The 144179-nt window shown below is 40.8% G+C and overlaps 1 protein-coding gene across 1 annotated transcript; it reads right to left on the bottom strand.

The window, feature by feature from the left end:
- Positions 1–32092: 32092 nt before the first annotated feature.
- RAB28 (RAB28, member RAS oncogene family) lies at positions 32093–128116 on the bottom strand. Its single transcript, XM_065404849.1, has 7 exons — positions 127894–128116; positions 118467–118563; positions 112727–112815; positions 96579–96708; positions 44098–44201; positions 41598–41675; positions 32093–32747 (listed from the first exon to the last, which is right to left on the bottom strand). The coding sequence occupies exons 1-7, from the start codon at positions 127966–127968 to the stop codon at positions 32655–32657; spliced, it is 666 nt and encodes a 221-aa protein (XP_065260921.1). The 5' UTR covers positions 127969–128116; the 3' UTR covers positions 32093–32654.
- Between the last annotated feature and the right edge of the window lie 16063 nt (positions 128117–144179).

The raw sequence follows: 144179 nt of genomic DNA, 5'->3' as shown, positions 1-144179 counted from the left end.
AAGAATTCTTCCAGTGACCTAGCGCTGTCTACACCAGGCATTAGGCTGGCCCAGCAACGTCTCTCAGGCTATGTCTACACTACCCGCCTGAATCGGCGGGTAGAAATCGATCTCTCGGGGATTGAATTATCGCGTCTCGTCGGGACGCGACAATCGATCCCCGAATCGACGCTTGTACTCCACCAGCGGAAGTAGGAGTAAGTGCCATCGACAGGGGAGCCGCGGAGGTCGATTTGCCGCCGTCCTCACAGCGGGGTAAGTCAGCTCCGATACGTCGAATTCAGCTACGCTATTTGCGTAGCTGAATTTGCGTATCTTAAATCGGCCCCCCCACCCCCGTAGTGAGGACGTAGCCTCGGGGGTGTGGATCTTTCACACGCGTGAGAGACCTGGCTATGCCAATGTAAGTTTTCAGTGTACTCCAGCCCTTACACACAGCCTTCTCTCCTCCCTCCTCTCACCCTCTGAGCTCCCCTGTTTCCTGTTCCTCCCAGGTACTGAGCCAGTTGTCTCATTAGCCCAGCAATTACCACCCAACCATCAGTAATCACCTCCCAACAGAAACTGGTTAATTGCTTCCAATTCAACCCACAGCCCTCATTGTGCTGCACCACCCTCGGTGATCAGGGTGCTACAGCCAGCACTCTGTCATAGATGGGTTTAAGGAAACATTAACCCTATTCAATCATTTTATTTTATTCACGTAAAGAACAATTTTGCTGCTCTACTACACCTTTATGCTCATTAATGTTGATGCAGAGATGTGTGGAGTCTCCCAAAAGGCAGACACAGCAGTTAACATATGTCATCACTGCATTGTTTCTTTAACTGATTTCCTGATGATATAATTTCCATTACCACTGAACTCTCAAGAGATTCAGAGTGATAACAAGAACTACTGTGTAGACACACTATTACTAGGGCTGTCAAGCGATTAAAAAAATTAATCGCGATTAATAGCACTGTTAAACAATAATAGAATACCATTTATTTAAATATTTTTGGATGTTTTCTACATATTCAAATATATTAATTTCAATTACAACACAGGATACAAAGTGTACACTGCTCACTTTATTTTTATTACAAATATTTGCACTGTAAAAAACAAAAGAAATAGTATTTTTCAATTCACCTAAAACAAATATTGTAGTCCAAGCTTTTTATCATGAAAGTTGAACTTACAAATATAGAATTATATACAAAAAAAACTGCACTCAGAAATAAAACAATGTAAAACTTTAGAGTCTAAAAGTCCACTCAGTCCTACTTCAGCCAATCGCTCAGACAAACAAGTTTGGTTACAATTTGTAGAAGATAATGCTGCCTGCTTCTTGATTACATCACCTAAAAGTGAGAACAGGCATTCGCATGGCACTGTTGTAGCCAGCATTGCAAGATATTTACGTGCCAGATGCGCTAAAGATTCATATGTCCCTTCATGCTTCGACCACCATTCCAGAGGCCATGTTTCCATGCGGATGATGGGTTCTGCTCGATAAGGATCCAAAGCAGAGCGGACTGACATGTTCATTTACATCATCTGAGTCAGATGCCACCAGCAGAATGTTGATTTTCTTTTTTGTTCAGGTTCTGTAGTTTCCGCATCAGAATGTTGCTCTTTTAAGACTTCTGAAAGCATGCTCCACACCTCATCCCGATCAGATTTTGGATGGCATTTCAGATTCTTAAACCTTGGATCAAGCGCTGTACCTATTTTTAGAAATCTCACATTGGTACCTTCTTTGCGTTCTGTCAAATCTGCTGTGAAAGTTCTTAAAACCAACATGTGCTGGGTCATCATCCGAGACTGCTATCACATGAAATATATGGCAGGATGTGGGGAAAACACGGAGCAGGAGACATACAATTCTCCCCCCAAGGAGTACAGTCACAAATTTAATTAACTCAATTTTTTTTAACGAGCATCATCAGCGTGGAAGCATGTCCCCTGGAATGGTAGCCGAAGCATGAAGGGGCATACGAATGTTTAGCATATCTGGCACGTAAATACCTTGCAAAAGTGCCATGTGAACGCCTGTTCTCACTTTCAGGTGACAGCAGGCAGCAGTATCTCCCATAAATGGGAACAAACTTGTTTGTCTTAGCGATTGGCTGAACAAGAAGTAGAACATCACGGACTTGTAGGCTCTAAAGTTTTACATTGTTTTGTTTTTGAATACATTTATGTTAAAAAAAAATCTGCATTTGTAAGTTGCACTTTCACGATAAAGAGATTGCACTACCGTACTTGTATGAGGTGAATTTAAAAATATTATTTCTTTTATCATTTGCATTGTAAAAATATTTTTAATAAAAAATAATAATATAAAGTGAGCATTGTACACTTTGTATTCTGTGTTGTAATAGAAATCAATATATTTGAAAATGTAGAAAAATATCCAAAAATATTTAATACATTTCAATTGGTATTCTATTTTTAACAATGCGATTAATCATGATTAATTTTTTTAATCATGATTAATTTTTTTGAGTTAATCGTGTGAGTTAACTGCAATTAATCGACAGACCTAACTGTTACTGTAGTCGATATAGCACAAAAAGGTGCTTCGTGGTTTATAGCCAAAAGGACGTGGTTCCTCATCTAAAGAGCTCTTGGTTTAGATCAGAATGAACACAGATCTGAAAGCCTTCAGAAGAAAATGTAAACCCACTTCTTCAACCAAACCTCTCCTCAGTAACCAAAATACATGCAAAAAAAATCTCTACAGAATAAGAAAAAGAGAGAGAGATACAAGGATCTTGTGCTCAGAGCTCACATTAGTAAACTTACAGGTCCGGATTTCATAAAAGCTCAGGTGCCAGAGTGATGGGTGTGGTATAAGAAGTCAGATAGACAAAATATCAGTGGAGGGTAGAGGAAGGGGTGAGAGAAGAAGCAAAGGAAAGGCTAAGTAGGTACAGCAGAAGTACATAGCACATGTTCTGTAAATTCCAGTTAAAAAAAAATCTAAGGAAACCCATCCCTTTGCTCTGTGTCATTAGAACAACACTAGAAAATTAACCTAACTGACAAGGTGTGAAATCCATTGTACTAATTTAATCTAGGCCCAGTTGAGAGCGACCAGGTCTCCCCTGCTGGAAATTCTCCTGATGTGGGGGAGACCCCAGTGGGCATATGGCCCCAGTAGACAGCTCCTGTGCCTGCAGACCCCAGCAGAGAGGCATGTTAGCATAGGTAGCAGGTGTAGCTGGAGTGTTACAGAAGTCAGGTGGCCCTTTGGAGACCATAGCCTGTCGGTATATTTTACAGAAGCCTTCAGGCTGTTCTAATCGGTGCTGGGGCTGGAGCAGTGGAGACCCAGCCTCCAAATCAGGGAGCTGCTACCAGTTGCACTGTGCTTTCTGGGTGCAGGATGAATTTGGCACCTAGTGTTTTATTAGGTACAAGGTTAAAATATCTCATTGTAGAATTAATACAACAAAATTTTAAGTGTCTAATTGTTCTCAGAAAATTGCATTTTGATTATCTTTTAAACAAGCAGGAATTAATACGGGGAAGTCCTAGGGCCTGGGTTATACTGAAGGTCAGTCTAGATGATCACAGTCATCCCTTCCGGTATTAGAATCTATGCAAATAAAATTCTCTGCTGATTTTTAGCTTTCAACTGTGCTAATGTAGCAATATGGTTTTAATTTCAGATGAGCTATATCAGAGCGGCAGCATCTCATACTCCTTCCTAAACCACCAGCAGCAAAAGAGACCAGTTGGGAAGCAAGCCTGCCCTACAGGAAAATTTAGTCACTGGATGTGAGATCTTGTTTCTTTCTGGGCACGGTTCTGTCCCCATACAAGTCGATAGGAGTTTTGCCTTTGGCTTCAGTGAGAGCAGGCTCGCTGCAATGCAATCCAGTCTGCTCAGTGTGGAACTGGGTGGGAGCAATTCATTTCAATATTTCCCCTGTTAATTTGTATATTTCCATCTCTCTCTGAGTCAGCAGCATCCCCCTTAAAGCTGACATGAGGCTCAGGAGGGAATAGAGCTGCTCTAAAGCATATTAAGACTTCATTAGGTTATTGGAGCCAATATTTAAAGACATTTAAACTTAGCTGTGATTTTAAAAAAAAAGAAAGCAAAAATTACTTTATTCCCTTCTGAGCCCTATGCCTGCTTCAAAGGGGCTGCCAATGTAGAAAGGAGAACTTGCACTACAAGGTCATAAAACCAATGGTGTACCAAAGATTATTTAAAATAAAATAAAAATCAGATTAATACCAGGTGGAAAGGGGCAGAGAGGCCTGGGAGAGATGATGGAGTATTAGGGATTTTTTTCTGCAGTTATTTTTGGCTTTTCATTATGGTATTCTAATTTTTTTCCCTTTAATGATGCTGCTATGACTAACAAATTCTAAGCTTAAATGTTGCTGACTATGGATAGTTTCACATGCTTGTCAGATAATCAGAGTGGTTAATTTTTCCAGACCTTTTATTTAATAGTGCTGGGCAACTAGAGCAAAATGTATGTGCAAAGATTCTCTTGCCAATTATTTCTTCTGCCGATTCATTTCACTGGTATTCACCACCATTTGTTTCTTTAGGCCTTGATCCTGCAGACACATAAACATGAGCTTACCATTGCTCATATGAAGTTCATGGGACTACCCACAGGTTTAAAGTAAGCACATGTGTAAGTGTTTACAGGGTCAAGGCATTATTACCCCACCCTTTGTGTTAGCAAAATTTTATTTGCAAGGTTTGGGGAGAGCAATGTGAAATATGTTTGTAAGAATACTCACAGCTAAAGTGTTTGCCGTGTCCCTAGTAAAGAACTCCTATGATGGCACATAGTAGATTTGATCTGTTCCACATGTTCACAGACAATCTGCAAGCAGAGAATGGGACTGCCTATGTTTAAAGTTTAAATTTTTCAACTAGGGAACAAAAAGAACAACATGCAACTCAGGTGACCAATCATATAGCCTGCATAACAAATAGACATTTGTAGCAACTGATTTGTGACAGACAATAGGCTAAAATGAGTATGCACAAATTACTGGTTGATCAGTTAGGGAAAATGGACACATCCAGAAAAAAAACTGTTCATGAACAGTGCATCACGAGCACATGAGATATGTCTTAACAGGCAAAAAGATAGGTTTGAGTTGTGTTAATTCAATCAAGGTAGCTCAACAGGATTGAAAAGCCCTGTTAAGAGGCAGCCTAATGTGTCTGAAACCATGTTAGCTGGCCATATCGTAGCTGAGGCTCTCTTCTAGACTGTAGCATATAAAAAACACTGTGTTAGAAAATAATTATTAATTTCCTTGTGAGCTTTTCTATGGTAGTCATCACTATAGTATCTGGGTGCATCATAAACACTAATTAATATATGTTCACAGCACCCTGTGAGGGTATTTGCACCCTCTTATCTCCTGGTCCAGCTGAATCACCAGACTATTGCCAGTCCCAGTCCACCCCTCCCAACACTCTGGCTGATCTCAGTTTCTCACTCTCCCACACAAACCAGTTAGCTCTCAGTCCAAATCATGAAAAGGACAAAAACCATGTTTTTACCTAATCTCATTCTTGGAAATGGCTGAAGAATTTTTGCTGAAACTTTCCCAAGAAAATCAGCTTGAGGTAACTATTCAGCATAGAAAATTTTAGCCCAAATAGTTAAACTTTGCTAAGTTACAAGGAACTGAAAACATGGTCTTATAATGGGAAGTGTCAGGTGACCTTAAGAATAGGAAATACTATAAGCTCTGCCTATAATATTATGTAAGAACGTGCTATCCCCTAAGAACAAGAAATTGAAATCTGGAAGAAAACATATCAAGATTTAGAAGTACTTACCTGCTGGAAGATAGGAAGCTGTAGCAAGCAACAGTCAGTTGCAAAATGGTTACTTTAGGGTTGCAAAATGGCTGCTTCACTGAGCAAAGCTTAAAGGGGCAATCCCCAGTAAAACATTCTGGGGGGAACAAAATCCTATCAAAGGTCAATCCAGCAGTATGGACTGTTAGTAAGGCTCAGACAATTATAAAGGAAGGCACTCGTAGTGAAAGAGGTGGCTTCCATGTATTTTATCTAATAATTATTTCATGCTACCATTATTTCTGCTATAACCTGCGTTTGCAGGATAACAATTTTTCATAAGATTAAAATTATATAATAAGAGTAGCAGCTAGTGGTGCTATCAAAAGCTGTATTGCCTAGTGAATCGAGAACTAGACTGGGACTCAGGGGCCCTGAGTTCCATTCCCAACTGGCCTTCTGCATGACCTTGGGGAAGTCATTGCCTGCTCTATGCCTCTGTTTCCCTTTCTGTAAAATGGGAAAAATGATACTTAGCTCCTTTGAAATCGACTGATGAAAAGCACTATAGAAGAGCTGGAGCTTTGTGCACGGATCAAGGGCAGCAAATGGCTTTATTCGTACCATTACAAAGTTATACATCAAATATGCACATGAACTGAGATTTTATAACAGTCTTTTGTTACTCACAATCAAAATTCAGCTTTCATATTGATAAAGTGGCATTAATAGAGAATGACTCTGTTACTGTCTAAGTCTAATCATTACTGTGTATTCAGGAATTTCAGGTCACCTTAGACAATCCCAACAGTATGTAGGCTTATTTGAAGTATATGCCACTCATTTAAAATCCTGTCACCTGTGTTCTTCATACCTTGAATCACATAGATGACCAAAGTTTACACATCTGGGTTAACTTTCTTTTAAAACAATTTGGCCCATTGTCTTCACTGGGTATGTCTACATAGCCCACAAGCAGCAAGCCTCCTAGCCCCAATGGACAGCTTCAGAGTAGTGTTGCTTCACTAAAAATAGCTGTGTAGATGTTGAGGCTTAGGCTGTAGTTTAGGCTCTGAAGCCAGGGCAGGGGGGGCGCCCTTCGGAGCACAACCTCCAGTTCCACCTGCAACATCAAAGTGCTGTCTACACAGCTATTTTTAGCATGGTCGTGCGAGCCCAAGTCTGTCGACGGGTGGGAGTCTTACTGCCACAGGCTGTGTAGACGTAACCATTGGGACTACTCCAACGAGTAAAGTTAAGCTTTTGTGTAATTGTGTTCAAGATTGACTTCAGTGGACCTGTTCACAGTAGTAAAGTTAAGCATAGGTGTGTGATATTGGGACCTAAGCAGTTTCATTGAAGTTTGACATGGTCTCATCTAATGTCAAAAGATATTAAGACTACATAGAAGTACTGGACTTCAATGTTTTAAAGTCAGCTTTCTCAGTTTCAGATGACATAGAAAACCACTAAAGGTGTGAAGCACACATAGGAAAAAGTGCAGGTTTCACAGATCAAAGTATTATTTATTTTCCTCCATCAATTTTCTTCCTTTGCTAAAAGAACATCCAACATTATTCATAGCAGATCCTCCAAGATACTGTGAGCAACCTCAGTTCTCAGAGACCACAGCAGCAGCTAAGGGCACTCTGCCCCATCAAGAAGTGCCCAGCACCTGGAAAGGCAGATAAACCATTCACTTCAGGAAGTAAAATGTCCTAAGAAACGATATTATCCAAAAAAGTGACCATTTCCTTTTGTAGTACACAGACAACAAAATAACAGGCCTGGGTTTACTTCATCTAAGAACATCAAATCCGAGTGCCTTTTCACAACATTTATTCAGCTGGTCTGGATAAAAAGTAATGTCCAAAATATTTTGAAGTGTCTTCATATTTAAGACTCTCTTACAAATTACAAATTGAAAGGTCAATGGTTTTGCTCATGTAAATGGCAACCAATCAGTAATAGAAGGCAGAAGTCCAGCTTTTTATTAATTCCATCTCCCAACTCTATTAAGTTAAGTAGCAGATTAAGTGCTGTACAGCTACATGGAGAAGTCCTTAGTCCTTCAAATATGTCATTATTAATAATTTGAGACTGTTTTGAAGGTCTTACCAGCTCCGCATTTTTGCCACTGTAAGATGCAGTGGTTTCAGCGGTGTTAAATTATTGTAAAACAGATCTCCTGTTACTGCAGAGGAGAGCAGCAAACTACACTATGCGCTGAGCAATCATCGGGGGTCTTTTTATTGCACACTTAGAAGTCAATGGTGAATAAAATTCCATTTCCAAATGAATAATTAATCAGCTGTGACAATAGCCAGATAAAGGACCCAGTAATGAAGCGTTTTTATTATTATCTTTATTTGTATGACAGTAGCAACTAGAGGCTCCAACCAAGATGTGGGCCCTGTTGTGCTAGGCAGTGTGTCAACAGAGCAAGAGACAATCCCTGCCCCAAAGAGCTTACAAGCTAAACAGAGAAGAGAGACCATGGATGGGAGGGAAAAGAGAGACACAAAGGTGAAGTGACTTGCCCAAGGTCACAGAAAGGTCAGTAGCAGAGCTTGACATAGACCCCCAAGACTCCTATCAACTGGCCGTGCTGACTCTCTTTTTGGATAAAGATTAGTATTACACAATAGGTGACAACACTTACATTAGTCACTGGTTGCCTGCCTGGCTGGTGCCCTCAACTTCAGAAGTGGCAGCATTTCAGTAGAGTGAAGAGATTCCTGCACAGTTTATTGATAGTTTGTAAAGTGCCTTGGCATCTTTTCAGAGCTGGGTCAGATGATGCTGTCAAATCTACAAGTCACAAGGATCCACCTCTTCTTACCCATTAGGGAGAGATGGGAATGCCAGCTCACTGGCTACTATTCATGCCCCGATGCCATATACTGTGGAACACAAACTCCTTCCTGGTGAATTTAAGTTCTGTGCTGTTGATACTCTGAGATCCATGGGAAATCAGAATGCCTCCCTCAGCCTTCACCTTGGGTGGGTCACATTACAGGTTATATTGTCCTTCCATTTAATGGAGAACCCTCATCCCCCCCTGCTCCCAATCTCTGAAAATAACCCCATACCATCTGCTCACAAGGAAGGGCCCACATGTGCTTGGACTAGCCCTGACAAATGGCACAACAGTCCATAAATGTGCATTATTTTTAGTATAAAGCACAAAATCAACTCAGTGCCTGTTCTAATTTCTAGACACTGGACCAACGTCAGAGCTGGGTATACGTAGGTGTAACTTCATTGGCTTCAATAAAGTCGCACCCACTTGTATCAGGTGCACATTTTTTTCAGATAAGAGCCTTCCTGGTTGGTGAGAGGAAGTGCATGTGACAAGTTCTAATTCAGCTCAGAGGAAGTGCATTGGCATTAAACTGCACTTCCTTCCTCCAATGCACCATTGTTGTCAGATGGAGCAAAAAGAACACTGGAACACATTGCCAACTGTCTGTGCATTATAGCAACTTTTCCATGAGGGGCTGACAGGACAGAATGGTAATGCCTTCCATAAACCTGGGAGCTGCTGACATTGAGTGATGTGAAGGGAAGGGGACCTGTGCTGATCATCGGAGGGGGAGGGGTGGAGTGTTCACAGGATGACTTGCCAGGGGTTACCATCTGGAGTTAGAATAAAGGTGAAGTTGGATGTTCAGGATGGACGGGGGGAAGGGAGGGGAGTGCATGTATGGGAAGATAGAAAGCAGGCATTTTGTCCTACAGGGGAATTTGATTAGGTAAGGGAGTTGGGGAATATTGGGGAATATATACGGTAACAAGCTGTGCATAATAACTAAATAACTGCGTAACCTAATTTTTGTAACCTTGGTTTATCCATCCTCCCGTTTATCTTCTTCCTCTTGTAGCTCTCCATTGTGGTCATATTTACCAGTAGGATGCAAGCTCTTTGGGCCAGGACTTTGCTCTCCTTTATGTTTACCATGCTTTTTGGTGCTATACTATAAGTAAAAATAAAATAATAAAAATATATGCCAGAATATATATTGGTCTGGATTCCTACTGTGTTTAAGTCATAAGTAATAGGTCTCAATACAGCCTACAGGGAGCCACATCAGCATTATAAAAAGCTAGAGAACTTACCAATAACTGAAGATATTGAGTGCATTATAACGGGTCCCAGAGGCATTTTACCTGCTGTGCAGACCTTGGAACCATTAACAACAGGTATGCCTGGCTTGAAGCTGCATGAGAGATACATGCATTCAATAGTATTGAAATATCAGGACTGTTGTCAATTGGGATATTGCCAAAAGAATGCGGGGAAAAGGACCCACTCAGTCTCTCTACCATTCCCAAGGCCATGAACCCTTATTTTTGTGAGCAATACAATTTTCCAAATGTAATCTGAGCAAGGAAAAGAACATCAGGCTCAGTCATGTACTGAAGTGACTTTGTATGAAATAGGTTTTCTGTAATTCCCAGAAATGAGTTGGCCTGGGAAAGACCAGAGTTCCAGCCTTAGGTTTTGCCCTCGTTTGGCAGAGGCTTTGGACCCAAGTAGAAATTTGTACTCAAGCCCCTGTGTTTAAGAGTCAGAAAAGGCTGGAGTGCTACTTGACCGCAGCTCCTGTGGCTGAGGAGTAGGGCTGCTAGGCTCCAAAGGGAGTGAGTGGCATCCTGTATTTGCCAGAAAGATGATAGCTGCAATGCAGTACCTAAGAAAGTGATTAAAAACCTCAGAGCTCAAAAGCTCTAATGATTCCAGTTTGAAGACGAAAAAAATCCTTTATTTTGGCCAGAATGATCAAATCTGATTTTATCTAGTGTGGTGAGGAAAGTACAGGACTAATAGTGTTTCATTGGCTATAGCCAGGCACAGTGGCCTAGATCAACGGTATTTAGGCACCTAACTCAGTGATTTCATTGGAAATTTGGTGACCTTTGAGGATCTGGGCCAGAGTTCATCCAGATGCTGTGCAACCCTCCCCATGTTGCTTTGCAAAGCCATTCAGTCATCACTCTAAAGTGACATGGTCCGGACCACATAGATATATTGAAGACATCTGGGAAGTGCAGCAGAAATAACTAAAAAATGATGGTCCTAAGTAACTTTGTTTATTTTAATCTACTGTCTGTGTCTCCGCAAAATTAAAATGTACCTATCTAGGTGTTTCTATGGCTCCCGCTGCCGGAGTAAGTGCTCCAAAAATACAAATGGACTAGTCCTGACACAGGCTCAGTCAGGTAAGGAAGTATTACAATCCTCCTTGCAGATGGGGTCATGACACACAGACAAGGTGAGTGACTTGTCTAAGGCAATACAGGAAGTCTGTGGCAGAGCTATTAGCTGAAATCACCTCTCCTGAGTCCTAGTTTCCAAAAGACCAATTTTTTCCTCTCCTGACTCTAAAATGTTTACTCTGAACCTAACACAATAATGCCTCACTCTTTATATCTGAAATACCGATCTGCTCAGTACAATTCTATATAATCTTTAAAATGTGGGTATTACACCCTGATTTCAGTAGTAAGACTGGTTGGTACTTTTATTCTTTTAAAAGAGAGAGTTAGAAAATCTATTTTCAGTGGACAAATATTTTGCACTTTACCAGTACTTTGCCAAAGTCAGTCAGGCCACTCCATGTGTGGGGCTAATCAAAATGGCTATGGTTTTATGAGGTGAGAAGGGCCTGTGCAGAGACGCAGAGGAAAGGATCTGGACTCAAGTTTCCTCAAAGCTGGAGGTGGGTCGGTTGCAGTGGTCTGGTTAAGACCTTGTTCTACTCATGAGCCAAGCTTTAATGGTAAACATTTACAAGGCTCTTGGCTCTTCTCCAGCTCTGGTAAAGGGGCCCCAGCGCTGGAAATCTTTCGACGAGAAATACAATGTACAATCCGCAAAACACGGTATCAGCACATCAATTAATATCCAATAACTCTCCTTTTACTTTCTGATTTCTTTGCAGTTCAGTTCCCTGTGGGAGATCCAAACTTAGATGGCATCTAGTGGTTTTGTTTAAATCCAGCAAAAACACTAGTGCTTCTAAGAGGTTTTTCCTAGCCCTCTCCAGAACCAGTGGGAGGTTAGTTTCTGTTTGCTGAATTTGACAGAGAGGATTTTGGGCTGTGGTAAAGCAATTAGTGATTTGGGGGCTTCATTCATGCTAAGGTTACCACAATCAAGCATATATCTACCATTTCATAGGCATAAACATTTTGCCTGAACTTGCTCCCTCATGGTGGAATATGGCTTAGCTGTTACTTTTTATTTATTAGTAGTGTTAAATATTGTGATGCATCTTATGCTGGTTCCCAGTACCACTTGCCAGCAGATCCAAACTGTACATGCTAGTTAGATAACTTATTAAGACCAGCACCTGAAAGCATATTAAATCAGATTTTGTTCCGTGCCACCAGCTCCCTCTCTAGAATTAAAATTCTTATCTACTGACACAACGTGGCCTCATGCCTGCTATTCCAGCCCTATATATAGGATCCTATCAAATTCATGGTCCATTTTGGTAAATTTCACGGTCATAGGATTTTTTAATATCATAAATTTCATGATTTCAGCTATTAAAATCTGAAATTTCACAGTGTTGTAATTGTAGGGGTCCTGACCCAAAAAGGAGTTGTGGGGGATCACCAGGTTTTTGTAGGGGGGGTTGTAACTGCTACCCTTACTTCTGCTCTGCTGCTGGCAGCAGGGCTGGTGCAAGGATATTTTGCGCCCTAGGCGAAACTTCCACCTTGCACCCCCCCCTCTCCCCAGAGCATCGCTTATTATAAACTTTCAAAAATGAATACTGCATAATGTGGCATTGTTCATTAGAATTAATACAAGGGGGTCAGAGGAGATTATCACAACGGTCCCTTATGGCCCGGGGGAACCTATGAGCAAGGAGGCTGAGAATGTCCCCAGCTCGCAGCGTCTCTAAACGTTCCCAGGTTCTGAGTACTTCGCCCTCCGGGGGGGACCCAGGGGCAAGGAGGGCAGAGCCGGGCTCTCCCAGGGAGCAGGTGAGGATCTCCCTAGGGATCAGGGCTGGCTCCCTGCATTGGCACAGTGCCACCGGGGGGGGGGGGGGGGTCGGTGTTTGGAAGCGGCACCTGCACCAGCCCTTTCCCCTCCGTCGCGCTGCGCAGTTTAGTTTCACTTTCCCTCACCCCAGGAGGCGGCTGCACCCAGCCCCAGGCACAGCGCGTTGGAGGGAGAAGCTCACCTGAGCTCAGGACCGCATCCTGCCTCCCCCAAGGGCTCCGTCCCTCGGCCACTCTGGTCGCTGTGCCCGGCCGGCTGTCTCCTCCTTGCTCTGCTGCAGGATCCCACTGACCATCCTGTGCAGCGCCCCTCACTGCAGGGCCAGGTTTGTTATGGAGGCCTCGCTCCCTGCCCTGCCCCGCTCAGATGACTCCCGTGACGCCGGACACCGCTTTTTGGTGCCCCAAAATCTTGGCACCCTAGGCGGCTGCCTAGTTGGCCTAGTGGTTACAGCGGCCCTGGCTGGCGGCAATGCTGCCTTCAGAGCTGGGCAGCTGGAGAGCAGCAGCTGCTGGCCAGGAGCCCAACTCTGAAGGCAGAGCCACCGCCAGCAGCAGCGCAGAAGGAAGGATGGCATGGTATGGTAGTGCCAACCTTACTTCTGCGCGCTGCCTTCAGAGCTGGGCCCTCAGTCAGCAGCCACCACTCTCTGGGTGCCAAGCTCTGAAGGCAGCAGCGCTGAAGTAAGAATGGCATGGTATGGTATTGCCACTCTTACTTCTGCGCTGCTGCTAGTGGGGCACTGGAGGGGAAAGGGCTGGCGCAGGTGCCGCTTCCAAACACCGACCCCCCCCCCCCGGTGGCACTGTGCCAATGCAGGGAGCCAGCCCTGATCCCCAGGGAGATCCTCACCCAACCAACAGCCGCCACTCTCTGGCCGCTCAGCTCAGAAGTAAGGGTGGCATTACTGCGACTCCCCTACAATAACCTGGTGACATCCCCCCCCTGCAACTCCCTGTTGGGTAAGGACCCCCAATTTGAGAAATGCTGGTCTCCCCCCTGAAATATATATAGTATAGGATAAAAGCACAAAGAGACCAAATTTCATGGGGGGGGGGAAAGGGGGGTAGACCAGATTTCACAGTCTGCGATGCATTTTTCATGGCCGTGAATTTGGTAGGGCCCAATGTATATAGATGAAACTGCTATTTGCATGATTTGAAAATGTGAACTGTAGTTTACTAAAGCTGTACATCCTGAAAGTTAAATGTTCACTGAATAATGGTCTTCTGGCAGGAAACAATGCCGGGGTTGCATGGGATGGTGTCTACCCTAGGCAGCTACTCTGTCCCCACCCCTCATCTGCAAAGGGGGTTGGACCATTGAATCAATAGTCCATGCCCCAGTAGCTAAATAAATAAATAAAATAAAATAAATAAAAACTGATCCGGGGCAGCCTCCCAGCTCATTCATACACAGCCCGGGCATATGGGGATTCTGTGGCGTGAAGGGCCATCCCAGGACCAGGGCTATGGTTTATTTCATGCACGGTGCAGATTCACAAACCTATCTGCCAGTGCATGATTGTATTTTAATTTGGAATTGTTGCCTTGTCTTTAAGGTGATGTTGTTGCTAAGGAGCTGGGTTGTTTGGTTTTAGGGGGTGGGAGGTTCCACAATATTCAATGTTTTGATGGAGCATAGCATTCCTCTTTGCAAATTGCTGCATGATGTTAAATGTAATATACAGTACTGTGTCTTTCTGGTTCATGTCAGAGTTAGCAACAACAGCAGACTACATCAGATTTATTATAATGAACTGCATGGGAGTTGTGCTTATTACCTGTACAATTCTTGTCAGGAACGTTTCCAGAGGATTTCCCAACAGCTCCCTTTAAACTCATCGCACAAAAAAGGTCACATTGTTCTTGTCTTGTGGACTTAGAAGTAAAATCGTTGATAAGAGCTGTTCATTTAAAGGAAAACTTCTGATATTGGTAGGGGCAAGGGGATTGTATGAACCAGTTTCTTCTAACAGCGATTTCTCCTGTTGCCTAGATTCCAATATTCTTAAATATAAATTGAATTCACTTTATCAAGAACACATGGCTTTCCCCTTCCAGCTCTCTCATAGAACAACTGGCATAAACTGGGCATATTAGTTTAAATAACTGATGTAAAAGCAGTGCAACTCCACTGACCACAATGGAGTCACTTTAGATTTACACTGGTTTAATTTTCACTATACAGTAGATAAATGAATGTAAAATTTTGTTAGTGGTTAATAAAAATGGTTCAGTTACGGAGAGCAAGGACTGCAGGTGGCTGAGGTACATGTACACTTCAAGTAGACATTCGCAACTGGCCCATGCCAGGTGACTCCAGCTCGCGGGGCTGGGGCTAAAAGGCCTGTTTAATTGCGATGTAGATGTTTGGACTCGGGCTGGAGCCTGGCCTCTAGGACCCTGAAGGGTGAGAGGGTCCCAGAGTTCGGGCAGCAGCCTGTGCCCAAACATCTACACCACAATTAAACAGCCCCTTAGCCTGAGCCCGAATCAGCTGGCACAGGCCAGCCGCAGGTTTCTAGTTGCAGTGTAGACATACCCTGACAGGGCTGCGGCAGCCACTACCTTTCGGTTGCTCATTAACAAACAGACTGAAAGACAGGGATGCAGGCCCAACTTCTCTGCTCACCCAATGGAAGAGCTGGTTATGGCTCCTTGATTCTCTTGGAGGTGTTATACTTACCACAATCCTGGTTAAGTTTACAGCCATGTGTGGGGTTGCTCTAAACTCCTCTGTCTGGTAAAGGTCCCCCATGGACTAGCTACCAGCTGAGGATTGCCAGAGTGCCGTATACTCTGGTCTGGTCACCTTCCTGTCCCTTATACCAGGGCTGTTAGAGGCTGGCTGTACGGAGATATGGGCCTTCATGGACCCTGAACAGCGCAGAGAATGTGACCTGTCTTCACAAGCAAATATGGCAATTTTATACCTGGACACACAGGTGCTGGAACTACGGGTGCAGGGGAGTGCTGCAGCACCCCCTGGCTTGAAGTGGTTTCCATTATATACAGGGGTTACAGTTTGGTTCAATGGCTCTCAGCACCCCCACTATAAAAATTGTTCCTGCACCCCTGCCTGGCCAAAAGGGACCCAGTGTCATGTCTCATTCAAATGACACTGGGACAGAATTTGCTCTCAGTTACAGCAATATAAATCAAAGTAATTGCTCTGCAGCCAATTGAGTTTCTCCAGAGTTACAACTGTGTGTTCAGAATCTGGCTCATTACTGGAGCATCCCCTGCTGCACTTCAGTGTCAGCCCTGGGTATAATCCCAAACCCAGATATGGGCCTGGTTCATTTCCTCCTGGCTCCGAGATGAGAAAGCTATCTACTAATCTCTATTCTGATAACTTGAAACAGATCTACGTTTGACTTTCCCAAGGTGGAGGTAGAAACCAAAGAGTTTTAAAATGGGAGAATTATTAGAAACTACACTGAGAAAAACAATCTGAGCAATATCTTAGTGTTCTTTAAAACAGATTTAAAATGGTAAATGCTACACAGTCAAATTGCTGACTTTCAATTTGAGAAAGTCTGAACTGCCTGATCTGACCTGTTTTGCATCTATGAATTTGTGGGTGGCAAAGCTAGGAAAGAGGTTAAGCTAAAAGGCTTCCATTTTCCTTCCTTACATCAGTGAGTGATTCTTAGGGGATGTGCTTAGCTTTTCTCTAGTTTATGCTGGGTTGTGAGCTCACTCACTGTTATGAATGGGTTGTCTGTACAATTGTTACCAATTACATGCAAATTGCTGCTAAATGGCACAGGCAGCCCATTTGTGCCAAACGTTGGTTTACACTTTGCTCTCTTTCCAAGACAGTGGGGAGATAAAAAAGCTATTGGATTGATGAGTGGGATGTCAAAATTTCTCTAAAGTTTCCATTAAGCAGTTAAACATTGCCTCACCATTCTTTAACAAACACTGGAATATATCCAGAAATCACACTTCATTTTTTCCTAGATGGTGATCAAATACCTCCCCAAATCCCAGCAAGATGAACCAGTTCTTGTTTATCCGCCATGTCAGGGCTCTGATCCAGACAATACAAATGAGATTTTGATATGTTTTGCTCTATCAGTCTGGTATTCAGTTCTTAACCAACTTGTAATATACCAACTAGCTCCACACATTCCTCTCTGTGTTTCTGCTTCATTAAGGATCTGAACAACATTTGTTCCAAAAAGAGTGACCCCACCCAAATAATAAGCAAACTTTATGACCATACAAGTGAAGCTGAAGTGTACTTCACCATTAGCAACTTCTACATTATTCAGGATTAGATTAAGCTAGGAGGGAGAAAAGCATATCCCACTTATCAATCCATCTTTCTGACATTCTTTTTTTTAATGTGGGGGTGGGAAGCAATTTTAAGATACAGCACTAAGCCTAAATCTTCAAAGACATTTAGGTGCCTAGCTCCCATTGAAATCAATGGGACTTCAAGTGCCTAAATACCTTTGAGGATCTGGGCCTAAGTTTCTAGGTGAAATCCTAGCCTCACTGATGTCAATGGCATTGATTTCAATGGGGCCAAGATTTCTGAGTCAGCAAAGCATGCAAGCATGTGCTTAACGTTTCGCAGGTAAGTCTTATTGACGTCGATGGAATTTAAACATAAACATGTTCAGGGCTTTGAGTAGAAGTTCTTTGCTGAAAAGGGATGGACTAAAGTACTCACACCTTTCCAATCCAATGCAATGTTTACTTTTCAGAGCTAGCTGTGAGTCTTTAAATTTTGCTTCATTGTTTCTGTTTACTTTACTCTTGGAAGCTTGCTAGAACTCAAAAGAGGATTAAATATGTGGGCCATGATCCTGTACACTACTCCATATGGTTGGACCTCAGCCATGGACCACAATAAAGTTCTTTGCAGACGGACCTGCCTGCCTGGAGCTGTTCACAGCATCAAGGTTTTGTGGCACAAATGTGCTAGTCAGTTTTCACACGCACTGGTAGTTTCCATTATTGATTGGAATCACAGGGAAAATAGGAAAGAGAAAAAACATCAGGTGGGCCATGACTGGTAAAAAACCTGAAGGTAAAGATCTCTGCATTGAGATATCATAGATTTGAGAGCAAAATGTGGCTTATTTTAAAAAGAAATAAACATTTTCTATAATAAATGTATAATTACTAAGAATATTTTTTAAAGGGGGACTTAAAACATTTGCTGTTGATATGTTTATAAAAATAGTAATTTGTCTTTGGGGGGGAAAAGTCTTAAAAGTAAAATTAAAAAAAATATTCTGGATTCCTAGCTATTTCCTCCAGAATTCAGTGCTCTAAATGTGGTATCTGAGCAAACACCAGCGCTTGACCTCAACTCTATATTCTTCTCAGAGGTTTGTGCACCAGGATAGGGGACTCTGTGTAGTGGTTAAATACAAAACAAACCTGAATTGGTACCTTCTTAGCTTTGGTTCTGGCAGGCCTCTGAAACAAGATTGCTTTCAGTCAATTGGTTATTTCAGCACTTGACATCACCCCCACACAAAACGAGGCAGGCGGCCAATTAGCTAGTTGGAAACCTTCCAGTTTAAAAATCCCCTCGGTGCCAAAATGAACGAAGATGAAGTGGGGTAGAAAAAAAAGTTTAAATTGGCTGAACAGTCTGCTCTCTATGGGAAGCTGAAAATAGAAAGCAGCCCGTGGAACTCAGGAGCTTCACTATCTTCTATCTGGGGAAGATCAAACTTCCAAATTTGCAAGTTAAATTGGGATACCCAAGGTATGTGGGAAACTGGTTACAAAAAGGGTTTTATATACCTCCCATGTATTGTACAAACAAAACCTAACTACACTAAATTCTAATCGCATTCTATTCATAGTAGCCGAAGCCAGAGTAAAAGCCTTGCTTCCTAGAGTTAAATAGCTGGACTGGTGTTTTAATCTCCTAATAGTTATGTGATTTCTCTCTTACAAACATGGGGAAACTTTAGATTTGCTTCTTTAGCAACATTCCAATGTTTTGATACTTTAACCATCTGATCATTTGTTGTGTTTCACACAATATAGACAGCACCACAGCTGATTTGTTCAAGCGACATAAGGGTTGCTGGACTGAGACCATTAAGAATGCAAGAATAGCACCAGAAAATAATTCCTCTTGTTGGGAAATGATGCTACTACAGATCTGAAAAAACAGAAAATATCTAATCATAGAAGCTGTAAACAATTTGCATATAGATAATCTGCATACAATTTGCATTACTACATCAGTACACAAGCCTAGCATCTACAAGTTCATCATAGAAACTCAAAATATTATGAGACAATGAAGGTAAGCATTTTAAATATGAAGTACTCTAGTTGAAAAGTCCTAATAGTTACTAAAAATGGGTCATTATCTTAAGGCACAGCAATTTTATCTTATGTTGATGCCAAAACAAACAATGATGTACAATTCTGGCTACATATCTTGAGATTTTTGTTTTGTTGGCTTTGTTCCATTCGCATCACCTTACCATTATAAGGGATCTATAATGCATCTCTCATTTGTCTTCTTCCCAATTCCAGCACAGAATTTATTCTGACAGAACAGGGAGATGGAGTTAAGGTTTTTGTGTTTATTTTTTAAATGCACACATAATTTGCCATACTGGATCAGACCAGTGGTCCATCCGCTTCCTTGTCATGTCTCTGACAGTGACCAATAAAAGTGACTCGTCACAGAGAAACATACTCCCCCGCCCCATTACAGCTAATTTAGAATCCAGCAATCTGTACGAGTAGCTCAAATTACTTTTTTCAGTGCTTTATCTTGCATTTGTTGAGACTGAATTTCAGGTGCCATTGTGCTGCCCAATCACATAACTTTGTTAAGTCCCTCTGAAGTTCCTTACAAGCTTCCTTCATCTTACCAGACTGGAGCCAATGAAAACAAAGTACTCAGTACCTTCACAGATCAAACCTTAAGCCCAGCATCAGTGGTGAAATGTATTTTAGAGTACAGGAAATTATATGTTCCCTGCTAATTGGTACAGTCCCAATACGCTGTGCCGTTTAACTTGCTATGTAAAAAGTTAATGTATAAAATAAATGTAACAACATTTATACAATCTCTTTAATACAAAAAAATCCAACATTCTGGAGATAATTTTTAACATTAAGTTACAAAGGTGTGTGAGGTGTGTCCAATTCTCTCTCACTTAAGGCTTGACCTCTTGTTCAGTTAAATCAGCGACAAAACTCCCTTTGACTACAATGGGGCAAGATCAGGCCTATAAAGAGTTTATAGAGAAAAACCTGCTTTCCATTAATTTATACTTGACACAATTATTAATAAAAAGAATGCTGAGTAAACAGCACCAACGTAAGATTGTCAAATCCATAGTAGGTGACAAAAATAAATTCAGGGCTGAATTGCTGAAGAAGATAATGGTGCAGAACCTGGTGAACTTGTTCACATTTAGACAATCCAAATTAATTTTTGGGGACTTGATCCAAACCCATTGAAGTCAAGAGAAAGATTTCCATTTCCTTCAATTATCACTAATTAAGGTCCTCAGGGATAGATTTTTTAGAAGTATTTAGGCACCTAGTGGGATTTCCAAAAGCACCTTCAAAAGAGCACATTCACTAAAATTAATTGTTCTTTTAAAGACCTTGTGATTTCCTTAAACATTATTAACATACATTAAGATATTTCAATTAAAAAGCTCATGTTTTCACAACTTTTTCTGCACTGACAAAGAACAGTATATTTAGAAAGATTATGAAACCATCAAGCATGCTGGAACTCATAAAAATGGTTATTAACCTCTCTGTAACTGCTGAGATGCATTGCACATGTCCATTCCATGTTAGGTGTGCACATGCCATGTGCACAGTTGCCGGAATATTTTTCCCTCAGCGGTATCCATTGGGTCAGCTCTAGCGCCCTCTGGTGCCGTGTTCTCATGTGCCAGTATAAGATGTCCAGCCGACTCCGCACCATCTCAGTTCCTTCTTGCTGCCCAACTTTGACAGAGGGGTAGAAGGGTTGGTCGTGGGAGGGTGGGTCATGGAATGGACATGTGCAACATATCTTGAAGAACAACAGTTACAAAAAGGTTAGTAACCCTTTTTTCCTTCTTCGAGTGCTTGCACATGTCCCTTCCACATTAGGTGACTCCCAGGCAGTACCACAGGAGCTGGAATCAGAGTTCATGGACATGCTGACTGCAACACAGCTTGACCAAACCTGGTGTTATCTTTAGCTTGCTGTGTGATGGTGTAGTGGGATGAAAATGTACCTACTGATGACCAAGACACTGCTCTGCAGATGTACTGGATTGGGACCTGGGCCAGAAACGCCGCTGAGGAAGCTTTCACCTTCATAGAATGGTCTATCACTATAGCCGGTGGCGGGACCCCCGCCTGCTCATAGCATGTGTGGATGCACGATGTGATCCAGGATGAAATCCTCTGAGCTGAATTGGGAAGGCCCTTCATTCTGTCTGCTACTGCCACAAAGAGCTACGTGAATCTACAGAATGGTCTTGTCCTCTCAATATAGAGAGCCAGGATGCTTCTAATGTCCAGTGTGTGGAGACATTGCTCCTCCCTGCTTGCGTGTGCTTTTGGGTGGAAACCGGCAGGAAAATAGACTGATTACTGTGAAATTGCTAAACTACTTTTGGGAGGAATGTGGGGTGAGGATGAAGCTGTACCTTGTCCATAAAGAAGGCCGTGTATGGGGGTTCTGAGACCCTCCTGGCTGAAGTGATAGCCACTAGAAAGGCCACCTTCCAGGAAAGGTATGACAAGAAGCATGTTGCCAGTGGCTCAAATGGGGGGCCTGTGAGTTTTGACAAGACGAGGTTTAAGTCCCATGAGGGTATGGGCTCCCGAATCTGTGGGTATGATCTTTCTAGGCCCTTGAGAAAACAAATGGTCATCTCATGCAAGAAAATTAATCAGTTATCCATCGGGAATGTCAAAATCACTGCCAGGTGGACTTTAACTGCTGAAATTGCCAGACCTTGCGGTTTCAAATGCAGCAAATACTCCAGAATGGTCTGTAGAGACAACCAGATGGGTGAGAGACCTTGCTGGGAAGACCAAATGGAAAAACGCTTATTCTTGGCAAGGTGTGTAGCTCTTGTAGAGGGTTTCCTGCAACCTAGCAGAACCTGGTGAACTTGCTCTGAACAAGTCAACTCCTCGGGATTTAACGATGGAGCTTCCAAGCTGTCAGATGAGATTGGGGTGGAGCATTTGACCATGGTCCTACAATATCAGGTGGGGATGAGAGGGAGTGGCATCAGAGTTGCTACTGAAAGGCCTAGCAACATAGCAAACCCGTGCTGGCAGGGTCAGGCTGGGGCTATGGGATTGACTCACGCTCTGTCCCGCTTGATCTTCAGCAGGACCTTGTGCACGAGAGGAATGGCGGGAGAAGGCATAGAACAGGTGCCTCGCCAAAGGGAGCAAGAAAGCATCTGTGAGTGAGACCGGGCTGCGGCCTTGCAGGAAGCAGAACTGATGACATTTCCTGCTTCGCCTGGTCACACACGGGTCTACCTGGGAAGTCCCCCACCATTGGAAAACTACCCTTGTTACATCAGAGCAAACGGACCACTAGTGGTGACTGGAGAAATATCTGCTGAGGTGATTTGCCAGCTTGTTCTGGGCTTCCGGAAGGTGAGAAGCTCGAGATGGATCGAGTGCGTTATGCAGAATTCCCACAGGTGGATAGTTTCCTGGCATAGGGGGAAAGAGCAAGCCCCTCCCTGCCTATTGAAGTAAAACATGGCTGCCAAATTGTCCGTGAACACTAGCACATTCTTGTTCACAATGTGGGGTAAGAACACCTGACAGGCCAGGCAGACCGCTCTTAGCTCCCTGACATTTATATGTAGGGAGAGCTCTTCTGGGGAACCACATCCTGAGGTGCCCTAGGTGAGCCCTCCATCCTAGATCTGACACATCCGAAACTAGGGATAACAAGGGCTGGGGCCTGGTGAAGGGGAGGCCTGAGCAGACCCAACAGAAGGCTCCGCCATAAGTCAAGGAAGGCAAAGACCAGGGCAGGAACCGCGAGCACCAAATCCAGGTGATAATGGCTCAAGTGAGTACACCGAGGCCAGCCAAGCTTGAAGTGGTCTGAGGCGTAGCCTCACATGCTTCAGTACGTAAGTGCACATGGTCATGTGGCCTAAGAGTCTGAGGCAGAAACAGGCTGTCATGATTGGATGGGCCTTGACTTGCACAATCAATGACCCCATTGTCTGGAAACAGACTTCTGGGAGGAAAGCTCTGGCCTGGGAAGAATCGATCACCACTCCGATAAACTCTAACCTCTACACGGGGATGAGGATAGACTTCTGCTCATTTATAAGCAGGCCCAGCGCCTGAAAGGTCAACTGTATGAGGTGGATAATAGTCTCCACTTGGGCCTGGGACCAGTCCTTGACCAGCCAATCATCAAGGTATGGGCAGACTTGTACCCCTCTTCTTCTGAGGAAGGCTGCCACTACCACCATGCATTTCGTGAAAACCCTTGGGGCTGCCGAAAGGCCAAACGGGAGAACCGTGAATTAGTGGTGAGTCTGGTTTACAATGAACCTGAGGAACCTTCTGTGGCCTTGGAAAATCGAGACATGGAAATAAGCAAAAAGAACGAGGAGTACTTGTGGCACCTTAGAGACTAACAAATTTATTTGAGCATAAGCTTTTGTGGGCTAAAGCCCACTTCATCAGATGCATGCAATGGAAAATACAGTAGGAAGATATATAGATAGATAGATAGATAGATAGATACACACACACACACACACACACACACACACACAGAACATGAAAAAAATGGGTGTTGCCATACCAACTCTAATGAGACTAATTGATTAAGTTGGGCTATTATCAGCAGAAGAAAAAAAACTTTTGTAGTGATAATCAGGATGGCCCATTTCAAACAGTTGACAAGAAGGTGTGAGTAACAGTAGGGGGAAAATTAACATGGGGAAATTGTTTATGTATTTATTACACAAACTAAAAACTAACAAACAAACAAACAAATAAAGTTGTTAGTCTCTAAGGTGCCACAAGTACTCCTCGTTCTTTTTGCTGATACAGACTAACACGGCTACCACTCTGAAACCTGTCACCATGGAAATAAGCGTCTCTCAAGTTGAGGGCGGCGTACCAGTCACCCAGATCCAGGGAGGGGATGATGGAGGCCAGGGAGCACATGCGGAACTTCAGCTTTTTGAGGTAGCTGTTGAGACGGTGCAGGTCTAAAATGGGCAGAGACCCCCCTTGACCTTTGGAATTAGGAAATATCGGGAGTAAAACCCCTTCCCTCTTAAGTCCCAGGAACCTCCTCCATGGCTCCCACTTGGAGGAGGGCTTGCACCTCCTGGACCAGAAATTGCTCATGAGAAGGGTCCTTGAAGAGGGATGGGGAGAGGGAGGGTGTGTGGGGGGGTGGAAATAAACTGGAGCATATAACCCCTTTCCACAGTGTTCAGCACCCAGTGGTCCATGGTGATAAGAGACCATGCCAAGCTGAAGTGGGATAGGCGATCTGAAAACAAAAGGGGGAAAAGAATCAGGTGGCACGGGAACTAGTATAATGCCCAGGGGCATCCCATCAAAAGTTCTGTTTGGCTGCCCCTGGGTATCTGAGTGGGCCAGGTAGGGACGCTGAGGCGGACGAGGGCAGTTGCCTGTGTCTAAATGTCCTGCTTAGTTTCTTTAGCAGGTCCTGAGAGGGTGGTGGAGCTGAGAAATGGGTGGAGTGCTGAGGCCCGAAGTGCTTCCTCAAAGGTCCCAGGGCATAGAGACCCAGGGACTTGAGGGTGGCTCTGAAGTCGTTCAGGCCATGGAGCTTCGCATCCGTTTGCTCTGGAGAAGAGCGAAGCACCTTCAAATGGAAGGTCCCGGATGGACTGCTGGACTTCCGTTGGCAGTCCCAAGGACAGGAGCCAAGAACTCCTGCATATGAGCAAAAGCCATGGATCTGGCCACTGAATCTGCTGCGTCCAGGGCGGCCTGAACAGAAACCCTGGCTGCAGACTTCCCTTCGTCCACCAGAGTGGAGAACTCCTGCCTGGACTCCTGGGGAAGTAAGTCCTTGAATTTCAACATTGACTCCCAGACATTGAAGTCGTACCTCCCCAGCAACACCTGCAGCTTGGAGATGTGGAGCTGTAGACCCCCTGTAGAATAAACCTTTCTATCAAAAAGGTCTAGTCTCTGAGTCTTTCGCTTTAGGGGTCACTCCTTGATGCCTTTGCCTGTCCCTCATTGGCTGCCGAGACCACCAGGGACCCCAGAGGAGGGTATGAGTACTTGTACTACCATCCTTGAGCGGGAACAAAGTACCCACAGGGCTTTAACTGGTCCCATGATGGCCTAATTGAGATGGAGAGCCACCTTTGATGGGGCCACTGTGGTCAAAATATCAACCAGGTTGTGGAAGGACTCTGACTACCTCCACTTCCAGCCTGAGGTTCAAGGCCACTCTTTTCAACAGCTCCTGATGAGCTTTGAAGTCATTGTAGGGAGGTACTGTGCACGCCCCTGACACTATCTCATCCAGGGAGAAAGATGCCTGCATCAGCAAGGGGTCGTCCTCCTCTCCTTCTGCACTGACTGGGTCCCCGCAGGTCTAGGTCCTGAGGATCTGTACTGGGCTCAGTACCGGAGTCCAGGTCAGGTGCTCGTCAAAGGGATGGAGGCACTCTCCTCTCTGAGACCACTGAATATGAGCACCTAGAAGTGGGCCCTTGTATCGGGGGAAAACCCTATGGGTTCCAAAATGGCCACTGCATCTGCACAGGACAATGCCCACTGTGCCAAGTACTCAGGGGTGCCCCACACCCGGATCCACAAACAAATAGGGCTGACCGGGGTGGGAGGGTATTGGCAATGGTTTCTCGGTTGGGGATACAACTCCACTTCCAAGTCCAACAATGAGCCTTCCTCTGGGGACCATGAAGGAGCAGTACCCATCACTGCCAGGGAATGGCGCTGAGGTGGGAAGATCTGCATTGAGGCTAGCAGGGCCAGCTTCCCTCTAGATGGTACTGAGAGGTCCGGTACTGAACAGGAGCTTGGGGCAACATTCTCCCTTCTGCTCACCGGCTGACTCTTGTACTTCTGGCGACAGCGGTACTGAAAGAGCCAGCAAGTCCCTAGCCACAACAAATGCCTTCGAGGTAGATGGTACCGTGATCCAACTGGTGCAGCATTGTCCCTCTGGTGCCGATGGCTGGTCCGGGACCGGACTCAATGGAGCCTGTACAGGTTGGAGTCAATGGTACTGCTCTCGGAGCAGGGGCAGCAGAGTAGCCAGACTCAAGTTGCACTCCACTGTGCTCCCCGTGCTTGGCTTTCTTTAGAGTTGGGAATGCCCCCTCTCAGCCAGCTGCTTCTTATGTTTCTTTTCCTTGGCACCAGTGAAGAGGAATGGTGCCGAGAGACTCTCACGGCAGGAGGAGCACTCCACACTGACGCTGAGGTACTCAGTGCCGAGTCCAACAGGCTTGGCTCCATCAGGAGGGATTTCAACCTTGCCTCCCGGTCCTTCTTAGTACGGGGTTTGAAGTCCCAGCATACCTGGCAGCGATCCCTGATATGAGTCTCTCCCAGGCACTTCAGATAACTGGAGTGCGGGTTGCTCACAGGCATAGGCTTGCCACAAGAGGCACAAAGATTGAAACCCAGACACCGAGGCATGCCCCAGCACCAACAGTGGACAAAAACTCCGCTAAACACGGCAAAAAATGCCTACTAACTATGTATAACAAATTGTCAACAGTCCAAACGAGAAATAAAGAAGTAGGACGAAAGAAACAAAGGGAAAGATAGTAAACTAAGGCTACATCTACACTACAGGGGGGGGTCGATTTAAGATACGCAAATTCAGCTACGCGAATAGCGTAGCTGAATTCGACGTATCGCAGCCGACTTACCCCGCTGTGAGGACGGCGGCAAAATCGACCTCCGCGGCTTCCGGTCGACGGCTCTTACTCCCACCTTCGCTGGTGGAGTAAGAGCGTCGATTCGGGGATCGATTGTCGCGTCCTGACGGGACGCGATAAATCGATCCCCAAGAGGTCGATTTCTACCCGCCGATTCAGGCGGGTAGTGTAGACCAGGCCTAAGACCACTGAGAAGAGTGCCAAAGCAGGAGGAGCAGTTCCAGCGACCATCACAGGCAGTAAGGAGGAACTAAGAGGGTACAGGTTCAGCTGGACCACTTATACCACCGCATGAGCACATGGCACCAGAGGGCGCTAGAGCCGACACGGCAGATTCCACTAAGGGAAAAAATGTTTGGTGACTGTGCACACGGCGCATGCACACCTAACATGGAATGGACGTGTCCAAGCACTTGAAGATTGGATGATCATGAGAAACAAGGTATTAACAAGTATCAGAGGGGTAGCTGCTTTAGTCTGGATCTGTAAAAGCAGCAAAGAGTTCTGTGGCAGCTTATAGACTAACAGACGTATTGGAGCATGAGCTTTCGTGGGTGAATACCCACTTCGTCGGACGCATGTAGTGGAAATTTCCAGAGGCAGGTATAAATATGTAAGCCAGAGTGAGTCAGGCTAGAGATAAAGAGGTTAGTTCAATCAGGGAGGATGCGGCCCTCTTCTAGCAGTTGAGGTGTGAACACCAAGGGAGGAGAAACTGCTTTTGTAGTTGGATAGCCATTCACAGTCTTTGTTTAATCCTGAGCTGATGGTGTCAAATTTGCAGATGAACTGAAGCTCAGCAGTTTCTCTTTGAAGTCTGGTCCTGAAGTTTTTTTGCTGCAGGATGGCTACCTTTAAATCTGCTATTGTGTGTCCAGGGAGATTGAATGTTCTCCTACAGGTTTTTGTATATTGCCATTCCTAATATCTGATTTGTGTCCATTTATTCTTTTATGTAGGGACTGTCCAGTTTGGCCGACGTACATAGCAGAGGGGCATTGCTGGCATATGATGGCGTATATTACATTGGTGGACGTGCAGGTGAATGAACCAGTGATGGTGTGGCTGATCTGGTTAGGTCCTGTGATGGTGTCGCTGGTGTAGATATGTGGGCAGAGTTGGCATCGAGGTTTGTTGCATGGATTGGTTCCTGAGTTAGAGTTACTATGGTGCGGTGTGTAGTTACTGGTGAGAATATGCTTCAGGTTGGCGGGTTGTCTGTGGGCGAGGACTGGCCTGCCACCCAAGGCCTGTGAAAGTGAGGGATCGTTGTCCAGGATGGGTTGTAGATCACTGATGATGCGTTGGAGAGGTTTTAGCTGGGGACTGTATGTGATGGCCAGTGGAGTTCTGTTGGTTTCTTTCTTGGGCTTGTTTTGCAGTAGGAGGCTTCTGGGTACACGTCTGGCTCTGTTGATCTGTTTCCTTATTTCCTCGTGCGGGTGTCGTAGTTTTGAGAATGCTTGGTGAAGATTTTGTAGGTTTTGGTCTCTGTCTGAGGGGTTGGAGCAGATTAACAGTATGTTCGCGAAAAAGGCAGAATTGACCCCAACAAAACTTTAACATTACAAAACAAAAGACACTGTAAATTTTAAATTACTCAAGTATTTTTAAAAGAAACACTGGCTTGTTGAATATAAAACAGAGAGATATGCAAGTTTACTGATTTCTATGACATCATGAGAGGCTGATTTAAATGAACAATGAGCAGACCTCTTTAGTGATTTTAAGCTACAGAGCTATTATCAAAATAATCAGTTAACAACAGAGGACCCTATCTGGCGCCAAGTTCTGAGCAGACAGATCCCTACACCAGCATAGAGCATGTTTCTTCCCCTTCGTCAGGCCCTGATTAGGAATGTGCTGCTGTTAAGAAAAGCACATGCTGAACTACCACTGATGTCAGTGGAAGATACATATGTGCTTACGTGTTTTTCTGAATCGGGGCCTTGATTTAGAAAGAAGGCCCAGGGAACCATCACTTACCCTGAACTGCATGGAAGTCATGTCATGTTGAATGACAGTAAATGATATGCACCTGCATGCAGACACCTACGATGCAATCAATAACCATCTGCTTCTCCCACCATACAACCTCTGCTAAACAATTTGTTTCTATATATCCCCACAGACTCCAGATATCCTTTGACTTCCATATAGCACAGCATCCACCCCTGATTCACCTCTGTGTGTCCTTTAATCCTCAAGAATTATCTTTGGCCTCTCTGCTCCGGCTTGTGGAACCCAGGCTATAAAGATCCCAAATGCACCCCAGAATCCTTAACACCAGCTGCTGTAGTACTTCAAAGGAGGTTACAACTAAGGATTTAGGACTGCAGCTGGAATCTGAAGGCTCAGGGTGGGGCCCCAGGGGCTGAGTGAAAAGAACAAAGCTCATTTGTAAGGATTAAAAAGTAGACAGGTAATGGAACTAGATGGGGTTGCTAGGCTGGGCGGAGGTAGAGGAGTGTGGGAGTCAATACACAAAGACAAATATGAGGAGGTTAAGAGGGGCAACATAAGGAAGGGAAGGGGACATGGAAAAACACAAGAGATGCACAGGTGAAGTAAATAATATACATGGACCCTAAGATGCATAACTGGGCACATTTTAGAAATATAAAAAAAACATGTATGGAGAACATAAAGACTAAAAAATATAAATGGAAGAGAAAACATAATGGAGGAGAAAAAGATCAACAGGAAGAAAGTACCAAAAAAGAGGAGGGGCAGAAAGGAGGACTAAGAGACCCACAGAAAAATGCAGAACACAAGATTACTATGGGAGAGTGGCTGTATCCAGCAGCAAGAGAGCTTGTTCTATAAAATCATCATTTACCATAGGATTAGTGTTACAGATTTTTCTAAATGTAAAAGCTAAAGCATTTGGGTTTTTAATTAATAACTAATTTCTACTTCCCTGGGCCAGGGAAGCTAATGATCCAACCAGCGGACCAAATTCGGTGATGAATCCTGGTCATGTGCCACCTGAGGCACCCTTGCGCATATGCTAAGAAGAAGTAACTTGAACACAACTGGCAATGTCCCTTTCACTTGTGAAAAGGGCTGGTAAAGGTTTGCTTTGTTATTTTAATTGTTTGACAGCAGGGAGTGAGGGACAGGACAGAGAGCAAGAAAGGGAAAAGAGGAACAAGTGAGGAGAGGTTTTTTCCAGGTGCAGCAGTTAGAAGGATTATTTTTTATTTTAGATCTAGTTTATACAGAAAGGAGCAACAATACTAAGAGTTATGCAAAGTGTATTACATAAAATTTGGAAGAAGGGGGAAGAAGAATTAACATTTATATATGTTTGCTAGTTAAATGCTGTAAGATGGCTAGACATTTCTTTGTATTTATACGAGCAACTGGAGGTGCTAAACTCCAAAGGTGAATTCAATGGGGCCAGAAGTTCACCCTTGTGCCCCTAACCAGACAAGAAAGGCCCAGTTTGGAGGTTATTATTGCTATTACAAGCCATGAAAATATTAAATATACAGAAAAATAATCACCCTTTTATGACAAATCCAACTAAGTCAATAGGCGGCTGTACCGACTTCAATGTCTTGTAAGGCCTAGTGCAAAAAAGTGGAAACTCACCCTCAACATCCCATTAGATTTATAAGTACAGGGGGGGAAAAAACAGATTACTTACCACCAGAAATTGTAGTTCTCGGAGCGTGTTGCCTCTGTATATTAACAATCCGCACCCATCCTCACGTCTTCCTGGGAGTTCTAAGAACTCAAATTTAGTACAAGAGACAGAGGCAGTTGTGGCCACACAGCCCTTTTAATAAATTTGGCTAATGAATATTGCAAGTGAGGAGGGTCACAGCGCACCCACTGTCCATTGCATGGTTTCAAAACTTTCCAGAAAGCTTTGAAACCATGCAGAGATGGGCATCCCAAAGGTGGGAATACGAAGAAGCCACTTTGAAATATTAATCCCACTTTACAGATAGGAAACAGCAGCACAAAATGATAAATTAATTCAACAAATGAAACATCAAAAACTTATCCAAGGCCACACAGAATGTTTGTGGTAGACTGTGAATTAAAGCCAGATCTCCTGGTTCCCAGTCTTGTGCTTCAGCCATATGACCATTCTTCCTCCTTCCTTAATTGAACAGCAAGTGATATGGAAATCCAGCAGTTACTGGGTTAATAACTAGATAGACCATGATTTAAAGCAAACCTAATATTTTTGTAAAAGGGGACAATTCAACAAAAGCTCCTTTCAGTATCCACATCATAGTACGATGGTACAACCTCAAATGTACATTTGTTGGGGGAAACAGGACTGAGCTGCCCAACCTACCCCTCTCCAGCCCAGAAAACAAACAATCTCTATTCAACTTGACCCTAAATAGAGCATGCTTATGTTGAAAATCTGCCTGTTCGGTTGTGTACTCTTTAAGGCGAGGACTGGCCTCAGCTTGTTTCTGTGAAGTGCCTAGCACCCTTGTGCGCACTCAGAAATAATAAATCACAGCCCTTTTTCATTTTCTACCACCCAGTTAAAGCTACCATTCACACTGCATATTGATCCGTTTCAAAATAATAGTGAGCCCTAAAAAAAAGCCAAATAACAAACACACCAGACCCACATTCGTGCCATTTGTAACTCTCTTTTGGAATCTCATCTTTCACACACTGGTTGCAAAGCACTGGGATTGTCCACTCCCATTACTTGCCTCATTTCCTCTCCAATTACCTTCCCAACTTCTCTCTCATCTTGTTCTCCCTGTGACATTAAACAAGATTCCCCTGCCAGTCCTACTGGCTTTCCCCACCTTTAGAAGGCTAAGAAAGACTCGATCTACTCCTCTCTGCTGAAACCAAGCAGTCTGTCTTAAATCTCACCTCTTTCTTGGGCTTCCCATTCTGATGTGCCCCAGAGCACACTATGTCTGAAAGAGACTCTCCAGAAATAAGTAATATTCATTGGAGCAGAGAAGAAATTTGTTGGTCACAGAGAGGATAAAACTGAGTGACTTAACTTTTTATTTGTGGCTTTTACTCTGAACTGTATTGGCAAGAATTGCTGTTGAGATTGGGTTATAGGGAAAGAAAAAAGTGCCACGCCAAACCCAATCCAGGCCATCCTGCCAAGGAGCATAACATTCCTGGGGTTATGAACCAACTAAAAATGACTGATCCTAATTGATTCATTAACAGTTTCTAATGCATGCTGAATACATCACTCATCATAAACAATCCAAACTGCTGATTGAGGTTCATCCAAATTCATGAACACATACATGCATTGCATCTAACACAAGAAAGGACATTGATATGGTACACTAATATTCATTACTGGCATCTTGCAAGTAGCAATGGGGACAATTTGGGTCCTTAAAAAAAAAAAAAAAAAAAAAGTATGTTCTTATTATAGCTTTATTTCAAGGACTGTTTCTCATCAGATACAGTTTATACATTTTTGCACTATATAACAATGGAATATCTTCCAAATTATTCTTACATAAAATATATTACTGGTTCAAATCTGACAATAGCTTCTCCAAGTTACATTTTGCTGAGTGTCAGTTTAGATCACAGGAAAAAAAGACAAAATGCCTTGGCAAAATACCTTACAGCAGTAATGCCTTTAAAACTATTTTGAATACAGGAATTCTAATCCAATTTTACCGCAACATCAATCAAAAAGATAGTAGGGCATATGTATACACAGTTACACTGCTTTATGGGAATATAATTCAGAAATATATCTTAATTTTTCAAAGTGTGTGGTCCACTGTTTGAATCTAGGCCAATAAAACAAAATGCCTGCTGCTTTTCAACACACAATGGCGTAGCAAGTTTTCGAAACCTCTAACTGCACTACAGTGATGGTCACTGTTCAAACAAAGTTCCTGGCAACCTCTAGGCCTGTTCAAGGGAAGAAAGGCTGCCAACGGTATCAATACAAAGAAAAATATGTTCACTGAATTGCACACATGGAGCTTCTAGGAGGGTTAACAGTTCTTGCCACAGGCTCTTGACTGTAGTTTACAATATCTGCCTTCACCACCCTCTGTCATAAAAGAAAACACAGCGATTATCAAGATATCAGAAGCAGATATTGTTCAAAGTACTACTAAAAACATTTAACATGGCAATTATTTTAATGAACCCTAGAACACAGATGTGTTACTATGAAATATGTTTGCGCTAATAAAGAATCAGTACAAACAGACATATACTGTAGTACTCTTTTACTGGAAATTATGCAGAAAGACTTGTCTAGGTGTTCATTCTCATTCTAAATATTGATTTCTTGGTACTAGATGGAAAAAGTGTGCCTTGGTTGCTAAGTTTTCATGACAATTTTGTAAGGCTGATGTATGTATTAACATAACTCGCTTTACAATCATTAAACAGTATTTTCTTTCATGAGACAAGTTTTTTGTATTAAGTGTTGATGGTGGATAATAATAAAACAGTATCTGTTTAATAAGAATACTGTATGTGGTATTTTTGAATAACAGTTTATTGTTTAACTGGAAATTATTTGGTATATATTGTTAGCATGAAATGGAAATTTTTCACTCTTGCTGCCCTCATAGGAAATTGAAAACCAAAACAAGATTCTGAGTTAACAAAATGACATTTCAGCAAAGTTGTAATAGACAGAAAATTTAAGGAGCAAAACAAATATAAAATCTAGATATCTCCCATATTATGTACTTCACACATCTATTAGTCAATCTATTCATTAAAAATGTAATAAACTTTTGATGGGGGGTTCTTTGGTGCATTTTGTATGTTGTGTAACCCTTGTACTTTACAAAGAATTTCTAAACAGATCTCATTCTGTATTTGTACACTAAAGATTCAAACCACATGAGCATTTTATCTGAGATTATATCTGGACAAAATCAGTTTCAGTTTGCTATCAACATGTTTGCCATTAGTAATAACTTCTACCAAACCACTAATGAACTACCTAAAACGTTAACTTTTGAACTTCATCCCATTTTAACTGGCCCATACGCTACATTTTTGGATTACTACATGTAACCAGTTAGGACATAAACATGAAATGAGCGTACCCAGTTTTCAAATCTGGACAACAAATCTAGAGGACCCAATTCCATGTGTAGTGCTCAAATAAGGAATCAGGTGTTCATTTTGTGCTGCTGTGTGTCAATTTGACTACCCAGCTTTGAAAATTGTCCCCAAAATATTAATGCATGATATTATTACAGAGCTGCTAGGAATTAATCAGTATTTGGAATTTGATTTAATCTGTGTAAATGTTGTGGAGAGATATACAACATAGCTTCACTGTTAATAGACATACAGTACAGAACATTTCAGAGTGGTATTCATTGTCATACTTACTACTTCATGGAAAAGCAAAGTAATAAAAAACACATTGATTTTTACCATGATACCTGAACTATTGCACTGAACAGATTTTACTCTGACAGTTGGCAGTGCTGTAGTGTTGGTTATCTTCTTCAGGATACTTCACTAGTTCTGCCCTGACAACATGCTGTCAACCACATGTCAATATAATGGACAAATAGCAAGGAGGAGAATGAAAAACAAAAAGAAGAAAATGGAGAGACAGATCAATAGCTGAAAAGAAGGAATGAATGACACAAATGACAGCACAAAAGCAAAAACAATTAACCAAAACAAAAATGCATTTCTTTCCAGGCCCCGTGCTGAATAAGAGACAGAGATATGCCTAGCAGAAAGTTTTATAGCTGGAGTTGGAGTAGCTGCTCAGTTTCTTCATCAATCATGCCCTCTCCCACAACCAACACAAAATAATCAGTTTATGCAACCAATAAAAATGTTTTGCAACTCAGACATGAAAAGGGATTGGAAAAAAACGGGGGGAGGAAGGGGAGAAAGAGGACAGACTCTTTCTTTGCCTCTAATCAATGTAAATGCTACATAGATCCACTTCTATTCACAATTATAACAATTGTATTAAAGATATGCATGCATCATTCCCACCACATAATTGTAGTACAATTCCAAAATGATAAACATAAAACCTCACATCCAAATGCTTTCAGTTAGTACATGTTTTACTTGCCAACTGTTCTTAATCACTTGCAAGTTTTGCTGAAGCAATCTTTCAGTGAAGTGACTGGGACATACAACTTGCAAAAGGAAAAGTAGAGGGGATGTGCATATCTGCATTTTATGGTTGAATTCCAATGACTCCAAATGAAGATTTCACCCAGGCTTAATAAAAAAATTCCTTCAATGTTCTTTGCCAAATATTTGCTTTTAGCAAAAACAATCAATCCTCTTCCCAAACCTCTCTTACCCTTTATAAAAAAAATTAAAGAGTCTTCAGAATAAAAAATATTTATGCTTACAGGAGAAAAATATAAATACACAAATCAAACAGTAATGCAAAATAGCAGGGGGAACCTAGGACAGCAATTATATGGACTGCATCTACTGTCCTAATATTTCAGTTCTTACATAATTAAAATATATATGTTTGTTACAAGTGAGGCACAAATGGGGGGAAACAATTTTTTATTTCTAAAGGAAACATCATTTAATATGGACATGAATATATAAACATTGTTTGCTGAAGATAACCTCTGTAAATAAAGCATATATGTAAAACAAGCAATAGTAATTGAACTAGACAGTAGAGTGTTTAGATTTATTAGCTGCTGAAGTACTCTGCTTAAGTTTTAATTGATCAACTTCATATCTTATCTGGTGGACAAGAGTCATGATTTACTAGACTTCTGGCCTGATGTTATCAAGAGAAGGGTTGCCAAATCCCATGTAAGGCGCTAGTAGGGGTTCAGCATTGAACAGTGTTATCTGACCTCACAGGACCTAATTTCTTCATACCAAGCTCTATGCTAGACTGAAGAAAAAGGATCCTTGCAATCAGTAAGCAATTAATTGTTCCCACAAATGTTGGTTTAAATCCCATTGTGTAAACATAGCTAGGTTAGTGACCCTTGTTTAAGTCACTTTGTGGCAGGAGACTGATTAACATAAATGACTTGGATTTTCTAAAGGAATTTCAGCTAAATAAGAAGAGAAGAAACAGCATGCAACATTTTTTCCTGCTAGCTTCACACCCATTACATACACATTATGCATTTTGGGACATCTCTATATTAGATTGGAAGTATTATCCAAGGCTCCAGTTTCTATCAACAATCAGATCCACAAGTTTGTTTATTTGGTGCAGGTGCTCAGAATTCCAGACCTTGCTTAATGCCAAATACTTTATTGTAGCGGGCTGGCATACTAGCACTACCATGCTAAATTGGCATTTAGTTCAAGAGAAAAACATATATTACTTAGAAAAATGTTAATTCTTGCCAATGCCCAGAAACAAAGTTGTACCTCATGCAGTTTCTATACTATGACTGGAAGTAAAAAAAATATTGAAAGAAAAACATTTAATTAGTAAAGGAGCCATTTCCTTAAGTTTCAACAGCCCCTTGTGTTTTAAAAGAGTGAGGAATTTGAGGGCTGAAAATAAGATGTAATGTGTAAATTCTTTGTTTTGGAACTCTTTTACCTTGAAAACATGCTCCAAGCTCCAGTCTTATGTAGATAGCTATCTACTTTTGTTTTATCTGGCCTTTGACTGACTATGGGTTTGGTTAGGAGGCACCATGTTCTAAAAGACTGCACTTGTACCCAGTAAAGTCAACAAAAGTTTTGCTGTTGACTTTAATGGGACCAAGAGCTCCCTCCATCATGGCACAAGTGTTTTATATAGCTAACCCAAGCCTTCAAAACTTGTGTCAAGCTCTGCAAAATCATGATACTGGCTTAGAAACTATTATTTAAAAAAAAAACACAATATATTTGAAGTTGCTTTTATTTACCTTCTGGATGCACTGGAATCACATTTTGAGGTTTTTATCCATAATCATAAGGGTAAGAAACTTTTTTTTAATGAAAGCTGAGATTCTTGTGCATAAAATCATGGAAGTCAGCAATGTTATTTTTGTAAAGTGTACACTTAGTGTTAAGTATTCAGACAACTTTTCAGACCTCATGATTCTGTTTTGGTTTGTGTTCCTCAGACACACAGATACTTCACTTTTGGTGGTTATCTGAGTTCAATGTTGGGCTCGATATATGCAATTACAACAAAGAGTGGATCTATTACATTTTTAAAAAAAATAATCTCCATTTCTGTGACAGTTAGAATGATAGTAAAGCAGCAGTTCCACTCTATTGCTTTTTTAGCAATGTATCTAAGTAGGTATTCCACTCACTGGACTAATTCCAAAGGCATCATTCCAGTATTTAAAACAATGCACATTTTTAAAAATAGAACGCAGTTCTGATCTTTGTTTAAAAATTCAAATAGTAGTAGTATCTGTGTTGCTATACAGGCAACCTAACTTTCACCCGATGCTGCTTGAATCTGAGTGCTTCAGAAACTTTAATGAATGTATTCTCACAACCCTTTTGTGAAATACGGAAGTTTCATACTCATTGTACAGATGGAGATATGAAGGAGATTAAGGGACTTGCCCAAAGTCACACGGGAAGTCTGTGGTAGACCATGAAGAGAACCTACAGCTCCTGAATCCCATTCCAGTGCCTTAGCATCCAGATCATCCTTCCTCCCTGTCAAGAGCCCAGTTCCATGCTTCTAGAAAATATGAAGCCACACACTGCCCCATGAGAGTTTTCCAGTCCAGGGACTAGGAAATCTACAATTTTCCTCTTATGAAATTTCCTTCCAATTGTTTTGCGAACACAAAGTTGAGGTTTGTCCCTTCCCCACTCCAATCTTGTGTAGCAGCCAGAGCATTCTGTCTCCTAGACCCACAGATTTCAAGATACCAGTGGGAGGCACTAGCCTCAACACAGCTCCCCAGGCTCCTCCCTTACTTTCTTCATATGGGCCCCACTGATGCTCATCTAAGAAAACAAACATCAATGAGAGTTATATTATTAGCAGGAATTGCTGTTGACCCAATGTAGGTGGAAGCCTTGCCAGATCCAGCAAGTGCTCTAGAGCTCTTACCCTTCAACTCTGCTCCCAAAGTCATAATACCACAGAGTTTGTAATGTCTTGAAATCATGGGACAATACAGTGGAGCTACTGCTCTATCTACTTCAGGGCTTTGCCTCCTCTCTACCTTGGGTTCATACTGGAAGGTAGTATGTGGACCATGGTCAATGTTTAACTTATAGTTATGAGCCTCATGTAGGCTGTTACTTCTGCCATTTACCTCATTCTGCCTGACCAATCCAAGATAGGTTGCTGAGCCATTTATTTTCCGAATATAATAGATAAGAAAAGTAGCTGAAATTTACATTATAAACCATCTTTGTCTGAAACTATAAGTTCCAATGAATTGGCCAGAAGAATTACAAACCATAAATATAATACTGAGGTGGGAAAAGGCCTTTGTAAGGTTGATATAGGTCGAATATAGCAAACTATGCATTCATGGTTTTGCATTATGTACAGGTCTTCAGAATATCTGATGGGCTTATTTTAGAAATCTACAACATTTTATATAATATTTGGCTCATTTCTCATATCCTCTTTTTAATTTGCAATGTTTTACGATCTATTTAATAGTTCTAGACAAAGTGAATTCACACCTAGACTATCAAAAAAGCATGAATATATTGCTGCTTTTGGCACTGCTGTGTGCAGATCTGAGATAAGGATGGTGTTTCAATGTTGCAGAGTTAAAGAATAACTGATTTCCAATCGAAAGTATTATTTATACACAAATCATTATGCAACTTAGGGCTTGTCTACATTACCCGCTGGATCGATGGGCAGCGATCGATCCAGCAGGGGTCGATGTATCGCGTCTAATGTAGATGCGATAAATCGACCACCGAGCGCTCTCCAATAGACTCTGGTACTCCACCAGGGCAAGAGGCGCAGGAGGAGTCAACCGGAGAGTGTCATCCATCAACTTACCGCAGTGAAGACACCACAGTAAGTAGATCTAAGTACGTCGACTTCAGCTACGTTATTCACGTAGCTTAGATCGATTTCCGCCCCCCAGTGTAGACCAGGCCAAAGAAAAGCAAATAGCACGCATCTCTCTCTCTCTCTCTCTCTCTCTCTCTCTCTCTCTCTCTATATATATATATATATATATATATATATATATATATATTATATATAAAGACAAAAGGACATTGTTCTGATCTTTTCTATTTTTGTGTAGCATACAAACAAAAGTTTTTCATAGCTGTTCTGCTTTGCTTGTTGGGTGTGTACTGCACAATATATTTTGCTCTTCTATTGTTAAAAAAAATTTCTAGCTATATATTTCAACATAGATTGTAAATATTGCCTTAGGGAAAGACTTCTTTTCTTATTATATGATTAGAAAATAGATTTATTGTATATTTAAGCAAACTAGAGAGCACGCTGTTCATAAATGGGTAAATTTTTAATAAACATATTTTACTGGGGTTTTTTTGATTTTTTTTAAATAACTAGTAACTCAACAGTGGCCAACAGTGCAGCCCCTTGAACTGCTAGAAGAGACTGCTTTGAGTATAAGAAGTAAATTAAAAATATATGTATTATAATCTCATAACATCATGATACTATAAAAGTTAAACTCTGTATTTTAATCCTTATTTTCAGGGGTTTATGAAACTGTGTGTGTAAAATCCTTTTGGGTTGGATGTTTGCGCACACAGTCAACCTGAAAGGGAAATTATTTTTTAAAAATGGAATTTAGAAAAAATAGGAATGTTTTTAATGAGAGGATTGACATGCTTTTAAACGTTTTTCTCCTAAACAGTTTTCCTTCATTAATGTGAACTAACTGCTTTTCCTATTCTGGGGACAAAAAATGGAAAAAAATATTTTTTTTTTCAATTAATGCTATTGTGCATGTGACAAACACAGAATGACACAAAATGTTCATTGTATTTTTTAAATACGGTCATAGTCCAAAAGGGGCCTGCAGCAGCTGAACTATGTTGGGGGACGGATAGCTCAGTGGTTTGAGCATTGGCCTGCTAAACCCAGGGCTGTGAGTTCAATCCTTGAGGGGGTCATTTAGGGATCTGGGGCAAAAATCTGTTCGGGGAGTGGTCCTGCTTTGAGCAGGGGGTTGGACTAGATGACCTCCTGAGGTCCCTTCTAATCCTGATATTCTATGATTCTATGTGCTCATACAGAAGTCACCATAGTCACATCCCTAGCTACCAATTTAGGAGTGTGGGCAAGGGCTTCCTTAGGAGATCAAGCTTACAACTGTTGCTGGGATCTATTCTCTCACCCTCAGTCCCTATTGAAACTAGAGGAAACAGAAGACAATCCCCCACATGTGATTGGAGAATGTCACCAAGATCAAATTGTCCGATGTGAAACACACCCAGTGTTAGTTCTTGATGGGCTTTTTTGCCACCAAAATTCTCCTGTTGTGTCCGATACCCCAGTAATTAATTAATAGGACTAGCCACAAAACACAGCACTGAGGTATCTAACACACAGAGAAGCTTAATGCAATGAGATAGTTTAACACTGAAATATCTTTAAATGAAGATTTTTTGGGACTGGTACTTCCAGGAAGCTAATTAAAAATGCATATCACAAACCCTTCATAAAGGAATAAGCAGCAATTTCTTCACAGCCATTTGAACATAATGGGCTTGATTCTCACCTGATATAAATCAGTGTCACATTAATGGAACTATGATGATTTACTGAATTCAGTAAAACTATGCTATACCTAGCACAGCACATGTCCCCTGGGGTTAGGGTTGAAACCTCTGACGTACAGAAGACCAGGACACCTCGGATGATCCTGAGCACATAAAACGGGACAGCTGGCAGTTTAGACTGAGCACCCTTACGGAGCTACCTTAAAAAAGGGATGATCCGGGGAAAACCTGAACAGGTGGCAACCCTACCTAGGGTGCCAGTACAACTGGGTTGCCTAATGCATTGGCATTAGAGGCTCTGGAGTCAAAACTCCAACCACTCCCCATCCACCCACCTGTGTAGGGTGGGGAATAGTCACTTTGAAGAGGCTGCTTTTCCTTCTTTGGGATGGGCAGTCAACATAGAGGCAAAAAGGAAAGATTTGTGCCCCCTCACTTCGTTGTGTGGGTACAAAGAATGAACCAAAATCTGGCCTTAACATACTGTACTATATGGATGGATTTTTTTCCTGACTGTGTGAACCACATGCAAGATCTTTTTCCACTTTAACAAGATAGTGTTTACAATTATGTAAATGTGCAACATTTATATCCATATAAATTTATACCCTCTATTTCTTTTTTTAAAACCTGTAACTCTCTAAAATAAATGTTATTAAAAAATGTACAGAACTACAAATAAGGACATAAGTGCCATATAATCATATCTAGTGTTTAATTAAAGCATATGTACATTTGACAATGTCTCCGTTTCTATATATATCTATAACTATATACCTATATCTATATCTAATTAAACCCTCCAAGTTTGTTCCTGCTTTTGGATTTCTCAGTGTGTTCTGACTTGTGTTTTTGAGGACTGGAACTGTACATTTTTGTACCATGTAAAGTACTGAGCACACTTTAAATGCAATTAGTGTGTCAGGCACCATAATTTAAAAATACAGTAAAACTATATTTAGGTATATAAACACACACTTGAATGTATATAATATAGTTATGTTATTTTTAACCAGAAAAAGCTTTTGAATTATTTTTTTTTCTAATTTAGTAGGACACAAATTTTGTAAGTTTAAAATGTTTTTAAACTACACATATATAAGGAATGAACATATATGGAAGGCTGTAATAGAAGCATACAACTGACTCAAGCACAAATGGGATGCAACTTATCTTGAAGGAAAATTTATTATTCATTTGTATTCAGATTTTTTTAAAACACCAAGAAAATATCTAATAAAAGCAAGGTATGCAGGACAATCACCTGTGATTGTTCCATTTCTGCTTTGTTTAATTTGATGCCAAGGATGTCAGCAGTAATTCTCTGAAAACACAGGAAGACCTACATAAAAAAATAGAGCGTAAATGATTAAAAACAGACATCCTCAAGTTACTTTTAAATACATCAAACCTTTCCTGAACTGTAAACAATGAGATATGCAAAAATATGACCTGTGCAAAACAGATCTGAAAATAACTTCATCTGGTAAATTCAATGCTGTTTAAAATAATTCAGCAATGATATAAGGGAATGAACAGCATGCTGGATTGTTAGGCAACACTTCTACTTTGTCTCCAGAGACTAAAGTTTAAACAAGCACTTATACAAAACCCCTTTCAAATATGATGGTTAGTGTTGCAAATATGAATACGGGTATTCACTAATGTTTGCTTGAAAAATATCTACCAGTGTATTGTGCAGCAGAAATGTGGGTTTCTGTACCTCAGAACAATAGGGTTTAGCATATACACCACTGGGGCCCCTATCCTGCATGTGATTAGTTCCCCACTTAAAGTTAGGCACATGTGTAAGTGTTTGCAGGACAGTGTCTTAAATCCATAATGGCTTTTAAGAAATAGCATTATCTCATTAACAACATGCGGGGCATTTATAATATGTGGCAGCCTGGCACTGAATCCGACTTGGACAATAAAACAAGATGGACACATTGCATAAAACCCCTTTTAAAAAGTTAAATTTTCCCTAGACAAACACTTGGGCTGTACCTATGCTACAAGATTACATCTTTTGTCCTTGAATTGGTTGGATACAACCAGTTAAAGAACCGAATCACACCCACACTGAGTCGATTTAAAAGTCCTTGCACTTTTGCCCTGCAACAAGAGATCCCTGATCTAAACCATTTAATTTGCAATGCTCTATGGATATCTACCACCAGTTCCCAGCACAGCTCCCAGAAGGATTGGATTCTGGGAGATTTGGAAAGTCCTCTGTTCTACTGTGGGACAGTAGCAAAAGAATTAGTTAAAATATTTCAGCCAGTCCATATCTACACTGGCATTAAAATGGGTAATACTGAACTCTTTTAGACTGAATACACTCACCCGGAAGATTTAAGAATGGAGTAGAAGCTTTCACTTTAACATTATAAGTAGCTGCTCACAAGAGAAGTAGATACTTCCGTGTAATGTATTCTTTTATGTTCAAGTATCCATATGTTTCTGGCCAGCAAGTTAAAAAACTCAAAGAAACTCTATGAAACACTTCCATAAATTTGGGGATCAGTGAAAAAGAAAACTGGAAAGGCTCTTTCACAGATTTCAATATTAACTATATCAATTACAGAAAAAACCCTGTTAATTTGCTCATCACTGACAATGTATCAAATCAGTTTGAAAAGGAGATGCTGCCTATTTGAAAAAAGAACATATTATAGAATGTACCTACTATAGTGAGTATGACATTAAAATTGCAAAATGTTTAGTTTTGTTTGTTCTAAAACAAAAAGTTACACTTAAAAAAATTAACTAAATCTGACAAAGTGCTTGGAGCACAGACTTTTATACAAAATTTTATGAGAACCAGGTTTTATGGCCAATTTAGAAACCCCTGATAATCTGTGTTTATAACAGAAATGTTGATAGTCATAACTTAATAACCTCTATCACAAACCTAGAAGATTAATTTTTGAATTTTATTATAATTTTATGTTCTTTGAATAAGAATCTTAAACCACAATATTTGATTACTCCATTTTTAAAACATAATTCATTTTGTACATTAAAAATTATTTGTATTCTTTATTTTATTATTATTTAATGATCTAGCCAGGGTAGTAAATCATTTATTAAATATGATGACTTCCACTAAGGAGATAGTGAGATTGTTTTTATGGCTTTTCATGCCCATTGCTATAATATCAAGATGTGTAACAAAAGTTAAACACAACACCATGTTTATTTAAATTGCCTGTTATAGTTTGCACAAAAGTTCTTCCTGTCTCATCTAACCAACCACACTAGCCCGATTATGGTTCACAGTCAAATAATGAATCAAAAATGCATTTTTAACTGTGTTCCGAAGATCAGTAAATTAAGCTTCAATGAACCACCAGAGGGAGTGTATCCGTTGGCTAGGGATCCTCTACTGAAAATACTGTCTCCAGACTTCAAGACAATACTCCTAGAGACTAGACTGGCAGCAAAGAGAGATTCAGCTCATCACAGCTGTCATGCTATGCATAGAAGACAAAGAGGCAGTGTGCAAGGTAGCCAGATCTCAAACCATTTATAGATTAGAGCCAATAGGTGGAATTTCAAAGCAGATGAGACGTCACTGTAATTAACAAAGCATAATTATAACATACTATACCGATGATCTACTCCGCTAGGCAAGCAGGTGCACTCTGCAGTGACTGAAGTTCTGGATAGCTTGATAGTTGGAGTGCAGTGAACTTACCACATCACATTCCAAAGTTATAGTTTTCTAAAAAAATTATAATTATTTGATTTGTCTTACTTACAGAATCGCCTGTCTTGGCTGACACAAAATGGCTACTGAAACCATTTTCCTGGCAAAATCGTTGGTGTTTGTCAGTTTTCACTGTTCGCATGTGCTCCAAATCAACTATAAAAAGGTTCAAAGGAGAAATTATTATAATGGAGCCCATTTATTTAGATACCGGTCTCAGCAGTTATTCCTTGAAAATGCTTACAACATATACAATCTTTCCTTCATACAAATGGAAACCTTTTGTTTTTATAATTATTTGCTAAAGGAAAAATAACCCATTACTTGAAAATTCTGTGTACACATGTAAAAATAAATTACAATAAAAATTGAACTGTGAAATGCAATCAACTCATTTAAAAATAAAGGTCAAATTCCATGCTCAGGCGCATACATGCAGCTCCCATTGTCTCTATTAGGAGCCATGTACGTGAGTCTGAGGGTAAAACTAAGCCCCAAATGTTCTGCATGCAAATGTGATACACTATGAAAATCCTAATGTTATTCAAATACTGTTGCAAAATAATGGTAAAGTTTAGAGATACATCTCTGCTTCCATATAGTTTGCTTCCAAATTAAAAATGTAAATGAGTTATAAAGAATGTTAATACAAAGTGGTACAGCAAAAATATCTGTTACATTAAAATCCACTAAAATCACACTGAATAAATATTAAATTTATTTGGTCGTAAGCTTTCATGGGCTAAAACCCACTTCATCAGATGCATGCATATATATCTTCCTACTGTATTTCCCACTGCGTGTATCTGATGAAGTGGGTTTTAGCCCACGATAGCTTATGCCCAAATAAATGTGTTAGTCTCTAAGGTTCCACAAGTACTCCTCGTTCTTTTTCCTTATACAGACTAACACGGCTACCACTCTGAAACCTGAATAAATATTGACATTCATTTATTTGTAAGTGAAGTTTTCAATTCTACAAAGATATACTTCAGAAAGCTGTATTAAACACCATAAAAATACATATTTTAAGAGTGGGGTGCATTATTTTCATTTTCCCCATTATATACCCATTGGAAGTAGAGCAAAGCTGTTAAACAATATGTTTCATTGAAATGCACTGGGTGCTTAAAACACAACATGGAACTCAAGTCTTGTACAGATTTTATTGTGTACATTCCAATTTCTCCAAATCTGATCCTAGGATAACTGGAAGCTATATTGAACAGTTTCTCTTTTTATTGCATTACAGTCCCTATAAGGGTTTTGACTCAATGCCGTTGAATTATAAGGCAAATATATTCACAAGGATTTAAAGACAACTAGGCTCTTTGAGTCAATACAGGAAAAAAAAACTTAAACTGATTTCCTGAGGAAGGGACCCAACTGACTTGTAAAAACTTGTAAATTTGCAAATCTAGTAAGTCTGCATAATAGTGTCATTTGACTATCAACTGAAAAAAATTTCTCATACTACATAAAAGGCTTTATTTAAAAATGATATTGGAGGTCTTTAATTTGTAGACTCTGGAGATTTTTTTCTGCAAGATTTTTGATCTAACAGGAGATTCCTATACCCCATTTATACAGCTTACCTTGGTAAATGTGGAGCTTTTTGCCACATGTTGCTTTTCCTTACACATCACTAAGGCCTTGTTTACAAGAACAGGCCTAAAATCATCCATCTACCACAGGCATTAATTTGTGGAGGACTAAAATACTAAACTATTAACACTAATGTTTATAGTACTGGTTTATCATAATATTGAAGCTAGAATACTTATTTAACAAAAAAAAATAGAAAGAACAAATACAGTTAAGTCTCAAATGAAGTCAATAACCAATTAAAAAAACAAACGTATACAGCTAATATAGCAACTGCTTTTTTTTTTTCCTCTTGAAAAGAGCATCTACTACAAAAGGTGGCTTGTGCCAAGAAATCTTTTAGATGGAAAATATAGAATATTTTCTTTCACTATTTTTAGTCTTCACATTTTAGATGTAACATAGCTGTGTGGGAGGGAACTACACCACCAAACCTGGTGGAGAACTATTTGAGGGGAGGAAAGGATTTTGGTTTTTTTTTAATTCAACCTTAATGGGCCCAATTTTTAGACAGGCCTCAGCCCAGCCCAGCCTCCAATTTTATTTTATTATATTTATTATATTATTAAAAGTGCATATCCAAATGCTATGCACCTGTACAAATACTGAACACACAAGATACATTTGCTTAATACATTGACGCTGCCACTGATGCCATTTAAACCTACTAGTGACTCCCAGAGGAGTGATACCTCTCTCTCCCCCAAAAAATATTAGAGAATAGAGAAGTGCCACAGCATGCTTTGACAAATTCAGGATCTGTTGGTCTAAGGGAAGAAATTCCAAAGTCAGTGGCAGCCCCCTCACAAAAATTGCCCTGCAGCAGCCCCTTCTCCCTTTTAAACCAGGAGAGCTCAGTTCAAGCAGCTCCACTGATTGGAACTGCCATGGTATCCATCAGAGAGACGTTTCTTCAGGTAGCCAAGCCGAGGTCATTTAGGCCTCAGTTCAGCAAGGTACTTCTATGTTGGTTTTTACTTAATTTCATCAGGAAATGTAAGGTACTGGGTAAGGGGTCGAAGGCCTTGATCCAGCACGGTTCTTAAGCACAGGCCTAACTTTAAGCACACAAGTAGTCCCTCTTCACCACCACCTTAAAATCCATGCTGAAACTATGTGAAAGCCAATGCAGCTTTTAGGGTAAGGATGTAACATACTATCTGCATAAAACTTTATTTCAGTATAAGAATGGTACTGTAGGTGGCTTGATCTGAAGGTTTAAATGCCATGTGGCTTTGTGCCCAGAACGAAAAATAGAACAATATAAACTACATCTCAGACAAATGAGAAAGAGGAAGGTTAACAGAGGAAGAACATGGAAAAGAAGAAGGAAAGGGGTATGCTTGTATGTCTAACAGAGAGAACAAATGGGAAAGCACTGCCTACAGTGAGATCCCTAACAGGAGGTCCCTTGCAACCAGTAAGCAATGCAACTGACTTAGTATAACATAACAGGAGGTCCCTTGCAACCAGTAAGCAATGCAACTGACTTAGTATAACATAACATGTTGAAAACAAAAACAAAAGGCAGTAACTAGAACTATTATTACTTATCTTCCTTTGAATAATCCTCCAGCAGATACTGGCCTGCTTCTTATGCAGATACAGAAGTGAAGGTGCAATGGAGGGTCCCAATATTTTCAAAGCAGAAGTATACCCAATAGTGAATTTAATATCTTTGGTACATAGTTTTCTGCAAACATAATTACATTTCCTACACTTGGCTATTATGCCTACCATGAATCATGGAAAACCCAAACCATGCTATTGTCAATCTTACTCTCCCCTCATCTTTCTAGCTGCTAGTTGTATTTTCTGTGTGTCTTGGAAGAGGCAACTTCAATGGTGTTCACAGTGTGATCTATCAATTACAGTATTACCATTGAGTATATTCACACCCATTTTGGGATATACAAGATTCAAAAAAGGCCACAGGTTCAAATCTTTCCGAGCCCTCCAGAATTCCAATTAAGAGCAGATTATCCCTGTCAATTTGATTCTCTAAATCTTTGGTTCTCTCTCTCATGTATTGAATTTCTTTTTTTTCCATTTTATGAACCTAGTGGGTAACATGACACTATCATCCATAGCTGTGAAGGTTGGCTAATCCATACATTTAATCCAGGTTGCTAAAACACTGAGTAAGTGTATCCAAAGTCACTTAAATGAAATTATTGAAGCAGGAAGAAGATAGCACCGAACTGGAACACATTCAGTGACAAGTTGAGAGACAAGATTAGATGGTGGCCATGTCTCCGCGGTGAGAGGAGGGGGGTGGGAAATGGATCCCTGAAGCCAGAGAAGAGTTTGTGGTAACTACCAAGGACAGTTTTAATCTGTGATGCATTCCACACTGTTCATGGAGGCTTACCCGTAACTAACTATTTGCTCATTTACTGTCTCATTCTATGCCCACCAGTTGAAAAGTACTGAAGAAATAAGATTGTTACATTAACAACCAAAATTACATTCTCTATACAAGTGATTTGATTCCACAAGTTATTTAAGAATGTATTGTGGCATTCAGTGATTCTGTAAGTAGAAATAACCTGTTCTCTCATGATACGGACAATTTTCTAGTCAGTACCAAGCACAGGATAGCCTACTGGATGGGGGGGGGGGAGCAGCAGACATGTTATATTTTTATTTTAGTAAGACTTTTGACACGGTCCATTATGACATTCTCATAAGCAAACTAAAGAAATGTGGTCTAAATGAAATTACAATAAGATGTGTGCTGGTACTATCAATATGTTTATTAATGACTTGGATAGTGGACTGGAGAGTACTCTTACAAAATCTGCAGATGACACCAAGCTGGGAGGGGTTGCAAGCACTTTGGAGGACAAGCTTGGAATTCAAAATACCCTAGACAAACTGGAGAATTGGTGTGAAATCAACAAGATGAAATTCCATAAAGGCAGGTGCAAAGTACTATTCTTCAGAAGGAAAAAATCAAATGCATAACTACAAAATGTGGAATAAGTAGGTAGGTGGTCATACCGCTGAAGAGATCTAGGAGTTATAGTGGATCAGAAATTGAATATGAGTCAACAGTCAGATGCAATTTTGAAACAGACTAATAATTCTGGGGTGCATTAACAGGAATGTCGTATCTAAGACATGGGAAATAAAAATCTTGCTCTACTTGGCGAAGGTGAGGCCTCAGCTTGAGTACCATATTCACTTCTGAGGGCTACACTTTAGGAAAGATGTGGACAAACTAGAGAGAGTCCAGAGGAGAGCAACAAAAATGATCAAAGGTTTAGAAAACCTGACCTATGAGGAAAGATTAAAAAACTGGGCACATTTCATCTTGAGAAAAGAAGACTGAGGGGAAACCAGAATACAGTCTTCAAATATGTTAAGGGCTGTTATAAGGAGGACTGTGATCAACTGTTCTCCATGTCCCCTGAAAGCAAGACAAGAAGTAATGGGCTTAATCTGCAGCAAAGGCGATTTAGGTTAGGTATTAGGAAAATCTAACTATACAGGTCATTAAGTTCTGGAATAGGCTTCCACGGGAAGTTGTGGAATCTCTGTCATTGGAGGTTTTTAAGAACAGGTTGGACAAACACACCTGTGAGGAATGATCTAGGTTTACTTGGTTCTGCCTCAGTGCAGGAGACTGGACTTGATGACCTTTCAAGGTCCCTTTCAACCCTACATTTTTATGTTTTAATTTTTGTCTTCAAAACTCCTTTTATGTGTTACTACTCAGCATGATGGAAGAAGTGCCCCGCCATATTGGAAACCATTATTCCTAAGTGCCTGCTGTGAAATATTTCCTATTTGGGGGAATAACTATGCTTGCTTGCTCCTACATCATACAGTGATAGATGAACTAAAAGTACTTTCAGACAGATAATTTCTTAAAATTTATAATAGGAAGATGGAATTCAAGCAATACTTCTGAATTTTCATATACAAAGATGATACTTTGCTGTGCAAAAGCCATGTTATTCGCACACAAGGAATGGCTTACCTGCTGTATAAGAGCGATTCAGTCCAAAGTTTCAACTAAAAACCTGCTAGAATAAATAACACTATATCTGCATTTCGAGGAATGCAAAACTCTGGTTCTGATTAAATCAGATGGCATATGGACTTACAAAACCAAGTAAACAGACTTTTGTTTAAATATCTTTTCAAGTTATAGTTGACAGGAACAGAATGTATAAATGGGTTACGCACAGGGCTGGTCTTGACCTGAATAAGGGATGTATATTAACACTACTTTTGCAGTCTATTGGACGTAGGTACCCATTTGGAGGTCCGCTATAATCTGTGAGCAAGCTTCAGCCAGAATTTGGCCCAGAATTCTTTATCTTGAGAGTGTATCTTTCTTTGAATTAATAGCAACAGGGACAGAGCAGATGACTGGCTAGTTAGGCTCCCTTATCATGGTGAAGATATTGGCTCAGAAATGATTCAGAATGAAAAGTAACAACTGCTAAATTACCAATACCACTTCCTGAAACACCTAGGCTTCCTTTTATCAGAGGGGTAGCTGTGTTAGTTCTGATCTCAATTGATGCTACTTAACTTGGGACACTTGAGAAGATCAGAACTTTGGGTTGTAAGTGATGAACAACATCTAAGTCTTCCTCCAAAATACTGCTGTTTGTCACATTTATTTGCAGTGAAAAGACTGAAAAGCAATGCAGAACCTCAGAAAGTAAAAGAAAGCAGAGTAGAGAATATGATATTATACGTATAGTATGTATCACACAAGAGTATGAAAAATACTGAGCAAAAACAAGAAAACAGAATATGTTCTCAGTCATCACAGCATACCTTTATTAGTGCAATTAGGAATAAGCCACGGTACTTTTCTATAACTAGGTTAAACCAAGGTGCATTGGTACAGGCAAACACTGGTAAATGTCAGATGAAATGCAAAAAGACCTGTGCAACCTCCAGAGCGCCTCAGTCTTGATCGAATGCTTCTGCTATTTCTGCCTTGAGCCTCTCCCAAGCACAAGCTTCCAGCTGCACTAAAATCAGTCATAGCTTTGGGATGTGGACACCAGAAACTAAACTGATCCTAAACTCATTTCATTTGCACCATTTAGGTGGCAACCCCGATATACGAAAATAAAAAAAAACTTGCAGCAGACCACTTACCAACTGTCTTTCATTTACATTCGAATCCACTGTAAACATGCAAAAATCTAATAATCAGAACAGTTTAATTAGCTCTAGCGCATTGATTTCAAAAAAATAAAGCAGGGACTAATTTTACTAGCTTAGCAGAAGTTGATTTCAACAAATAAAAACCTGACACCAAGTCCCAGTAGGGACATGTTTATTGTATCAAAATAAGACTTAGTAATAAAACATGTTTAATGTAACTTACTATATAGAGCTGTAATAAAGCTGGTAACTACTGTGACAAGTCAATAAGTGCCAAAAGATGTTTTATTGGGCAATCAGTAAAATACTATATGTTATGGTAAAGATGTTTCAAAAATAGTCAGTCATCTCACGGCTGATAAATGACAAGTTCTGAGAAGAACAGTAACAACTCAAAAAAGCTACAAAAACCAATAATTACACATACTTTCAAATGGCCCTATGCCACAGAGAGAGAAGCAATTATGTAGAAATACAGTTCAAAGGCCCACACAGATGGAAAAGTAGCTACATATAGTAGTAATCTACACTCACCATGTGGCTGCCAGCATTCTGCACCAACACCACCCAGAACTCCACAGGGAATGAGAGAGTTTGCTGGATTAGGGGCAGGGCAGGGTTACAATTCTGCATAAATGCCACACAACAGTGTAGGGAACAGGAGCATAGAGCTCACAAGGCAATCTAAAGGCAGCTCAGGAAACAGCCATGATGCTTGTGTTGGGTGGTGGGAGCAGTGGAGAGGATCAGGCACTATGCATATTAGGTAAGACCAGTGTATGTGTGTGTTTAATGGTTTGCTGGGATTTCTCATGGATCTCCAGACTATTCATCTAACGTATATGGCACCACTGCCATATAGAGAACCTGAACTATGCTTATGTCAAGGTATTGTATCTACCACTAATTGCTAGGCTACCCATTTTTTTAAAACCATATACATTAACACATTTGATCTGTAAAGGTAATTTCACAAGGGCTTCCCCAGTCTAAATCTGATACCCCTTTAATTTAAAAATGTACAGTTGTGCTAACTGTATTGTGAGGGCATCCATCATTAATATACAATTCTCATATTTATGCTTAAACTTTCACATATCAATGTTACATTATTTGGCATATAAGTATGCACTATATAGTACATGCATTTACAACTATCTGATTTTATCATTAAAATGGACAATTTCACAATTTCATATTTAACTGTAATTAAGGGTAGTTTAAGTTATGAATACACATTCTTATTAATCTATAGCCCTGCTTATAAGTATATTCTTTTACAGAGTATGTTGTGGCAAATGAAATATAAATCTTTCTGCAAAGTATTTGCAGCTGTTCATACAAGTTATAAAATTACACAAAGTATAAACAATGAGCTATCACAATTAGCCCACACAGACATGACAAGTAAAATGCACTAATAATTTATTAATTTCATTTGCATGTGCTTAATATTATGTACATATTTTCTCTTCTAAAATACTCCTGGGTCACTATCTAAATGGCCAGTATATAATATTTTTTTCTTTTTCATCTTATTTGCTTACTATAGCGTCAGATGGCCTTTTTCACTAGAAATTTTTAACTCGAGCATCTTAACTCAATCACACAATAAAGTGATGAAGTGAATTGTCTTCATACTGGTTTGTATGAGGAAACAATGTAGGGAAACAATGTAGTTCAAACACTACAGTCATTTTAACTTCACCTCAGATACTTAAGGTTCATGTTTTTTTGTGCTTAGGTATTAATGCACTAGGGAGAAGGAGAAGGGGCACCACCATAGCAGAAGTGCTTTAATATATCATGCCTTAAGGCATGATGCCACTGGGGTATTAGGAGATATATGCTGGGCAACAGGACTTACTGCACCTGTTTAATAGGTCTAGCTGGCATGCTCTTTAGCAATGTCCTACCAGGCTGCTGACTGGCAGGGCCCAAAGTCCTAGCCAGATACAGTCCCTTCTAGGCCACTAGTGCTATCTGGTTCCTCCCCTTGTATTTCCCAGCACCCCAAAGTTATAGCTCTCTTCTGCCTGAATCTATTTCTCTATGCCCTATTGCTCCCCAGCTAAGTCCGGGAGCTACTAATTAGCCCTTAAATTTAACAACTATTTGGATGCGCCAGATAGAGGAGATGTATTATGTAAGATTTTCAGGCTGAGTACATTGCCATTTTCTGGTTAAACATAAGTTTTGTTTTTTAAATGAAAAATTATCTATGATATTTAGATAAAAGGGTAAATACGACATATGCAGGAGTCATATGCATTAATCAATCACCTAGCTGCATTATTTCAGTATTAGATCATTTCTTCTCATTACTATTATACACTGTGTATCACCTACAGAGAGAGACACTGCTTTTAAAAAACTAGCTTTGACTTGACACTTGTAAATTAGCATCAATATAATGCACTCTCCTTTACAAGATAAACAATGGAACCTTAGTGTCAGAATGGGAACTGCAACCTTTTATACTTAAATTTCTATTAATGCCTGTAATCCTTTTCTCACACTAAAACTGTATCAGATGCCAAGAAAAGAACACACTTTCAGTGAAGTCCTGGTGAAACGTATACCACCCGTCTGACTTAAGGAAGCTGAAAGTGAAATATAAATATAGTTCCAGTACAGATTTTCTCAGTAATTTTTTAGGTTATCAAGAAAACATCTAGAGTGTTGATCTGGTTATACTCATTTCAGACAAACTACATGTCACATTAACTACCTCCAGGAAGTTATTCCAAACACAAAATAAACTGTTTATGCCCCTGCTCAGATAGATAGCATGACAGATTGTTATTAGTTGAAGACAGATGAAATACATTAATTTGATTGCAAGCATGTGTTTACTTTCTCACTGTCATATACACTCTACTGCTGATGCTTCTTTATGAGGACATAGTAACAAATCAGATACCATATTAGAAGAATTGTTAAGGCAGAGTAATAATAGCTAGTGCCATATTTTAGCATTTTAGAAGAGCTATTACTTTGCCTCTTTCTCCTACAAAACCATGAAAATATCTAAAAATTATTTTTACAGAATACCGGAAATTGATAGCTCAAAAACTCCAGTAATCTACACAATATATTTTTAAAGCTTTATCCTTTGTAGGAAATCACCGGTATCAAAAATATGCATTTCAGAACAATTGAAGAAAAACTGCTCATTTTATAATTTTAACTCTTTTTAAACCAAGGACCAAATTCAGGCAGAGTGCTAGACATAGGCACAAGAAAATTTATGCCTACTAGAGGGAATATAAGGTGGAAATTTTTCATCACAGTCCTGATTCCTCTAAAACCAGAAAGGCTTGATAACAGGAGCTTCAAAAGGGTATTCTGCATGGTTTTGTGCACAGACTTCCTTTTGTAGATACACCTCCTGAGCATGGCACCAGCATATGCATATAAAAACTATGAAGATTACTCTTGCTTCTAAAACAAGTAATGTGCACCAAGGTTTTGGATCTGTGGTGGGGGTTTCTTAGAATGAAGCACACAGTAAATCAGCTTGGCAACACATGTACACGTACGTATTAGATCATTCACGCAATGGGCCTAATAGTTGTTTCTAAGACATGAACTAGCCAAAGTTAAACATAATGGGGCAAGTTTTCCTTTATTGTATTTTTTATGTTCATTGTAATGGTTTTAATCTAGAGATTAATCTTCTGAAAGGAAAATAATCAGATTTAATAAGGACTTTCAAGTCATATTTAAACAGATTATTATTTAAGAAATGCCAGCATTCTTTTCTCATTAAGGCTTCAACAAATATATTAGTTCTTGCACATTATTAGCAACAACACAATATTGAAAAATACAGTGCTTCCAGGATTTAAATTTGGCATCAGTCAAATAGTAAGAGCAGATTCCAATGAGAAGCAACAAGCCAACTGTGTAAATCTCTGGAGGATATCTGCGAGCAGCAGAGGTGAAAGTAGGCCGGTACGGTGTACTGGTAAGAAGCCGGTACCGGCCCGTACGCAGCCGACATTAAAGTGCTGCCGCGGCAGTGCTTTAACGTCACTGCCCCTTTTGCCCCCGTCGGCGGCCCTGCTGGTAGAGACTATACCGGCAGGGCTGCCTACAGCGGGGAGATGGGGGAGCGAAAGAGGCAGCTGCCTAGGGTTACCATATTTAAAAATTAAAAAAAGAGGACACTCCATGGGGCCCTGGCCCCGCCCCTTCCCCGCTCCAACTCCGCCCCTTCCCCAAAGTCCCCGCCCCAATTCTGCCCCCTCCCCTGAGCGCCCCGCATTCCCCCTCCTCCCTCCCAGTCACGCGAAACAGCTGCCCGAGCGCTACCGGCTTCACAGTTTGCCGGGCAGCCCCCAGACCTCCAGACCCTGCGCCCCCGGCCAGGCACTTCCCCAGCACAGCCAGAGCCCGGGAGGGGAAGCGCCCGGCCGGGGGCACAGGGTCTGGAGGTCTGGGGGCTGCCCGGCAAACCGTGAAGCCGGTAGTGCTCGGGCAGCTCGGCTCTTCAGCTACACAGAGCTGAGGTGTCTGGGGGGAGCAGCAGCAGCCGCCACCGCGGGGGAATCTGCCTGCAGCTCGCAGCCTGCCGGAGCCGCTCTAAGGTAAGCAGGGGACTAGTATTTTCCCGGACACGTTCAGCTTTTTGGCAATTCCCCCCGGACAGGGATTTGAGGCCCAAAAAGCCGGACATGTTCGGGAAAATCCGGACGTATGGTAACCCTAGAGCTGCCCCGGGGATGGCAATTTAAAAGGGCTCGGGGCTCCTGGCCACCACCACTGCTACCACAGCAGCGTCCGGAGCCCTGGGCCCTTTTAAATCGCCGCCGGAGCCCCAGGCGGCACGGGCCAGGCAGCATGGATGGGCTGGCTGGGGGAGGCTGTCCCCCAGCCCCGCCCCCTTCTGCTCAAGGCCCCAACCCTTCCGGGGGCCTGGAGCCGGGCCCCTGTACCGGTAAGTGTTTCATATTACTTTCACCCTTGGCAAGCGGGCTTTAGTATGGACATGCCAACATGTGTGTCAAATGTTTGGTACCTCAGGAAATATTTATTTTAAGGAAATATGTTAATATTGCTTGCAAACAACCTTCTTAGCATTTTTAAGGGGATAAAATGCAAAAGAAAGTAATTCTAAAAGGGAGAAAAGAATATGCTTAAATTTGTTTTCAAAACTAAAAAAAAGATACAAGAAGTTTATGTAACAATTTACTTAGATGCACTGAAAGAGAGAACATTACATAGTGTAGATGAAAGAGATTTTTCTCAACTGGACATTTCCCTCTTATTTCATTTTTGATACATTCTTGGCAGAAAATTTTACAGGCACCAGAGAGTCATTAACTGAACAGACTAAGTCTATACAGATAATTTGAACTTGATCTCTTTTGTGTTTTGCTTTGCCTTCATGTCAGACACATCTTTAGTTCTTAATCCTATCACTTACACAAATGCTTTAAGAAACAAGGATGATGTTCAAAAAAGAAGACAGTATTAATTAGACAGATCAATTGAGTTAAATTGCAATATATTTTAATTTCAAACATATCACAGGAACAATGATCTATCCTTCACTTTTCTGAGGGAGTGAGGGAGAAGGAGACAAGAATTCAAGCTTAAAGCTTTCTGTTGATTTTGGTTTGTCCCATCGCCAGCCATGGAGCCCCTCAATTCCTAGCGTGACTAAGAGCTTATTAATGCAGGGACATTCAAGAAAGTAAAGACAAATTAATTAAAGATATGAAGTTAAAGTATATTAAACTGTTGTGTGGACAATCTCATTCAGAAGCAATGTCGCCTTTGTATGCTTTAGCTTAATCTCAAGGATATCCGGGTACTTACATTGCCCTCATCACCAGAGTATCCGAGTGCTTCACAATTATTAACAAGATTTTTCCCTCACAACACCCCTGCAAGGTAAGGAAGTGATAGCCTCATTTCACAAATTGGAAAATGAGGTATAGGGTAGATGAAGTATCTTGTTCACGGTCACACAGAAAGTCTCTCATTGAGGCAGGAACTGAATTCTGTTCTCCTGAGTCCAAGTCTGTTGCTCTGTCCAACATACTATCCTTCCTGCCACTGACTCCTTGGCACCTGTGTTCAGATTCGCACCACGGTGCCAATCAGTAAATATTGATTATTTTGTGATGAAGGCACTTGACCAATGGAAGTTAGTTGCATAAATTAAAACTGTTACTTCCGTCTCAAACATCAATATATGTATAACTAAGTTTTAAACGTAAAGATATGAGGGGAGGGAAGAAAGAAAGAAAGAAAACATGACCTGTGCTGGTGATGAAAGAAGAAAACCCAAGACTAACCTTTTTTTGCTGGATTTGTATAATTATATAAATCATTCAAGATGCCACAGTGATTACCACAGTATAAATGTCAAGGTCAGTAAAACAATTTTCTATGCCATATTTAAATGAAACAAAACAAAACAGCAAATCCAAGATACCCACCAACACATCCTATAAAATTTGGGTATCCAATTACAGTAACTCCGCCCACGCCACCCCTGCCCACTCTTTGAGTGATGTGGAGGGGAGGATTTACTTTACAGAAATGCTGGTTTTAAAACCTTTTAAATTGGTGTTTAATTCCATGATGATTGCACTTCATTCTTTCAATTTAATTCAAATTAACCTATTTGGACAATAAATGCTCTTTTCCAGTAAATATAAATTCAAGAAAAAGTATTTTCCTCTAGAATGAAGAGACTTAGTAGCTGTTCCCAAAACTTTACTGTGCTTGCTCCCTATTTAATACCATCACCATGTGCCTTGAAACACAGCTGACTGGCAGAAAAAATATCAGAATCCTCTGTAATCTACAGTGAAAATGTATTTCAAATATCACAGACACCATGGATGAGTTTAAATTAATTTGGTTTGGTTAATCTACTAATGACATACTGATAAACAATTAATAAAGACATTATTTGGTGCAAAAAGCAATGTTTCTTTGTAAGAACTGACATTAGAGGCTACTCTGTACTGCATAAATTAAACAATATAATGAAATACAGAATTTACAGTTACTACAATAAAACCAATGCAAAAGCTAATAATGTATATTCAATATTTAGCTATTTTATAAACAGTGTAGCTCACAAGAAGAAAAATACATTAAGGTACTAAGGTTACTGAAACCCAAACTGAATGAATATTTTCCTGTAGAGTTCTTTCAGCTCTAGTCAAAGGCATGAAAGATGTAATGTACTAAACAATCAGAAGATGGTGCTAGTCCAATATATCTATAAATGACCCAAGGATGAATCAGCTTCTCTTTCAACATCTCTCTCTACATTTTCCCCAATTTGGATGCATCTAAAACAATATAGTTGAATTTACTTGCCCAACGAATAGGTATATTCATTACAAGTTAAATGCTAGTAAGCAGCATGTCCTATTAATGAATTTTACTATGAAAAATTCATTAATTTTTAGTTAATCTAGAAATAATTATTTGTCTGTATATTATCTATATAAAGATCATTAGAATTTAATAACTTCACAGGATCTCAGGATTTTACAGAAAACTTAGGGGAAATTGTCTTTACAATAACACAAAGCACTAATTTCAACTCATAAGTGTCTAGTGGTGAAATCATACTTCTCCCAAATCCCCGCAGTCGATGGTAAAACTCTCACTAACTTCAACACAGGATTTCAGCCTCAGAGTTCAAGGGTGACTTTATTCAGACTCCTGGAATTATCTCACTATTAAATTAATATGAAGAATTAATTAAATATTTAAAGATAAATATTTCTGGTCTAAGGTTTAGATACTGGCATGTAAATATAGGCATATCCCAAACAGAAAAGTGTCCCCTTTGAAAAGGCTGCAGCTGCTGTAACTGTTGCTATAATGAAACACAAACATCATGCCAAGAGTCTTGTAGGCATCTGTGCACAAAAGTAACATAAAATAGGACTTGATGTGATAGAGAAATTTTATCCTTACATACCAATTTATTAATATATGCCCACTTGAAACGAATGCATTAAGAGCAAATCTCAGAACAACACATTCCATGGATTCTCCGATATGAACTGCTCATGTGAACAACTATACACACAAAAACCCCTCTCCTACACACACAAACCCCCCTCATATCACACTTCTTATCTTTAGATATCAAACCAATCTACAAAGAAAGGTAAGTATAATTAGCCATATTATACAGATGGGGAAACTGAGGTGCATAGAGCTGACATGACTTTTCCAAAATCACATAGGTCAGTGGCAATCAAGAATAGAAGTTCAGAGAAGCAGTTCCCTCACAAGCTCTGAGTCCAGCCTTCTTAGTGGTGGCTGCTGCGTCTGTCTACAACTCAGAGACTGCTTCTACAGGTATCCTTCTGTTGATCTGAGTCCAAAGAGCCAAGAAAAAAAAGGGGGGGGCTACTTTCTGGAGTGTCATTTTTTGCCAATTCTTTGAATTATTTGCTCCTGAGAGAGCCAACTCAGCTCCATAGCCTTCCATGGTTCATTCCACTGTCACATCCAACGGCTGTAACAGAGTTGGAGACACTTTTGCTTCTCCAATGCACATCTCTAGGAGTTCTCCCACAACAACAACAAACAAAACTATAAATGAACACAAAATCATTATCTAGAGTATAAAAAGCAGCCACAAATGCTCAAAGATGAGGGCAGGGTAGTATTTTTCTTCTTAAAATATGCCTCCAATATTAAGTAACTGGAAACATCAATTCCTCTTCCAAAGTTTTTTAGTTTAGAGGCAAGATTGGCATGTATCTGAGAATAATTACTCAGAGAGTAACTGAGCTATTGCTGTTTAATTGTTCCATGTGCATCAAATCCTACTTAACAGACTAGTTTTTCTGATATCTTAAAGCTTCTGTGACTAATTATCACCAATTGTTTTGAAATGATAGTTTTTTTTAAAAAAACATAAAACCAGGACTTCTCAGTAAAAATTACAACAAATTTTGATTGACTGTAGAGAAAGAATGTACTGGAATACAAGCACATTCAGATAGACTACAGTGAATATACTAAATGTACAGTCTACATGTTTCTAACACTCCTCTGGTAGATACACACATGGCCACATTCTGCCCTCAATTATGTGTGTGAAACCACCATGAAGGGCTGAATGTGGACTACTATGTATATGTTCAGTTTTTCTTGCCTTCAAGTGATGTGCAGTTTGTCTCTTCTGGATATTTTAATTCCTTTGGTCAATTCTCCTTCAGGATGCTAACTCTGTAATTTGAAAATTCAGTAAATTGGCAATTTTAAGAGTTTTATTAAATATAAACATGATACCTTTTTTGTACTTGTTTGTTCTCAGCAGATCAACTGCTTCTAGTTCAGCCTAAGTTAAAAGGCCTGAATAAGGTTTACATGAACAGAAATACTTTTATGTTATTGACAAATTTATCAATAGTCCAAAAAAATTATTGACCAGCTGGGAAGTTGCTATACAAGGGTTACACTAGGACTCTCTCCAAACCTTAGAAGGCAAGTGATATATGAAGTGTGGAAGGATAAAATCAAAGATCTTCAAAGTGTTATCTAGATATAGATCTATAGGCCTGACAGAAAAAAACGTTACTCACCTTCTCGTAACTGTTGTTCTTTGAGATGTGTTGTTCATGTCCATTCCAATCAGGTGTGCATGGGTGCACGTGCACAGTAGCCAGAAGATTTTTCCCATAACAGCCTCCGTCGGGTTGGCCTGGGCACCCCCCAGAGTCGCCCCTTCATGGCGCTCAATATAGAGTCCTGTCAACCCACCACCCCCTCAGTTCCTTCTTGCCAGCTACTCCGACAGAGGGGTAGGAGGACGGGTATTGGAATGGACATGAACAACACATCTCATAGAACAACAGTTATGAGAAGGTGAGTAACTGTTTTTTCTTCTTCGAGTGCTTGTTCATGTCCATTCCAATCAGGTGACTCACAAGCCCAAGTTCAGGAGGCAGGGTCGGAGTCGTCCACCGATTGGAACACTGTTCTTCCAAAGGCCGCATAGTCTCTGGCCTGCTAGGTGATCGCATAGTGCATGGTGAAAGTGTGTATGGAGGACCACGTTGCTGCTCTGCAGATTTCCTGGATGGGAACCTCTGCCGGGAAAGCCGTTGAAGAGGCCTGAGCCCTGGTGGAGTGCACAGTGATTGGAGGAGCAAGCACCTTCACCAGGTTGTAGCACTAACAGATGCAGGACGTGATCTATGACGAAATTTGCTGAGAAGAGACAGGAAGACCTTTCATCCTGTCCGCCACTGCCATGAATAACTGGACCGACTTTCGGAACAGCTTCGTCCTCTCAATATAGAAGGCTAGCACTCTGTGGCCATCTAATGAATGAAGCCTTTGCTCCCTGCCGCTTGAGTGCGGCTTAGGATAGAATACTGGGAGGAAGATGTCCTGGTTGATGTGAAACTGGGAGACAACCTTGGGGAAGGAAAGCCGGATGGGGTCTGAGCTGAACCTTGTTCTTAAAGGATACAGTGTAAGGGGGCTCTGATGTCAGGGCCTTGAGCTCAGATATCCTTCTGGCCAAGGTTATTGCTACCAGAAATGCTACTTTGTATGAGAGACAGAGAGAGAGCGCGAGCGAGCAGGGAGCACGTCACCAAAGGTTCAAAGGGTGGTCCAGTGAGTCTGGAAAGGACCAGATTGAGGTCCTAAGCCACAATCGACTGTTGGACTTGCGGGTATAGTCTGTCGAGACCTTTAAGGAAGCGACTGACCATAGGGTTAGCAAAGACCAAGCGGTCCTCTGCTCCTGGGTGAAAGGCAGAGATGGCGGCAAACGAACCCTTATTGATGACATGGACAGTTCCTGCTGCTTGAGATGGAGGAGACAGTCCAATATAAGTGGCACAGAGGCGAGTGTCGGGGACGAACGGTGCTGCGCTGACCAGACTGAAAATCTCTTCCACTTGGCAAAGTAGGTAGCCCTGGTGGAAGGCTTCCTACCGCCAAGGAGGACTTGTCTAACTAGGTCCAAGGAAGAAAGCTCCATTGGATTCAGCCATGGAGCTTCCATGCCGTGAGGTGCAGAAACTCGAAGTTCGGGTGTTGGAGACGGCCATGATCCTGTGTTAGTAAGTCTGGGAAGAGCAGCAAGGTGACTGGAGCTTCCACGGACATTTCCAGGAGTGATGTGTACCAGTGCTGGTGGGGCCAGGCTGGAGCCATCAATATCACCGAAGCTCGTTCCCTCCGGATCTTGAGGAGTACCTTGTGAACAAGCGGAATGGGTAGAAACGTGTAAAGGAGATGGTCTCCCCATGGGAGGAGGAATGCGTCCGTGATGGAACCTGGACTGTGATTCAGGAAGGAGCAAAACTGCAGGCACTTCCTGTTGCATCACGTGGTGAACAGGTCTATCTGGGGAAAGCCCCACTGATGGAAGATTGAGTTCGCAACCTCAGGACGAAGGGACCACTCATGGCCATGGAACGACCTGCTGAGATAGTCCGCCAACTCGTTCTGTACTCTGGGGAGGTACGATGCTTGCAGATATGTCAAATGCTCTACACAGAAGACCCACAGCATGAGGGCTTCCTGGCACTGGGGAGAGGAATGTGCACCCCTCTGTTTGTTGATATAGAACATCACCGCGGTGTTGTGTCATAACTGATACGCATCTCCCTATCAAGTGGGCTCGGAACGTCTGGCATGCCAGGCGTGCCGCTCTCAGCTCTCTGACATTGATGTGGAGAGCGAATTCCGCCTGAGACCAGAGGCCTTGTGTTCTGAGTTCTCCCAAATGTGCTCCCCAGCCCAGAGCTGACCCATCCGTCACTAGCAAGAGGGACGGCTGAGGGCTGGTGAAGAGGACCCCTGCACATACTATCTGTGGGTCGAGCCACCACCAGAGGGAGTCGAGTACCATGCGAGGCAGGGTTACCATCCTGTCCAAGCTGTCCCGGACTGGCCGATACACTAACACTAGCCACGACTGAAGACGTCGAAGTCTGAGTCTGGCATGCTGTACTACGTAGGTACAAGCCACCACGTGTCCCAGGAGCTTCAGGCAATTCCTTGCTGTGATGGTGGGGAATTGCTTGAGACCTCGTATGATGTCACTGAGGGGCCGAAACCTTGTTCCGGGAGGTATGCCCTGGCTTATGTAGAGTCCAGTACGGTCCCTATAAACTCTATCCTCTGAACCGGGGACAGCGTTCATTTCCCTCATTCAGAAGAAGGCCCTGTTAGTCAAACTTCGCTCTTATGAAGTCGACTTGTGCCTCCACTTGAGACCTGGAGCGGCACTTGATGAGCCAGTCGTCGAGGTACAGGAACACCTGTACCTACCGTCTATGCAGGAATGCAGCCACAACTGCCATGCACTTGGTAAAAACATGAGGTGCCACTGACAGGCCAAACAGGAGGACAGTGAACTGGTAGTGGGTGTTGTTCACCACAAACCTGAGGTATTTTCTGTGGAACAGAGTTATTGCCATGTGAAAGTATGCATCCTTCAAGTCAAGGGCAGCATACCAGTCTCCTAGATCCAATGAAGGGATGATGAGGGCCAAAGACACGATGCGGAACTTGAGCTTCTTTACTAATGTGTTAAGTTCTCGCAGGTCTAGTATGGGCCTGAGCCCACCTTTGGCTTTTGGTATTAGGAAATACTGAGAATAGAAACCCTTGCCCTTCTGCTCCTGAGGAACCTCTTCCGCTGCCCCTAGCGAAAGGAGCGAGTGCACCTTCTGTATAAGGAGTTGCTCGTGAGAGGGGTCCCTGAAGAGGGACAGGGAAGGGGGGTGGAAGGACGGGAGGGCATAGAATTGAATGGAATATCCCCTCTTTACCATGCGGAGCACCCAGCAGTCCAAAGTGAAACGGGACCATGCACGGTAGAAAGGGGACAGTCGGGAGAAAAAGGTAAGGCGGGGTAGATCCAGTTCTTGTTCTGGTGCGCCATCTTCTACCACACTTTCAAAAGGCCAGTTTGGGGCTGGAAGGTGGCTTGGGTTGGCCGGAGCCCTGGCCTGAGGACGGGTGTGGCCTTTTTCTGCCGTTCCTATTCCTCCTCCAGGACCCGTCCTGTTGGTAGAACCGTGGAGGAGGCTGAGGCCTGAAATGTTTCCGCTGCATGGTGGGAATATGTAGGCCCAAGGATTTGAAGGTGGCTCTAGAGTATTTCAGGCTCTGTACCCTTTTATCTGTCTTCTCCGAAAACAGAGTCACACCCTCAAAGGGGAGGTCCTGTATTGTCTGCTGGACCTTGTACGGGTGACCAGAGACCTGGAGCCAGGAGCTCCTTCTCATGGCCACCCCTGTAGCCATGATTCTCATGGCTGCATCAGCACTGTCCAGAGCAGCCTGGAAGGAAACTCAGGAGATTAGCTTGCCCTCCTCAACCAAGGCCGAAAACTCGGCACAGGAATCTAGAGGGAGCAGCTCTGCAAATTTTGCCATTGCCATAGAGGTATTAAAAGAGTACCAGCTGACAATGGCCTGTTGGTTGGAAATTCAAAGCTGCAATCCACCCGTGGAATAGACCTTTCTCCAGAAAAGGTGAGTGTTTTAGCCTTCCTGTTTTGCACAGAGGGGCCTTGGAAACCTTGCCACTCGCGCTGATTAGCAGCGTCCACAACAAGGAAATCAGATTGTGGGTGGGAATAAAGATGTTCAGAACAATTAGAGGGCACAAAATATCGCCGATCATTGTGCTTGGCAGTGGGTGGCAATGAGGCTGAGGTCTGCCACAGGGTTTTGGTGGTGTCCACAATAGTTTTTATGAGCGGTAGGACAATACGGGAAGGTCCAGAGGGCGCGAGGATATCCATCATGGGATCGGAGTCCTCCTCTACCTCCTATGCCTTGATGCCCAGACCCTGGGCAGCCCGGCGAAGCAACTACGGCAACACCCGATTGTCTTCGAATGCTGGGGCTATGGCGGAGCCAACCAGAGCCTCGTCCGGTGACAACAAGGAGGAAGTCTCAAAGAACGGCGGCTGCTCCCTGCCATTGGCACTCAAGGGATCCCGTGACTCTCGGGGATCCCGTGCAGGTGCCGACATGGACGGTGCCATGCTTAGTGCTGGGCCTGTCAGCACCGAACTTGGTGCCAGTGTCAGCATCGGCGTTGCCGCTGCTGGCAGTGCCGGAGCCGCCATCAGTGCCATTGTCGGGGCCTCTGGTGCTGCAGGAGCCGCTGTCAACGCCGATGCTGGCAATAGCACCACCACCAAAGTCGACGCCGCAGCCGATGGTGTCGACGTCGGTGGTGATGGTTCAGTGGCTGGTCACTCAGCCAGTGGAATAAAGGTGGCCAAAGCCACCGAAGTCACCGCTCAGCGGGACCCTTGGCTCCTTCCCTGGCTCTGGTGAAAGACCCAGGGAGTCCAGAATGGCCACTGAGAAGGGTTCTGCCACTGTGGCAGCCACAGAGCCAGGTAAGCCCATCTCTCCAGCCATGACCTGGACCTCCTGCTCTTATCGGAGTGGTAGGAGTCTGACTCCGACGTCTCCGAAAAGGAAGACCACGGAGGAGCCGTGCTTCGGGGCACCGAACATCGGGGACTCGGGGACCGACTGGATTCTCTCTCCAGAGATGTCAGTGCCGGAGGGTGCCATAGAGAAGGAGAGCGCTGGGACATCATCGCCAGCTTCCCTCTTGATTGCACCTGGGGCCACAGTGGTGCAGACGGAGACGGAGGCACCTCTGTCCTAGGGGGCAAGAATGGTGTCATGAGGTGCAGCAAGTCTTGAGCTGCCTCAAAGGCCTTCAGTGTCAAGGGGAGCAGCAGTTGCTGGCCAGTAGGGTCCAGTGAGCACGGTGGGCCCGGACTCAACTGCCTCACCTTTTAAAGGCTCCCTTACAGCAGGTAGAGAAAAGGGTGAAAACTTATAGGGATGGACAGGAAGCAATTGCGGCCAGGTCAGGACAAGGCATCTGCATTGCCCTTCCTACCATCCAGAAGAGTGTGTGCGGGGGAGGTATTTAAACTTCATGCAGCCATAAAAGGCCATTTTTACCAGGATCAGGCTGGCAGCACTCACCCCACCCACTCATGAACTTGGCAAAAGGACAACTTCCCATTTGACCTGCTGTGGGCTTTATGCTTGTTGCCCCTTTTCCTTGGGGGGGAGGGGCGGCTGTGAAGAAATATTTCCCTCACCGCTAGATTGGCCGAGGTGGGTGGATTTTTTTTGCTTCCCCCAAAGCTGGTCTGGGAGCTGGTGGGGTAGAATAGGAAGATCAGGTTATAATGTCGCAACTTAATATGTAAAACCTGTGGCATATGTTCAGTGCAGGTACCCAGTACGGAAGGGATACAGTTATTAGATCGAATGGATTGGGAAAGGATTTGAAGGAAAGCATTCTTATGGGAGCTGAGTAATGGAGGTTAGAGTTTTGTCAGAGGGAAGCAAACCCCCTTCTTTTCCTAACCCTCCTTCAACAGAGCAGAAGAAGGGGAGGTTGAGGTCCTACATCTGGATCAGAGGGGTACCGACTTCCCCACCTCCTTCCTGCACTGTACAATTTATTACTGGGTACTCCAAGATATTAAAAGCGAATAAAGTTATGGCCTCATTAAACCACATCCAGGGCCTTCTGTCTTTCTTCTAGCATGGATTTTTTTTGTTGATTTCGTCAACATATACCAACATTTACTAAGCCTATATATTTCGTTGTTCTGAGGATTAATTTGTAAAACTTTGAAAATGTAAAACTATTAAGGTTAAGGCCAAGTCTGGATTTCTGTTAAAACAACTCCCTCCTCACATGCTTGATCTCATCTCCAACGTGATTTTTTTATGTTTGAGAAAAATCCCTTCAGCCATTTTTGTGCTATGGGAGAGAATGTAAATCTTGAAAGTGTATTTTTCCAGAGTCTTTTGTCAGCCATAACTCAAAATAGCTGAACAAACACATTCTAAACTTTGCAGTTAAGTAATCTTTAATGAGGAGAAACAGTTCCTTTGCTATGCTTGAAAAGAGAAAGGGTAGTGAATTAAAAATCAAACTTATAAGGGACTGACAAGCCCTTTCTAAATATGCTCAGGAAATCTCTATTAAGATTTCAGTAGACCCCTAATGGTTCCTCTGTGGCCCTACAATGCATGCACTATGATGCAATCTAGTCTAGTAGGCCTAAAGGCTGCTCAGAAACAATTTGCAGGAGGATTATGCAGGTGGAATTTACAGAAGTGCTCAGCATCCACCTAAATCTATACCCAACTAAGTTAATGCTAAAACTCCCATTGACTTCAATGGGAGCAGAATTAGGCCAACACTGAGCCACTTTTGAAAAATCCCACATTAAAGGTTCATCTCAACCAGCAACATATGTTAAAATAAAACTTGTTCTGTTTCATTAGGGTCTTAAAACATACTTGTTAAAATGTGTTAACTAACTTTTTTTTAAAACAAACCCCTGTCATATAATCTAAGTAAGAAGTGAGCTTTTCAAAAGTTTCTTAGATACCTAAGTCACTTAAGGTGCTTTGGAAAACTTTATCCAAGATTTAAATGATACTAATTAAGATTTTTGGGCCAGATCCTCAGCTAGTGTAAATCAGCATAGCTCTACTGACTTCACTGAGGCCATGTCAATTTATACCAGGTGAGAATCTGGACACTTTTCCCTTCTGTTGCTCTTTCCTGGTGTATCTCTTTGTTAATTCAACTTAGTAGAAAAATGTCTCCAACCCAACAACAACAGAGGAACGTGCTCTTCCTCTTCCCCTCTGTGAGATGTGCTCTTCAAAGCTATTTGGGAGAATTTAAATACTAGCCTGAATGGGCAAGATTTTCATACCTCTTTTCACTTATTGTTTTCTTTATTATAATATAAACAAGAAAGTTAAATGCTAAACACAGAGGTAATTCAATAGATTTAATTTTCAATCTATTTAGTTTATCAAAGAGAAAGTTAAGAGATGACATGATCATGGTCTACAAATATATATGAGATTTCTGATGGTAGACATCTCTTTAATCTAGCAGAAAAGGGCATAATGAGATCCAGTGCTCAAAAGATGAAGCTACTCATATTCAGACAAGAAATGGGGTAAAAAAAATTAATATTGAAGATAATTAACCATTGGGACAGCTTACAAGACTGGATGTCTTTCTAAAAGGTAAGCTAATGCTCAAACAGAATTTATGGACTTGATACAGAAACTACTGGGTGAGGTCCCTGGCCACTGTTATGCAGGGTTGTCAGACAAGATGATCAGACTAGAATCTATGAAAAAGCTAACATGGCAAAGTCAGGAAAGGTAAAATGTTAACGTTCAACAGTAAAATTACTTCATACATATTGCACTTATTTTCAGCTACTATTTAGGTTCTCAAAGCTAAACTTAAGAATATAAAGTATGTGCAATGTACACAAGTTAATGCTATTCAGTACTTGAACTTTTTCAATTCCTGACTTTAATTATGTAAATTATACACAAAATTATGATCCCAGAATGGACAGTCAAGTTAAAAAGTGTCAAGATGAAGTTAGAAGTCATTACAACAAAAATAAATACTTAATTGTGTTTGTGTTTATTACAGTTGTCTCTTCTTTCCCTCAGAGATATGAGAGTGCCTGGTGGAGCTTGTTAGCAGGTTTTTGATGGACTGGGTTGGGGTAGGGATGAGGTTTATTTACTAGAAGTGGTTGAGAAGCTTTTTATTCTGGCTTTCTGATGAAATGGAGTCCTAAAATCTTCATGAAAGGTATTTAAACAGACAGGGAAGAGAGGACTATGACAAACACTATTACTTGTGAACAATTCACCTTACCCCCTAATTTATCTTCCCCACCTGATTGTGGTATAACAGAGAAAGGTGTTCTGCAAATTAGAAATGCAGTGAAATCTCCTAACAGACTGTACCACATTAGACTGCACATACAACAGTGATGCTGAGGCAAAAAGAGACTCTGGAGCCAGATTTGGTAAAGAGATAGACACAAGTGCAGGAAACTCTACAGCATAACTGGGCAGGTAAATGCCAAGCCAGATTCTTTCAATGTCAGCACAAGAAATACAATCTGTACTGTGCTACTGTCTATGAAGGATTAAAAGAAAACAGTTAGCTCAAGTGCTTGCATCCATGCAAGAAAATGAAGGACTAAAGTGTAGCTTTGCCAGGTGCATTGTTGTGCTCCCCCAAGAGCAAATCAAGAAACACAATATGCCTCCTGGTTCCCCACTTATTCTGGAGGAACTGGGAGTGAGGAGGTATAATCTACAATAAGGTATCTATAACTGGCTCAGCGTACATTCCCCAGCGCATCAGCATAGATATGCTGCAAAGAGGACTGGGGAGACATGGCCGAGGCGCCATCCATTTTCCACTCCTTCCCATCCCACATATGTTGGGAGAAGTATAGTGGTGCACAGAGGCTGCTCTCCCTCATGTATAGGTACCCAAAGTACCTGTACCCTCTCCAGGGAAGAAAGAGTGCTTATAGCCCCCTTCCTCTCCAGGGTAGCCTGCAAGCAGGACCACAATTTAGCCTTATGTCAGGATAGAGATGGGCAGGATTTGGACAGAACAAGGATCATTCTAAAGTGCTCCACTCAATATGGAGTACTTAGCATCTCATAAATTCTCTTTCTAGTCCCATTCGGAGATGTTGGCCAAATCTGGTTTACCAGGATTCAAGAAAAACAGTTAGTTAGAAACCAACCAACCAACATGCGTCTGACGAAGTGGGTATTCACCCACGAAAGCTTATGCTCCAATACATCTGTTAGTCTTAAAGGTGCCACAGGACTCTCTGTTGCTTTTTACAGATCCAGACTAACATGGCTACCCCTCTGATAAGTGGTGTTAGATGTTTCAATGATGCACAGAAGTAAAATGTGTCAAAAATGTGGTGTGAGGAAGCTACCTTCTTCTCTAAGGCTTCCTCTGTGACCTCGGGAGTATCACCTTCCTCCAGAGCAATGATCAGGATCATCTAAGGATCAGATGGGGATGGGCCTATCCCAACAGAAGGCATTGGGGGACCTGCGTCCTCTCAACCTTTTGTATGTTTCTAACAAGCAATTTCCCTAGACTCAGAGAAATTTCATAAAAAAGTTAAAGAGAAATGGCAAGGTGCCTCCTATTACCACCAGTCTAATGGCTTATGCTGCTGCTTCAATAAAACACAGCTTTTTTTAATAGAAAACAACAGTTAAAAGCAGTTGACTGAAAGTGAAGAGCTATTGAAACATGCAGCCCAACTGGCAACTTCACTTTTAAAACAGTTTTAAAACTTTTTCCCCCTTTTACAAGTATTGTTTTGCTTGTGGCATTTAACAGCTGTTCACCCACGCCTGAGCTAGATTTGAACTTCTGTTTTCCCAAAACTAAACTAGAAGCTTTAAACAGCATTTGATTTAAGTTTTTTTTAATTAAAAGGGGAGGTTAAAAGGGCCATGGCAATGGGTGATGCAGCTGTGCTTATGCCAGGGGAAAGAAGTCCAGAACTAGAAGTGAGGTAGAGTAAATACACAAAATAGCTCCACAAAACTAAGTTTTCACCATGCATTTCTATTCTATTTTAGTTAATGGAAAGTTAACCCTGTGTGACTTATCTCCGATGTTTTCTCAAACGGAAGTGAAATTCTTTATGATTTGGCCAAATCTTGACAAATGTGATAAGCTGATCTACCGACATAGTGCTCTCCAGTCAGATCCCATCAGAATTAATTCCTGTTTCATAGGTTCCAATATTATTTAAAAATATCTTAATATAGAAAACAAACACAACCATGACCAGATTTCAAAGGTATTTAGATGCCTAAAGATGCACATAGGTGCCTAGTGGGATTTAAAAAGCATTTTACCTGCTTAGGCGCTTTTAACTCCCTAGCAGTTAGGCACCTGACCTGATTAGTAGAGTCCTACAAATCTGCAAATATCCGCTTTAAATCCACGGACCATGTTTGCAGATTGGATGCAGATACAAATTTTGTATCCACGCAGGGCACTACTGATTAGGTGCTTCTGAAAAAATTCACTAGGTGCCTATCTGCATCTCTAGGTGCCTTTGAAATCGGACCCTAAATGCCAAGACATAGAGCTAAAGATAGGAGAAATAAAACTAAAAAGGAAGGTGGAATTAGAATTCAAATTTCTACACCTATTTTTATAGGTACAAATTGAGTATGAAAGCACACAATGGTAGTACCACATATCATCAGGGTACTTAAAGAGTCTTTGCTACTAAGGCATTTAAAAAGAAACATATAAAAGAGCATTTATTAGGCTGTATTTGATAGGATTATGAAGGGGGTTCTACATTAATTCACAAGGATTATTTACCCAGCTCCAAAGGAAATCCTTCCTAGTGCACATATTATTTAAACCAAAGAACCATAATGGCTCATCCATCAAGTTAATTCAGCCAAAGAAACTGCTGAAAATCCTCATAAGATTTCTACTGTTCAAAAAAATAATAATAAAATATGTGCATGTAGAGTAACCCACACTTCTCAAAACACAACTAGGATATTTAAAAAAATAAGAACAAAATACTGGAGTCCACACTGGTCTGCTAAAGCAGTGTTCCCTGAAGATCTGAGAAGGGAAAGCAAAGCCAACAGCATTAAAAGCACTCTCCTTATATTACGCCCAACAAGGGCCTGTGTGGGAGAGAGGAGAAGAATAAAAGTAGTAAGAGAAGAGGGCTCCATGCAGGAGGAGGTCAGTGGCTAGTGCAAGGAGGCAGGTGGAATAGAGGCAGGGGATAGGGCAATTACATGCACATACACATGGAGGAAGGGGCAAGTTGGAGCCAAGGACTGGGACAGAGGGGATCCAGAATGAGGAGGGAAAGCAGGATTACTTGTCTACGTGGGACCAGGGATCCAAGAGGCCCTAATCAGGGTCTCCATCAGCCTGGATCCTCACAAATGTTCTTAAATATGAAAATACCAATCCCCATTGGGGTGGGATACAATGGTTTATGGGATGTCATGTTCAGTACTAAAACAAACTTTATGTTAAAGTAATAAACCAGCTAAAATATTATTGCTCTAAGAAGGCTGACATATTTTCCATTATAAACCTCCAGCTAGTTAACTGTATTTTGATCTTCTATCAAAGTAGCTCTTTCTTTGATTCAAGGCTTTGTTGCAAGGGAAACTTAGACCAAAGGGCAACCAGTTATATGTAGAGGGACACAAATTACATCTTAGCATCTCAGTATACCAGACCTAACAAAACAATTTAATCACAGAAAAAGGTCACACTGAAAAAGGCAAATATGACTTTAACATACTTCTGAAGCTTCTGAGAATAAAATACTGTGTTTTGAGAACTATTTGCACAGTAGTTCACCAATGACAGCTAAAATGATACTTTGAACAATTCACAATGTGCCAACTACTGTCTGAAATAAGTCTAATACTTTGCACTGTAGGAGGTGAAATTCCACAGATAATTATAGAGTGACTATGTAAAAACATTATTTCATATAAAATAAGTTAACACTTGTTATGTAGTCTTGCACACAAGTTAACTGTAGAGGTATCATTCAAGGTAGAAGGAAAAGGAAAGGTTAACCCATCCATACATGGCAGTCAGTGACATGAAAGCTCCTTAACACTGTGGAAGCTAGCTTAAACAGCTGACTAAGTCATCTTGAAGACAGTTGGCCTCAATGTAAATGGGACCATACAGAAGGAATGGCCACTATACATGATACTTTAGAAAGGTGGCAGGTGAGTTGGAGGGGGACTGGGAATTCATTCATGCAAGATACCCCCTCAAGAGGAATACGTGAACTCTTACCTTTTCTTCTGATACCCCAAAGAAGGCATGGTGGTCCTATAGTACAGGAAGCCACACGTCGTTGCCAAAAGAAACATGGGGTTAAAAAAAAAAAAAAAAAAGCTGGGGTAGAGTCAAGATATCATTGGATTTTTTGAAGAATGCAGGGTTCTGTCACGTCCTCCCCCACCCCCATTTCTTCTCCTATAGATTAGTAGAGAGAGAGAGAATATATCTCCTCTCTGAAGATTGTCAGCTGGGAGCTGTCCTTTCAGGCCATTCTGCATCTGATATCTAATAGCACCGTGCTCTTTAATCTAGCAAAGCCATAACAAGACCCAATGGCCTGAAGCTGAAACAAGACAAAATTCAAACTGGAAATATGGCAAACATTTTTAACAGTAAGTTTAACTAACCACTGGAATAATTTACCAAGTGATGTGTTACAGTTAGATTGTAAGCTCCTCATGACAGGGACTTTTCTTTTTGTAATGTGTTCGCAGTGCGTAGCACAACGGCTTCCTGGTCTATAATTTGGTCTCCTAAGTGCTAGCACAATACAAACAATAAATAACAATGAGGGTAAGAGATGTGATGGATGCTCCATCACTTGAAATCTTTGGTCAAGACTGACTGGTCTTTCAAAAAAGAAATGCTTTAAATTCAACCTAAATTACTGGCCTTGAAGTAGGAATTACAGAGTGAAGTGCTATGACCTGTATTGCACAGGTCAGACTAAATGATCACAGTGGTTTCTTTTGGCCTTAAAATCTGCGGGTGAAATTCTAGAGGAATGGTTCAAAAACCATGTGAGGTTGTTGTTATAGAAAAATTAATACACCAATTACATACCCAGAAAAATAGACAGAAGACAAGGAAATACTTAGATATGTAGTTACCATTTATTCAAAGTAGATTCACCTGCAAAACAAACAAACAAACAAAAAACCTACTTCACAACTAGCCCAATTGTTTTTTAATATTAACATTTGATAGACATGCCTGGTTTGTTAAATGTGTGTAATCACAGATTTCACTCAGTGTAATAAAATCATTAGAAATGACATGTCATGGGTAGTGTTAAGATGTTCCCTCTGTAACCTAGTAACACCCTGTCAAACAGAGATTTGATATTATATTACTGTATACTGTTTCTCTAAACAAAAGCTCAAAGTTGTAATATTATTGTATTGTCTCTGATATTCACAAGGCATGGATTTGTAAACCCGTCCAAACGTTCTCAATAAATAAATTGTTTAAAAAAAAATCTGCAGGTGAAATTCTGTCTCCACTAAAGTCAATGGCAAAATATGACTTCGAAGGGGCCGGCATTTCACCCTATGAATCATCTTCCTAGGTGTCAATTATCTCTCCAGAGTGAGGGAAGCCCTTTGCATGCTCAGTACCTCACAGGCATCCCCCAACATTCAGAGAAGATATAGCCTCTTACTCATCCTCTGGATACAGTGAAATATTAAGTGGGCACTTAACACCATATGGCTGCCTAAGAGACACTCTGCATCAGATTACAAGTAGTTCTACAACTCTGGAGCCATGACTGGGCTGCCCTGAAAGGCTCCATTCCATTTATGCACCAAGACACAGGGTTTGCTCCAAACCAGAATGCAACCGGAGCACCAATAGTTTAAAAAAAATAAAAACTAATAAAAAAAAGTTCAGTGTGGACATCATCCAAATATAAAGTTAAAAAAATTAACCTGAATAAGCATGATATGAGAATTTACCAACAGGAATGAGATATAAAATGAGTTAACAGTCATTGTCCAAGGGAGGGTATGCCATGATTCAAAGAAAATGTAACTTATTTCTGAATATTTTCTGTTTTAAGGGACTTTGTGATTAAAGACATTTATCTGTTCCCCTTACTCTCCAGTGACCTGTTTCCATTATTACTTCAGTGCTTTCCTTTAAATTTAAACACGTGAAAGAAAATTAAATGTTCATTTACTGCTTTGTATGCCAATATGACTTCTTGGAACATGTGAGGATAACTGTATACCATGGGATTATGAAATTGCTATAGTACTTACTCTTCAGTAGAGTAATTACTCTAGCAAGTGTGTAAAGCAAAGAGGCCCAGTTGCATAGGGCTGAATAGGAGTTTTATGAACTGCATAAAAGCATGATTAGTATGGGGGGAAACAAGTTTCACACTTTTATTATAAAGAACATGAGAATCTCATGCCAGAACAGATGTTCATAAATTGGGCCCTTAATCTAGAGCACTTTCCAGGTTTTAAGATATATCCACTGGTCTGGTAGAACATATTCCTCTCTTTTTAATATAATTCTCCTGTTTAGTTTTTTTAATAAATAAGTTTATGAGTTAGTAGTGTTGCCAGCTGTTCAACTGATTTACTGTCAGAGTCTGCTTTAATATAGAGTGGCTTTTGTGGCTTACCCATATAGATTACATTTTAAGCTTCAAGATATCACTATAAAGCAGCTGGAAAAAGTACTGGCTGTGCTCAGAAACCTACATTATTGCCCTAGTGATCAACCACTTGAAATATGCAACTACCCCAATAACTACTCAATTCTCTGAAAACAGTTTTGCCCGACCCTGCTCTCAAACTGGAAGTCTCCTCTTAAGCTATAGTTTATAGATTTTTACCAGAAAGACAACATACGAAAATTAATTATTTGGTAATTGGAGTACTATCTGGCAATTCAAATTTCTCTTTACAAAGACTATTCCTTTATTTAATTTCCTTTAAAAAACAAACTACGATTTTCTCCTCACAGTTCATCACAATGGATATCCATCAGGAACAATTATTCAAAATGGTGAATGTGGTGGAGTTCAAATTATAGGCTTTCATAAAAGTTAAGGTTTATTATTTCAATGAGTTATTTCAAATTTTTCCCTTTTCTTTAGAAAAGTTACAACTAATAAAGTTAGGGATGGAATGAACAAGTTCCAGTAAAATCCAGATACCCTTAGACAGCATGGGGCTGCATGTGTGCAATGATATATTAAATGAATACCCTCCTGCATCTCCAAAAGTAGGGCTTCTAGAAATCTTTTGCAGCACCATGAACATTTACTAAATGGTACTATGACAAAATTATTGACAATACTTAAGAACTTGAGACAGTACCTTTATTAACAACACAGAATTATACAGCACCTATGGATGTGCTGATTCCTTCTCCCTACCCCCTGATCTTTATCAGCAAGTACAGGGTATTTTGATTCTGACATCTGCAAACATGGTACTATGTTTTAAATGGAACAATGGATCTAAGTCAAATGTCTCTACCATGGACACTGCCTACTCATTCTAATGTTGATTCAGTCCAACAGATGATTTAACACTGTCACACACAAGTACACATCTCCTGTATTGGTACGAAGGGCTATAAATATTCTACAGCTCATATTATCTGGTCCATTTCAATATAATTTTTTGAGGTTTTCAAGCTTTAAATATAAAATACAATGTGCTCCCCAAAGATACTGTATGTGGTTGCAATATCTGTCACACACACTCTAGAGTTGGGCGGATCAGAATCTTTCTGTCAAAACTTTCTCTGAAACTGAAAATGAATTTCAACCACAGTAGAACCTCAGAGTTACGAACACCTCAGGAATTGAAGTTGTTCATAATTCTGAACAAAATGTTATGATTGTTCTTTCAAAAGTTTACAACTGATCATTGACTTAATAGAGCTTTGAAACTTTACTATGCAGAAGAAAAACGCTGCTTTTAACCATCTGAATTTAAATGAAACAAGCATGGAAGAAGTTTCCTTACTTTGTCAAATCTTTTTTTTTTTTTTAAACTTTCCCTTTATTTTTTTTTTGTAGTTTACATTTAACACAGTACTGTACTGTATTTGCCTTTTTTTGTGTGTGTCTCTGATACTACCTGATTGCGTACTTCCAATTCCAAATGAGGTCGGTTTGTAACTCTAAAGTTCTATGTATAACAATTGGGAGGGGAAAGAAGAGGCTACTTTCAACAGAAATTTGCATTTTTTCATCAAAAAACAATGCCTGAAATTTTTTTGGTCAAAAACCAACATTTGGTTTGGAAATGCCTCATATCCCCATTCTCAGCTACGGGTTGGGCTCCCCCACTGGACTCCATCTCCCATAATGAACCACAAACAGCCATTCTCAGGTTGCACCATCTCTCCAACTAAGAGGGGAGACTGTGGTACATCTTGGGAGATGTAGTCTGACCAGGGAGTCCAGCCTGTGGTGTTCAGCCTATGGAGAAGACTGAGTACACAAGGCACTTGAACTACAATTCCCATGAGACATTGTGGTGGCATATCTGAATCCTAAATACTTCAGTTCATGATCCAAATACGTTGGCTTTTGAATTTCTATCAAAAAGTCAACATTTTCTGTGGGGGGAAAAGGTTGGGGTGGGGGGGAGAAGGGAAGACATTTTCTAACCAGCTGTACTTTAGAGTTTGACTAATAACTCCCATATATTGTAGCATTAGAGAGGGAAGAATCACAGAATCATAGAAATGTAGGGCTGGAAGGGACCTCAAGAAGTCAAAGTTCAGCTCCCTATGCTAAGGCAGGACCAAGTAAACCCAGACCATCACTGCAAGGTGTTTGTCCAACCTGTTCTTAAAAACCTCCAGTGAGAGGACTGAACAAGCTCCCTTGGAAGTCTATTCCAGAGCTTAATTACCTTATAAGTTGGAGTGTTTTTCCTAATATCTAACCTAAATCTCCTTTGCTGTGATTAGACTTCTTGCCTTACCTTCAGGGGACATAGAGAACTGATCACAATCCTCTTTTTAACAGTTCTTCACATATTTGAAGACTTATCAGGTGCCCCTCCAGTCTTCTTTCCTCCAGTCTAAACCTGCTCAGTTTTTAATCTTTCCTCAAAAGTCAGGTTTTCTAAACCTTTTATCATTTTTGTTGCTCTCTTCTGGACTCTTTCCAGTTTATCCACATCTTTCCTGAAGTGTGGTGGCCAGAACTGGGCACAGTACTCCAGCTGTGACCACACCAGTACCGCAAGAAAACACTCCTGATAATACACCCCAGAATGACATTAGTCTTCTTCACAACTGCACCATACTGCTGCTATTCAACTTGTGATCCATTATGTTCTTTCAGCCAGCTGTGTACCCACCTTACAGTAATTTCATCTAGACCACATGTCCCTAGTTTGCTTATGAGAATGTCATGTGGAATTGTGTCAAAAGCCTTATTAAAATCAAGATGTATCATATCTATTGCTTCCCTCTGTCCATACTAGGCCAGTAACACTGTCAAAGAAAGACATTAGGTTGGTTTGGCATGATTTGCTCTTGACTAATCCATGCTGGCTATTCCTTCCTCATTTCCTAGGGGTGGCTCAACCCCCCCCCCCCCCTCGCCCCAGGCCCCACCCCCACTCCTACCCTTCACCCAAAGCCCCACCCCACCTCTTCCCACCCTGTTCCGCCCCCTCTGCCCCAGCACCTCCTGCACGCTGCTAAACAGCTGATTGTGGCAGGCGGGAGATGCTAGGAGGGAGGGGAAAGAGCTGATCCGCAGGGCTGCCGGTGGGTGCTGAGCATCCCCTTTTTTTCGCCATGGGTGCTCCAGCCCCGGAGCACCCACGGTGCCTATGTTCTTTATAACCCTATTATCCTTCAGATGCTTACAAACTGTTCAATAATCTGTTCCACTATCTTTCCAGGTATCCAAGTTACGTTGACTGATCTATAATTCCCAGGTACTCTTTGTTGCAATTTTAAAAGATAGTAACTATTTTTGCCCTTCTCCAATCCTTGTTCAAACCCTATTTTGACTTGTGTTCCTTACCCTTTGTTTTTAATAATGATGTTGAGTATCTGGTAACAATTAAGCTTTTCAGTGAAGACTGAAGCAAAATAGTCATTAAATAGGCAAAATAGGCATTAAACACCTCGGCCTTCTTGAAGACATCAGTTATTAGCTCTCCTTCCCTGCTAAGCAGAGGACCTACATTTTTCTTCATCTTTCTCTTGATGTATTTTAAAGAACCTCTCTTCTTAATGCCTTTTATGTTCCTTCCTACATATAACTCATTTAGTGTCTTAGTCTTTCTGATTTTGTCCCTACGTGCTCATCCCTGGCTGGGATGATTTAGTTCGTGTTGGTCCTGCTTTGAGCAGGGGATTGGACTAGATGACCTCCTGAGGTCTCTTCCAACCCAAATATTCTATGATTCTATGCTATTCTTTTGTACTCCTCCTTAGCAATTTGTCTGTGTTTCCACTTTTTGTAGGATTCCTTTTTGATTTTCAGGTCATTAAAGAGCTCCTGATGGAGTCATATTGGCCTCTTACTATTCTTCCTATCTCTCCTTCTCATTAGGATAGTTTGTTGTTGTGCCTTTAATACCGTCTCTTTGAGAAACTGCCAGCTGTCCTGATCTCCTTTTATCACTTAGATTTTCTTCCCATGAGACATTACCTGCCAGTTCTCTGAGTTTGTTAAGTCCATTGTCCTTATTCTGATGCTCTCGTCTCCTTTCTTTCCTTAGAATCATAAAATCTAACATTTCATGATCACTTTCACCCAAATTGCACTCCACATTCCTTTGACTCCAATTCCTCCCTGTTGGTCAGAATCAAGTAGTTAGTGAGAACAAAGTAGTGGGAACATTTCAAAGAGCTCTCTTCTGCAAGTTCTTAAAAATAGATGTTTAATAACTGAGGGTCTCTGTTCTTTTCTTTTGATAACAAAGAAACAATATATATTAGAATTTTACTTTTTACACTATGTCTATGTAACAGACTTAAAATGTATTTCATACAGTTTAAAGCCAGAAGGGACCATTACATCATCTGGCCTGGCCTCCTGTCTATCACAGGTCATTAAATTTCACCCAGGTACCCCTACATTGAGCCCAATGACGAGATAGACTAAAGCATTTCAATCCTCAGGAGATTAAACTCTTGTGTGCCACAGCCAGAGAACAGGGGAGACTGAGGTGCCACCAATGTCCAAGGACCCTGCAATGATTAGGTGGGATATCCTCAACCAATCCTAGCAGGCAATTCACACTCCAGGCTGCATGGAGGAAAAAAACCCAAGGTCCCTGACAATCTGACCTTATATGGAGAAATTATATCTATTACATAAAAATACATATATATTAAAAGAAAGTTAAGGTTGCAAAATCAAGCACTCAAAAGTTAAGAAATGTGACAGTTAAGACTGCCAGAATTAAGGTTGCCCACGAAATCGTAAATCAGCCTCTTTCTGCATATGTATTATGATACAATCTTTATTTACATGGCCACATACTATTTTTTCCACAAGCAAGTCTTCCACAAATCGTTTCATCTCACTGTGACTCTGTCTCCTCTCACCTTCAGCTGTCTGGTCTATTTAGATTATAAACTCTTTCAAACTGGGACGGACTGTTACTACATGTTTATATAGCACCTAGCACAAGAGGGCAGCAATCTTGGTTGGTGCTTCCAAGTGCTAATGTAATACAAATACAAATGTTTAGGCTGAAGAGTTAAGCACCCAAAACTCAGAAAGCAGCAATGTTAACAATAATTCTGCTCCCTTGTGTATATACATATTACAAAAGACTCAGTATGTAATGATATCAATAAAATTATTGGATTTGCTATGCCTCATTCAGTGCACAGACTGCAAGACGCCCAGCAAATGAGCTAGGGTTCTGTGATGCATGAGGCAAGAATCCAAAGGATCATTCTTGGCCACAGATTTACATCAGTGTAAATCTGACGTAATTCAATTTAAGTCTCTGGTTTTATTCCAAATTAACACCTGTATAACCAAGATCCAAATTTGTCCTTCAGATTGGTGGGTCAACAAGTGTGCAGTGAACAAGGCCCAGCTGTGCAGTGAATGAGATATGACTGTTCACTGTATCACAGAGTCCCTAAACAATGAATGAGGCAGGGTGGTTACTGCTCATGGATGGAATAGTGTGCAGCAAGGGCGAAATTCTCTCTTGTACAAAGGGCCAGCACAAAGCTTATGTATCACTTACATCCCATGGGAATTTTACCATAAATGAGGCAAAGTACACTCATTAAGCAGTAAAAGACAAAAATATTTTAAAGTAATATTTTCAAATGAATGGGGATATATTAACAAATTGGTAAAATATATAATGAAATTTCAATAGAGAAAATATATTTTAATACTTCTAGAAACAGGAATTTCACTATCTGAAGGGTTCCTCTTTTCTGCTTTAATAGGTTATTTTAAATTAGAGTCAGACCCTTTCCTCATTCACTACACACCAGAGATCAAACTGGCCCAGCTTGTGAAGGTTTGGTGAAATGATATTTATTTTTGAGATTAGCATCATGAGCTACAGAATCTCAGCTCCCTCATTTAAAAAAACAGTTTCCAGCCCTTATGACTGGGAAAATATCCTTGAAAAATATAAAGCAACCATAACTAAAACAAGAGTATCTGCCTGTAATCCTGAAACAATAGCAGAGAGGTGTGAACAGCCCCAGTCATCTCAGTGAGGTGTTAAAACAGGAAAGGGATGATCATATTATAGAGATCAGCAAAATCTAGAGAATAGTACCTGTTTTTGTTTGTTTGTTTCACAAATGGGTAGTGCATGGAAAAATACCACCACTTAATTTTTTTCCTCAATCTGACCTGTGAAGTAAACAAGGTAGAAGGAAGGGAGAGTTCTCTGTTAGCATCCGAGCCTCACCTACGAGGAATCCCACCCCACAGCACATGGAGAACTCAGTAAGGCATGAAAGTCCCACCCAAAGGGATTCAAGCTCATAAAGCCCAGGGGGACATTCAAGATCCACCGAGGAGGAGCCAAGCAAAGTTTAGAAGAGCACACATGATCATATTGTGAAGTTATGCATAATCTATTGAGAGTGACATCTCATCTTAGTGTACCAGGCAGATGGAGCTATGTTTGTGAGCGGAGCCTCGAACTATACCAATACTCATCATCACCACAACCTCCCCGCTTTCCTTCAATTAGAGCTCCAGCTACACACCATCTAATCTGCACATTGAAATGAGAGAGATCAAAGACTGGATCGTAAGACATACACACAAGGAACAAGGATAAGATGGTGCACCTCCTGAATTGAGAGCTTCACTCTACAACTCTAGGTCCTGATCCACAACTGGATCTGCTCAGGTTTCAATGGGACTCCATGCAAATCCAAATTGCAAGATTGAGACCATAATGTTCACCCATTTTTGTAAAGAATTGCCTATCACTTTTAATTTTAAGAGAAGAGAAGAGAAATCCAACAAAAATATATTTACTATTTGCCTAAACAGTTTGGCTATTAGCAACAGAAAGCACAAAATGAACCAGTGCATGCACACTGAAAATGCTAAAATTTTAGCTGTAATTTGCCCCTGAACAATTCATGTAACAAAATATATACCGGTATATATATATATATATATATATATATATATATATATATATATACACACACATACACATATATAATAGAAAATCAAGCAAAATGTTGAAGAGTTCAAAATATACCCTGAAAAATGTTTATTGTAAGGGTTGGTTTTCCCTCAAATAATAAGACTATTTAAAAATGTGTTGTGTACACTGGGGACAAATATCACACTGGGGCAAATAAAAGTTCTTCTAATAAATCACATTATACCTCAGTGGTGAAATACATACTATGTGATACAGAGGTTGCAATGGTAACTCTCTCTTAAAAAAGTAACCAGTCTCAGATAATTCTGAATAAAAAAACAACTAACACACAAGATTGAGGCTGTCCAAGGGAAACTCTAATTACCAATTCTTTTAACTTTTTAATTCCCCCTTCACAAATCTGCACATCTTAGTTCATGTTTTCCAGCTGACAGAAACAAATTCCAATTTTCTTTTAGATTAGCTGCCCTTCTGCTGTCTTGTGCTCCTCAAGAATCTGACAGCAAATTATATTTTACTTTGAAAAACAGTAGTGAAGTTCAGCATTATAACACACAAAAATCTGTTACCTTAGTTTTAACTGCCACAAAATCTCCACTGATCAGAAGTAGAATCATAGAATCATTGAATATCAGGGTTGGAAGGGACCTCAGGAGGTCATCTAGTCCAACCCCCTGCTCAAAGCAGGACCAATCCCCAGACAGATTTTTGCCCCAGGTCCCTAAATGGCCCCCTCAAGGATTGAACTCACAATCCTGGGTTTAACAGGCCAATGCTCAAACCACTGGTATGCCTAAAATATTTTAGAAGCCAAACTCATGTTTCAGAATCCCAAACTTCTATCAATTACATTCAGTTGCTTCTAAACTAGGATGAAATTAATTTAAAGAACATCTCAAATAAAATTCTTAACTTTTTCAGTCGAGTCAAATCTAATTGGGAGATGTTTAAGTTTTCCTTGCTGAACAGGATGGTAATTCTCCCTCCTCCATCTTTCCGCACCCCACACCCAACACCCACACCCACACACACCTCCCCAATCTGCCCACCGCATAGTAAACAATCATTTAGTGTACACAAATCAGATGAAGTTAGAGTGTATGCATAAACATTGTACCATTCCTTCTATAGTTTATTACAAGTCTTGATTTTAACCACTGGTTAAGAAATAATTACAAAAACAATTATTTACTGAATGATATCTAGTTCTTGAATAAAAAAAGAATGCTATAATAGCATTTTTTTCCTACTTTGTCCAAAAGTCTGATATTAACGTCCTTTTCACGCTTGAACATTGGTTATCCTCTATCATCAGCTTTCCTCACTGATAATATATGAGAATATATTTCCACAGTAGCTAATGGAGACATTCCTACAAATCAATGTGCTGCAGTGATACAGAAATAAAAGCTTATTTCACTGTAATGATGCTTCCAGACTTCCCTCAAGTCAGGTGGTTACTTGCAGTTAATGATCTGTGACATACCACACAAGTAGTCCTAAAAAGACTTATTATCCACTGCATGTGCAACAATATTTGCTTTATGGATGGCTAAATGAATGAAGACATTCAATGTAACTGTAAAAGTAAAATCAAAAGAAAACTTACAAGTAACATGTTTTCTTTGAGTAAAAGAGCTGTGAACATTTTCCATTAATACTTAACCTTTTGCTGGAGCAGTGCAACCACATATAATGCTTGAATCCATAAAGACCAAGAGCTGTTCAGGGTTAATGCTGATGCCCCCAATCAAATGTTGTAACTTTTTCATAAATGCAAGAAGTCTAATTTCCATTGGTGAAATCACACTGTATTTATGTCACATGGTAGAGAAGACAAACTTTAGAAAGAATGAATGTGCATACTCTATGCCTTAGAAAAACTTCTTAGCATTTTTCTTTTAATCAAATAAAACAGATACAAAATAACTTCTAGAAATTAATGTTGATGTATTTTAAGCTGCATGAGTATACTTACCTACTAGTAGAAAAGAATTGCAAATTAATTTTAAATAAGCTACTCAGACAGCATAATATCTTGCATAGCTGTCAGACTGTGCAGACATTCACACATTTTCTGTTTATAATTTTATTTCATTTACTAGACTCAGCTTTTGTCCACCATATGTCCACTGTACATTAACTATTCCCTGAGGTACAATTAAGGGCTTTCCATTTGTTGTAAGAAGACCTAAGTATGAAGGACGCAGCCAGAAAAAACATTTCTACCTAAACCAAAAACAGAAGCACATTCAGCCTGGACTATGGCTTATGCAGCATCTTTTTTTTTATTAGACATATGTCCACATTGCTAAATAAACTACAGACAGAATCCGTGGCAACAGTACATGATCTCTCAGCATTTTATTTGTGTATTATTATAAAAAGAGGATATGCATACTGTTCTAACCTTTGTATTCAAATAATTTATTATTACTTGCAATTTTCAATGGCATGTTCTCTAAATTTAAGCATAACTATTACTGTATGGTAATTTTTTATTTATTGGTATTTTTGTAGCACTCACCACAGTGGTATCTGAGCTCCCAGTTACAGTAACAGTATTCTGTTAGACTTTGAACCTGGCTATCTAATTTCTGTTGTCCTTTGGAGGCAGAACATATGTGCACAAATAAAACAGCACAAATAATTTGACCTAAAGATTTTTAATTGGGGGAAAATAAATCAAGTTTGTTGTTTCTGTCCTCATAAGCAAAAGAAAGTGTAACATGGTAGTCGTTTGCCAGTAGGGCTCATTTAATTCCACTCTTTTAACTGCCTACTCTTTTCCTCTTGAATTCTGAGTGAAAGCGAAAAACAACGTACTATCTGGAGTTTAGTGCAGACAAGCAGTGTGCAAGCTTCCTCACTTAACTCTGTTAACGCATCTCAGTGGTGACTTACAAAAGTTCTGCTAGTCTTGTCATGCTCCTCTCTTGCTCCCAAAATGGTCTGGTGCCCCTGGCCCCCCAATAGCAACATAGGAATAGGTTTAGAAGACACTCATTTCCACTTGTAGCCTATGCAATATTATATTCCATAAATCAGATTCAGCCTGGCGTGAGTGCAAGTCCACAGTCCTGAATAGAATTATACCGTTATCTCTGGAGTCCAACTAATTTATATAGCTATAAATATATATGTCAGCTTCAGCTCAGTGGCTGAAGCTTGAAGTGCAGTTCCCAGCAAGCCAAAGAGCAGGCTTACTATAGACCCATCCCACCTACTCCTGTCAGAAATGGCTTTGGACTTCACAGGCAATGCCCATAAAGATGGCAATGAGTTGATGCAGCCACATTTTGCTACAGTACTGACAGGATGCATCCCTATGCTGCTCTGTTCCTTGCTATGGCTACTGCCACATCATGGGGCCTCCACAGGCAAAGAACTGCCAAAACTCTGGGATCTGCCATCGTAACCCATCATAGCTAACCGCCCTAGAATCATCTTTGACCTTGGAAGAGACTAAAAGGAAAGTGAAATCCCTATTTAGCATACTGGATGGTCTAGCAGATATGTCTCCATTCTGGCTTCCCAGCTAACATCAAGAAGAACTCTGGATGGGGGCTATGAGTAGAACCTGGGCTCCCCCATGAGATCAGATGCACCATGTACATTTGTCCACATAGATGAACGTGTATAGGTATTAAGTCCAGGACCCGATTACCCTTTTGGTACACACATCCAGGTTCTTTGATACATCCTCGGGGCCCTCTCCCTGTCACATTCCCACTTCACAGCTCATGGAGTATATCTACATAGACATTACAGAACTATACATCAATACCCACAACTTCCTCTATCTTACACAACCTGCTGTATGCTTGGCTAGCTAATGAAAGGATGAACTTGTAGTTCAGACTGCGCTTGATCCAGTCCCTCCAAAAGGGGTGGTTCAAGCCAGGGCAACTATTACCTCTAACATATTGCAAATAGCACCCCCAAAGCTGTCCTGCTAGCAATGGCAATTTAACTGTGGTAGTACCATGACAGCTTTAGCAGTGCAGTCAGCCAGCAGTGCCACAACATCTATCCCCCTTTGCTGCACCAAGTAGAACTTAGGGTCAGGACCATGCCACTTAGGTGTCCCTTCTGATGCATTTTCGGTAACATAAGTAAAGAAGTTTGTTTTAAAAATATGATTTTAATTTCCCCATATCCTTAACCTAATGAAGAACGTATTCATGAATTGAGCTGCAAATATTTTAGAACTTTGCATAAAAGGCTACTTTCATCGGACATTTTTTTCTTTCGTTGTCTTGAATGATTCTTTAGATGTTAAAGGCAAACTCACCACCAAAACAAAACAACATGCAGGGAATGTGGGATTTTCCTAATAATCTTTCGTTTGTGTAGGGATGATTATTCAACACAATTTAAAACATTCTAGATCTACACAAACAACTTGTCAGATGGGCTATATCATAGGGTGAGCTGGACCTTTAAGGGAGTCATGGGTTCAGCCTCACGTTTGACTAGTTGATCTCTCAGTCCAGGGGTCATATGATGGAAGCATGTGAATAGGGGCTTATCTACACTATCCGTGCTTCGCTGATACATCTATACCGGTATAGTTATACGAGCAGAGCAAACAACATATGCCGACAAGAAGGAGTTTTATTATCAGTATAGTTATACCACCTCCCCAAAAAACATTAGTTGCGCCAACAGAAGCACTCTTCTGTTGCCATAGCTGCATCTACGCTGGAGGGGTTTGCTGGCATAGTTCTGTTTGGCTGGGGTATTTTTTGGCACCCCAGACCCACAGAGCTAAGCTGACAAAACTTTGTCAGTGCAGATCAGGTCACTGTAGACCTGGCCTAGGAACAGGCCTGTTGTGGGGTATAAGACTAGGCTGAGTTCGTTCAGAAGAAACTCAAATGAGCAGGAGGATTGTGTGAACTGCTCTACACAGAGACTCTCCTTAGTTCCCAGGCAGAGAATCTGTGGAGTGCAAGCCTACAGGGAGCAGGAGCCAGCTCGAAAGGTTGGTGGAAGAACTGTGTTCTTTTGAACTTTATATTAAACAAGCCAGCCTCCCAGAAAGGAAAGGTTATTGAGAAAATCCCCAGCTAATCAAACTTCAAAATATGGGTAAGAAAGGGAAACTGAGGCAATAACTGGACCCGAAGCAGACCAGGAAAGCCCTGACACAGAAAGGATTCACATGAGTGCACTGTAAAGCCAAACATTCATATGTAAACTGGAAAATGTTTCTTTTTCTGTGGTCAGATAAGATAGGTAATAAGATTGTGGTTTGTGTGAATGCAAGTTAAAGGGTACACTAAAATATAACCTTTAAACTTCACAATGTAACAGCACATCATTTCCTGCTCAGAGATAGCACTCCAAGATCAATTAATCATGGCTAAGGCGAACATAGAGTCAACATTCTTAATTAGTGTTGATGCACTCTCCTCTATGCCCCCATCTGTCATGAAGACTGTTTAAAAATCTGAGTTATTAGTCTTTATTGGGGAGAGGATCTGGTTAATATCTCTAAGAGTAGACACCATTCATCCATCCACCATACACTGGTGCCTGATAATTTCTACCCCCAATATAATTTACAGATAACCACCGCCCTGAGACCATCTAGGCAGCTATAAATCAAAAAGAGAGTAGCTCCCATGCAACCTGGGTTAATTTTTGTTTACAATATATCAACAGAGAATGTTGGTTTGACACTTGAGGAGTCTGTTTATAGATCAGATACAGAAAATATAAAAGAACTAGTCAGGATAAAAAAATAAAACACCAGTCAAATAAAACATAGAAGAACCACTCTAACTCACACTAATGACTAGAAAGCCTACAGTGAATTCCTGAATTGTTAGAAAGTGAACACACGAAGTAAAAAAAAGCAAAGATCTTACTGCACAAAATGTACTTATCTTAGCTTGTGATAATACTTAATATACTTGTAGAATACAGTATCGTAAAAGGATAAAGTCAACCCACACAGCTTTTTGTTTTGAAATACTTGCTGAGAACCAGAACTTACCTCACCATTCCCGGTGCGCAGATTAATATTTAATAAAATATAACTTTACTAGTCAATTACAATACTAAACAAGTTCTTTACTTCTGTTGTTAACATTCCTGCTTTAGAAAAGCAGTATTATCACAGTCATCACAGATTTGGCAATAAATGTGAAATTCAATATTTAATTTTGCTGTCAGAAAATAAATGTGAAATTTTAATTAGTTGCTTACTGAATAAATAAAAAGAAAAGCTTGAGAAGTGCTGATGTGATTAAGCAACTGATTGAATTGATGATGGGCTGCAAATGAAGAAGGCAGATTTGGGTGGACCTGGTTATAATCTATACTTGGGCAGCTTACGTCAACCTAATTATGTCAGGGTACACACTACAGCCTTGCTTCCACCAATGTAAGCGTCCTACTATGTCGACATAATAATAACTCCATGTCGGTATAGCTAGGGCGACGCAGAGTCGGTATAGACACTGTGGGTTACTTACATCAGCTGTTGGCAGTCATTCTTATCTATTTCAGGGAGCTGTGAAATTGACAAGAAAGCTGCTCACAGCTTGGGCTGTCACCACGGGATGGGTGGGGGGCTCCAACTAGAGCCCAGTTACCCACTGGGCTCCCCACTCGGAACCAGGTTGTTGCCCTGGCTCCCCAGTCAGAGCCAGGCTACCCCCGGGGTCCAGGTTCCCTTCTCCCAGCCATGCTGCTTCCCGAGCTCCCCGCGCCCAGCTGCACTGAGGTGCCCAGCTCCCCACTCCCTGCTGGGAACCTGCCTGCACCCAGGCTCCAGGCACAGAACTCCGCGCTGGGAGCCCAGGCAGCTGCTGTGTTCTAACCAGGGGGGCAGCTGGTCTTTAGGCGGGGAGCTGAGAGCCCAGGCTCTCAGCTCCTCACACTGCCTCTCAAGTCACTGGAAGCACTCCTGAGGAGAACACTCACCACCGCCAGAAGGAGGGTAGTGTGGACATGAACCACTGCAGTAATTACTGAGGTGGCTATAAGACAACCTAACATAGGTCGACTTAAGTTTGTAGACATGCCTTCAAACTGAGCCTAACGAGACCACTGAGATATGATGTGAGAAAGTAAAGGAAGAAGAGAGGATGGAGGGAAAAAAAACCCACCATAACAGAAGACTAGGAAAAAAGAGACCATATATCCTGAAGAGAACAGTACTGTTTTCTCATAGAAGGATGGTTCCCCTAAATTCTTGTGTTTTTTTCTGTCTCCTGCTCCTAACGATCTAATCTACAGGGCAAGTTCCTTCTTTCCTGCTGCCCAGAGAAGAGATAAATACTCCAGAAGCAAGAAGATGAAAAAAAACATGAAAAACTTAAAGAACCTCAACTCATCCCAACACACCTAAGAAAGCCAGTACTAAATTAACAAATAGTATAGTTCTCTCAAAGTAAGGTTGGTGAAAGCAGAAGGAGAGGGACGAGGAAGGCAGGGAGTGTCTCTTAAATTTTGGGGTTTCTTCAGTTTCTCATACTCCTGAATGGTTTAATCCTCTGGAAGTTAAGCAAGGTCAGGTTACCCTGCTTGCCTAGAGGATCTGCTTCTGAAGACAAGCCTGAGAGACTTTAAAGAAACTAACTATAAAGGGAACATATTTCAAGGGGCTAAAGTGAATTTTTAATGAAATCTTTTCTACCTAATTTTGATCTCTGCAGTATAAAGCAGAGATATTCCAGATAGTTATACAAGAAAAGCTCATGTGACTGTCAACTAATAATACTGTACTGTATTGAAAAGTTCTGCAACCTGCTCTATGGGGAAAAAACCACAAGACTATGAAAGTTATCATATTGTGATTATGCCAAACAGAAAAAGTAGCTCTTTTAAATTTGATGAAAACATTAATTAATATGGTATTTAGTGCTCTGAATAACACAATTCTGCATCCCCACCTGGAGACAAAACAAACTTCTATTGGGGAAGGGGGTTCACACCAACATCTCAGTGGTTGGGTTCTGAATGTCTACCTAAAGTCTTTGACTAGCAGGTTACTGATGTAAAACAAACAATAAAGTTACCTAAGCAGTTTTTGGCAGTTTTCTGTGTTAAAGTAACTACTACTTAATATTATGATTTCAAAGATGTTAATATTGAGGATGTCTAATGATGGAAGCCACATATGATAAAACTGCTTCCAAAGCAATGCTGCAAATACTACTGAGTCAGATATTCCTTACACAAAGGTGTTTGTGTCCACGACAGACAAATGTGCATACGTAAGTAAGCGCCACAGGAGAAAAAGCTTAACACACATGCTGCTGAATGCAGTGCATGTCATTTGTGAAGCCAATCTGCAAAACATGCCAGAGGTGTTTGGATGAAAAATGTCAGCAATGTAAACAACCTTGTTGCAACTGTTATATAAAAAAAACACCACAAACACCACATACACATTCATAACTACTCCTAAAAAGAAAGCCAGATACAAGCAGTTCTTTACAGCTCCAGGTAAATCCTCAGTATGGATTCCGTTATCAGTATTCGGTGGATGGAACACTGGGTTTCTTCCCATTTTCTACCCTGCAGAACAGCTGAATAATTAAGTTTCTTTTTACAAATGAAAGAGAGAGATGTATATTGTAACTTTGTCAACATACCCAAAACATCAAATGTGTCATTACAGAAACGCAACAATGCAGGTGCATGCAGTTCCTAAGTGCTTAAGAATTATGAGGCAGGCCAAATTAAGGCTTTCTGTCCAAATGTTCAAATGCTGGATTCAGCATCACTAGAAGTCACAAAGAAAACTTCTAATTAATGGAACTGCAATTAAACATGCAGAATAACCACTGTGGAAATAGTGTCTAAATGGCGGCCTTCAGTGGTGCAAGTACAGTGGTAGAGTACGCCGTACCAGTAAGGTATTTATAGCTGGTACGGCATACCGGAAAGACACAGGAGGATCTCGCTCCCTGTCCTTTCACGCAGCTGTGTCTTCTGAGTCCTCCTGCATGGGATCTGTACAGCAGCCCTGCCAGAGGAGCTGCACGTTCTGTTCTTTTTGCCGCTGCAGTTCCTGGGATAGCCATGCGGTTCAGGGCTCTTCCAGGAACCGCAGCAGTGAAAAAGTGAAAGAAAGGCCACCTAGCGGCCCCACCCCGGCAGCTCCTTCGGCGCGGCTGTACCACCCCCAGCCCAGCCCCCAGCCTTTCCATGCAGCTGCATCTCCTGAGTCCTCCCTTGCCTGCGGTATGTACAGCAGAAGTCTTCGGCGCAGCTGTAGGCGGACAGAACCCCCCTCCCAGGTAACGTAGGATGGATGTGGATTATGGGGAGGGGACAGGAGAGCAAGGGGGCCCTGGACGGGAAAGAGTCACATGCCCCCCCCCCTCCTTTGTGTCCCTCGCAGCCTAATGGCAAGAAATTATTTCTACTTGCACCACTGGCAGTCTTCATAATTTCACTACTGCAAGGGAGAAATGGAGAAACAAACATTATTGGAATAATCTCCAAAAGCTAACTGAAAAGCAGATGAGAAAAAACACCACTTTATAAGACAGGTAGTTGGAAGATGGCAACCAAATACATTTGTCCTCAAGTAGTAGTTTTATGGATATTGACCAAAGAAGCCATAAAAGGCTAGAAGAAAGAAACAGAAAATACATGCCTAATGTTATGAACAAGAGTAATTCCACTGACTACTTGTTTAAGTGCTTTGCTAGATCAAGATTCTAAGTATCATGCTCTTAACATACCTGGATTTTACACAAAAACGCAGGTTTTGCTGGCAAAATTCAAACATCCACACTTGAAAATTTGGTCTTTAGAGAAGTAAAAAAACATTTAAAATGAGTTGAAATTAAAATCATATTTGTAACACTTAATGTAGCAACAGTGCATTCAAAACTGCACCAATTTATAGAATGCCTGATGTGTACAGGCAGGATATCATATCTCATCTAGTCCTCCAGTATGTCCTTCGTTATTTTGTGATGACTGATATTTAGGAATCCAATAAATCCGTTTGCTATGGAAAAATGCAGAATTTGCATTTTTATAGAGAATCTTTAGTTTTTACATTTTGTGAAAAAAATAAAAACATATACAGTAGAACCCCATTTATCTGAGTTTCCATTATCCGTCTCTTTGTATTAACCAAGCTGGGGCTGTCAGCTGAAGCCCGAGCTCCACCACACACAGCTGAGTCCTGCCGCATGGGGCTGAAGCTCTCCGGATTATCTGAATTTTTGATTAACCAACGTGGCCCCGGTTCCATTTAGATTGGATAAACGGGGTTCCAGTGTATCAATAAAACATTGTGTTCAGCTGATACCTCTGGCTAGGGAAACTAAAGTTCAGCGTTTCATTTTAATTGTGGGGAAAAAAAATTTTATGGGTTTTTTAATCAGAGAATTTGGGGAATTTTAATCATGGAAAACTAGGATCCCTGGTGATGTTATATATCCATGGAAACTCTGATCATTCATGGAATTAGCAATCATCACTGTTTATTTTTTGATGTCTTATCTCAATGAAGGGCCCCACAAGCTTGATACACAGTGGTCATGATTATGAATTTGGATGATATCTCCACTTACACAACTACAATTGGCTGCTACAGAGAACAGAGTGAAAAGTATCTGAGACAAGTAATAAAAGTCATTGAAAGTAAGGGTAACAAAGTACTAATAGACCTTGTTATAAGGAACTGGGGATGAAAGCCAATTGATACAAAAGTTTCATCTGCCTTTTCTGTCCATTCCAAAAGATATAGTCGTAGCCATGTCTGTTCCGGGATATTAGAGAGACAAGATGAGTGCGGGAATATCTTTTATTGGACCAACTTCTGTTGGAGAGAGAAACAAGCATTTGAGCCACACAGAGCTCTTCTTCAGGTCTTGGAAAGGTACTCTGAGTGTCACAGCTAAATGCAAGATAGAACAGATTTGTTTAGTAGAAGTAGTTAGCACATATTTTAAGGGTGTTTTTGTCTTTTATCATTTTCCTGTGAGAGTTCATATGAGAGCATAGTGCATTAGATGCCCCAATAGCAATTATGTGGGTGAAACCAGACAATCACTACACTCTCAAATGAACTCACACAGGAAAATGATAAGAGACAAAAACACCCTATATAGGGTGACCATACATCCCATTTTGGCCGAGACAGTCCCTTTTTTTAAGCCCTGTCCTGGCCGTCCCAACTTTTTTGTTAAAAATGGGCATTTGTCCTATTTACACTTGGCAACTGATCAAGTCAAAAAAGTGGGGTGTGAAGGAACATGGGGGGGTAGCAGCAATGGCACCCCCACACAGAGGGGGCAGGGCTTGGGCAGGTGGCAGGCAGGGTTTGGGAGAGCAGCGATGCCAGCCCCAGCCTTGCATGGGGAGAATGGGGCAGGGCAGCCCCAGCCTCGTGCAGGGAGGAGCGGGGGTGGGTGAGCTGCTTGGGCCAGCCCTGCGTGGGGAGTAAAGGCTCGGGCTAGCCCCATGTGGTGTCCCATTTCCCTTTGGGAAATATGGTCACCCTAACCCTATATCTCCTGTGGTTAGGTGGTTAGCGGTGAACAGAGCGATCACTCTATATCCGACCATCAGTCCTCATCCTCAAAGGAAATGTGTACACTTTCAAAAGACAAGCGTGGGAACTTACATTCATAATGGAATAATTCTGCTAGATACCAAAAATCATGGACTGAACAGACACACTGGATTTATGGTTCATTACAACAATCTGTAATCCACTAACCCCCGTTTTTGTCCTAAAACTGCAGAGATGTTAATGGGCCACTCTACCTTGAATGGTCCCTTAGAATATGTGCTACCTACTTATGCTGAACAATCTGTTCCATCCTGCATTTAGCTGTGAGGTTCTGAGTACCTTTCCCAGACCTGAAGAAGAGCTCTGTTAGACTCAAAAGCTTGTCTCTCTCAGCAACAGAAGTTGGTCCAATAGAAGATATTACCTCACCCACCTTGTCATTCCAAAAGATGACTTTTACCAACATGTTCACTTCTAAATCATTTAGTAGTACAGAGAAAGGAGAATTTCTTAGCATATTGGTTAGTAAAGAGTTATTTTTTTCTAACTGTGTTCTTCTATGCCTTGCATCTTCTTATGATACTTCCAGTACACAACTACATTAATGTTCTACACTACTTGATGATAACTTCCACCATTTGAAAACAGCATTTATTTGGAAAGGTTATTTTCAAATACTGTAATGCATGTGTGTATATAGTTCAAAGTGAAGGAGGGAAATGTAGACTTAAGATATCACCTTTTCCCCCTTCTTAAAATATTATCTAAATGAGAATTATTTCCCCACTTCAGTTAAACACTTTCACAAGTAGATTAACTGACATCAAGAAATGTTCCTGTTCCTTCACAGGTGGTATCAATATGTGGAATAATATGACAAATGGGAGTTTAAAGCAAAGTAACATTAAGATACTTAAAAGGGACACCATCACCTTTAAATATATGCCAAGACTTTAACCACACATTTTGGAAAGTTAGGCTCTTAAGTCAATATTTAGTCACCTAAATACTGGCCTGATTTTCAAAAGTATTGACTTGAATGGGAACTGCTTGGTGCTCAGCATTTTTTTTGCAGTTTTCTTCTGATGAGAATAATTAGTCATTGCAGCAATTTACCAAGGAATATGGTGGATTCTCCACCACTCGCGGTCTTTCAGTCAATACATCTAAAAAGATATGCTGTAGCTCAAACATAAATTATGGTCTTGAAATAGAAATTATTGGATGAGATTATTTGCCCTGTGTTATGCAGGAGGTTCGACTAGATGATCATAATGCTCCCTTCGGGTCTTTAAATCTATGACTCTGTATGTTCCAAATAGGTTGCAGCTCCCAACACGGTATCCTATCATCATCTACTGACTGCAGAAGCTGAGCCATTCTGAATGGAATGCATTTATTTAGACGCACTTGGCAGTCATCAGTGGTGTTAGCTTTAACCCCTGTGATGCATAGGGATCAAAACCATGCTTCTCCTGTGAGCCCTGATCTTATTATCTGCCTGCTTGTGTCGCAAGAGGAGCATGAATACAGTAAAGTACTGAAGACATACTGAGATAGAATCCTTCTTTGATTTTCTCTTCCTGTTGTAAAGTTTGGAAAGGTAATGAATTTCTAAATGCTTCATTCTTGCCATGCTTTAAGACCAATAAGGCACTTGGATATAAAATAATTACTAATCTATGTAGCATTCCTTGCTCCCTTCCTCTGGAGAGATGCCATACATCTAGAGATTTCCATAACAGCACTATACATTCTTTAGTATCACAAGAAACTTATATTTTGCTTTATTTTCATATCCAGCTGGCCACAGAACGGATACATGTTAGAGGCTCTCCAAAACAGATAAGAGGTACCCCACGCCTTCAGCCTTTATGAACTACAGGCCCTATTCTTGGTCCATGTCATTCTGCTATTCAAAAATTCATACAGACCCATAAAACCACATTCTACTTTCAGTTGTACTCAGTGAGTTCCACTAGTTTAATGAGGTTTCATGTACATAACTAAGAAAAGAATTTGACTCAAGTTATATAACAGAGATACAGTTCTCTCCTCTAACTGAAATTGAAAATCAATGTCTGATTTTCTGTCTATGATGGTGTCATTCCAGCAAAACAACATTACTTATGTGTATCCTCTTGTAAATACTTTACAAGCTTTGCACAACTCCAGGTAGGAAGTCCAATTTTTAGGTAGAATATAAATCAATGAAAAATATTTTTCATTTGGATTTCAACAGAATCTGTATTATTGGCTCTGGTGTGCTATGGTACAACAGAGTCTATGTTATACTTTCAGAAGTGCTATTTATATATTGTAACTAAGTGTTGCTCTGTGTTCTTCCCAGAAAAACAAAAGTAGTCTTTCATAATGAACATCAGAAATAGTTACAGCATTGCGGTTGCAACTCTAGAGTTAAGGGCTGGGAATAGTAGCTTGTAACAGTTTCAAAAAATTATCTTTCTGGATGAAATGTATCAGGTTTGGTCTTGACATGAACATGAATTATTTGAGAAAGACACAAAAATCTGTTTTACCCTTTGTGTTATTTAAACAAATATATGTCCATTACTAAAGATTATTAGAACTTTTCCATTGCCCGGCGCTTTTTTTTTTTTTTTTAAACTTGGCATATCCTGTTCCTACTGAAGTTAATGGTAAAAAGATTACGAGAAGTGGGATCAAGCCCTGTGATTTGCTAATCAGGGAGTCTCTGAAGGACTGGTTAAAACCAGGGGAAAATTAGGATCCAGCTGGTGTTTTTATGAATGGGAAATAATTTCTTAAGAAGGGTTTTGATGATTAGGAGTAAGAAAAGTATCAAACTATGTTCTGATGATCAAAAAGGGGGTTACGGCAATAGAAAAATACCAACAGAACTATGGAGAATAATCCACCTCTAAATTATAGATGGTATGCAAGAAAATAAAAATGCTTCCAAAAAAAATCTCTCATTTTATGCTTAAAGCTTAATTCCACGCTTTTAAATTATGGAAGCAGATTATTTTATTAACTGATTTCCACCTAGCAAAGAAAAATAGTCACTGTTACAATACAGAATTTAGGAAGACCAAACACATGAAACCCATGTTCCATTGTAACTAAAGATGTGTCTTATGGTATTTCTCGATATTAAACAAACAGCCAAAGTACTTCAATTAACTGGTATTTATGCATTAATAACTTACTTTTATTGCCTACCAAGGCCACAAGTGGCTGAATTTCTGATTCTTCATTTGCTTTCTTTACCATATTATACCAGTCTTCTAAATTTTCAAAGCTCTGGTAATTGGTGATGTCATATACCAAAAGGACACCCTAAGGAGAAAAGATATATTTGAAACATTATACATTGACAAAAGTTATTCATTGCAATAAATTACTATTAAATTCATATTAAGTTTATTTTTTAAGATTCTTCAAAAGCTGAGATGCCACTAATTATAAATGTTTTATTATTAATTATTATTATTGTAATCCAAACTGAACAGTTAGAATTCAAGCAACTCCACTAAATAAATACTTTATGAGATAACAGACACAAAGCAGTACACAGACTTTATTACTCAGATATTAATTGTACCACAGCTAGTGAAACACAATGGAAATTTAGCAAAGAAAAACAGCAAACAATATATTACTCATAGTAGAATGTCACTGTCTGACACTTACATTTCTTTTAAAAACCTCAAAAGCTTTTCAAAATGAAAGTTAATATTGTAAAAACTAAGTTATAAAAGGGCTGCTACTTATCTAGTTTTCACCACAGGTTTTCCAGATTTGATTTTTTTTTTTAATTGTGAATCACATATTTCTTATTGCCTGTCTGCTGCTTCTATTCTCCCAGCTGGGGCCAAAAGCCAGCTCCATTCCTTCACTGTTGTAGAAGACAAGTATTAGCAGGCTTTTAACAAAACTCTAAGGGCCTGATCAAAAGTTCGGCATAGGTCAATGGAGAGACTCGCTTTGACTTCAATGGACTTTAGGTCATGTCCTAAGTGAGGCTAGGTCTACACTACGCGGGGGGGTGGGGGAGGTTCGACCTAAGATACGCAACTTCAGCTACGTGAATAGCGTAGCTGAAGTTGTGTATTTTAGGTCGACTTACCTGGCTGTGAGGACGGCGGCGAGTCGACCGCTGCCGCTCCGCCGTCGACTCCGCTTCCGCCTCTTGCTGCGGTGGATTTCTGGAGTCGACGGCAGAGCGATCAGGGATCGATTTTATCGCGTCTTCACTAGACGCGATAAGTCAATCCCCGATAGATCGATTGCTACCCGCCGATCCGGCGGGTAGTGAAGACAGGTGAGAAATATTCAAGAGAGACAGATATTAATCAGGTGTCCCATAAAGTCCATTATTTTAGCGAAAGTCCTTTGACATCCTGACTTCCCTGCAGTCTTTAGCCTACCCCGTCTCTTCTTTTTTCCTCCATGGATTCCATGGTCAGCTCTCACCATCATTCTCTTCTCAATTATTGACTCCTTTGTCCTTCTCTCCCACTGTTCCATCCAATTCAATATCCCATAGCCCAGGCTCACATCCAGAATCTGTTTCTGCTGCTCCTGTTCCCATCCTTCTATATACCTCTAAAGAAAACCACAAAGACGATGTAGCATTCCTCTACTGCAAACCCATGCTTTTCTCCTTATGTACCACCAACTTCCTTGCAAAACGGTTTTACTATTTTACTAAGTTTTGCAACTTCCTTGCAAAACTTTGATTCCTCCCTCTCTGCACAGTATCATCAGCTTCTTCAAGGAGAGTGACAAGAACTAGCATGACCTCCCTTTCACCCTCTTCCCCACACAACACCCTTTCCTCTTTTATCTCATTCATTAAATCTAATGTCTTGCACCAACTGTTCCCTTCCAACTCTTCCATCACCTGCCCCTTGACTCCATCCCTCCCACTTACTGATCTCCTTACTCCTACTCTACCCATCCTTCTGAAATATTGCAATCTGAAAATATGCAGGAGGGAAGTAGCAGGTATATAGTAAAGTTACTTTCCTAACTTTGAACATCAGTCATACAGTAGGACTGGGGGAGGGACGGGACGCAAGGGGGTACAAAGAGACTGGGATTGGGACAAGCCTTGCCCTCAAAAAAGCATACTCATTAACAGGTCAATCAAGGTAACAGTTGACTGTGGGCACTGAAGGTGTTCACATGGAAACTCAAAATAAAGATAATTGTGAACTGGAGATGTGCCATCAACTACCAAAGAGAATGTAATAGATGCAGATTGCCTACTAACAAAGTGGCTATTCTACACAAATGGATTTTTGAGCAATTTGTGGCTGTTATAAAAACAGAGAGGCAGAAAATAAAGGAGAAAGATAAGGTCTTGAAATCAAAAGATAGACCCCCTTGGCAAAGACCCACCTTTATTCCATCTTGACTTGGGCAATAAGGCAGCACTTCAGTAAGGGCAGAAAGCTTAACACTATTATCACAGCTACCGACAGTTGGGATGCCAATAAAGTTATTGGTTATTTTTAAAACAACAAAAACTGCACTGTGTCCCAATTTTTGTTTTACTAGTATAAGCTTTGTTGTGAGCAAGACACAGTGTTGTGCTATGTCTAATGGGAATGGGAAAAGGGGAGCACAAGTGTAGGGATTGTTTAAGTAAGGAGAATAGGAGTGAGCTTGATGGAAAACAGAAAATGAGGAGGAGCATGTGGCATGCTCCTTCCACCTCCAGTATTGCCCTCTTCCCCATTTAGTAGAAAAGCATGACCGTCCCTATCTCAGATAGCTCCAGAGTTCAGAAGACACTTGGGCAACAGCAGCATGTAAAATAAAATTAATGCAGAGTAACATATTTTTTAAATGTTTATACCTATCATGATGGGCTGGCTGTTTCCGGTATCTCTTCAGACCATCATTGTGCTGCTTCAGGGCTTAAAGCCAAGCATTAGCCCCTGCTCCCCCTTAGGAGTAAAGGAATCCCACCACAGAGGTTTCATGGAAGATACTCTTGAAGTGAGTTTTAGCAACTGTAGCTCCCCAATGTCCTTACTATCACCTCCCAGGCCATCTCCAACACTGCCTTAAAAATGATGTACTTTCCTCAATCATTCCCTCTCTTTGAATCCTTTCAATGATTGTCCCACACAACAAGTTTAAACTCTTGGTACTTGCTCCTAAGGTCCTGCACAATTCTGCCATGGCCGGCCTGCCTGCCTGCCCGCCCGCCGGTGAAAGCGCGCGCACACACCTCTGACAATACCGACCTCTCCCTGCTGTTTCTCTTTCTCCCAATCCAATCTCTAGACTTTTTTCCAGGTTACCCCGTATGCATGAACTAGGAGATCACTCTCAGTATACCCGGTCCCCCACCCTCTTCTTAATTAAACAACAGAAGCAGATGCTGATGTCTGAACTCATGGAAATTATATAGGATTGACAGATCATCTCTTGGGGCTTACTTTGATTGCAACTCAGGATAACCACAAATTGATATCCGGAATTTGAAGACAGCATTGGGCCTGCTTCCACAATGGGTTACCCAAGTTTTATATCAGTGAAACTCTATTATTTGAGAGGTGGGCTGGCAGGGATGCAATAAAAAGACAATGACAGACTGCTTTTATGGCCTTTACACTAAACACTAATCTGTAATCTTATTTTTGGCGCCAACAAAAAGATAATGTAAAATACTCTACCAATGACTTATTCTCAATTATGAAGGTTCTGGTCACAACTTCATATTTAAGATTTAGTTCTATTTTCTACTGAAAGCAGAGATTCAACCTTCATTTTCTCTGAAAAAATACAGTGTATCCTCCCCAAACTTACAATCCTTTAAGTACAGAGAGAACAGATATAAAATTCAATCATTGTTATTTCCCCAACATGCACATGAAATACACTTAGAAAAGACAGGTTTCAGAGTAGCAGCCGTGTTAGTCTGTATCCGCAAAAATAACAGGAGTACTTGTGGCACCTTAGAGACTAACAAATTTATTAGAGCATAAGCTTTCGTGGGCTACAACCCACTTCTTCGGATGCATCCGAAGAAGTGGGTTGTAGCCCACGAAAGCTTATGCTCTAATAAATTTGTTAGTCTCTAAGGTGCCACAAGTACTCCTGTTATTTTTACTTAGAAAAGAGGCATTTTTAATGGATAAAAAATTAGAAAGAAAAACAATTAAAATTAGCCTGGTAACACAGAAGTAGCACATTGCCCCACCATGAAAAAGAAAAATGTTTGAGAACCGACGGAGGATACCACAATGTGAACACTATGTTAATTCTCTACTCTCCAGCACATATTCCCTGCTTGCATAACAACATTCTGGCAATGGAGACATTATGCCTACCTTACTGTACATGTGAGTGCTTTTTGTTTCTGAATTGTAGAATATTTGCAAAAATAGTCCACTGGAAGCCGAGTGTACTGCAGAAATGATTTGCTGGTCTCTAGAGAAGGTATGGTCCGCACTACTCTTATTCTATTAACAAGCTAATTTATGAAGTAGCAAATGCCAACACTGAAGGATACTTTACACTAGAGATATGGATAGGGTCTGCAGTTATACAGCTCAGAGATGGGAGTTGGTCTAAAACATATTTACAGCATAAATGGTAGAACTGCAATTCTAAATGTTTCGTAACAGTATTAAATAGAATGATACATAATTTGACACTAGAAAAACCAACATTTAAGAAGTTTCAATATTTACAACAACAAGGAGTCCGGTGGCACCTTCAAGACCAACAGATTTATTTGGGCATAAGCTTTCGTGGGTAAAAAAAACACTTCTTCAGATGCATGGAGTGAAAATTACAGATGCAGGCATTATATAATGACACATGAAGAGAAGGGCATCTGAAGAAGTGGTTTTTTACCCACGAAAGCTTATGCCCAAATAAATCTGTTAGTCTTTAATGTGCCACCGGACTCCTAGTTGTTTTTGTGGATACAGACTAACACGGCTACCCCCTAATATTTACAACAGAGTATATTTAAAAGATTAAAGAAAATGCTAATCCAGTACTTCTATAGTTTAAATATTTTTATTCTCAATGTTTATCAAATTATAGCCCTATCCAAATGATATGATTATGAAAGAGCTGATTAAATTTTAATTTGAAATTATTAAATTTAATTTAATGCTCATGAAAAGCCTCAGATTAAAAGTAATAGACAATGAAATCCTCTAGCCACAGAACAGACATAGCTCAATAAGTGGCAACTTCCCCCTACAAACATGCAGAGAGCATCCATGCTTACAGGTAAGAAGGTAGTTCACTGTCTGTGCCTATTAATCATCAGCTTCTCTGGAGAGACTGACAAAAAGGTTGCCAAGATTGACAATTCTGTGATGTGGCCACATTCTCACTAGGGACTAGATGCAAACTACATAGTTCACAAAAGTACAAAAAGCAGCCAATCAATCTAAGCTAATAACCTTTATCTACTTGCATCTTCTTTTGTAAATCTCTTAATAAATTTTCCCATTGTTAACATAGGTACATAAAAGTTCCTTATAGTGATAATTATCACAATAATACATTAAACAAAAATCTAAGTTAGCTTTTAAAGGGTGCCTCAACCTGGCCGCTTAAATAATATTAACTTAGCACCTTTCATTCAGAAAGATCCCAAAGCTCTTTACTGTCTGCTAGAATCATTTCAGCCACCACGAAATTCAGTCACCTCTGAGGTGCAATGCAGCAACCACATCATTCTGGGCTAGCAACACCAAAACAACAGTTTTAGGAGGGGAAGTAAATTACAAAACTTTTTCAGCTAAAAGTACATGGGAAATTAGGTAGATACATTGGAAATAGACTGAGACACCAAGGTTAATACCACTCTGATTGCAAAACGTGACGTAGGCCTGGTCTACACTACGAGTTTAGGTCGAATTTAGCAGCGTTAAATCGAATTAAGCCTGGACATGTCCACACGACGAAGCCCTTTTTTTCGACTTAAAGGGCCCTTTAAACCGGTTTCTTTACTCCACCTCCGACGAGGGGATTAGCGCTAAAATCGGCCTTTGCGGGTCGGATTTGGGGTAGTGTGGACGGAATTCGACGTTATTGGCCTCCGGGAGCTATCCCACAGTGCTTCATTGTGACCGCTCTGGACAGCACTCTCAACTCAGTTGCACTGACCAGGTAGACAGGAAAAGCCCCGCAAACTTTTGAATTTCATTTCCTGTTTGCCCAGCGTGGAGAGCACAGGTGACCACGCAGAGCTCATCAGCACAGGTAACCATGATGGAGTCCCAGGATCGCAAAAGAGCTCCAGCATGGACAGAACGGGAGGTACGGGATCTGCTCGCCATATGGGGAGATGAATCAGTGCTAGCTGAACTTCGTAGCAGTAAACGAAATGGCAAAATATTAGAAAAAGTCTCAAAGGCCATGAAGGACAGAGGCCATAACAGGGATGCACAGCAGTGCCACGTGAAAATTAAGGAGCTAAGGCAAGCCTACCACAAAGCCAGAAAAGCAAACAGAAAATCCGGGGCAGAGCCGCAAACATGCCGCTTCTACGCGGAGCGGCATGCCATGCTAGGGGGTGCAGCCACCACTACCCCAACCGTGTGCTTTGACTCCATCAATGGAGAATCACGCAACAGGGAAGCGGGTTCGGGGTATGAGGAAGATGATGATGAAGACAATGAAGATAGCTCACAGCAAGGAAGCGGAGAAACCGGTTTCCCCAACAGCCAGGATATGTTTATCACCCTGGACCTGGAACCAGTAACCCCCGAACTCACCCAAGGCGTGCTCCCAGATCCTGAGGGCACACAAGGGACCTCTGTTGAGTGTACCTTTGTAAATATTACACATGGTTTAAAAGCAAGCGTGTTTAATGATTAATGATTAATTTGCCCTGGCAATTGCGGCCAGTACAGCTACTGGAAAAGTCTGTTAACGTGTATGGGAATGGAGCGGAAATCCTCCAGGGACATCTCCAGAAAGCTCTCCTTCATGTACTCCCAAAACCTTTGCAAAAGGTTTCTGGGGAGGGCTGCCTTATCCCGTCCGCCATGGTAGGACACTTTACCACGCCAGGCCAGTAGCACGTAGTCTGGAATCACTGCATAACAAAGCATGGCAGCGTATGGTCCCGGTGTTTGCTGGCATGCAGACAACATCCATTCCTTATCGCTCTTTGTTATCCTCAGGAGAGTGATATCATTCACGGTCACCTGGTTGAAATGGGGTGATTTTATTAAGGGGACATTCAGAGGTGCCCGTTCCTGCTCGGCTGAACAGAAATGTTCCCCGCTGTTAGCCACGCGATAGGGGGAGGGGTGAAGTGATCATCCCAGAGAATTGGGTGTGTGTGGGGGGGGGGTAGTTGGGTTTGTGCTGCATGTTAACCCGGAAACTGCAGCCCCTCTTTTTACATTGCAAACCCATTTTAAATGGCCAACCCAACGGGTGCTTGGTATGGGAAATGAGGGCGCTACTGTTTGAAACCATTCCCACATGTTAAGAAGGTTAAAAAAGCCAAAAGACTGTGGCTTACCATGGCTACCTGCAAGCCAAAATCTGTTGCCTGGCACTGCGTGAGTGATCTCTCACACCAAACCGGCAGGCCCTCAATATAAGAGGAAAAATGCAACCTTGTAACAAAAGCACATGTGCTGTGTAATGTGAACAGCAAAATTTAACGTGAAAGAGTGTACCCATTGTTCTCTAAAATGTGTCTTTTTTAACTACCTCTCCCTTCTCCTCCACCAGCTGCAAATGTTTCTCCTTCACAGAGGCTAGTGAAGTTTAGAAGGAGAAAACGGCGGACTCGGGATGATATGTTCTCGGAGCTCCAGATGTCCTCCCACGCTGACAGAGCACAGCAGAATGCGTGGAGGCAGTCAATGTCAGAGTGCAAAAAAGCACAATATGAACGAGAGGAGAGGTGGTGGGCTGAATCGCAGGCTGAAGAGAGCAAGTTGCGGGCTGAAGAGGATAGGTGGCGTCAGCTTGCTGACAGAAGGCAAGAGTCGATGCTCCGGCTGCTGGAGCATCAAACTGATATGCTCCAGCGTATGGTTGAGCTGCAGGAAAGGCAGCAGGAGCAGAGACCGCCGCTACAGCCCCTGTGTAACCAACAGCCCTCCTCCCCAAGTTCCATAGCCTCCTCACCCAGACGCCCAAGAACACGGTGGGGGGGCCTCCGGCCACCCAGTCACTCCACCCCAGATGATTGCCCGAGCATCAGAAGGCTGGCCTTCAATAAGTGTTAAAGTTTTAAAGTTTTAAACTGCAGTGTGTCCTTTTCCTTCCCTCCTCCCCCACCCCTCCTGGGCTACCTTGGCAGTTATCCCCCTAGTTGTGTGATGAATTAATAAAGAATGCATGAATGTGAAGTAACAATGACTTTATTGCCTCTGCAAGCGGTGCTCGAAGGGGGGAGGGGGAGGGGGAGGGTGGTTAGTTTACAGGGAAGTAGAGTGAACCGGGGGCGGGGGGGGCGGAGGGTTCATCAGGAGAAACAAACAGAAGTTTCACACTGTAGCCTGGCCAGTCACAAAACTGGTTTTCAAAGCTTCTCTGATGCGCACCACGCCCTGCTGTACTCTTCTAACTGCCCTGGTGTCTGGCTGCGCGTAATCAGCGGCCAGGCGATTTGCCTCAACCTCCCACCCCGCCATAAATGTCTCCCCCTTACTCTCACAGATATTGTGGAGTGCACAGCAAGCAGCAATAACAATTGGAATTTTGGCTTCGCTGAGGTCTATCCGAGTCAGTAAACTGCACCAGCGCGCTTTTAAACGTCCAAATGCACATTCTATCACCATTTGGCACTTGCTCAGCCTATAGTTGAACAGGTCCTGACTACTGTCCAGGCTGCTTGTGTACGGCTTCATGAGCCATGGCATTAAGGGGTAGGCTGGGTCCCCAACGATAGGCATTTCAACATCCCCAACGGTTATTTTCTGGTCCGGGAAGAAAGTCCCTTCCTCCAGCTTTTGAAACAGAGCAGAGTTCCTGAAGACGTGAGCATCATGTACCTTTCCCGGCCATCCCACGTTGATGTGAGTGAAACGTCCCTTGTGATCCACCAGGGCTTGCAGCAGCATTGAAAAGTACCCCTTGCGGTTTATGTACTCGGTGGCTTGGTGCTCCGGTGACAAGATAGGGATATGGGTTCCGTCTATCGCCCCACCACAGTTTGGGAATCCCATTGCAGCAAAGCCATCCACTATGACCTGCACGTTTCCCAGAGTCACTACCCTTGATATCAGCTAGGGTGACCGGACAGCAAGTGTGAAAAATCGGGACAGGGGTGGGGGTAATAGGAGCCTATAGAAGAAAAAGACCCAAAAATCGAGACTGTCCCTATAAAATCGGGACATCTGGTCACCCTAATATCAGCAGGTCTTTGATTGCATTGGCTACTTGGATCACAGCAGCCCCCACAGTAGATTTGCCCACTCCAAATTGATTCCCGACTGACCGGTAGCTGTCTGGCGTTGCAAGCTTCCACAGGGCTATCGCTACTCGCTTCTCAACTGTGAGGTCTGCTCTCATCCTGGTATTCTGGTGCTTCAGGGCAGGGGAAAGCAAGTCACAAAGTTCCATGAAAGTGCCCTTACGCATGCGAAAGTTTCGCAGCCACTGGGAATCATCCCACACCTGCAACACGATGCGCTCCCACCAGTCTGTGCTTGTTTCCCGGGCCCAGAATCGGTGTTCCACGGCATGAACCTGCCCCAGTAACACCATGATTTGCACATTGCTGGGGCCTGTACTTTGTGAGAGGTCTATGTCCATGTCAATTTCCTCATCACTCTCGTCGCCGCGCTGCAATCGCTGCAATCGCCTCCTCGCCTGGTTTTGCTTTAGCATGTTCTGGCTCTGCATATACTCCAGGACAATGAGCGTGGAGTTCATTGTGCTCATAATTGCCACGGTGATCTGAGCGGGCTCCATGATCCCACTGCTATGGCGTCTGGGCTGAAAAAAAGGCGCGAAACTATTGTCTGACGGAGGGAGGGAGGGGTGAGTGACGACATAGCTTACAGGTACAGGGAATTAAAATCAACAAAGGTGGCTGTGCATCAGGGAGAAACACAAACAACTGTCACACAGAATGCCCCCCCCCCAAAGATTGAACTCAAAACCCTAGGTTTAGCAGGCCGTTGATTTCATGGAGGGAGGGGGAAGCAAATGAATACAGAACAAATCTGGTCCATCTATTTTTTACATCTTAAGCTGGCAGCAGACGGTGCAGCATGACTGATAGCCATCGGCATCTTCTGGGTGCTTGGCAGAAGATGCTGTACTACGACTGCTAGCCATCATCGTCAAGACGGTTCAATAGGACTGCCGGCAGGACTGAGTCTCCAGGAGACAAAACATGTCTGCCCAGGTGCCTCTGATCGAACTCACTGAGGAATATGACGATGACAGATATCAATCGTAATACACCATCTACTGCCAAAAGGCAAGGAGCTGCTGCTGTATAGCAATGCAGCCCCACGTCTGCCAGCACCCAGATAGCCGATGACGGCTACCAGTCATACTGCACCGTCTACTGCCAAAAGGCAATTAGCTGCTGTGTAGCAATGCAGTATCACGTCTGCCCGCACCCAGATGACATATGGTGACGGTGAGCTGAGCTGAGCTGAGCTGAGCGGGCTCCATGCTTGCCGTGGTATGTTGTCTGCACAGGTAACCCAGGTAAAAAGGCGTGAATCGATTGTCCGCCGTTGCTCTGACGGAGGGGGAGGGGCCTGATGACATGTACCCAGAACCCCCCGCGACACTGTTTTTGCATCATCAGGCATTGGGATCTCAACCCAGAATTCCAATGGGCGGCGGAGACTGTGGGAACTGTGGGATAGCTACCCACAGTGCAACGCTCCGGAAGTCGACGCTAGCCTCGGTACTGTGGACGCGGTCCGCCGACTTAATGCACTTAGAGCATTTTATGTGGGGACACACACAATCGACTGTATAAAACCGATTTCTATAAAACCGGCTTCTATAAATTCGACCTAATTTCGTAATGTAGACATACCCATAGGAAGCCCAGAGCTCTGTTCTATGCCTCAGCCACAAGATGGCATCTCTAAAAGTACCATAACCCAAAGTTCCATCCTGGAGAGTTGATTCTATTCTGACTCAGAAAGAAGGGAGCCACTAATGCCATTTTCTGCAGCGCCTAGAGTTTCTTTGGATGCTTCTCATCCAAATACTAAGCACACCCAACTGTCTGATTATGTCATCTGACCAGTTCACGGACTAAGATGATATAGGTACAGGATATATAATTTACAATGGCTTGTACAGAATCTGTATCTATCATAGGCCCCAATCCAGGAAAATGATGCATATGGGTAGACCTCTGCACCCATGTGGAGTCCATTTGACTTGCACAGGCATAACAGTCCATTCACGTACAAGAAGTTGAAGAAACAGAGCTTTACATGGTTAAGTTCCTTGGGGCAGGGGACAAGTCTTTTTTGCAGGCAAAGCAACAAGAAAACTACCAGTACTTAATAATTAGTTCTATGGAAATGATACATGACATTATCTGCCTTAAGAACTGAAATTATTGCCTTTTGAACACTTAATAGAACCTCAATATAATATTCTGGATAGATATTTATGCAGTATATGATTGCTTAGATCATACATCCATTTCACAGCTAACAAGGCATTAAGGGCCAGATTTTCAAAGGTATTTAGGCACGTAAAGATGCATATAGGCACCTAGTGAGTTTTACAAGGCACCTATCTGCATCTTTACGTAAATCTTTGTAAATCTGATGCCTAATGATCTGGGATTTATGAACTCTCACGTAAAAGTGCTTGGATGTGAAGGGGCTGACTTTTGAGGAAAGATTAAAAACTAACGGCAACATTTTGAAAACCACATTGGTGATTTAGGGACTTAAGTCACTTATTCAAAAATAATTTTGGCACTTAGGAGACAAAATCCCATTGACTTTCAATTGGAATTAGGTGTCTAACCTGCTTACATGCTTTTGTAAATCCTATTAGACACCTATCTGCATTCTTAGGCATTTAAATACTTTTGTTAATCTGCCTCTAGTAAATGGAGACTGGAGCAGTAGCATATTTCAAGACACTAAGTAAGTAGGTAATCAGAGATTTGGAGCAATCAAATTTTTGAATTGCTCCGCTCCGGCTCCGGGCAAAAACCTACTGCTCTGCGCTCCAGCTCCAGGCTCCGCTCCAAAGCCCTGTAGGTAATAATTCCTTATTAATTTTTTGCTTCAAGAATATCATGATATATTTTGTCTTAATTAAATATCTAGCTTTGGCTTATTATAATGATCAAATACATTATTCAATAATGGAATCATTTTATCTATGAAATAAAAGATCCAGGGCTGAAACCTTACCTTAATATTCAATATGCATTATATTTTCACATTACTTAATTCCAAGATATACACATGGGTCCAACAAACAAAGCAACTGATCAGGATTCGCCCATTTCATCCCTCTGAACAACCTGATTGTATCTCTAAAGAGCAATTAGTTTTGGGTCTGAATTAAGGTGACTTCTTATAGTTGTTGGTGACAAGGTGAGTAACACCAGCAATTTCAACTGCCTGCTGTGTTACAGAATGCAGGTGCATGCAGCTATATGCTCTGCCTATCTACTCCCTTTCTTTGTACTTCCCTATATTGCCTGCTCCCAAGAATTTTGCTGTGTACTTAGACTAGGATTCTTCCCTTCAAATTCCACATGATGCCCTATTTAGATCTCCCCCTTTTTCGTTTCCACTAAATCTTCAGATTCCCTACACTGAAGCAACTTTTAGTCTGGAAGAGAACAGACTACAGCTTCTTCCAGAATTATCCATGCTGTTTCATCTGTTCTTCATGGAGGCTGCTGGGAAGCTAATGCTAAGAAAGTGTTCAGAACAGCCCTGGAAGGACAGACAACTTGGCATAACACTTACTAGAATTAAGGAGAGGGAAACTGACACTAATTTATTAGAAAGTTGCAACTACTGTAGTTTGTTTATCAAATAAAAGTAGATTTTGCAGTTCTTAGTTATTTTAATGGAAATGTTACCAGGTCACTCAATGCTGCTAAATTACAGATTACTATGATTTAAAAGAGCACAATCAACTTTATAAAAATCACACTTTGGTCTGAATTTTTTGGACCTACTATTGCTACAAGCAACTCATAAAATCATCAGTGAAAGCAATAAAAGAAAAAGTATTAGTGTTCATTGGGAACACTGTGAATAGTCAGTTTCACCTGTTCCTTGGTAGGTTTTTCACAGGAGAGAGAAAAATCTTTTTTTTTTTTTTTAAATAAGGTAAGTGTGGTTGTAAAACCACAGACATTACCAGGGTGACTCTGGGTCAGGTGTAATACTTAAAACTACTTAGCTTTTTTTAGAAATTGACTAAATTTTAAGTCAACAAGGAGGTCAGATTTTTTACTCTATCAATTTGCAAATCCTAGAGTCACTTTAATTAGCAGCCCCTGCTCTATATTTATTAGTGTGATGCCACGCCTCCACTCTTGTCCAAGTCCTAGAGCCATATTCTTCCCTTTAATGTGAGAAGTAGAGAGCAGAAAATAGAAGTAAAAAGAAAAAAAAACATGAAAACAATACATTTTATCATATACATTGTCTATTGTTCCTATTGCAACTGCCAAAAATAAAAGAATGTAGTACTTAGTTTGATGTTACTAAGCCAAAAATAAAATTATGTGCTAGGGCTATTGATTAATTGCTGTTAACTCACACGATTAACTCAAAAAAATTAATCACAGTTTTCATCGCACTGTTAAACAATAGAATTCCAATTTAAATTTATTCAATATTTTTGGATGTTTTTCTACATTTTTAGATATATTGATTTCAATTACAACGCTTGACAGTGTTCACTTTATATTATTATTTTGATTACAAATATTTGCACTGTAAAAATGGCAAACAGAAGAAATAGTATTTTTCAATTCACCTCATACAAGTACTGTAGTGCATCAATCTCTTTATCGTGTAAGTGCAATTTACAAACAGATTTTTTTTTGTTACATAACTGCACCCAAAAACAAAACAATGTAAAACTTTAGAACCTACAAGTCCACTCAGACCTACTTCTTGTTCAGCCAATTGATAAGACAAATAATTTGTTTACATTTACGGGAGATAATGCTGGCAGCTTCTTATTCACAATGTCACCTGAAAGCAAGAACAGGCATTCGCGTGGCACTTTTGTAGCCAGCACTGCAAGGTATTTACGTGCCAGTTATGCTAAACAGTCATATACCTCTTCATGCTTCAGCCACCATTTCAGGGGACATGCTTCCATGCTGAAGATGCCCATTAAAAGAATAATGCATTAATTAAAATTGTGACTAAACTCCTTGGGGGAGAAATGTATGTCTCCTACTCTGTTTTACCCGCATTCTGTCATATATTTCATGTTATAACAGTCTCAGATGATGACCCAAGCACATATTGTTCATTTTAAGAACACTTTCACTACAGATTTGACAACACACAAAGAAGGTACCAATGTGAGATTTCTAAAGATAGCTACATCACTCAACCCAAGATTTAAGAATCTGAAGTGTCTTCCAAAATCTGAGAGAGACAAGGTGTAAAGCATGCTTTCAGAAGTTTTAAAAAGAGCAACACTCCAATGCAGAAACTGCAGAACCTGAACCACCAAAAAAGAAAGTCAACCTTTCTGCTGGTGGCATCTGACTCAGACAGGGGTGAAAGTGAGCCGGTACTCGGTACCAGTAAAAACCCACACCGGCCCATACCCAGCCCACATTAAAGCGCTGCTGCGGCAGTACTTTAGTGTCCCTGCCTCATTGCCCCTGCTCCCCCGCAGCCTCCGACGGGCAGGGGGGGCAAAGGGAGCAGTTGCCCTGGGGCCGATTTAAAAGGGCCCGGGGCTCCGGACACTGCTGCCGCTAGCGCAGCAGCAGCGTCCGGAGCCCCGGGCCCTTTAAATCAACACGGGAGCCCTGGGCAGCGCAGGCCAGGCAGCCTGAAAGGCCTGGTTGGGGGATGCTGACCCCCAACCCCGCCCCTTCCGCCTGAGGCCCCGCCCCTTCCGGGGGCCGGAGCCCACCCCCCCCCCGGCCCGTACCGGTAAGTGGCCTAACTTACTTTCACCCCTGGACTCAGAGGATGAAAGTGAACATGCATTGGTCCGCACTGCTTTGGATGGTTATCGAGCAGAACCATTATCAGCATGGACACATGTCCTCTGGAACGGTGGTTGAAGCATGAAGGGACATATAGTGAATCTGGCACATAAATATCTTGCAACGCTGGCTACAACAATGCCATAAAAATGCCTGTTCTCACTTTCAGATGATATTGTAAACAAGAAGGGGGCAGCATTATCTCCTGCAAATGTAAACAAACTTCTTTGTCCGAGCAATTGGCTGAACAAGAAGTAGGACTGAGTGGACTTGTAGGCTCTAAAATTTTACATTTTTGAATGCAGTTATTTTTTGTACATAATTCTACATTTGTATGTTCAACTTTCATGATAAAGAGATTGTACTACAGTACTTGTAATAGGTAAATTGAAAAATACTATTTCTTTTGTTTTTTACAGTGCAAATATTTGTAATCAAAAATAAATATAAAGTGAGCACTGTACTTGTATTCTGTTGTAATTGAAATCAATATATTTGAAAATGTAAAAAATATCCAAAACTATTTAAATAAATGGTATCCTATTATTGTTTAAACAGTGTGATTAATCGCGATTTTTTTAAATCGCTTGACAGCCCTATTATGTGCACATCATTCCAAAACTGTATCTCATACATCTACATGTTGTTGCAACATTTTGTTTAGCCCTAGCATTCACTTAAAGTTGCTTCATAAGCTTTTGGCGCAAAATTAATTTTCACTGTATGCAAGTTCTGCAAAAAATATTTAGCTCCCTGGTTGTCTCCTTTTGTTTGCCCTCTTATAGCCCCACTTGCTTGTATAAGCTTAATGGTGAAGGATTGCTCTTAATTTCCTCCTTCTACTTTTTCCCCTCAGGGGGCATCTGCTCTCAAAGCAGCCAGTATATCTGCCATACCATGTGGATATCCAACAGCCTTTACTGTTTACTGTGATTGCTTTTCTCAACTCAAGCCACAATGCATGGAAACATACATCTGTTTTTTGAGAGTTGTTAGGGATCTGCAAACTAGCACCTTTGCTGCTTTTTTTTAAGCCAACTCAAACGTCATTATATCCAAAAATAAAACTTGCACATAAATCAATGCTAAAATAAATTTTAAATTAAGCAGATGTTTAATTTTGTGACTAAAAGCGTTTCCTGAAAGAGTATGATTATGAAAGCAAAGTTGATAACTTTTGTTTTGTTTTTACTGTACCTGGGCTCCATAGATATATTTATCCAACATCTTGCCTCCTATTGTTTGCCCCCCGATATCCCACACCTGAAGAGTAACATTCAAGTTTCCTGAAAAAGAAAAATATGCAGAAGCTGATTTCTTTGAAGACACTGATTTGATGAAGTTAGATGCAACTAAATTCAAAATGTAACATTAAAGCAGTTGATACAATTCCAGTATATTTGTAAATACCTTTTACAAACATTTTCTTGTACATCTAATAAATATTTGGTCAAAATATGTAGACGAACAATCAACTGGGAAAAAAAGTTAATTCCTTTTAAATTATACTCATTAAGATCTAGTAAAAATATAGCTGAATATGAACCGCATCTCATTGTAAGTGTTCTTTGGAGGAAAAGAACTAGAATGGTATAAGGTACAATTTTCCTAAGTTGAAGTTTAATAATGTATTTTAGTGAAGCAATCTGAAAAGAAGCTTAACAAAACAAATCTTTATACCATAATAGTTGCATTGTCCTTTATTTCTAGTAATAACCACATATTTAAACCTAACCTAACCCATTTAAAACTGGGATGCATGCACAGAGTAACTCTGTATTTTGGGAGAGCTATTCCCAATACTACTGTACAGTTAGGTGATTATAATGGAAATGCTAACACAATCCTATTTTAAGGGTACAAAATCCTTCTTCCTCTGCCCTCCCCCTTCCAAAGAGGCACTTAGCCATAAACCTGACCTGGCTTACAAATTCTCAGCCTCTAAGTTATTTTTTTTAAACCAATCAACAGACCATCCTTTTTGGTACACAACTCTAAGTAGCTTTACATTCAGTTTTGAAGACCATTACTCTATACTGTAGATAATATTTTTTGTTTGTTCCACAACCCCTAAAAAAAAATCCAACAAACAGAAATACCAAAAGGAATGATATGCTGAGAGGTTAAAAAAAAAAATCATCTACAGTCCATGCAGACCTGCCAAATCAATCATTCATATAGTTGTTAAAGTCCATTGTACCTAAAGAACTCAATGGTCCATTGAGCCATTTTTAGATGTAACGAAACAGATGTATTCTATGAGCAAACAATCCAAATTAGCACACAAAACACATACACACATAGATCTATGCCAAACTGTAACACATACACACACACGCGCGTGCATAACTTGACTGTCATCTTTTATGATCAGATAACTTCTACAGTACAAAACTGATTGTCAGGAAGCATCAGACTCTAGTACAGTAAAGTTCAATACAAATTTTCACCGATCTAAGTACAATGCATGCATTAATAATACTTTGTATGTATACAAAACTATAACTTCCAATTAATTTTTATTTCTAGACAAAAATGCAATAAAGTGACAAATTCCACATAAGTCAAATCTAACATTTCTTAACTCATACCAATAGTGTGGTATGTAATGGGGGAGGAAAGAGCAAAATATTATGGGTTACAGAGAGAATTTTAGCCTTAAATTTGATATTTATTATTATATTACAAACTTTATGTTCTTGAGCAAAATGTTATCTATTCACCCATAAAGAAACAGAGCATTTACATGTAGAACTTTCATTCGCATTAAATGAATTACACAAGTGAATATCACTTATCGATGAAAATTTATTCTACTGCTTTGTGACAGTACATAGTAAATTACAAACATATACATGGATATACTGTGCTTGGGCTACAAAGTATAACAATTACACTTTTATAACACATTTTGTTTTCCTTTGGTTAAGTGTTCTGACTTTTTAGCCAAATCTTTTAAAATTGGTACGCATGTCTCAGATGTACGGGAATATTTCATGTACTTACTAAAAGATTCAATCTATGCGGAATACTAAAAACAAGCCTTACTTATTAATCTGTTTTTAAATTTATGAAATCCCCTTCTTAAAGACAAAGAATATTTATGGAAACTGTGCATTTATGTTCAATACTCAAAAATAACGTTTCACCTGTAATAAGAAATATCTGTTTTCATAAGGCATTGACGAATTATTAAGTGATGGGCTTTTAAAACTTAGAACATAAATCTATAGTGACTACAGATAACACAGGAATAAGTCTTTCATAACACATATGTGGCATGAACAAACTGGTGAATCAGCACTAGGAAGCAACTATGCTTCTTCAGTGGGTAACCAAATTAAACACACCCAAAAGCCCACCAAACAAGGCATTCTGCAGTGTCCTATATCCAACTTCATTGTATTCGTTCTATTGCCAATTTACCATTTCATTCATGCTAGGTATATGGAAAAATATATTAGAAATAGTATAACTTTTTAAAACAAGGAAATTTTAGAATCATCATTGTGTGTGTTAAAATGTTTCCAAATTGATTACTATCCAATGTTGGAGACAAACACAAGTTAATGGGCTCAATGCAGGGGTAACTGGGTGACCTTCTCTGGCTTGTTACACAGGAGGTCAGACTAGATGATCTAGGTCTCTTATAGTCTTAAAAAATTATGAAGTTTTCCCCTTCTATTAATATTATAGAAAATAAAATAATAAAATCTTGTTTGTCTAAATAAAGCTTGATTGTTTCATTCATGTTAAGGGGACTCCTGACATAAATTAAACTAGAGCAGTTACTGAAATTCATACTGATTATCTAGATTGATACATTAGTATTAACCCTATACTGCTTCATATGTTTTTGCAAGATTATTCCATGTTGTGTAGTATCTATTTTGTGGTCAACTTTTTAGGATAGCTATGACAGTAGAAAAAAATCTGAACAATATGACTATTTAAAATTCAAATATCAGATATGGTAACATTAAATTTTACTTTTGGCATAAAATGTATTCTATCTACTGACCAATTTAAAGGAAGTGTATATTAACTCATGAGTGTCAATAGCAAAAAAGTTAACTATACATGAAGAAAAATGTCAACAGTTCACTTTTTACAGCTATAGTATGCTTTCTCTAAGCACCAAAATTAATGTACCAGTAAACAATTATAGCTGAAGAATTCCAGAGAAATTGCATAGAGTCCATTGATGACAAACAAGAAAATTTGAGTAGAGTTTTTTTGTTTGTTTATTCATTTGTTTTACACACACACACACACACACACACACACACACACACACACACACACAGTAGAAAATGGCATGCAATGGGATGCAAAAAATGAATAAATGAGAACATAGTATATAGGTTGCTTTTGGTCTGAACTGAAGCCACTAAGAGGATTCAACATTGATGTTTGTAAAAGTATGCTTGGTGCACTGGTTAACCTTAAAGTGCTGCACAGTCAAGATAAAACTAAAAACACAAGTCTGCCCACTTCTTGTACTGAAGACTTAAAAAATCCTTTTCACAGTAGAACCCTGTTTACTGAACTGTACCCACAACCTCCCTGAAAGTATTTTGACTGTGGCTCTTAAGAAGCTCTATCAGCAGAACCTCTGGCTAGCAGATACACTATTTTAAGCCATAAAATCTGTAGTGATTGCATCCAGACTTTACAGCATATTGGATCATGAAATATACTGAAATGGATCGATATTTGGAAAATATCTGGAAAAAATTTCATAGAGAGAATTTGAGTAGCTGAACACTAAAAATCATATTGTTCATAATTAAACTAGTCAAAAATATTTGCAATGTGTATTAAATTGTTATTTTATTTGAGTCATCAACTGGTAAAATGTTATTCCACTTCTTACTGTAAAATTATATCAGTTACTAAAAAAATTGAAAAGTATAAGACTATACTGGATATTCATAACATTCCAAAACAACATTTCATTTTTATCTACTAATATTAAGTTACTATTTGTTTTTTAAAATCCTAATTCTATGGGGATAGAAAAATACATATTTCTGTTTGGTTTTAAAACGATCATTTCAATTTTGAAAAATCTGCTTACATTTAAAATCAAAACATAAGTTAGTGCTATTCCGAAGTCAGTTATCTACCACCTGTCCTACTAAAGAATGCAAACTAGTGCATGTTTTTCTACTGATATTTGCATACTTTTGTCTAGTTATATGAATTCACATTTAGAGAAATATTAATATCTTTGAATAAGCAAAACTAATATTTGCAATCAATAAATTAAAAGAATCCATTTACTGAGGAAGTGCATTCCATAGTTACTTTTTGAACTTTAAAACCTTTCCCCCAAAAAATCTGACTTTTCCATAAAAATGTATCCCTCTAGAGACAAAGGAACACAGTGAGAAACCAAGGGGGAAATGCATCTTTCTTGATATAAAATTTATTTCTATTTTTCAAACACAGAAATAAGAAAATATACATAGGCAGTCACTATTCTATATGTTTGGGTGTGATTTACACCTACACTCTTATTTTGAAACATAATAATTATGGAACATAACAATTATGAATGGGGACAAAAGTATGATACTTCTCCAAGTTTTCCACCCAAAAAGAATATTTAGAAACCCAATAATGTACTAATAGCTTCTGTATGTTTAACAGCTGGAAAAAACCTTGCAAAAGTACAAGTTCTGAGCATACACGCTGCATGATTTGTGTACACATTCCATTTACAAGTGCTGCTGTAAGTATTCTGCATACTTGTATTTCTAGAAGAGCAGGCAGGACAATAAAAAATTACTCTATCCATTTTATACAAAAATAAGCACACAGAGTTGGAATATGTGTCAAGTCATACACAAAAGAGTACAGTGGAATAACTAATAAAATAATCTTGAAGAACATAATCCTTTTATGTATTCCTGCATTCTATATCACTTGGGGGGGAAATTAACATAATAATTAGAAATAATTGGCAATATAGTTTTAACAAAATAACATTCAAAACACTGCATGTTTTCATGGAAGATTGCAGATTTCATTTCTAGTTTGCTACTTGTATGTTACCAAAATAAAGATAGAACTTGCATCAACTTTATCATACCTGATTGCAACTTAATACTTAAAAGTGCTTTTGCCAGCTTTAATTTATTAAGATCACCAGGATAAATTGTTTTTAATGGAATACTTTCATGCTTACAAATTGAACAGCGACAATGAATGAATGGTTCTTTTTATACCCCCCAATTGTTCAGAAACAAACTTTAAGCACTAACCATTCTTTTTTATTATTTTTTGCATTTTCCATGCAGTGTGTGCAACTGGCATCTAAATAGTTTCTTTGCCGTCCTGAACTGAAACATCTTGAATGCTCAAACTGTATTTTTATGAGTGCCGAGGGACCTTAAATTTTAGTGGTCTATTAAATGCCAGCAATTTCATGCTGCCTTGCATAAAACAGCATTCACATATTAGAGCACAGCGATTCCATAGGTACATTATACTTCTCCCCCACAACCCAAATACAAGTTCAGTGTATTTTATCTAAAAAATTAGATTTCAAAATGCAAAGATATTTTCAGTTAATACATAGTTATATTTTGTTTATGTTGTGTATTATACTACTATCCACTTGAAGAGGTTAATCTTAATAGGTATACCAAAAAGTAATATTTTTTTAAAATGTGGCTAATAATGGTTCTAGGAAAATAACAATGTTTTATCTTTAAAGAAATAAGCAACCAAAACACAATCCTTTTTCACTTGGTGTCTACATAATAAGAAATCGGAGAGAAACTACCGTCAATAGCCAAATTAATTGTTCTATTTAAAAACATCTGCATGAAAAGCACTAGCTTATGTTATGTATTTCATTCTCAAGACCTTGTCTCTGCAAGTTTTACTATTGCCACCACTTTCAATCTAAGACTCTTTATTCTCTTACCTGGTAATGTTATTCTTTTCAAAAAGAAGTCCAGTCCTACAGTCTGTTTGTACTGTTTCCCAAAAGCTTCCTGGGCAAAACGTGTGGCTAAAGACGTCTAAAAACAGAACCATATCAAATTATTTGGTATCTTAAAGGCTGCAAACCCAATTTAAACCAGTCCTAAATCTTATAAAACAAAGGTAAGCAATTTTTTAATCAATGCCAGCTAACAATATTCTCTGATGGCAGACAAGCATTCTGGCCAGCTTAAAATATAATAAAAGTAGATGATAATGGCAAGTTATGTCGCAAAAAACAAAGAGTAAAACATTCAGCATGCTTCCTGTACATTTTAAAAATATTCCGATATTAAAAATGCAGAATTGTATTACATTTTTAATTGAGTGCCAATAGTGCACTCTGCTCCATACAAACATAAGGTGACATGGTCCTTATCCCATAGGGCTTACAATTGTTAAAAAGAAAGTCCTGATTTCTACAACATGGGACCATGTACACATCACTAATCACAAACCTTCAACACTGGACAACTACTCTCACACAGATCCACCCTGCAACTCTGTATGGTTGCAGGGATCCACTTCCTGCACAAGAGTTGCAGGATAAGTGCCTACATGGGGACTAACCTAGTGCCTGATCGTGGATTTATATGCCTATTGAGACTACACACATGAAGTTTTGCATGTATTGTGTCAAATAGTATGTTGGAAATTGTTTTCCTAGTGTTAAATTTCACAAAGTTATGTCATCATGAATGTACACTGATACATAGAGCTGCCTTTTGAAACAACAGAGATCTCTTACTCTTTACTAGAAACCTCAAAAAGGGCATGCTTCTAATGACTTTAATATGCAGAAAGTAATAAAGTATGTATTTTCTGTTTCTTCATGACCAGTTGTAATCCATTCATCAAAGGCAATAAAATACATGATATAAAGTAAAAAGGATACAAAAAAAAAACAGAAAACACCAGTTATATGAATTCCTAGAACTGTTGAAAAAATAATGTGATGCCTTAAAAATTAGTGTGATGTTGCTAAAAGAATGTATCCTATATCAAATCATTGCCAAGCATTTATCAGTCTCTTGTTAACATGACATCTACAAACTGCTGAAATTAGCCATATTTCTGCCTCTATTTGTAAGAAAAAAATATCAGGTAACAGCTTCACAAAGCCCCTACACTGCCAGAGACTGACATCCAAAGTGAGCAAATAGGAATCTAGCCAATCTTTAAATAAAACACTGAATGACATCAAGTGTTATTAAAAACGAGTAGTAGAGGATATCCAGTTAACATACAATACATTACAATAATACAAATAGTCCTGTTACTGTAAACAGACATGTTACACTACTAATGTGTGGGGGGGGGGGGAAAGAGTGAGAGAGGCACTGTAACGCTTGCTCTTTTTCTACAACAGCTTGTACCCCACCCCTTTTCATGAGATGTTATTTATACACTACCACCACCAAAGGACTCCACAATTAAGAATCAAGCATGAATAGGGAAATACTGATCCAGAAAGTTATTTGTGAAGGAAATAATACAAGACTTAATAGTTGCTTGATTGTATCATTCATATTCCCACCACTGTCAGGGATTAATAGGTGTCTTGAACTCAGAAGATATTTATAAACCTGATCCAAAACCCAATTAAATGAATGGGAATCGTTTAATTTACTCTAGTGGACTCAGGCCCATAGAGAATTAAGAAAATAAATGAAAACAAGCAAACTATAATTAAATAAACATATTCATGCCATTTGTACCACATTTGGCAGTGAAAAGGTTGAGGATCACAGAGGATGAGAATCCATCTGCCACCACAAAGCTATCTGACAATTATTTTTAAGTACATATTCAAAATAAAATTCAGTAAAAATTTTGATTGGAGTACTGCTAACTCATTCAAGTTATTTTTGTAATCTATCACTGAGCATTTGATCATTTTTTAAAAAAATCTATCACCACCTCAGATGTAGGCAAGTATCAACAAAGTGCAGAAGTGCACTATATAGGCCCTCTTTTCCTGTAAACTGAATGTTTAATTACAAAATAGGAACTTTTCCCTTGTAATTTCCCCTTTCATTAGTGAATAACAACTAGCACCTGGGATGCAGAACAAAATATAAACCCTATAATATGGTCAGATCTGGAAAATATAAAATCCTAATTTAGATCCATGATAAATAAGCAAACCCTCCCCTGTTTTAAGGATACAGTAAATACTAACTTTATCACTCTGTGACACTTGATATTCCCAAAAGGTTTCTAGGGGTGTTAATAAAAATAAACAACACATTAAATTAACAGCCAACCAATAAGAACAACAAGTAATCAACAGCATGGCAAAGTTCTCTTAAATAGCTTTCCTCCACTCTCCTGAATGCAAAGGAATTTATTGCAGAAAATCATTGACTAACTCCTTTTTTAATTTTTTTTAATGAACGTTAGCGCTCACGAAAGGTGTAGGATTGCCAGCCCTGAAGACTGGAGTTCTCTATTCATTCACAGAACAAGTATTTATCCACAAGAACACTGACAGCAGCAGTTCAAGTCCTCTACACATGGAAAAGTTGTCTCCATGCCCATTCAGGTCCATCCACAATGCAAAAGCTCCCTACGATCCTAAAATTGCTCTCTAGAGGGGTTCTTGAGAAAGATTTTAGGTAACAATTTTGGCAGCAGCCGTGGCCTGTGTGGTCAAGGTAAATTATTTTCCATTCCAATGGTTGATGAAAGCCATTCTAGCTCAAAAAAACATTTTCTGCGACAGTTTTAAACAAGGTTTTCCCCATCCAAAAAGTTTCATTAATCTAGAGAACAATTTTGTAACATAGACTGGGTCTCATTCCATGACCTCTCTACTATGACTGCCAACCATTGTGTTGATAGACTCTCTCTCTATTTAGCCCCCAATTCAGCAAAGCATTTAAGCACTTGCCTAAATACAAGCATATGCATAAGTGCTTTGCTGAATACGGATGGCTGACTGAATCTGGGTCTTAATGCATATGTCTGATAATATTTATTAAGCAGCCCAGTCCCTCCCCTTTCAGCTAAAGTTCTTGGGGTGCTGAATTAGCAATTCATATAATTAAATCATAAAAGTATAAGAACCACAAAGAGCTTAAAAGCCAAAGCAGCAGTTTTAAATATGAGTGATTTGGGGGGAGTTCCCTACAAAACAAGGATACAGTTTCACCTAAGGGGTGAAGCAGAGGAGAAGACTGCTTGCTTATATTTTTAGATCAATCACCAACTAGTTGTACCAGCTGTGCTGGAAATTGTCCATAAATCGTCCTGAAAAAGAGCTCTCCAGCTCAAAAGCTTGTCTCTTTCACAACAGAACTTGGTCTAATAAAAGATATTACTTTGTCTCCCTCATATCCTGGGACAAACAAGGCTACAATGCCACTGCAAACATTCATTTACAGACAAACAAACAAAAAATTAGACTATGTCTGAAAAAAAGTTGCCATCTGTCAAATGTTAGATGGCAAGTCATGGTATATGCAATGACATCCAGACAGTGTCAGTCATGCTTTCTTACCAGCCATTTTGTGGGTATTTGTAGAGCAGGAGTAGGAACTTCCCAAAGGCTGCCCTACTTGCCTTTTCCTCCCTAGGAGGTAAATTTTTCAGAAGTGCCAATGGGACTTTGGCTGTTACCTCTGGATCCAACAATAAGGTCTTCCATCAAAGGTTTCCACTTTACCAAACCCACTGAGAATTCACTATCACCATCCAAAAATTAATCTGTATCCCCACTCACCCCACCTATTCCAGTTTATCATGTCAACTTTCTATTTATAGTAACAATCCACACTGGACCACAATCTGCACCAGCACCAGATTGTAAGAATCTTAGGTGCACAAAATGACAGGAAACTGTAGGGCAGAAAATGCTTTAATTTTTGTACTGGTTATGAAGTAACTCAAATATGGATAACTTTTCATTGAAGAAAGTATAGTTTATAAAAACACACTGATCTAAAATTTTGCTTATTCCTAGTTTACACAGTAAATAATTTTATAATTTCGATTTTTTGGCCTTCCTACTCCACTGCAACCCAACAATGAAAAACTGTCCTTTAAAAGAAAAAATGGCTGATAAATGTTTACAGACAACCTATTTATTTTCACCATCTAGATTTGCAAGCCTGAATATGGCTCTCTGAATAGTTTCTCCATCTGCAAAATGGAGACTACGATAGTAATCTACATGATAGTGGTGGAGTGAAATTTAATTAATGTTTATAAAGCACTTTGTGATCTTCAAATGAAAGGTGCTACAGAAGTACAAAGTATTAGGTGGGTAGTGAGGCTATAGATGCTAAATACTTTTTAGCTAGAGAAGGAAATTCCAGTTCATTAATGGCTGAAAATAGTTATGCGATGAGCAAGCCAATATTTACTTCCTCGGAGATCAACAATAATGAAGTCTGAAATTATGGTGATCATTGAGGTTGTAGAATTTGAAAATAGCGTCTCACCACCCACAGGTCAATTCAAAATTTTTTTAAAAAAAAGGGGGGTGGGTGGGGTGGGGGGGGAGGTTTGATAGACACACCAGAAAGATCCAGGAGCAATGCACATTTGAGAAGCCCATCTCAAAGCTGATGTAGGGGAAGAGGGTTTTAGGTAAGGGGATGGTACATTTCTGCTGCTCTACCCACCCCCATGACCTTTATTTTTCCAAGACCTCCTTGCCCATGAATAGCTCCAGAACTTAGTTCCACAGAGAGAGACAGCTTTCCCGAGCAGCAGCAGAGCAAAACTAGTGTGGTTTTTGTTAGTTTCACTACTGCCATGTTTCTCAACATGCAAACCAATGGGTGTGTGGAAAGATGTAGAAGAAGCATCCAGAGACTGACACCTTTTTTTCAATCTATATTAATGTCACTAATTTAAAAAAAGTTTGATTTAGTTTCTGGAGGGGAGGGTTTTGACAAAAACTCTGGTTCCTGAAGTTTGTTCCCGTCTCTCTTTCCCTCCTCTTCCTTCCTATAAAATAAAGTCTTTTCTTTTATACTGCTGTTTATTTTTGCTTAACTCAATCCTCCTTTTCTGGTTTAATCTGTTTTCCTTATTTTTGTCTAACTCATTCCAACCCTTTTTTAATCACCATTTTTTCCTCAGGTCGTGCACTGTTTTCCCTATTTTTTTCTTTTTAATATTTTCTTAGCATTTTTTAAAATTTTAATCTTTTCTTTATTTTCAACATTTTAGTATACTGTTTTTCTTCTGGTCTGTGTCTTTGTATTTCTATCAGTCGCTCCTCCCTTTCTATCATGCTGTTACCCTTACTCCTCTCCTCCAGGAGCAGCACTTCCACTCAAGTCACCCTGATTTAGACTCCCCAGCTACCCTGAATCATTCCCATTTCCCTTGCCACCCTGCCACATCACCAGTCAGGGTTAGCCCATCCATCCCTCCATCTCCATCTATGGAGGGGTTGACGGGCCTAACCTGAGTAGCATTGTGACACCATCTGACAGGTCTCAATGCCACTGCTGTGCACGGAGTGCTAGGTGGGCTCACTGTCCAAGCTTCCCCTCCAGATCTCATCTTTCAGCACCCCCACTACACTCTTGTGGATGTTTATGTAGCAAAAAATACACTACGTGACCTTTCCATGACTTCCATGAGTTTTTTTCCCCAACACCTCTGTCATGAAATTTTCTAAAAAAGTGAATGGGAGTGAAGCACTGCTCCCTGCCTCATGAATGGGGCCACTACTGGGGAAGAGAAATGGAAACACTGTCCTGGACCGGAACTGCCATGAAGCTGTCTGAGCAGTTTCGTTTTTAAACTACTGCCAGCAGTTCCACGGAGTTTGAATCCTTCCCCCTCTCTCCCAGGCATGACACCAGAAGACATGCAAGTTTGCTGCCTTCTTGTAAGCTGGCTGAATCATTGTTCCTCGAGAGGCAGGAGACCAGTGTTGCCATTGGTGGCCTGGAGGAAGAAAAGGAAAATATGAAGCTCTGGATCTCAGAAGGGAATGAGAGAATATATCTTCTGCCACTATTCCCATTCCTCTCCATTGACTGAAGATAGATCATAGTTCCTGCAGAGAAAGGAATGTGTACAGTGAATGGGGGCTGAGTATGTGTGCAAAGGAGGCTGGATGAGAAACATACACAAGAGGGAGGCTGGGTGGGGGTAAAGAAACTTATGCTTATACACACACTGTTTTAAGAACTAGGGGGAACAAGTGACAACACAGGAGAGGGAACTCAAATGGTTTGGTCTTAAGAGGTCTCCAAATGCACCTGAACTGGCCCCAAGGCTGTATTTTTCCCCCCCTCATTCAGGTTGTCAGACCTCTTTTACTTTTGCAAGATTTTCCTGAAGATTCAGTGGCAAGGGTGTATTGGTCCAGAATACATGGGATGCTGACTAGCTGGCAAGTGTCCATGGCCTGGCCTGTATTTTTGCCTAGTCTACATGACCACTTCATGGTACAATACCCTGCAAACCACCCGGGAGATAAACTAATGCTAAACCCCACAGGAAGACTGGGAATCTGAGTTTCCTGATGATAATACCGAGGTCTTATATAGCGCTCTTCATCAATAGATCACAAAGTGATTCATAATCTTCCTTGTGTTTATCCTTATAATGCCATATGAAGTAATGACATGTCAGTCTTTTCAACTTTGGCAATTTACAACATACCAGTGACCCAGCCAATCCCAGTATTTATTCAGGCCTAATTTGATGTTGTCAAGTTTGCAAATAAATTACAATTCTGCAGTTTCTCGTTGAAGTCTGTTTTTGAAGTTTTTTTGTGGAAGAATGGTGACTTAAGTCTGTTATTGAGTGTCCAGGGAGATTGAAGTGCTCTCCTACTGGTTTTTGAATGTTACAATTCTTGATGTCTGATTTGTGTCCATTTATTCTTTTGAGTAGAGACTGTCCGGTTTGGCCAATGTACATAGCAGAGGAGCATTGCTGGCACATGATGGCATACATCACATTGGTAGATGTACAGGTGAATGAGCCCTTGATGGTGTGGCTGATGTGGTTGGGTCCTATGATTGTGTCCCTTGAATAGATATGCGGACAGAGCTGGCAATGGGGTTTGTTGCAGGGGTTGCTTCCTGGGTTAGTGTTTCTGTTGTGTGGTGTGTAGTTGCTGGTATTTGCTTCAGGTTGGGGGGCTGTCTGTAAGCGAGGACTGGCCTGTCTCCCAAGGTCTGTGAGAGTGAGGGATCATCCTTCAGGATAGATTGTAGATCCTTGATGATGTGCTAGAGACGTTTTAGTTGGGGGCTGAAGGTGATGGCTAGTGGCGTTCCATTACTTTCTTTGTTGAGCCTGTCCTGTAGTCTGGGTACCCTTCTTGCTCTGTCAATCTCTTTCTTCACTTCACCAGGTGGGTACTGTAGTTTTAAGAATACCTGATAGAGATCCTGTAGGTGTTTGTCTCTGTCTGAGGGATTGGAACAAATGTGGTTGTATCTGAGAGCTTGGTTGCAGACAATGGATCGTGTGATGTGGTCTGGATGAAAGCTGGAGTAGTATGGCGGTCAGTAGGTTTCCGGTATAGGGTGGTGTTTATATGACCATTGCTTATTTGTACTGTAGTGTCAAGATAGTGGATCTCTTGTGTGGACTGATCCAGGCTAAGGTTGATGGTGCGGTGGAAATTGTTGAAATCCAGGTGGAATTCCTCAAGGGCCTCCTTCCCATGGGTCCAGACTTCAACGAGAAACTGCAGAACTGGAATTAATTAGTAAACTTGACACCATCAAATTAGGCCTGAATAAAGTCTGGGAGTGGCTGGGTCACTACCAAAAATAATTTTCCCTCTGTTGATACTCACACCTTCTTGTCAACTGCTGGGAATGGGCCACTTCCACCCTAATTGAATTGGCCTCGTTAGCACTGACCCCCCCCCCCCCCCACTTGGTAAGGCAACTCCCATCTTTTCATGGGCTGTATATTTATACCTGCTTACTGTATTTTCCACTCCGTGCATCTGACGAAGTGGGTTATATCCCACGAAAGCTTATGCCTAAATAAACTTGTTAGTCTCTAAGGTGCCACAAGGACTCCTCGTTGTTTTTACTGATACAGACTAACACGGCTACTCCTCTTTGAAACCTGAATACATACACTATGATCACTTTTTGTTGCAAGTAAAGATCAGGTCTTATTGTCTTCTTTGGAGCATAGTGACCTGTGCTTTGCCTTATTTGGCTCTATACTGGTCATGGACTTCATGTAGTCCACAATTCTGTAACCATGTTATTTGTTAATTACATTCCTAACCTTCACAGAAAGAAAACCTTGAAAATGTGAACCAAAATTAAAACACCACACTGGTGACTTCCCATAGCCTGAAATAATAGTTCTGACAGATATAAAGTTGCCTCATTCGTGTCAGCAGTCTAGTAGTTTTTGAAACCTTAAGAACACAACTTGAATAGCAACATAGGTCACTGTTGATTATTTCGGCAGCAACATCCAGCTAGTATGTTTGTCCCTGAACCCCAGATTCCCTCCCTCTGCCTTGCCAGAACCCCAAATCCCTTCCCAATGCCTGTCCAGATGCCAAAACCTGCCGCTTCCCCCAACAACTTCTATGATGTTACTATGCCTTGCCAACACAAAGTGTGCAACATACTGAAAATATGGGAACAATATAGGATAAATTGGCTTTAATGTCAAAATAAACACCACCAAGGCCTGTAGTGATTGTATTATTAGCTTTTACCTTTATTAAGGACTTCTATACTTGAAGTTAAGCCAGTCTAGAATTCCTAGTTTCCCGCTTCAGAGCGTGGCAGGACGCCAGAGGGACCTTGCCAGAGTTTGGGTGCCGATTGCCAGCGGGCGGGAGGGTCTAGGAGGCTGCTCGGGGCCACTGCTCCTTGCGTCCCACAAGACAGATGGGGTTGGCCACAGCAGCCTCCCCTCCCACTGTCTTTCTTGGGGGGCTGCGCTGTCTGACAGCAGGAAACCCCCATCTCTGCCATTCGCTGCCCCCAGAGGTCTCTGGAGACCCGGCCGGAGAGGCCGCTCGTGGTGCGATTGTTCCACCCCCAACCACCACCGCGCTGTGGGCCTCGAGTCCGAGATCGTTGGTCTCCCGGGGACGTCGCTAGGGACAACTGCCGGTCCGGCAGGCACCGATCATCGCCGCTCAGTCACTGGCCAGATATGGCGACAGCGACAGGCGCGACAGACACTAGTGACGGGGGTAGGGGCTTGGCTGTTTAAGCTACACGAACCGCACGTGCTGCTAGTCGGGGCCAGCTGGGGGGCGAAGTAGGCGGGTCCGGTGCGGGGGCGGGGCCCGCACCCGGGGGACATTCCGCGGCGGGAGGGGACAGAGAACATCCCGGGGAGGGTTGGGGTGCAGCCCCGGCAGCGAGGAGCGAGGGCAGACGGGCCCCGGCACTGACCTTGCCGGAGGTGCCGTCCCCCAACACCACTAGCTTGAGCTGCCGGTCCGGACTCTCCTCCTCCGAGTCCGACATGGTCCCTGCGCCCGGCGGGGCGGGGAGGGGATGCCGCACTCACGAAGCCGGTACCGGCACAGAGGCCGGAGCCGCCATCTTTCCTTGATGCGGCCGCTGTCACTACGGCCGAGTCTGGGCGAGACCACGGCGAGGCCGAACCGGAGGAGGGCGAGAGAGACTGGGCGGCGGACCCAACGACTGCTCCCCGGCGGGGGGAGTCAGCTCGCTGGCCCTCCCGCGTCCCTGCACCCTCACAGCCTCTCTCCCCCTCCCTGCGCGATAGTGGCTTGGCCTGGAATTCTGAGAGCTTCAATGGTTTAATCCCTTAGTGACGCCCAGCGTGGTAACTAAGGGCCGCGGGGTGAAAGGTCACACTCACAGGGCGGGGAGCACCACAACTAGCTCCTCCTTCTCCCTTCCCCAGGGGGGCGGGGTTTAGGGGATTTTCCGCTCTCTGCTCTGCTTCCCCAGAAAGGCACGCGGATTCTTTGCCCTCTGCTCTGGAGGGGGCGGGGCATGGGAATTCTTCGCCCCCCCCCCCCGCTCAGGGGCGTGGCGGCATCTACTCCCTTCTCCGAGCGCTGGGCGAAGGGAGGGAGCAGGGGTTCTCTGCCCAGGCCGCGTGGAGGCCCCCCGCGTTGCCCAGCCCTAGGAAGCGGGGGAAGGAGTTGCCTTGGGAGAAGGAACCGCGCCCTCAGGCTACTGCCGTTGGCGGAGTCCAAACGAGAGCGGGGCTGGAGCTGCCCCGAGGGAAATCAAGCAGGCGCCCCCCTTCCCCCCCCCTTCTGTGCTGCTGCCCAGGCTGGGGAGCCGGGGCTGTAAGATCACTTCTCCCCTTTGTCTCAATGATTCAGAGGCGCGGCCCCATGCGCTGAAGCGCTCCCAGGGGAGGCAGGCAGCCCCCCCCCCCCCTCCAAGGAAGCAGTCCCTCCAGGGCCTGGGCTAGGCCGTGTGTTTCTGGCTCCAGCCATCAAGGACTAACGTGCTTGTGAGGCACTGCTCCCCTACAATGCAGCTGAGAGCCTGAGCCGGCCCTTAACCCTTCTGTGCAGGACGCAGGAAGGCCTCCCCCCGGGGGAAGCCATCAAACAGGGCCAAATTTGAATGGCATGGTGACCCTGTGTGCCAGGACCCAATGCCTCTCCCTCAGGGTTGGCCCCTCTGTCATGCCAGCAGGGAAGGGGCTCCACAAGTACTCCACCAGCTCTGGTCAGGGGCTAAGGGGAGGTCTGCCGGTCCCCCCCACTATACACTTGCCAAGTAGGTTCTCAGACGTGGGGGACATGGCCGGCTCTGCTCTAAAAAAGGGAGAGGTTCCTTTGTTCACCACCACCCCCTATTTCCGGCAGCTATGTGCATTGTGCACTACGTTCTAACTGGAGAATCTTTGATGATGATGTGACAGGTTGGATCACAGAAACCCCCTTGGGAACTGCCAACTGATGTGCCACGACTACTTCCGCTCCTGCTTTCCCTGCTAGCTTGGGACTCCAGCACCCTGTCTTGTTGAGCCAGACACGCCAGTCTGCTACAACCCAGACCCAGGGTCTGAACCACTTGCCCCAAAGCAGCAGACTTAACTGAAAACAACTTAAGAAGTGTTCCTGTCTTTAACACTCAGATGCCCAACTCCCAATGGGGTCCAAACTCCAAATAAATCCATTTTACCCTGTATAAAGCTTATACAGGGTAAACTCATAAATTGTTTGCCCTCTATAACACTGATCGAGAGTTATGCACAGCTGTTTCCCCCTCTCCCCCCCCCCCAAGTATTAATACATACTCTGGGTTTATAAGTAAAAAGTGATTTTATTATACAGAAAGTAGGATTTAAGTGGTTCCAAGTAATAACAGACAGAACAAAGTGAATTACCAAGCAAAATAAAATAAAACACGCAAGTCTCAAACTAGTGCAGTAATAAAACTGAATACAGATCAAATCTCACCCTCAGAAATGTTTCAATAAGTTTCTTTCACAGACTGAACGCCTTCCTAGTCTGGACACAATCCTTTCCCCTGGTACAGCCCTTGTTCCAGCTCAGGTGGTAGCTAGGGGATTTCTCATGATGGCCACCTAATTTGTTCTGTTCCACTCACTTATATATCTTTTGCATAAGGCGAGAATCCTTTGTCCCTCTGGGTTCCCACTCCTCCTCCTCAATGGAAATGCACCAGGTTAAAGATGGATTCCAGTTCAGGTGACATGATCACATGTCACTGTAAGACTTCATTACCCACTTGCCAGCACACACGTATACAGGAAGACTTACAAGTAAAACAGAGCCATCTACAGTCAATGGTCCTGGTTAATGGGAGCTATTAAGATTCCAAACCACCATTAATTGTCCACACTTTGCACAACTACAATAGGATCTCAGAGTTATATTTCATATTTCTAGCTTCAGATACAAGAGTGATACATTTATACAAATAGAATGACCACACTCAGTAGACTATAAGCTTTGTAATGATACCTTACAAGAGACCTTTTGCATGAAGCATATTTTAGTTACATTATATTCACTCATCAGCATACTTCCATAAAATCATACAGAGTGCAATGTCACAGATGATACATACACAACATGGATGAGGAAAATGCTCAAAACATCTATCTTAATTCTTTTCTTTATGGGGCTAGGTGAAAACACCTGTGCTGTCATATAAGTGTAAGTCAAAAACAGCTGAGAACTGACAAATTGGATGCTAACAGACTGTGAATCCTAGTGATTATTTAACGTGGTGATACTCTAAACAAAAAGAGCTCTAGGCCCTGCGTGTAGGTATTTCCATTGCTTCACACTGACTCAGCAGACATTCTAGGCTTCAGAGTTACAGTCCTGGAATCTTTTTATATAGACTCTGGTAGTGCCCAGAGACCCACTATTTTAAGCACTGTACAAACAGAATAAAGGATGTTTCCTGTCTCTAGACCTCTGTGTGAGTTTGCATAGCAGGCAGCTAGCTTGCATATTTGGAGTTCAAAGAGGAGGCATTCCCATTGTGTGCATTGTAAGAAGCACATTTGTGCACCTCTTTAAAACATTCCTTTTTGAAAACTGATGGTTAAAATGGCATCTAAGGGTCCCATTTTCCATCTCACAATGATTTCCAGTAAAAATTTGCTCAGTTTACATGAGGTTTTTTTTTTTTTTTCCCCCTTACTGCCGCTCCTGCAGACTCAGCCTGGGATCTGAGAGCTAATCTGGGTTCTTGTATGTTATTACTAATAATGAAGATTCAGTGGCAAGGGTGTATTGGTCCAGAATACATGGGATGCTGACTAGCTGGCAAGTGTCCATGGCCTGGCCTGTATTTTTGCCTAGTCTACATGACCACTTCATGGTACAATACCCTGCAAACCACCCGGGAGATAAACTAATGCTAAACCCCACAGGAAGACTGGGAATCTGAGTTTCCTGATGATAATACCGAGGTCTTATATAGCGCTCTTCATCAATAGATCACAAAGTGATTCATAATCTTCCTTGTGTTTATCCTTATAATGCCATATGAAGTAATGACATGTCAGTCTTTTCAACTTTGGCAATTTACAACACACCAGACCTTAACATCTCATTATTCCAATTACATTCTTGCTTCTTTCTCTCAACTTCAATTCCAGCCTGATTTGTGCAGCCACTATCTTGAAAACTGTTAGAAGTAGATCTAATGCTGTATACCATTTGAAATGTATAATCCCATATTTCAAATGGAGCATTACTCTTAACACTGGGCTTGTGAGACTAGTGGTTGGTGAAATCATATTTGAATAACAAATTTTGGTTAGAAAAAAAAAACAGTAATCAAAATTATCTGATTTTTAGGTACAGGCACCATCTAATTAACCCCCCCCCCCCCCCCAGTGGTTTTCTTGTCAATGAATGTTATGTAACATTTGTTTACATCAATATTTGTACCTGGATGATGATTCTCTCTGTTATGGTATCAACATAAACACTTCTTGTTTGCCTGTTCAAGAGGAGTTACAGCTGTCCAATTAGCTAACTGGCAAAAATGTTGGATCTTGTCAACACTGGGATTAGCCGCCACTGGTGTAGCCACACTGATGTTGCTGCACTCGTACCAACCCTTATTGTCAGTGTGGTGTACTGATGTAAGCAGCATCAGAACAAATCAGTGCTTACGCCATTGCACCACATCTGTTAGGGGTTTGCACTGATGCAGTTACGTCCATGTAGCCACTTGGAGGCTAACAAAAAACAACATTAGACAAGGCCTTAGGATGGGGGAGGTGACCTGTAGAGTTTAAAATAATATCTGGAATGTCAAGTCTAGTCTTTCCTGTTTTATTGGATGGTGTCCTTTCAAGGACTCAGGGATGTGGACTGGGGCATATCTCAACCCTTAATTGAAAGTATTCAGTCTTTGACAAAAAAGCTTTATCTCTTACTAAGAATCAGGAACCCAATTAGATAGATGCTAAAGGGACACAGTCAACTTAAAAATAACAGTTCTGTGTGATGTTTTGTTTTACTTCCTATTAGAAGTAACACCTAAAATTATTGTATCTGGAAGATTAGAGAAAATTTATGTTTATTTTATTTTGTGCACTGAATAGCACGTTGTACAGTTTCACCATGTCTCCTGGATAGTCAGGCCCCAGTCCTGCAATCACACAGACTGCAGGAATCTGCCTCGGTGGTTTCAGTGTCATAGCTAGTTTCCCTTGTTTGTTTGGGTCTTTCACACAGCAACAGAGACGATAAACATTTTTTTTTAAACTGGAAAATATAATTATAAAACAAAAATTGGCAGAGGGACTCAAGGGCAGATGTAGTAACTGAAACTAACTGTTATATTTTTTAACGGCTGAGATGACAGGTTATAACCAAAATTTTAAAAATCTGAATAAAAATCATTTCTTCTTTCCTTGGTAACTGTGGGGTCATAAAAAAGTTTCAATCCTCCATATACACACATTATAACCCCAGTGAGTTCAAGGGGACTACTCATGCTGATAAAGTTATTAATATACTCCAGTATTTGCAGAATCAGAACTAATAGTTACTAGTTCTCCAATAATCCAGAGTTTAAATGGGGAAAAAAGGATAGACAAGACCTGAATTTTCAGTGTAAAAAGACAAGCAGAGAAAAATCTGAAAATTTTCTCCTACATCAGAAAGAAGTAAAACATGGCATACCCCTTCTATTTTCCTGTGCAGGTTGCCTTTAACTTAATTGGGCTGTGGTGACTCTGATTGACCTATCCAACTTCTGAGAGGTGAGTATCTGAATAGGACTCAAACAAGGAAAGGAAAGGAACTGAGACAAACATGAACTTTATTTTATGCTTTGTGACTTTATTGAAGTTTTGTATGATTAACACTAAATAACATTGAAAAATGAATGTACTAAGGTAGTTGACACTCACACTATAAGGCAAGTGTTTCATGACTCACCAGGACTGAGAAACAGTCTGGCAGACCAATACAAATGTTCTTGGGACCAGTAAACTTTTCTCAACACTGGTTCTGGATTAGCGATCAGAAGAAGAAAAATATACTTCCCAGAATACGTTTACATAACCATATGGTAAGTAATTTTTTCTTATACTAGAACTGTTATTAAAGAATAGTATGGGCCTAACGTAGCATAGCTGCTTATACTGTTCATGCACAACACAGATTTCCAAACCTTTATTACCTTTGAAATGTTTTTCCACAAAATGATTAGCTTAATGTTTTTTCCTCCTTGAGAATTACGATCCTACCAAGTGTGAACTTCACATGGACAGTTATCTTGTGTTCAACACACGTGCACAGCGATTAAACTAGACAGATGCTTCTTTCCCCATCTTCTAAATAACTGAAAAACAGCTCAGCTCTTGTTGCTCAACGTTTCTCAAAAAATTCACCTTTGGAGAATAGAAGGTTTGAGCCCCTAGAGAAGAGATTTCAGAAAGTGTATGAACAAATACAGGGGGCTGGAATGGAAATACTTCTCAGCCTTAACCATAATGTTTACTACCACAAGCATAATAGAGAAACATTATATGGAAGACTTTGATGGTACATGGTATGACTGTCTTCTCTGCACACTGCGCCTCCTTTTGTCTGCTTCCGTGCAGACCAGAGCAGCTAATTTAAGATAAGCAGCTGTGAAATTGGTGGAAGCCCACCGCAGCTGGTTAATTTCACTCCCTGGTCTGTTCCTGCACAATGGGATAGAGGGAGTTAAATTAGCCAACACTGAAGTGCTCCCACTACCCTGCCAACAGCTGGTTATTTTCATTTAGGTGCTTTGCTTAAATCAGGAGTAGGGGAAAAGCAGTGGAGCAGCAAGGAGAGGGGAGGGCAGGTTAGGAAAGGAACAGACCAGTTGGGAAGAGAGAAGGTATTCTGCCATGCGTGAGGGAAGGGTAATGGAAAGGGGAAACAAGGAGAGGGGTGAGAGCGAGGAAGAGTAGAAGCAGGGTGTGGGAGGCAACCAAAGAAGCAGAGGAAGAGGAAAAGATGCAAAAAAAGGAGAAGCCATCAGAAAAAAAAGAGTATTGTAATACAATTAAAAAATTGAGAGAAAGCTTTGATGAATATTCTTGGGACAGTGTGTGTGTGTGACAGTAAGAGATAATGAGTGGGAGCAGATGAATATGTAGATCTGGGATGGAGGAACAGACAGGGGAAAAAGGGGTCAATGCCAGTATTGAAGACACACACCAAAAAATGACATAACTCTTAATACCACAATAGACAGATATTACATGTACAATTTTCCTTTGTAGATCATTCCTTTTCTTTCAGTTTTCTTTATGAGTTCTTTTAGCTTGAGTATATTTAAGATATGAATACTCTTGCTCTAAGAAAGTGAACAGAGAGAGGAAAACCATGTAGCCCCAACTCTTACAATTTTCATTAATTTAACAGTGCCTTGATTACATATTTCTGATTTGCTTAATAACTGTAATTAAAATAGGATTAAAAATCAATATTATGCAAATGTTGGGAAAACAATATATTCGTCTGTGTGTTAAAAGCCAAAGCCATTCATTAGTAACCTCTAAAGACCTGTGGAAACTGGCAGCCAGGAGGCATACAATATGGAAACAACTAGACAACTCACATCTCAATAGCCCTATTATGATTACTAGCTATGTGAAAGTCAGTGACATGCTCAATTCCTCATTTGGCATTTTAAAATAAGCCCATTTAAAAAAAAAAAAAAAACACTGTGGCTCAGTGAGAGAGTATGTCCTACAAATGTCCAAGTTGCCTTAGGATGTTAAAGTGGTAACAAGTTTTAATCAAATAAAAAACTGATTCTTCACTCTGTTACACTCCTTTTACATTTTACTTTAGTGCAATGGAGTGGAGAAGCAAACTCCAAATCCTTATGCAACTTAGTTGTTCATGTTAAGCAACCTAATTAAGTTTTGTACTGTGTGACTTATTGTTATCAGTGTGTCCCCTCCAGGGTAACTTTGGAACTGAAATGTTTTCATCATTTTTCACCCTTTTATCTTGTTTACTATTTGCTATGCATCAAGAATGCTGCATAAGACACAAAATGAAGTCAGTGTCTGCCCCAAAGAACTTTCTATTTAAAAGGCGAAAAGGAAAATACAGGGCATACTGAGAAGCACTGAAATTAACAAACTGAGTACATTTTGTAGAAGAGTGTTTTCTCGTGTCTGGTAGGTATACCTAATCCTCATAGTCAAACTCATTTTATGCATCTTTGCGAACACTAGGGAAGAATCTCATAAGTAAAAGTCCCATTCAAGGTCTCTCTTCTAAGTATATTGTTTATTGTAAAATCCTGTCTTAATTGTGATACTTGTTCCATTTTTGTTTTACTCTCTGTTTAAATTTTATTTGAATTTCCTTGTAAAAGGGCTTCATTGATAGTCCTGAAAAACCTCTATTTATCCACAGAAAAGACAGAAGTGTAAACTCCATGAATGTGCCTTAGCCTTAATCTGGAGTGACCAGCTCTCCATGTGAGAAGGTAGTTTATTCTCCATTCTCATTCAGTCTTTGGCCTGTAGCTTTGTTTACCACTATGATCATTGATTTTGCAATGTGTACATTTTCTGCTAGCAGTTGAATTAAGACCATCTTATTTCACACAGGCCACCAAATAGCCTTTAAATGGTAATGACTGCCAGTGACTATTGACTTGTCTGGATTTTAACTGAGGGTCCAGGGGAGGAAGAGCTAATACCAATCTTCTAAAATATCTAGTCTCCCATTTCTGCATGCTAAATAAGCTACACTAAATGATTGCAGTTTACTCAATTTAGGGCTCATTTTCAATCCTTGCTATCTGTTTAGACGTGCATTTCTTCATGAGTAAAAGCATACACTTTGCATGTGAAAACACATGACTAGGTGGTCACAAGCAAATCAGGGTTTGTGTGTGAACATACAGTGTACAAAGTAAGCGTTTTCAGTGTGAAAATACCTATATAAACGGGGTATGAACACATCCTTCATGTGGAGTGGTTTTAACAAGAATGAGTCACTTGTGTCCCTACTGGCTCTACTTTAGATGCCCTTCCCCAAACCTCGCAGCAACAAGATGGTCATCAAAGCAGAATGATACACACTCCATGTGTGGGATAAGTTAACCACTATTCGAGAAAGTGCAAAGTAGTCATGATCTGGCTCATCATTCAAAGTGAACAAAGAGGGATTGATTCAGGGGATCAGTATTTCAGTCCTGAGCTATTTTCCCTAGTTTCTTCTGCAGAGCTAGTACACTCACCATTTCAAGCAGAATCCCGCTGCTCCCTAATGATCTCTTTCACTCTGCAGCTAGACACTGATTTAAAGCCCATGGAAGACACTGAGGCCACAAGTGGGCATTCAGTGCAGTGTTGACAAGCTCCATTGGGAACCATATCCATTCTTCCTCCGGCAGATAGAACATTCACTACACGTGTTTCACCAATGGTATTCTCATCTTTGGGAAAAAAATCAAAGCCCAAACAGAAAAATTGGGATGGAGCTCCGTTAGAAAAGCTCCCTTAGTCCACAGATCCACTTATGGTTTTGTGTTGGTCTAACCCCTTTTCTCCCTTAACTCTCACTACATTAGAGGCTTGCATATATAAAAAATCTGTTTCCACTTCATCAGTTACCATCTCTAATGTCTCTACTGAATCAGTTTTACATCTGTGCGCATTTTTTGGGGGTAATTTGATTCCTTTGATGTTAAATTAAATACTATAAACAATAAAATTGACCAGATTGACAACTGAGTGGAAATGGTAGAGAAGAATTACTGGTTACAGATGTAAAGACAGGAGGTGGCTTTTTTCTGTACAAGACACTGAAATCTTCCATGCACCCCGCAAAACACAGCAGGTTGCTAACTGGATCACACAGGTCCAATACTTAGGACTGAAACAGCAATTCTAATCTGAGATACCATAAAGAACCCATACTGGACACCTGCTCCACAGTTGTGTAGATAGATAAACAAGACCAATGTCTCCTACCAATAATAAATCAATCTGAGAAAATAGTGATCTGTCTGTGAACATTTCACTAAAAGGAAAAGCAGCAAAAGCAGTTGAATGAATTATTCATTATATATTATTTGCCCAGCTGTCATGATAATGGGTCATAGGTTAGTCATTTTTTCTATGATCACCTTTTGCAGCTGTCAGAGTTCAGGGCAACTGCACCTGTGTTCCCCTTCCGTGGTCTACCAAGGGCACCCACTTTTAGGCCTCTGGCTCCATTACCCGTTTTGGACAGAGACCCACATCTCTCTCCCTCATGACTGTTTTTTTTCCCCAGGCTGCATAGTTGCCTGCCTACACCGTGATATCCCCAGCATGCCAGATCGCCTAAAAGGCCAGCATCTATACTTTGATTTCTCTTCAGAAGTTATGAACAGAGTAATTGCCCACAGTTATGTTACCACACAGCTCTTTATAAGCAAGCACATTTATTCTTAAGGTGAAAGTGTTACAGAGAACACATTAAAAGCAATAAAAAAAACCTTCTCACATGCTAAAAAGCAGAGGTCACCCGAACTCCTATCTTGGTCTCTGGTAGGTGTCACTGCTTCAAAGTCCATAACTGGGTTTTCCCAATGGTTACAAGTTCATAACTATCTCAGATTCAGAACCAGAACAACGATGGATAGTTCAGTCTTTCCTTTATATAATTTGGGCCTTTGATCTTGGCCTCATGTAACAGGTGATCAACAGACAATGACCCACTCCTCAGGGCATAGCTTCAAAAAGCTAGATTTGCATTCACCTCCCACTAGATATCCCTCAGAAAAACCACTTAAGACTTCTTGTTCCAAAAGTACATTCTTGCCTGGCACATTGTTCACTATAGCACTTTGAACTCCTAGGTCTCACATTTGTCACACACAGATCCTTGAGGGGTTACATGCAATCCTGACCCACAAAAATACATAGAATCATAGGGTTAGAAGGGACCACAAGGGTCATCTAGTCTAACCCCATGCCAAGATGTATAAACCATTAATTTAATACATTGGACCCCAAAAATACTTATCTTAATTTAATAACTCTCCTAAGGATATGGCAGGAAATTGCTATATCTGTCACAGCAGCAATAGTAATTCTTTATTAATTTCCATATCCAAAGCACTGTACAAGTATGAGCTAACTGACTCACCTAGCACCCTGTGAAAGAAATCATAGTACTGTCATCCCTCTTTTACAAAGACAAAGGGCCAGATTCACAAAGGTACTTAGGCACCTAAGTCCCAGTATTAGGAGCCATCCATTATGATCCACAAAACCACTGCTCACCTGCCACCTAACCCTGTAGTTGCTTGAACTCACTTGGTGCCTAAATTTCCGCTGTAAAAGTTCCCTCAGCCCCTAAGTTTCTGCCTCTGAACATGCATGCTGCTGCCTCACTCTAGGCATCCAAAGACCTGTCTCCCAGTGCGATCCACAAATTGGGGAAGGATAAAGTAGTACCTATTTCACCTGTGGGGTCTGAGCTGGTAGGTGTGCTCTGAAGCTGCCTACCAGACTGGTTCCCATTCAAAATCTGGATGGAGGAGGAGGTGCCACTACCCACCTTATAATTTTTAGCCCAGTGGGCAGAGCACTCACCTGGCATGTGGGAGACCCAGATTCAGTTCCTCCTTCTGCCTGATGGGTCAAAAGGATTTGAACAGTGGTCTCAGGAAAGTGCTCTAGCCATTGAGCACTGGATTATTCTGTTGTGGGGATCCATTAATCTCTTCTGTTGAAACTGTTTCACTGTGGATATATAATTAAAGAGACATAGTAGTAGGGGAACTAGACCCTGCATCTCCCATGTGGGAACCCTCACCACCAGTCTATAGTGTCACACACTATCTTCCACTCTTTTTATTTCTGGCCCAATATATAGCTAATCCATCTCTGCTGCAGTGCATGCTACCATGCTGTTGAGTTCAGTCCTGACTTGAGCCCAGTAAATCATGTATTTGCTGAGTGTTGTTGAAGTCAAGACTGAAGGGCCATTCCTTCCTAATTAGCTCCCCAGGCACCTCACTTTTGTTTAAATAGCCTATAGATGGGGAAGGGAAAAGTTCTGAGTCATGATCCATTGGATAAATGAACCTTTGGCCAAGCAGCTGCTTTTCTGAAGCGAATCCATGTAGTGGTGTATGCTGGGGTTGAACCCCATGGCTTATGGAAAATATCTGCTACCAGGATCACAGCTCCTTAAATCTCAATCCTCAGGTCCCCAAAGGTGAGACAGTAATGCCCCTCTCCTCCCAAGCACTGTTGAGGCTTCATTGATCCATCTGTTTGTCTAACTGATGCACAGCAAGCTGAAACCACTCCATTGGATGCAGCATTTCCCGTCAGTCAGTAAGAGGAAAAACTGCACTGAGTATGGACACCATGGGTCTGATTCTCTTATGTGGTCATTTACCCTACTGCGAGGTAAATATGAAATGGATGTGAAATCCATTCTGATTTAGTATCCTTTACTACACACTGTGCACTGGTGTAGGGGGATGGAGGATCAGGCCCAATGTTTCTTCTACCATCCCAAGAAGCTCCATATCAGCTGGGCCGCTTCACCTTGAAATGCCAGCGCATAAGGCAGAGATGACAGAAGTACCAAAGAAGTCAGTGTGCATTGTCAGGAGATGATCAGTGATAGGAGAGATATTCAATAACTAGATGCAGGTATGTAACTTGTCATATTTTGCTTTGAAGTGTTATGTTGGATGGTTATTTTTGTCACTGCCCAGTGTTACTAACAAGCGCATTGCATTTGAAAGCATTTACAGAACAATTCTGACTAATATTGTTAAAGCTCACCATGCAATGGATATTGTTTCTTGGCTTGGATGGTAGAAGGCTAGAATTTAAGGCACATTTCCAGTTCTTTGTCCCTGCTATATAAAAGAAACTAAAATAGGGATTATGTGTAGTTACTTCCTAAGCAAATATGATTTGCAAAATTAGATGTTTGAGTCAAAGTGTTATGAACTTTCATTGTCAAAACTTGCATTCAATCTGTTTGGGAGTGTTATCAAAAGATTTAATTGCATAACTCCTACTAAGCGAACTTTTAGAATCTCAACGTCTACGGTCATTAAATAATTGTCTGGTTCCCCCGTAATTTCCCACAACTGTGAAAAATTAAGATCAATACAAATATTTTAAATGCTTTAAAATAAACATTGATATTATCCATCAAAATTATTTTTTTTAAAAATCTGCCAAGCATAAGCATAGTACATGATGGGATTAAGGCCAATATTCTGAAGCCTACTGACATCATCACACTTCCAGAGGCTGGCGTGCTTCTATTTCATCCACCTCTGAAATGTAGCAACTTTTCAATAGAAAAAAACTATTGAAATGCTACATAATAGTTTAGGACAGAAAGTGACAAAGAATTCAAAATCCAATTAGAACTACAAGGAGAATTTAAGACAGAAATGTAGCTACCCAAATTGGAATGGATCCAGAGCACAAGGGTAACACCACTGCTCTGGCAAAAACTTCCATAGGCTTATTTAGTGTCCACGCATGGGCATGACCTAGGTTTTACATCACAGTTAAATGACTGATTTGTTTTCAGTAAGTTAAAATAATGGTGTGTGAATGTATATGCATATAAACACTATACAGTTAACAGCATTTTTGCAAAAATCTCATGTCCAAAAGATCAGCCCCTTTGCATTTTTATGAACATCGTATTTGTTACATGGTAGAAAAATTATATGTATTCAGTGGTTTATAGGTTAAAAGAACAGGGAGTCACTACAGTCATATCTGAATTTAGTATCTAAGAGCCAGATTTTCAAAAGAGCCCAGCTCCCATTTAGGCACCTAAGTGAAGTGGCTAGATTTTCATTTATCCTCAATGCCCAGCAGTTCCCATTGACAATAGTGGGATGTATTGGATGCTGTGCAGTTTTGAAAATCTGGTCACTTCTTAGGTTCCAACGTAGGAACTAAACTTTGATTTAAAGCATCTGGCAAAAAAAATGTATGCACCTTTCGGGCCATTTCCTGCAATCCTCACTCAGGCAAAACTGCTATTGCATCAGGTCCAATAGCACCATTCAAACGTGAGCAGAGACCTGTTGTCATTTCGTTCCACAAGAACTTTTCCAAAACATTTCCTGCTGTATTGTGGTATTAACTGCCATGTGCCAAAATTTTCACTCAGCCTGCAACTTTCAACATCAATATCAAGCTCAGTCAGCTGGTCCTTGGGCCAAATCCTGTTCACCTTACTCAAGAAAGGAGTTCCACTGAGATTAACAGAGCTACATTTGGCTCCAGGGCAGAGTAGGCTGGACTGTGTGACATCACTGCTTGCTTTATTTTATTTTTTGACTTTCTAGAACTTTGTAAGAAAAATTATGCATAGTCTACAATATAAAAGCAACTGAAAACACAAGCCAGTCAGCCCATCAGTGACATGAGACATGCATACCTGGGTTCTGACAAGGATATTACGTGAGCAAATGTAAATAATGAAGCTTTAAAAAGCACCAGTTTAAGAATGGTGAATGGTTCCGAGCTGTGCTTATACAAACTACAATTTAAAAGGCTAGAGGCCTCATTTTGAGCTACTAAAATTCAAAGTGACAGAAACCTACAAATTTTTATTGCTGTGCATTTAATAAAATGTACATTTACAAGCTGTCAGTTTGAAATGTTGAATAACTGGTAGTTTAGAATGGTGAACAGCAGTTTGGGTTGTGTTTGAGGTTCATTACTACCTACTTACAATGTTTCTCAGATACTCAAAATAATCCTTCAACCAAAGCACTTTTGTTATCTCTATTAATTCAACACGGGCACAAAAAAATCCATTGACTTTGCAGTAAGGTCAGCAAAAGGAATTTATCATGTTCCCATAAAGTAAGGCGTAATTAAGAGCTCCCCTTTTGCTTGTTTAATGTGCTAATACGAGAACATTAGGGCCAATGTCCCATCTATTGCTTCATTTCGGCAGCTGTCTGGGTTTTTGTTAATTTATGGACTCAATTATGTAGACTCTCTTAAATCCACAGCATTGGTGGGTGGTAAGGTAGATGGTTAATGAAGAAACATAGGGTAGGAAACCCCTATAATGCCTGTTTTATGTGCATCCTGGGTAATGTTTTTTGGAGAACAAGGATCAAAGATTGTAACTTTAGGAAACTCTCAAGCCAGGAATAAACGTACATGGTTTTAAGACACCCCTAAAAATTATGAGATGGCTAATATCCCTATGATTTTGTGGTCTTTTCTAAAATAAAATATTAAACCAAATGTTTGGCTCTGTATAATAAAAACAGGTTATTTAATGGTTTCCAGGATGAAATGTGAGAAATACCTTTCATAAAGGCTTCCTATAGTTATGCATTACAAGGACTTCCTCATTTTCAGTATAAATGGAGACTCCTATAGAAACTCTATTAGATATTATTTATTCACATGCCCTCGAAGGGACTACACATGGACTTTTTTAATTAACACTATTTGCAACACTTTCCTCGTGTTTTCACTAACAATCTCATATGTTTTGGAATCCCTACCAGAAATTTGTCATCACTTACTCTAATTACAAAGTCTTCTACTACTCTAAAAAGAATACAATGAATTACAGTCTATACTTATTTTAATTAAAAACAAAACATTGTTTAAGTAACCTTGAGGTTGTAACAGCCTCACCCCAACCACCCCCAAAAAACCCAACAGGAAATGTAAAATAAACATTGGTTCACCATTCTTTACACACCACTAGGCCTTGCATTTGAGAGAAAGTGAAATTATTTAAAGAAAAAGTAATGGTTTTGTAGACATTCTGCAGTTCCCCACACATTGAGGCTCTACAGTAAAGAAGCTGCTGTGTTTGATACTGGATATCAAACACTGCTTCTCCCTCACTTCACCCAATGTGGGTGTTGAAAATGGTTGTCATTATAGCGTGGACAGGAGTCTAGCTTTGTTATATGTGTTGAGTTCAACCTGTCCTGATCCAACTAATGAACACTCATTTTCAGCACTAGTTTGAGAGAAGAGCAAGATGGGAGTAAGGGATAGCATGTTTCGATACCCAGGCCTTTTCTAGTGTAGACAGGACTGTTTTTCTTAACGTTTCTCATTGGTGCAACTTGACTGGCAGGAGCAATGTTGGGAGCCACAAATGTGGACAGGCCACAGATGGCTGCTGGCATTTTAACCTGTGTTGTCCGAGTTGCTCCAGTTAGGGTAAAATGCCATTTAGCCAGACGAAACTAGCACTCGCACTTTGATATGAGCAAGGGAGTCCCATTGATAGTAGCAAGGGTGGGAATTTTTTTAAACTGTGAACACAGTCTTGTCCCTGTCTACAAGAGTTTTCAAACCATGTTAACGTCTTCCTGAAGAACTCAATTTGTGAAAAAGGTGCTTCTCAGAAAGCTTCAGAAATCAGTGGAAAGTGGGTCCAACCATGTCATAAAGTGTTCTACAAAACCTTGTTGTAACCTACCAAACCAACAGATAACACAATTAGGTCCAAAACCACAGAACTCTCAAAACTGTGTTAGCATCACCTGTGTCACAGGGACAGTGTTTCAATGCAATTCTCCAGAAAAATGCTCACACTGTTTGAAAGGTCTTTGTATACAGAGTTTCAGAGCTCTTTCCTTTTCTGAAGGCACAACTCACTACATATAGTATGAACTGCAGCAGCTGTCTATGCAAGGACACAATGTGTTTTCTCAAGTTCCTCAGTGGTAAATATTGCATCTCCAAATTCAGCGTAGACTTAATG

Source organism: Emys orbicularis, chromosome 5 (genome assembly GCF_028017835.1).
Source record: "Emys orbicularis isolate rEmyOrb1 chromosome 5, rEmyOrb1.hap1, whole genome shotgun sequence".
NCBI classification, from domain to species: Eukaryota; Metazoa; Chordata; order Testudines; family Emydidae; genus Emys; species Emys orbicularis.
Note: the sequence above shows the minus strand (reverse complement) of the source record. Positions and strands in the feature narration are given on the sequence as shown.

Excerpts from the sequence above, each read along its gene's own strand:
- RAB28 (XM_065404849.1), bottom strand. The coding sequence starts at position 127,968 with ATGTCGGACTCGGAGGAGGAGAGTCCGGACCGGCAGCTCAAGCTAGTG. Across the intron at positions 44,202-96,578 it reads GGCCTTGGTAGGCAATAAAA|TTGATTTGGAGCACATGCGA; the intron begins GTAAGTTATTAA and ends ACCTTTTTATAG. Across the intron at positions 41,676-44,097 it reads CAGCCAAGACAGGCGATTCT|GTCTTCCTGTGTTTTCAGAG; the intron begins GTAAGTAAGACA and ends TTTTTTATGTAG.